The sequence below is a fragment of the Colius striatus genome, chromosome 4, assembly GCF_028858725.1.
Source record: "Colius striatus isolate bColStr4 chromosome 4, bColStr4.1.hap1, whole genome shotgun sequence".
NCBI classification, from domain to species: Eukaryota; Metazoa; Chordata; class Aves; order Coliiformes; family Coliidae; genus Colius; species Colius striatus.
This window is the reverse complement of record NC_084762.1, coordinates 67,559,949-67,702,774: the sequence shown is the minus strand read 5'-3', so window position 1 is coordinate 67,702,774 and position 142,826 is coordinate 67,559,949. Positions and strand designations below refer to the sequence as shown.

Here is a 142,826-nt window from a genome sequence, read left to right as displayed (position 1 = left end):
CTGAACTTCCTAAGGCTGTGATTGTGCCTCAAGACAAACAGAGCCAAGCCTTGTCCAGCAGGTACTCAAAGGCCAGCCCTCAAACTAGCATTCAGAGGTCTTTTTCCTTTCTCTCCTGCAGTTTATTTTCAGCAGCGAAGTACAAAGACAAAAAAGGTCTTGGCAAAATGAAGTCTGGATGGGATCTGTAAGGAGCAAACAGCTGCTGCTCCAAGTACTGTAATGTGTCTTGTAACCCAAGAACAGAACCAGCATTATGCTGGTTGAGGCCGAGGCTGTCAACAGGCTGTAGAAGAGAGTTATCAGTAGTTTGTCTTTAAAATATCTAGGAACTGATATGAAAAAGGCCCATACTAAAATTTAAGGTACAAATTCAAGCACTCAAAATTTCCACTTGTTCATATAAGTTCAATTCTTTCCCCAGTTCATTCACAGAATGGCTGATTGTCAAAGGAACTGCTGGATGTCATCTGGTCCATCCCCCCTGCTCAAGAAGGGACACCTAGATCTGGTTGCCCAGGACTATGTCCAGATGGCTTTTGAATATCTTCAAGGATGGAGACTCCACTTCATTCCCTGGACAAGCAGTGCCACTGGTGTTGGCACTGGGCACCACTGGAAAGAGCCTGGCTCTGTCCTCTCCGCCTCCTCCCTTCAGGTACTTACAGACATTTGTAAGATCCCCTTGAACCTTCTCTTCTCCAGGCTGAACAGTCCCAGCTGTCAGCTGGGACTTCATCATTCTGGTGGCCCTTTGCTGGACTCTCCATGGCTTCCAAATCCCTACTAGGTTCTCGTGGGTTCATTTGCAGTGCTCTCCAATACATGTGGTATGTAGAGGGCCTCTTAGCTTAGACACAGCCTGCTTTTGCAGCCCATGTTACCAGAACACACAGTTGGCTCTGGCACATAGCAAAACATTCTCTGAACTGCCTCGGGACACCTCCAGCCTTGGTCCTGTAAGTCTAGCACTAAACCCCAGTTAATGAGCCATCTTGGAGCCAAGCAAGTCTGTGCAGAGGGAACTGGTGTCTCTCCACCAGCACTGTGGTTTGGCCACCAACTAGGCAATTACCACATATAAAGGAGAGAATTAGGTGGTTTTGTTTAATATTATGTGTACATGTGTGTCAAAGGGTGAAGGGGAGAAGACAGAGAACACAGGTTTGATAGAATGTAACTTCCCTTTTCAAAGTTTTTCTTATGCCCTTTTCCACTTTGAATTTTTGAATTGTCCAAGCAATGGCCTATAGTGAAAACTGTCAGAAAACTTAAGATAGTATGAAAACGGGGGAAGAGCTTCCCTCTGAGAAAGATTTCTGGTTGGTTGTAGTCAGTTCACTGTGGGTCACAGGAGAGAGCGAGGAAGCAGAAAACTCTGTCCCTGGAAATGAGTGAGCTGGAGGCAACACCACCAGGAGTTGCTGCAGCAACAGAAACTCCATTCAAGAAGGGAAGATAGCCTGGGGGTTATCCTGCACCTTTCAGCCACAGAGGAAACAAAATTAAAACCAACATGATTATCCTTGTGCCTGAGGTGGCTGCACAGGCATGTTCTTAATAAATAAATAATTTTAGGTTAATCTCCATTTTGGACACAAGCAACTTTCCATTTGCTTTCTAAAACACAAAACAAAACAAAAACCTGTTAACATGTATAGAGGATACCTGTGAGGGTATTACAGGCCTAGATGCTTAACACAAACTAAGAGTTAAGTGTCTGGATCCACTGTACCACGAATGGAGCTAGGTGCCTTCAAAGAAGTCTCAAACAGGCAATGTACTGAGAACAAACTACTTGAAGTGGTCAGTGAGGAACGCAGAGGAGAATATTAAGAGTTTGCCAGCCCCTTCCAGGGACCAATGTAAGATAGGCAGGTACTTCCTGGTACTCATCTTTCACTGACAGAAACCATTCCAGTTTGTTCTGACAGCTTGCATCTTGAGACCTGTATGTTGGGTGAGATGATGACAACTACTATTAGTAGCATGAAAAAATTAGCCTGCAGAAATAGTTAGCACGTACTCTCTTCTGGAGAAGTGCAAGAATTGAACTCATTCAGAGACTAAGCAACCATGACTGTATCCGTATGGGGAGCACATGTCCTTCAGTTAAAAATGTCTCTCTATTTGTGCCTCCTTGTCCTCTTGGCAAATCAACATAAATCCATCGCTTTAAAGCATGAGAATGCTATCACAACAAAACAGGTTCTTGCTACTGCTACACTTGCTCTGTCAGACAGAGAGGACAGTACAAGAGAGGTGAACAAACTACAGGAATTTTCTTCAGACAGACTTTGCCTACATCTGCTTGACTCATACACTTTTTCTGAAGTACTTCTGAAGCATTTCTGTACCTGCTGAACAGATTCTGTAGCAAATGGATGAGAACAGAGGCAAAGCCCACAGTTCATGGTCTTTACTGTACTTACCATTTATACAACATATATCCACTTGTAATTACAGTTGGCAGCCAGTCACCAGTGAGGTTCCCCAGGACTTGGTGTTGGGGCCAGTTCTGTTAAGTATCTTTATCAACGATCTGGATGAGGGGATAGAGTGCACCCTCACTCAGTTTGTGGAGGACACCAGGTTGGATGGGAGTTTTGATCTGCTTGAGGGCAGGAAGGCTCTTCACAGGGACCTGGATGGGCTGGAGCGATGGGCCAAGGCCAACTGTAAAAGCTTCAACAAGGCCAAGTGCCGGGTCCTGCGCTCGGGCCACAACAACCCCAGGCTTGGGGCAGAGTGGCTGGAGAGCTGCTTGGCAGAAAAGGACCTGGAGGTGTTCATCAACAGCCAATTGAGTATAAGCCAGCAGTGTGTCCAGGTGGCCAAAAAGGCCAATGGCAGTCTAGCCTGTATCAGGAATAGTGTGACCAGCAGGACTAAGGAAGGGATTGTACCCCTGTACTGGGCACTAGTGAGGCAACACCTTGAATACTTTGTCCAGTTCTGGGCCCCTCACTACAAGAAAGACATTGAGGTGCTGGAGTGTTTCCAGAGATGGGCAACAAAGCTGGTGAAGGGTCTGGAGACCAGGCCTTATGAGGAGCGGCTGAGGGAGCTGGGGACGTTTAGCCTGGAGAAGAGGAAGCTGAGAGGAGACATGATCACTCTGTACAACTACCTGAAAGGAGGTTGTAGTGAGGTGGGGGTCAGTCTATTCTCCCAAGTAACAAGTGATAGGACAAGAGAAAAAGGCCTCAAGTTGCACCAGGGACAGTTTAGATTGGTGATTAGGAAAAATTATCTTCACTCAAAGGGTTATCAGATTGGAACAGGCTGCCCAGGGAAGTGGTTGAATCTCCATCCCTGTAGGGATTTAAAAGCCATGTAGATGTGGCACATAGGGACATGGTTTAGTGGTGGACGTGGCAGATCTTAAAGGTCTGTTCCAACCTAAACAATTCTGCGATTCTGTGAGCAGCCACTAGTGAACACCTTCTGGTCCTGCCCATTTTATTGTGAGTGATATTAGTGCTGCAGGGGATGTGTTCCCCACTCCACTGAGTGCAAAAGAAAGCATGCATCACAGAGACAATATTGGACCAGCATGGTCATCCAAGAAGACTGCCAAGTCTTCTGTTCCTAATAGGAAGAAGGTGATTACTGCAGGGTACAAGAAACTCCATTGTTTGTGTCTGATGGGGTGTAAGAGCCAGGAGCGGAGGGGAAAGGATAGGAGATGGAACACAGTCAGGATTAATATTAATTTCTAAGATCCAAAGCTAAATCTGTGATTAAAACTTCAGTCTTGGGTTCTGGCAGACTTGCAGGGCAGTATGACCCTTCATACAGATGTCTTAGAGTTCTGGAAGGTTTTAAGTTCAAAACAGTGACTTCAGCATTCAATAGCCCTGGCAAGCGTTAAGAGGAAAGCTTTGGCATGTGTTAAGGATCTCAAAAAGAGCGGTGAGGGAGATGGCTGCCAAAAGCTCTCCGTTTTGAACTCAGTTTCTCTCAGAAGCTCAGTTTCTATTGCTGTTCATTAAAGCTACTATTCCTACACCTGGGAAAAAAGAGAGGCAAAGGACAGGGAGAAGGTGAGATTCTTCATTTTGAACAACAATTCACTTCTTGCATTCTCACCCCTAGGGTTTTGGTGGTACATTCTTAAGTAAAATAATTCTTGACTACGTTTCACAACTCAAGTTTGGTTTAGGCAGTAAAAAAGGATTTTTTGGCAACTACAAACTGAAAACAATGCTCAGTGTTTCTTTAAAACAAACAATGTTCTTACTGTTTGTTAAGGGTGTTGGGGTTTTTTTTGTCCTCTGGTGCTATTTTGAGTTCTAGCATGTCTATTGTACACAGGCTGGAGCGCTCATTATGGTTGTTTACAACAATTTCCCTCATGTTGCCAGGCTCTTCTTCTATGAAGCATAATTTTGTAGGCAGTGTACAAAACAAGGCACAGTGTAAATAAACTGAGTATGTGTGAAAAGTGTTGGCTCAACACCCCTCAAAATTGTCCCTAGCCCTAAAACCACTGTGAGAACATGGAACACTCACAACAAGTAAAAATACAGTAGGTTCCTATTTGGAATCTGTGTTAAAAGGATTGTTTGTGTCAATATGGAATTGCAAAGATCTCTCTAATTTCAATGTCTTAAAGATAGGTTCTGGTGGTTACCCAGATTTCACTCTGGCTCTGCTGAGCTCACTGCGGTCACAGCTGTTGTTGCCACTGACACAACTGAGACCACTGACTTCAGGGCTGCAGACTTTTTTGTTGCAGTAACTAGAAACTGTTTCTGTGGGACTGCCATGCTACCTGGCCACATCTGGGAGCCAACAGGGGACAGAAGTGCTTCATACCACCCACTGTGCTTTTGTGTTCTCCTCAAAAGGCCTGTCTAGTTCACTCAAAGCCCACTTGGGAATGCCTTACGCTCACAGGACAAATCCAGTAGATTGCTGACTTTTAAACTTCCTGGGAGAGGGTTAAGAATACAACATCTCACTGTGATGTGGATTCCTTGGAGAACCAAGCAAAGAGTGAGGCAATGGGGAGTGCTCTTGTCATCTGTTCCCTCACTCTCAAGCTGGCTTGGTAGATGGCTACAGTACAGCATCTCCCCAGATGTGTGATCCACCACACACACGCCAGGCACTTCCACCAGTCCAGGCCTGCATAGTGATCCCCTCATCAGACACCACTTCTGCAAGGAAAATAAGCTTTAAGAACCTTTGTGTGAAGGTTAAAATAAGAAAAAAAATTCTCATCTCCACAGAAGAGTGGGAACAATGGAGGACTGGAAAAGAAGAATCTCCCCAGGCAAACAGCACACCATCAGTAAACCAGTTACTGGAAGTCATAGGAAGTAGCTCTCACGACATATCCCACAGGTGGTTCCCAGGAACCAAACCAGGCAGTTTATGTAGATCTTGAGCTGCATTTTTCTAGCTTCCCCCTGACTGCAGCTAGAGAATTGAGAAAGGTTCTGCAGGTGGCACATGTATCATTAGCTGCATCATTAGCTCTGACACGCTGCCAGGATTTGGGCTTTAAAGCACAGTGAAGTCAGTACTCATTAATGTAGTAACCTGCACTGAAGAAATCTGTCTCCTTGCTTCAGAAGACCAAGATGAGACCAAGGACAGTTCATGACACGGTTCACAATGTGCACACAGAAATTACTGACTGCTACTGCTCCCTGCCATCTCCCACCACTGTAATACTCGCCAGCAAGCACTGTTCCTTGGCTAGGATCACCCCCTGCTAGACATTTTTCACTGCATAAAGCAGGCCCTGGAAGGCACTGTAAGGAAGACAGCCATCTATGTACCCAACATAGCACCAAAGAGGGACAGCCTGTGGCTGGACAAACCTACTGCCAGGCTGTAAGGGAAGGCTGAGTTGCACCTGCTGCCAGCATTGCTGTTTTCCCATTGGTTTGCCCATCTTGTCACACACATTTGTACATGCTGTGCTGAAGGTCACATGTCATTCCCATTGTGCCTATCACCCACTTGTGCCTAGGGCTGTTAACTTAATCCTCCAACTAGGTGAGCCACTCAGTCACCACCTTGCAGACAGATAAATCCAAGGCAAAGCTAGCCTAGCAGGTTCCTACGAGTACTGCTAGCAGAAAACTCCAGTTAGGATGTCTAAGGTGTACTAAGGGCATCGTACACAATCTTGTATCAGAAGACCAATGTAGTGATTCTAAGCTGAACACTGGCGAATCAAGAAAAGCCCAAGGAACGATTGTACAGGCAACCTTAATCTGGCCTCCTTGTGAGCCTATGTCATATAAAACCTTTAATTACAGTCCTATGCTGTCTTTAACCACTAGCCCTTTGTTTGACCCAGTGCACAGAATGGACAATACTCACTTCATGAGCAGCTAGTCACTATTTTTTTTTTCTGCTTGCTGCTTAGCATGTGGCCCCATCTTTTGTTTACCACATGCTTCTCAAATGCAGCTATGAAAACCTAATGATTAAGTCCCTTGTTTGGTGCGTCTGCCTTGCCTATCATTAAAGCATTTGATTGTATCACAAACATTAATGGCATTTATTTCCCTAACTCCATGGCATACTTGTACTTGTGTATGGTACAACAAAGCTGAATTCAGTAACAGTGGAAAAGATAAAAACAAGCATGCAAAGAAGAATTATCCATAAGAGAACCATACATGAACTGCTGAGTATCTTCAGGTTAGAAGAGTGTAGTCTAGAAGGCATTCTCAACCAGTCTATCTGAAAAAGACTGCTACTTAATGGCTGTGTTATCCTGACAACTGACAGCTTTATTTCCTCTTACCTAGTGAGTATCTCAACAGAAAATTTGGTATGGGCATGCAAGTGTATATGTATCACACAAGAGAGATTTAAAAGAAAAATACTGCACAAAATGGGGTTTTTGTAAGAAAATGATCGTTAGAGCACTAAAGCACACAGTTATACTGTAAATTCTGCCTACTAGCTTCATGAACAAAATCAGGGGCCAGGAGACAGGAGCCTGTGTCATTCTCCAGTGTGCCCTTTTTCACACTTAGCTGTCACATGCTCATCCCTGCAAGCTTGGGCAAAGCCACTGAAATCCTCACAGCTACCACAGAGATATATAATATATAATCCTCTGGCTACCACAGAGATATATTTTCATTTCAGTGGTGTAAAAGTTCACCATGAAACACAGCTCTTGAAGTGATTATCCTTTACGTGCTAACATAAGCACCTTCTTCTTGGTGTTAGAGAAAAACCTGACTCAGATATGCAACCACAAACAGACAAGAACAGTGTCACGTATTTAAGCGCTAGGAAATTTGTTACAAGCCATTATTAAAACAGAATACTAAAGGAAAGTATTAACATAGTTTATACATTTCTCACTGGAATAGACAACAGAGTCCTCCAGGTAAGAGCTTTCTCAGCAAGAACACTAAACACTCAGATTTCTTTGAGAGCAGTTTCTGAGTGCCCAGAAGTAGTCATTGTGGGAATTACCTCTCCCTGAACCTGAAACAATTAGCTGGGCCCCCAAAATGGCTAAATAACTCAGAAATGGTGTTTTGGTAAAATGTGTGATCATGCAAGCCATCAGAAAGGAAGATCCCTCTCTATTTACCAGCTGCCAAACAGATAGTTAATAATGGTGTCTGGTTTTATGATGAGCTGGTGAAAAACTGTGTCCAGAACCTCTGAGAACAGGCGGTTGTAGTGCACCTTAGATTGCCTTATGAAAAACGTCAGCTGCACTGTGACACCTAACGTTAGAAAGAATTAGGGCTGGCACCAGCAGGATTTCCCACACAGAATATACACGTGCTATATGGAACACTGGCAAAGTAAATTCAAAACTTCACGGATACCTCGAATTTTCTGGAAGGATGCAGCAGACCTTGAGTTTCCTAGAGGTGTCAGAGGCATCGTGTGTCCTGCGTGGCAGATCTGCCCACATGCTGGATATAACTGACTTCAACTACCGAACAGGTGTTTTGTTTAGCTCAAATTACTGTATGTTTGTTCATGTTAGTCCAGTTTCCTCACCATAATTCTACATGTCTCCCCAAAAGCATGCTGTAATTTACTTTCAATACGGACTTTTCCATTCCTGTGGAAAGCTACAGGCAATGCTTTGCTTCTAGAGAAGAGGAAGCTTTCCAGGAAGGAATTGCAGTGAATTACTCGAGGAAGCCACTGGCTTGCCAGTTGGCTTGCTAGCCTGAGGATTTCAAAAGGGAGAAAGAAATCAATTCCTCCTCCTCCTTTTACTACTATGCCCAAAAAAACTTCTAACCACAGTGAGACATTGATTTTAAGTCTATCACTGAGTCATTCTCCAATTTTTTGAGTTGTAAGAGCTACCTCACTAGCAGTGACACAGTAAAAGAACTTTATTTCTCCAGGTACCACTTGATGTGGCAAAAGAATACAGTAAAACTGAGACTAATTTGCTGTGAATGGTGGTGCACTAGACCGTGAGATTGTGTGTCAGTAGAAAGCTGCATATGACACACAGATTACAGGCTATTTTTTATTGTCAAACTCAATCCTTCATCCAAATGAATACATTGTCAGAACCCTAATTATTTCTGTTAGAAACGCTGCAGCTTGTTAAAAAAGGGGCATAATGTCTGTAAATTCTTGATCATTGCCTTACAATTCCAAGACATTTGTGAAATATTCCATCTTTTAATTTAAAACCTGTTTCTTTCTAGGTGGGCTCTGACTACAGAATCATCAGTCATTATACAGTATTATCCCTCTGATGAACCATGCTCTGGTTTTGGGTTTTTTTAGCTCTGGCCCCAAAATAATGCCATTAGTTTCTTCCTCATTATCTCCTGTTCCTTGTAACTGCTGACAGGCAAACTGGAAGATCCTGCCTTTCATTCAACCATCTTGCTCTTTTCCAGCAGGGAGAATTTTGAACAGATTCAGTACCAATCCTTCTGGCTTCATCTCGTGCTACCAGGTTTCATGAACAGGTTTTACAATTCTTCATTGTCAAGCAAATGTTCTGTGCATGCATTGGAAGCCGCTTCCCTGACTGCAACTCTGAATGGAATTCAGGTTTGATGAATGGAAAGATTTCAACAGGCCCATCCCCTCTTGATGCACATGTACATGCAAAACTTGTAGCTTAATTATGCTTTGAGGGAACAACTGCAACAAATAATATCTCTTGCCAACGGCTGGCATCTTGAGGCCAGGTCAGTGTACCAGAAACATGGCTAAAACTCAAAGACTAAACATCTGTATTTTTTTTACCTCGGACAGAAATGCTGACAGCTAAAAGATGTTTTAGGTGCAGTATGACCTGTGCTGGAAGCTATGTAAATACGGAAGATGATGTGATCCTAGCAGAACACAGTTCAAAACAAGTATGTTTGTCAGGTTTACCTCAGTAGCAATGACCAGGGTCATGCTACAGGAAAATGTCTGAGTAAAAAAACAAAATACAGTTTTTTAACAATTCAATGACATGATTATAAATGTCACTGTGCAAGATCTGCCTTATCCTTGGAAACACTCAAGATCAGGCTGGATGGGGCTCTGAGCAACCTGATCTAGTCAAAGTTGGCCCTGCTGACTACGTAGCTAGATGACCTTTAAAGGTCCCTTCCAACACAAACCATTCTATCAGTACAACCTCAGGCAAGCAGTGATGCAGTGAGGCAATCTCATGTTGCTTTGTGACGGTTCCCACATTGCCTTTAGTCAAACCTTGCCCTAGATTTAACAGCCCAAGGACACGGTATCAAGAACACCAGGTGGAAGGGATCCATGGGCCACAGCTCAGGTGGATCTGCACTTGTAGTAAGAGAAGTGACAGCAATTCTCCCAGGCAGGCTGGGACACGTTCTTCATGCAAGCGTAGCACAGCACTGACGTAACTTCCCTGCAAGGGTTTTACGCCCTGACTGGTCCGCTGGATTCATCAGTAGGAACTCGCACCTCAGAGGCAGTGCAGACCTTTCAAATGCAGGTAAAGATACTGAGTAGGACAGATCTTTAGAGACTGGCCTAGAAGAAGGCTCTGAAATACTAAATTATATCCTTTGCTGTGCATGGATTGGGAGTACAACAGGTAACTGAGAGTGACTCAGAAACTACCATCAAGGTCTATTTAGGGTTTTTTCAGCACTCCTTAATTCTTTATACTTCTCTTACCAATTTTAAGTCTGTGCTGGTGGATCTGCATCTTCTGTGAACTAAAAGCTTGGAATTCTTTTGCTTTTATTCTTTTGAGAAGGTCGGTTTAGTAAATTCCTTTAGTTTAGTAAGGAATTCACTATGCTCATCCATCTTCTTAAACCAAAGCCAGCTTTGGAGATTAACTGCTGCTCCCCCAGAGTGATTAAAAGAGAAGTCTACAGCTTGACCTGGCAGCAACACACAGCCTTTGGGGTCTGTTTGCTTCCTGAAATTTAACCTAGTATTTTTGAAGGGTTTATAATTTTTGGTCTTGTACATCAAGATAACATAATACTCTTTGTCTCCAGAAATTTTTGGCAAGGAGAAAGAGGCTGACCATCTTTCTTCGAGAAAATTTCAACTCTGACATCCCAGGATCCTGCTTTGTTATACAAAGTTGTGTTCAATGCATTGACAAAAGTAATGTGATAAACATCAACATATTGTTTATCCATGTGGTATTTCTTACCAGCATGAATGAAAATAGACCTCAAATTGCAAATATTCCTTCAAAAAATGTTAACTCCTGGTTTTACTTCTCCATTACTAGCCAGTTCTATAAATTGAAATAAACGAGCAACATAAGGCCTTGTTTCCACAAGGGATTTCTCTAGATGAACCCATTTCCATGATTTAGGTGATGATAATGGGGATGCCCTACTCCAGGTGGAGTAAGAGAACTACAAAAACAGAAGATCTTTTCAGCCTAGATCATCACACCATACAATTGTAACCCACTAGAAAAATCTCACCTCTATGACTGTTTTGCTGTGAGAAGTATAAAATAGGGATAAATTTGTGAATTATTTTCTTTTTAAATGTAAGCTATTCAGAACCACTGAGCTCTGACTACACAAGAACACTTCATCTGTTAAATGTCTTTATTTCAGAAAATAAACGTATCTTAAGACTGGGGGCCAGAAGAACTTTAAAACTCAAATGTTCCAGTGGTCAGAGAAGACTAGGGACTACAAGTACATAAGGAAATCTCTGGAAGTGGCAACAAACAATGTGGCTCATGCCTATGACCTTAACTGGAATATCAGAAACTAAGATGGATGTCTCTAATGTTTCTGGATTTCATTGCATTTATTTTGAGATTACATCATAAAAAACAAATACTCGTCTATTTCTAATACCTCTCTGAGTAACTCAGACAAAACTGAAGCATCTGTCTAGAGCAGTAGGATTATTTTGTTATGTTGCAACAGAATTGAGAGAAACCTTTACAACACAGCAACACAGATCATTTGAAGATAAATTATTCCACTTTAAAAAGCATACTTGGCACAAATACTTCAGTCAGACTTAACAGCTAAATGAGGTCTGTATGTGTTACCTGCTAAAAGGTGAAGAGGTTAATGGAGACATTGGCATGAAAAAATAAAAGGAGCTGCTGATCTGATAGCACATAACGTTTTCCTGTTCTCCATTCTGTAATTCTTGCAGCCAAACAAGACATACGGTCACCAGTAGGACACATAACTGGGACCTCCCTACTTGAAAGCCACCAGGTTTTTTTGGTCAACTGAAGAAAAATTTCTGTTAACCTTGCCGAGAAAGTTTTATTCGTTGCTACCATGAAGAGAGAGATAACGTATTGATGTGTGCAATGTATTCACCCTAAAAAAAACCTGAGTGATGGGGCAGGGAGGAGGGGGTTGCATTCAAGGATTAAAACCACAAACAGACACGTTTATGTATCTCAAAGCAGTAACGTAAGAAGAAAGAGAAGTTCTGAATTTAAACCCTTTAGAAGGGGAGGGAGAATCAAATAGCAATGGAAAACAGAACTACTAAGGTATTATCCATTCAAAAGCAAGAACACACATGAAAATGACTACTAAATCTATTGTCACAAATGTCTTTGAGATCAGTGAAGCGGAGATATTTAGTGAGTTGGCATTGCTCAAAACCCGCTAATCTCCATGAGCAGACTGAGATTCAAAGCAGACCAGAGAGCAACCCTTTGTTCATCATAATAAAGAATTTGCTGTATTCAAATGAAGTCATAGCTAAGTGGATGCATGCCAGTGCAGCACCAGTGTTCCAAAAGAAAGGCAAGCTAGGAAATTATAGACCCTTCATCTCAATGTCTGCAATTTGCAAAATAAAAAGTACAACCCAAGAGTAAGTTTGCAAAATGCATGTGCAAGCTGAGTATCATTCTCTGTAATCTAGTTGCAGATTACTAGCAGAGATAGGTGGTGTCAGTTAGCTAATCTCCCTTTTGACAGAACTATACTACACTTTATTTATTAAACTTCAAATACTCATTAATTCATTTGGCAGGCTGCTCACCTAATGTTCTGTGGCAGAAGAGGTTAATTCTCCTCTAAGATGAGGGTCTCCTCGAAAATCAGTTTCTGCTAATCTGTAAGAAGAACTTTATGCTACTGTAGGAAAATAATAATCCAGGTCCTGCGTTTCCTAAATTTGGCTTTTGCAGACAGCTGAAATTGTGAGCAGCACGAGGAGCAATGTGACCATAGAAAGAGACACAGAAAGAGAACAATCCAAACTTTCTCTTCAGGACACTTAACCTGTGTCATGTATAACTATCCCAAGCCTCTTTCACAAGGGTGTAATGTCAGCTTTATTGCCCACTTCTCCTCTGGCCCAGTAAACTGCCTGTGAAGAGGAGTTGTGTTCAAGGGAACATTGTGAGGAAATAAATATTAGAGACCAAATTCACGGTTTCATCAACATTTCTGTCATCCACTGCCCCAGAGCTACTCATCCACTCCCACTTGATTCCCCAGCCCCCTACTCCTCTTTTGCAGTCCTTCCTCTGTGCCCATCGCTATCCTCTGCCATTCCTCTTGCTCTTTTTCAATGTTGTTTCCCCGAGCTGCTTCACTCTGCCTTTGTTTTTTTGCTTTGAGACTTGTGTTTAAGTAACATGTTCCAAATTACTAACTTGGACACAGTAGTAGATGTTTCATTAAACTGCTGATCAAGTAAAACTCATACCATCTACACCAGACTTCTGCATTGGGTTTGCACCTTTTGACCAAACACTTCTAACTCCAAAAGGAGGGAAAGCCTCCAGGGCTTGGGTTGGCTTTGCCTTATGCTCCTCTCTTCCCTCTGGCTCCCAGACTTCCCACCATCCTGCTGCTCTGTTCCTCCCACAGCAAAGCCTGCAGTAGCGGTTCATTCATATTTGAAAAAAAGAAAAAAAAAAAGTTTATACACAAATAAGTTTGTTTTATAAACACGGGAAAAGAACTCTTTGTATTTAGTAACACTTTCAATATCCACATGTAAACCAAACATGGAAACCAAAAACTGATGAAAAGAGAAATTCAAGGCAAAACGTAACACTTGAAAAAATCATGAAGAAAGACTTAGACACTCTAATTTCAAAATTCAGGTTTTCAATTTTACAACCTCTTCCCTCTCACGACCTAAGCCCTAAACCACCAGGCAGAGGAAAAAGAAATGCAGCATGTAGAATTTTAGAGCTTTTGCTGTTTCCCAGGGGGGCTGCTGCAGTTCAAGAACTGAACTTCCCACAGCTATTAGCTACAACCTTGACTACATTTTATATTAAGTGTACTCTATTCAAAGCCCACAATGTTTTAACATGCTCACATTTGTATTATATCTCTAAAACAGGTTAACTGCAGTAAAAATTGCCTCTATGTAATTAAAATTCTAAGTTGCCAGTTAATCGATATGATGCGTGATCGGGCCAAGTTTCAGTCATTGCATTTGCTGATTTCTCAGGCATCAAGTTTCCAAACTTCTTTTTCCCCTGAGGAAGACACAGAGGTTTTGTATGTTTTTTTTTAAGGAACAATCTTCCGATTTCAGCAGTGGGGGCTTTATGGTGCATATTTATAGCCAGCTCTAAAAGTAGTTACTGCAGAGACTGTATCTCGTGAGGAGAAACGAGCAGAGTTAAAAGAAGGCGGTCCTGCAGAGGCGGGGTGGGCCGGAGCCAAGAGCAGAGCCTGGCCTCCCGCCCCCGCGTAGGAAATACGCAGTTACTAATACCGGCGGGCCAGCACCCTGAGGCGGGCCAGCACCCTGAGGCAGCCCAGGGCGGGCGCCTGCCCCCCGCTCTGAAGAGCCGTCCTTGCTGCCTCCCCTCCCGGCCGCTGCCGGACCCCCGCCACCCGGCCCGCGGCACCGCGGGAGCCCCCGCCTCCCCTTCAGCGCGGAGGGCGCTGCTCGCCGCTGTGTGCGCCATCCCCGCGTTGCTGCGCAACGAGCGCCCCGGCGGCGGCACCAGGGCCGGGCCGGGCCGGACCGCGCCACGCAGGGGCGGAGGGCGGGCTAGCCGGTCGGCGGGCATGGCGGACCCCGCTGACAGGGCCGCACATGTTTACGGGCCGCGCTCTGCCGGCAGCACGAGGAATCTGAAGCAAAAGCTGAACAGGATCGCGGGCGGGAGCATGGAGCAAGGGCCGTGGGAGCTCGCCAGGCTCTCACGCAGGCGGAGGCTGCGGGGCGGGCAGCCGGCGGGTGGGGCGGTGTAGAAAGTGTGCTCAGCCGCAGCTCACCTTCGGCATGAGAGCAAAGGGCGTGTTCCTGGGGGTGAAAAAGCCGTTTTCCAAACGACCCTGCTTAATCTGTGCCTTTACGTCTCCACGCAGTCGGGGGAGATAGGGTTTTTGATTGATTGTGGTGTTCTTAATGAGAGCAAGGTGGGAGAACAGGGGCAGATCCTTCCCGAAAAGCGACGCGAGAAAAGCAGAAGAAACAGTCCAGAGTTGCTTTCCCCAGGCTTTTTTTTTAATTAAAGAAGAATGACCCATCAAAACTGTTAAGTTTCCTGGAGTGAGAACTTCCACTTGACTGGAAGGAGCATTTACAGAGAAACTTCCCTCTGGGAGTGTCCCTGAAAAAAAATCAACACCCCCCACCCCCCAAAATAAGTTTTAATGAATTCTCTGTACTCACTAGAAAATAAGAACGTGAATAATATGTATAACATGGAATATGATTACTACATCTCTAGCTACTCTCCCGTCTTTCAGATGATCAATGAAAAAAATAAGGTGTGGGTGATCCTCAAGCTACTTGGCTCTCTGGTATTTCCCTTAAATTTTGGTTAGAGTGGTATTAAGGAACATTTAGGGTTAACGTCAGTGCAGCATGCAAGCTCAACAGATGCAGAGTGCCATTTCAAAGCAGAGTATTCATCATTAAGAATTTATGCAAATAAAACTACTATCTTAGGTAGCGAGATGGTCAAAATTGTACCTGTTGTTTAATTTATTGGAGTAAATATTTTTATTGCTGGTGTTGACTGACAGCTTATATAGGCTTTTTTCCTCACTTCCACAAGATTTACAAGGGTGTTTCCATGTCAAAAGTGAGTCTATAAGTACTCTTTTATGGGATCCTGTACTAATTATGTTTTCCTGAGTGCCTGATCTTTTTCATTTTGAAAGGAAGAACAGATTCAGCTTTGACTTTAAGAATCCGAGTTCTTTGACACTTGACTGAGAAAGGGGAAGTTGACATGCCAGTCTTGCATTTTTTCTTGATACATGTTTAACTTACAGAGGAAGTTCCACCTAAATTAAGACAAGTAATTAAGATGTGACACTTACTTAAAATATTATCTCAATTATCATCTTGTTTTTCTATATCCTTCTAATATCTTTTTAGGGGTTGTTACTCACACACATTGCTGTCACCATGCATGAATAAGCACAAAACTTTCAAAGTCCCACAAACAGGGTAGGGTTTTTTGTGTAAAAAAACCCCAGACTATGTACATCCAGTTATTATGTGCTCAAACATGTGCATTGCAGAGGCCTCCCTGTGTTTTCTGTGTTTCTACCCTCAGTGTAGACTCGGTTTGGGTTTTGGTTTTGTCCTGCACTGCTTTTGCTAAGAAAAGAGTGGGGTTTCTTTCCTTCACTCTGGGCTAGTTAAGTAGGAAAATGTTAGGTTTTGGTGGTTTTTTATTTTCAAATTTATTCCTTTGTCATCCTCAAAGGAAAGCACTTTGAGGAAAAAAGAGAACTGTAACAATTCTGTTAATACTAGCATTAAACTATGCACTCACCTCTCTTTCTGAGAAATAAAGCCTTTTAAGAGACATAAACATGTAAATTGTGTGAAATTACGTTTTTAGGACTTTGGGGAGGTGTTTTAAGAGAAGCAGTATAGTTGCAGCTGATGCTAATTCTCTCATAGTCCAAGGAAGTGCTATCCAGAATGCTTTTTCGTGGCTGTAAGGTTACTGAGACCCGGTAAACGTTTCGGAGCAGTAGCGGCAAAGAGTATGGCTGGTGAGTTTCGGCGCTTCATTCCAAGGCGCGGCTGGCACCGGAGCCTCCTTCAGGCAGAAGGCGTAGCCTTGTCTGAGGGGTAGCATTTCGCTGCACAAGAGCCAGACGAAGACGTGACCTCCTGCTCCCCGCGCAGTTGATGAGTGGGGCAGAGGCGTGTCACAGAAGTGACGGTTTCGCTTACTGAGAAGGGGGTCGGAAGGTTGCCACCTCTCCTTTTGAGCAGCATCTGGTAGACAATTTTCTGCCTAATATTGTCAATCATTCCCTTGTTCTTGAAGGTGCCTGACTGTCCTCCCAGCTGGAGTGAGAACTTCAATGATCACTATAAAGCAAAACAAATGCAAAGTTTACAAAGGGGGTGTGGAGAAGGCAGGTCCCCACATAAAGAAGCTGGCAGGGGCTCAAATGCCTGGGATTATGAGCAGAGCAGAACACACACATGGTTAGTGTGCATGCTGGCTTGAATACTAAAGTTAAACAAATACGTTTGTTGCACTCTAAAAAGTGAACGACTACTCCAATAGGTTATGGTTTGGTTTGGGTTTTTTTTTAATAAAAAAGTGGTGATTAAACAAGCAGAGAACTGAGGAGTTCTTTGCTTCCTATTGCTGCTAGGCTTTTTACAGGCAAGGAACTGAAGCATAGCATCAGTCTGGGAGGAGGTTAGAGCTGAAGGGATCTTGCTTCTGGTGATAAAAAAGCTGGCATTCATGGACAAGAGGAAAGATTATTCAGAGACTAAAGAGACTAAATCGAGAAAGATATTATTTTCTTACAGGCACATCAGAAAAAATACCCCAAGAAAAAAACTAAAAAGCAGAGCTAGCCAAGGCAGGATTCTGGGTGGTCCAGCAAAATGCATACTGCAACATATCCACCTGCTCCTGCGAGGCAAACTAAAGCACGCCCATACTAGCACTTATTAGCCATGGTTAGTGCTTGTCACTGCTGGCAGCTGTGTTGCTGACTGAACGTGCTTGGTGGAAGCAGTCCTGAGGCCAGCAAGCGAGGATGTTGCAGAGTGGTGCCTCCCTGAGTGTTCTGGAAGAATCTCTGCATTTTGAAGCAAAAGGAAGTCTCTCCCCAACGGGGTGTCAGGCCAGCTTTGCCTGCAGTCACGATCACAGGAGAGAGTAGCAGTAGCTGAATGGAACAAAATGTCAAACAGATCAGTAAATATATTAAAAATGAGAGGCATACTTAACTGAGAGATGGACTGTATAAAATGTTTGTACACAGTAGATACCATAAGAAAACTCCTGTAGACATTAATCAGTATAGACTATGCCAAGGAAAGCTAGATTTTTTTTTTTCCCATGGCCAGTGCACAGAACAGCCCAGTGGATTTGCTGAAAGAAGCTAGATAATAATTGAGATGAACTGCAAAGCCCTCACTGTCATTCACCTTCCCAGATTGTTCTAGAACAACTTCTGGGGGGAGTTATACATGCTTATATATACTTATCATTTGAATTCTCTCATGTCTGGAGAGAGAGGCATTTCTTTTTTGGAAACGTGAACCGTTTGCTAAGGTTAGAGGCAAAGAACCATCTGAAACACTTATGCTGTGTTGGAAAGCTGTGTACACAGAGGGAGTGCAAATGTGCACATTAACTTTTAATAAGCTTGGAAATCATTGACATGTAAACAGCTATTATTACAGCCAGAGCCTGTACTCTCGTTAGAGACATATTATGCTGTAGTACAATCGGGTGATATCTCTGTTTAGCTAAGTGATACCATATTACTCCGTATATTACAAGAATTTACTCCACGTCAGGACGTGGCTATGGGCCAGAATTGCTCAGCGGTTCACTCCGAGAGTGCTAAAACTGAGTTTCAGGGGGAAAATGTTGACGGTTGATAGTGGATTGTGGCTTGTGTTTGACTCTTAACCGTGAAGAGAACTGAATCGGGGACTCCCTGACCATCATTAGGAAACGTTCTCCATAATTTCACTCCCCTGGGAAGCACTGAAAGGGCAGTATGGGCTCAGCTCCATTCATGCTGCAAGTCAGACTGGAAGAAATGGAGCAAATAGTCACTTCTATCTTTTGTTTGCATCAAATATTGTGAGAGAAGTTATTCTTACTAGAGCTCCAATCTGGCTTGCCTGAGAAGTGCTAGAAATCTTTAACCAATCTGTTGTAGACTTGTCAACACGGGCTTCTGGTTGCATTTGATAACCCAGCAGGAGTAAAAAGCATTAGCAGCTCAGATTACTAATAAAAAGTCGGTATTTTTCTCTAAACCCCTTCCTGGAATAGCCCTGCCCATCAGCCCAGTGAACCCCGGACTGCCATTCCTTCCATTCCTTTATCCTTCCTGACTCCAAAGCTATTTTGGCTCCTCTCCCTCCACCAGAATTTAGTCACGCTGTTTCCCTGTCACCCTGCCCAGCTTTTCCAGGGCTCACCTACTGTCCTGCTCTGCTTTGAGAGGAGAGAAGAAGCTGCATCCTGGAGGAAGGAGCAGCCTCCTGCAGGCAGGCAGCAGGCAGGTGTGGGACGTTTTACATGTCCCATAGAACCTGTCAGAGCCTCTCTTCTCTGCCTCCTGCAACCATGCTCCCAAAACAGAGAACCTAGATAGGAATTTTTGAAACGATTGTCTCCAAACTGACAACTAAAAGCCTGATTATTGGTTAACAATCTCTGCTTTTATATTCACCCACCAAAACCTCAGGGCAAGGTGCATCAAGTCGGCTGTGTCTTACAGCGGGACCCACAACTAACCTGATGAAATGGCTGAATGTAGAGTTCAAATAGAGGCTGAAGCGTGAGCTGTCGTGGAAGTTAACAGACGTGCCTGTGCAAGCCCAAATATCCTTTATCATCACTATTTTCTACAAGAGATCCTTTGGTTTTCATTCTGTTACTTGCACATTTGGTGCATGTAATTTCTAAATTTGGTTCCGGTTTTGCTACAGTTAAAACATCCAGACGTTTGACAAGCTCAAGGAAGTCTCTCAGCATGTGTGCCAGTACATTACAGATAAGGATAGGGCCTTCAGTGATGTGATTGTAATTCAGGTAACTGTGAACACAGACTGCTGCAAAAGATCACAAAATTCAGTTTAGGTGATACTCTACCAATACAAAATATTTTCAATAATTTTAATACCAGGAGGCAGTGGAGTGATTTCATCTCCATGCCTTTGAGGCACAAGTATGAAGGAACTGAGAATACCATTTAAATTCTTGGTGGAATTCATTTTTAAGGCAAAACTTAAACATAATTTTATTGTCAAAGCTAAACCTTATTTCTGAAGAGTCAGGGTAGAATAAAACTAAAAAGCATTTATCTTTTTTTTTTATCTTTCCTTCTACAAATCTGTTTTTTATGCAACATCAGCTTTAAAAAACCATGACTCCATCAGGTACCGAGAACTTCGCCACTTACACAGTTGCAGGAAAAAGGATGGGACATCTCGTAGTGGTGTATACTGGGGGGCTTGACTGCTGTCCTGCTGTGAGATGGGCTGACCCGATACTGCAGTGCAGCTGCTCAAGGCATGGCAAAATATCTGGAAACGTCACTTTTAGATGGCTCGGGAAATACTGCAGGAAGGCCTGATCCACCAGGATTTGCCAGCAACTCTGTTGCTGATCTTGCCCAGAGATGCAGAGTCTCTGGAAAACTTACATGAATTGAAACAGTTGAGTTGAGAAAATGGAAACAACTTCCATAGTTTAACATGAAAAATAACTTTGTTATTATTCTTTAAGAATGGGTACTGTATTATCTACAATTACTTGCATAGAAAGCACCACATGCTGTATTCCAAAATGAATAAATATCATTACTTTTTGACAGGGACAAATTAGCCTAGCGTTAAAGATGAAGCTTAGACCCGTGCTGACATGTGTACATTTGGTAAGTTGGCACGTTTCTGAAACACAACATGTGGGGAGAAAGGTGCTGAACACTGAAATTACTCTAATTTGCTTACAAATGGAAAAGAATATTTATATGGCTCAAAAATAATATGTAAATGCAGACCTAACACTTATAGAGGATGCAGTTAGGAAAAGCCTGTGACAACCTTAAGTAAAACTCAACCTCAGGAGGCTTTAATAAATGGTACAGAAGCCTATAATAAATTGTAAATGGTGATTGCAATAACTTAAAACACAGTTTGGAAACTATGTTAATTTAAAAAACTTTCGAGAAAGGTATTTTAAAGCTTAAAGCGCAGAAGTACTGCAATTTAAACTGGAAATTATTTCCCTAACCACCTTGGCTAATTTTCTCCTCAACAGGGTGTAGACAGCTCTGCTTCAGTTTCTGATCTCCAAAAAAACCCAGTTTCTTCTCAGCTTTTTTTTTCCAAAAGTTCCATTCTTTCCCCATTTATGCTTTTTGGGGAGCGATGAAATAGTTTCATTTCGCCCAGGCCTGAGACGTCTGGCGGCCTGTGTCGCCTGCCGCGGCTGCCAGGCACGCCGGCCCTCGTGCCGCTCTAACGGCCTCAGCGCCTACGAGTGGCGGGCGGGGCTGTACCGGCAGGGACGGGACGGCCCGGCCCGGCCCGGCACCCCACTCCCCCGCGGACCCCCGGCCTACGCACGGCGAGGCGGGTGGCCGCCGCCGCTCCGCAGGGACACCCGCCCTCGGCTGCGGGCGGAGGCAGCGCGGCCCCGCCGCCCCGCCTGGCAGATCTGCGGTCGGCGGGAATCCAGTCCGGGTTTTGGTGCCGGGAACCGGCGGCGGCGAGGAAGGGCGAGCGGGAGCGGACCCCGCGCCGCGCCCGACAGCCGGGCCGGGCGGCCAGGCCGGGAGAGGTAGGCGGCGAGAGCAGGTGGGCGAGCAGCGGCGCGGCCGCGCCGGCACCGGGCCCGCCTCGCCTCGCCCGCGGGCCCCCATGGCCGCGGCGCGGCCGCCGCACACACCCACCGCCGTCCCTCGGTGAGCGCCGCCGCCGCCCCTTGGGCTCGGCGCTGCCGTTGCGCGCCCGCGGCGGGGCCGCTGCCCGCAGCCGGGGCTGAGCGAGCCGGGCCGGGCCGGGCCGGGCGGAGGCACTATGCAGGCGCGGCGCTTGGCCAAGCGTTCCAGCATGGGCAACCGCCGCCTGAGCGCGGGGCCGCCGGCCGCACAGGCGGACGGGGTCCGGCCCCCCAAGCCCGAAAGCGCCTGGAGGCCCCCCCGGCGGGAGGGCTCTGCCGCGGCGTTGGAGGAGGAGGACGAAGACGAGGACGTGGTGGTGGAGGTGGAAGAGGAAGAAGAGGAGGAGGAGGGCGGCCTGGGGAGCCCACCCCCGACTCTGACCGGCCACGGCAAGGGCTCCCTCCGGGGGAGCCTGAAGGTGCGTCCCGGGAGGCCGGGGAGGGGAGCAGGGCGGTGGCGGCAGCCGCCCAAGCCGGGCTCGGAACCGGTGCAGGGGCCCGGGCGGAGGTGTCGGGCCGGCGGGGCAGGTCGGGCCGGCCGGTGCCCCGGGCCGGGCCGGGCCGAGCCGGGAAACCCATGGGGGGGGCCGCTGCGGGCCGCCTCGGCCCGCCTTGGCCGGGCAGCCTGCGGCTGGCGGCGGGGCGGCCCCCGGCGTGGCTGGGGAGCAGCGGGTGCGGGCGGGCCCGCGCTCAACAAGTTCTGGAGGAAGCGGGTGCCGCTGCGGCCCGCCGGGCGGGCGGCGGCGATCTGGCTGCGGGGTTTCTGAAACCTCGGGGCGGGCAGCTGCGCGGCTGAGAGGAGGCGTGTACGGAGAGGCACCGGTATCTGAAATACTTTGAGTATTGAAGATGAAGACTTTGCTGGATGAAGTGCGCGGCAGCCGGGCTGCAAGCGGAATGGTGTAGGGTTTTCAACCTGGCCGTTCGCATAGAGGTTTTTTCAAGACTTGAGTCGCACCTCCGGGGTGTGTAGGTTACGCGATGCTGGGCCGGAGGGCTCCCGCAAAGGAAAGTGGCTGTGGTAGGGAGTCCTGCGACTTCTGAAAAGTTTCTGAATCCACTAGTCCCGTGCAGATTCAAATCCTGCCAAAGTGTGCTCGTCTATTCCTCTAAATGTGATGTGCTCTGGAGCAACCGACTGCACACACTCTTGGACTGAGATTCCATAGATTCAGGCTTAATTATATTTATCATTAGGGATGTTCTGTATAACCCAGATAGTGGAAGTAAACCTGTGTGTGGATCTGGAGGATTCGTGTGATAGATGTGCACTGGTCATGGAAGATAAATGTATATGAGAGTTTAAAGTCTGAATTTAGATTGATAGGATTTTTTTCAAAATCCAGATGTTGATTCTCATTCTCAACCCCTGATCAGGGTTGGCCTAACAGTAGTGCCATATTGCTGTTGTGGTTTTCCCTGTATCCACAGTAGGAAAAAAAAAGGAAACAAAACCAAACCACCACCAATGAAAAAATCACTAAAGGAAAGTAGAGATGTGGTTATGGTCTGTCTGGGTTACACCATCCATGCTACTGAGGTCTGACATGCTTGGACAACTTCATTGCTGCAAAACCTTTTGACTGGCACCTTAATGGGCTTCTGGTCCCATCAATCTCTCTATTGTACTGAAATTCTAGTGGTAGAGGAGGCTTAGAGAAACTTCTCCTGTGCACTTACTAGGAAAAAAGTGGGAAATTCTCAAACGGAGCACAGTAATCTGAAATTTCAACTGAGTTTCATAGGTATGATCTGCATATAATGTCAGTTACCGGAGTTAACTGTTCTTTTCGCCAACCCTCAACTTGCTTTCAAGAAGTAGGTCTGTTAATATAAGTAAAGGTTGCTCCCATTCCTGCCTTGGACTTAAGATTATATACACATATAAGAATAATGTGTTTCCATGTATTTACTTCACTGAGTGGAGTAATGAGTATTAATCTACTTTTAGTGTACATTAATAGACTCAAGTGCTCTTCCATAACCAGGTGCAGGTATTTACCCTCTTTGGAAGAGTGATTCTAACCCTCATAACCTGCTTGTTTTTTCCTTTCACTATTTATACTATAAACTAAGAAAACTGTTATAATCAATCTAGATAATGCTTGAGGGTCAGAAGACACTGCAGGGGGATTTGGACAGGCTGTCTTGATGGACCAGTTGTTTGAGGTTTAACAGGGCCAAGTGCCGAGTGTTGCACTTGAACCACAACAACCCCATGAAACACTGCAGACTGGGGGGTGAGCAGCTGGAAAGCTGTCCAGCAGAAAAGGACTTCAAGGTGTTGATTGACAGCCGTCTGAGTATGAGCCAGCAGTCTGCCCAGGTGGCCAAGAAGCCCAATGACATCCTGGCTTGTATCAGAAATAGTGTGGCCAGCAGGACCAAGGAAGTGATTGTCCCTCTGTACTCCGTGCTGGTGAGGCCACATCTTGAGTACTATGTCCAGTTCTGGACCCTTCGCTATAAGAACGGCATTGAGGTGCTGGAAGCATGTCCAGAGATGGGCAACACAACTAGTGAAGGGTCTGGAAAACAAGTCTTACGAGTGGCTGAGGGAGCTGAGGATGTTCCGCCTGTAGAAGAGAAGGCTGAGGAGAGACATGATCACTCTCTACAACTACCTGAAAGGAGGTTGTGGTGTGGTGGGGGTTGATCTCTTCTCCCAAATAACAAGTGATAGGACAAGAAGAAGTGGGCTCAAGTTGTGCCAGGGGAGATTTAGATTGGATATTAGGGACAACTTCTTCATTGAGAAGGTTTTTAAACAGTGGAACAGGCTGCCCAGGGAGATAATGGAGTCACCATCCCTGTAGATATTTAAGAGGTGTGTAGATGTGGCACTTAGGGACACAGTTGCCAGTGTTACGTTAGTGGTTGGGCTTGATGGTCTTAAAGCTCTTTTCCAACCATAATTATCTATGGGTCTATCTAAGGGTTCTTCCAAGTAAATTAAAGCAACAGATTTAACACGAGAGGAGTGGCCATAAAATTAATGCTGAGATGCAACTGCAGAACTGTGGGAGGGTAATAGGACTGGCACATTTTGGCTGTGGTTTGTCAAATGGGATTTCTGCCAAATGGAGAACTGGCATGTGATCAGCAGCATTTCACTCCTGGACCTGACCTTCCGAGTTAGGGTCCAGGAGCAAAAAGAATTGCAGGGGTCTCCACTAGTGAGAGGATATAAATTGTCACAGTGTGCAATATGATTCAGACCAAGAGATGTCCTGAAGAGCTTCGAAACTTAATTGTACTTGAAAGTAAAGTAGTCTTGGTGCTGGTTTTGCAGTATACACTATCCAAATAATGCAATTAAAAAGCAGCATGCAATGTTTTGGTGTGTGGTATTGATACAGATGATGCACTTGTACACTTGATGGCTGTGCCCTTGGGTGGATTGGATTTTTAAAGCTAGAGGTTTAACAGGCTCTTCGCAGTCACTTCCTTGGAGCCCAATGTGATAGATGGATGAGTGCATCATAAGGTCTGCAATGGAATGAATATTTTTAAACAATGCCCGTGAGTAGGTCTGCTAGTCAAAATGAAAAAAAGTACCTGTACCATCAGGTCTTATAGCCATGTTGTCTCCAATCACAGGGAAGCGTGCTGGTTGCACAGCCCTCACTCTTAAGCATGGAGGGATAGAGGAAGAAATATTTTATGAAGACAAATCTTATTTCTCTAGTTTCTGAAGTCTTGGAAGGAGAGAAGAGTCATGACAAAACAGGAATGTGCGAGAGACTGTTGGTCATGGGGAAGATGCAGAAATTACTTACGTTGCTGTAGCCACAAAAGTGTCCAAGTAGAGGACACTGGAGAACACTTTTGCTGTTCTTTTCCCTCTGCTCGTCTAACACAACACTGGAAGAGGCATGAACACACTGTGTTTTGCTGGTGGGTAATGACAGGATAGCCAGAGGGACTTTTGAAAGCCTGTAAAGTCTTGTTCAGCAGTGCTTGTGTTTCTTATTTTGTTGTAACTAGTTCATTCATCTGTATATGGAAACAAAGAACACGGAGGTGCTGATTATACAGATGCATTTTGCATGTAAAACTCTTCTATTACAACCCATACTTGCTGCTTTTGCTGCATCTAAATTTCCAGCCATTTGAAATCAGATGAAAAAGAATAAATAACATAATTACCAGTACTTTGTCTTGAAGCATGGATTAATTTGCAGTCCTCTTTATTTCATCTTTTGTATGGAGCTTGGTTCAGATACCCCAGGCAGCCACATTAGTGCCACACTGGGCTTAATTCAGTCCCTGGAAATGGCTGGTTTTGGTGATATGGAGAGATGGTTATGAAGCAGGGTCCATTAGCAGTCTGTGATGCTGAGTTTATCTGATCCTTTGTGAGCAAACCTCACTGCATGTTGCAGAGCTACACAAATTGCCTGCAAAACACTAAAGCACTATGATTGAGCATTTGATCTGGTGATGAACATGGGCTTGTGGTGACTTGCTAACATGGTGTAATCTTTTCTCTACTGTTATAAATAGTGAAGGGATTATTGCTTTCTTCTGTTTAGCCCAGTTGCCACTTCCAGTGTGTTACCTGTCCCCAGGCTCAAAGTATGGACACGGGACATTTCTGATTCAGATAAGTATGGGGGCTGCTTGTGTTCCTCAAGCATTATGTTTCCATGATCTCTGCACTTCATCTTACCATAAGCATCCGTGAAATTATCAATTCCAGATATTTGCTTGTGTGTGAGCACTTCTTAGTAGTTCAGAAGGATGAATTTCCTGCACTTGGAATTGTTCCTGGAAATATGCAGCTCCCAAAATCATGGTAAATGAGCAGATTTAAGAGTCTGAAAATTAAAGGCCCAAGCAAGCTGTGTTGTGACACTTGAGGAATATGAAAGCCCGAGCTGCAAAAGCAAGGCATCAACTTCATGAACGTTGGGCTCAGTTTTGCCCATCTTGCAAAGTGGAATTTGCAACAAGTACAAAGTACGGTGTGCATGCAAGTCTGTGCCAGAGGTTTCAGAGCAGGGATGGCAGACATAGGTAGGAGTCCAGGTTAATACAGGATAAAAGTATGCTTTAGGACATGATTTTTGGTGTTTGTTTTGTTTGAGGTGAGGATTTTTTGCGCTTTTTTTTTTTTAAGATAGAGACATCTGTGTGATGGATACATCTCTGAATCTGTGGGATTTAAATCAGTCTTCAAACTTTGTCTGGAAGAAATCAATTGCCTGTTGTTCATTTGTGGTGTTTGACTGTGTTGAATTAGTTCTCTGCTCCTTTGCTCCTTTTCTGTGCATTCTTTCTGAAGCCAGGAATTCATTGCTTACCATCCTTTAAATCAAACTTTTGGGTTCATCTTTACTGTTTGAATAGACTGTAGGCTCGTACTGGTCAAAATAAACTTCTTTTTTTGCTTGATGTATTATTTCATTTAGCTTTCATATGTGTGTGCAAATATATTTTAATGCGCAAATTGCAAAATCCAAACTTCAAATACCAGATTTGCTTAGTGATGGAGGATTCTAAGACACATTAGGAACTTGCATGCAGTCCTAAGAGTAAACTGAAATGTTCCCTTTCAGACTGATGTATCATTATTTTTATATATACTACTAGTTACTAGAGCACCAGAACTCATGTTCTAATCTAAACAGCAGGATGCTGTTAGGCCAGGCTGTGTACAGACTCAGAACAAGCATGATGCTGCTCTACTGTCTTTTGTGAAGTTGAAGAGTAACACAAGAGATAATGAATGGATACAGGTGGACTATGGGGAACAACTAAAGGGTGAGACAAGTGAGGCAGACAAACATTGGCAGCTTAGCTGTATTTTTGTAGGTAAGTAAACTTAATTAATTTTTAAATTTCAAACTTTGTTCAGTTTCTTACAGTCCTGGAGTGAAAACTTGGCTAATGAGGTTGGTTGGAAACTGCAGAGTTTGATGTGGGATTTTTTTTTCTTCCTTGATAAAAGTTTTAAAAAATTATACATGATATGGATTACTGGAGACAGAGCTGGAGGTAGTGAGATTGTAAAATGCTATTTTTTCTTCACTCTTCCATAATAAAGAGTGAATAGGAATAATTTGCTGAGGATTTTTTATGTAATTTTTTGTTTGTTGTTGTTTGTTGGACACAGACCAAGCCCTTTTCCCTTAAGAGGAATTGTATTAGAAAACTGTCATTGTGAGAATAAAGAGGTATGGTGGAGCCACTAATAGTTTTGAGCCTTATTTGCTAGAATGTTTTCACTCTAGAATGACTTCAGCTGAGAATGACAAGTTGGCTGCCTTCAGGTATGGAGTATGTTCTGGTGGATAGAGATGTGTTGCTTGGTCGTTATTAGAGAATCACAGAATGGCTGAGGTAGAAAAGGACCTCTGGAGGTCATCTTGTCTACCCCAGCGATAAAGTAGGGACACCCACAGCAGGCTGCCCACAACCATGTCCAGATGGCTTTTGAAGATCTCTAAGGAAGGAGACTCCACAACGTTCTGGGACAACCAGTGCCAGTGCTTGGTCACGCTCACAGTGAAAAAAGTCTGGGTGCCCATTGCCTCTGATCCTGATACTGGAAAGAGCCTGGCACCACTGAAAAGAACCTGGCTCTGTTCTCTTTTCTCCCTCCCTTCAGTATTTATAGACATTTGTAGGATCCCCTTGAGCCTTCTCTTCTCCAGAGCTGAAGTCTCAGCTCTCAGCCTTTCCTCAGAGGAGAGGTGCTCCAGCCTTCATCATCCTGGTGTCCCTTTGCTGGATTCTCTCCAGTATGTCTGTGTCTCTTCTGTACTGAGGATCCCAGAACTGAAGGCAGTACTCCAGGTGTGACCTCACCAGTGCTGCCGCAAGTGCAGAGTGCTATCTCAAGTTCAGGTTGATGTCCACCAGGACCCCCATGCCTTTTCAGCAAAGCTGCTTTTCTTTCTGACTGGATGACCCCTAGCATGTACTGGCTCCTGGGGCTCTTCCCTCCTAGGAGCCAGACTTCCCATTTCCCTTTGTTGAACTTCATGAGGTTGCTGTTGGCTCATTTCTCGGTGTTGGCATAAACTATCTGCTGTATCAGCCACTCATCCCAGCTTTGTGTCATCTTCAAAGTGTGTTGAAGATGCACTCTGCCCCATCATCTGGATGTGGTATTGACCTCAGGGGTACACCACATTTACTGATTTCCAACTAGAGACTTTGTGCCATGGATCACCACCCTCTGGGCCCATTTGTTCAGACAATTTGCAGCTCACCTCACTGCCTGCTTATTCAGCCCATGCATCAACAGCTTGACCGAGAATGCTGTGGGAGATGGCATGAAAAGCCTTCCTGAAGTCTGGATGGAGAATATCTGTTGCATTGCCCTCATTTACCAGGCCAGTCATTTCATCCTTGAAGTTTATCAGGCTAGCCAAGCGTGGCTTCCCCTTGGTGAAGCCATGCTGACAACTTACCATGATTTTCTCGTCCTTCATATGCTTGAAAATGGATTCTAGGATTAGCTGCTCCATGGTCTTCCTGAGAATCACAAGGTATGGCTGACCAGCCTGTAGTTGCCTGAATCCTCCTTCTTGAACTTAAAGTGACATGCTTTTGCATCTAGAAACTAAGTATTGAGAAGGTGTTTTCTGTGGTTTGGTAATTAATATTTGTAATGTATCCTGTGACAGGTGCAAATGCACCCTGTGCTCTTTCAATATTGCTTCTGATGCAAGATTATGGAGAAGTATAACAGTCCTGTAGACAAGTTTTGGACCCTCGAGTCCTCCTCTGTGTTTTACTAGCTGCTAGATTAGAAATTCCAGAGGTATGAGAGAAGCAGTGAGATCTTAGCAGACTGTGGTATAAATCTATGCCTCAGACTATGCCACTTGGCCATCTCAAAGATGGCAGCGTTGCTGCTTGAGTAGGAGGGAGCATGCTGGTCCTGGCTGGTGTCTGCTCTGTAAGTACAGCTGTGGATTGAGCAATGGTGGTTTGGTTTTGTTTGTCTCAGAATCAGCGTGCTCATTGGCTTTGTAATACTTTAAAGTGAAGTATTGAATTGCTTATTTCTAAAAATAGTGAGCAGCTTGACCACTCCTGCTGCTTGAGGCCAGTCCAAAAAGACTACAGAAGGATGGTAGGCTAAGAGAGAAACTCCTGTGAATGTTTTTGTTTACTTGGGAAAATTGAACAGGAAATAGTGAATAAAAAGACTGTTCATTACCTCCTATGGTAGTCAGCTTAAATTTCATGAAGTTGTGTTGACGTTTTCCACCGTATCATGTTGCTGAAAGAGTATGTAGGAATTCAGTGTTATCGCTGTTGCTGAACAGTCTGTGATGGGATCACTTTCACCACTCTTGACACCTTGCCAAAGTTTCCAGTCCCAAACGATGATTGCAGTGACATTTATCTCATTGTACTAAAAAGTACATGTGTGGGTGGTATTTGTTGTTTGACAACAAAACTAATGAAGACAGGAAACTGAACAACTCCTGTTACTTGAACTTTGGATAAAAATACAGATCTTTTCATTGATGTTTTTTGCAAAACATAATCAAATTTCCTTCAAATTCTGACCCATGTGAAGCGGATGGAAAAGTCCTGCTAGTTTAAGCAGTTTTGGGATTTCAGCCCAATTATGTCACCACAAAGGTGGTTACACAATTTAGTCTCCTAAAACCTTTCAACAGTGGTTGTAATAATTTTTAAGTGTTGCTTCAGACTATAGAAGGCCATTATAATTGCTGTACACAGAATAGAGGGAAGGTTAAAATGCCTCAATGATTACATTACTGAAGTGTGAAATTGTGTAGCTCATCATTTTACTGTCTTTAATGTATTTTTTTAACATAGCAGATAAAAGGTTACTTGAATTTCAGATAGACAATACAATTATGACCAGCAGTCATAAGACTGGATGGTTACTTAATTATTTTTTTTCTGCTTCAGCAGATAAAGTGGCTAATGCCTGCATCATACTGACATAAAGGACAAATTGTACCATCATGTTCTGTAATCTGGACTTTGTAAAGTTGGCGAGCTAAACATTGAGCCAACCTGATCTTTTGTGTATACATGAATATCCCTTTGAAATGGTGGAAAGAACTCTCTTTGGATCAAAAATGCTTTTGACTTCCTATTTGTCCTATTTTTTTAATGTAATTGTGACAAATGTAAGTATTACCAAAGGAAAAAAAACACAGAATCTCAAGGGCTGGAAGGGATTTCAAAAGATCATTGAGTCCAACCCCCCTGCCAAAGCAAGATCTCCTAGAGTAGGTCACACAGGAACTCATCCAGATGGGTTTTGAATGTCTCCAGAGATGGAGACTCAACAACTCATCTGGACAGCTGGTTTCAGTGATCTGTCACTCTCACAGTGAAGAAATTCTTCCTTGTGTTTCTTTGGAACCTCTTATGTTCCAACTTGTACCCGTTGCCCTGTCATTGGACATCATTGAGAAGAGCCTGGCTCCATCCTACTGCCACCCACCCTTTATGTATTTGTAAATATTAACAAGGTCACCCCTCAGTCGCCTCCAAGCTGAAGAAACCCAGCTCCCTCAGTCGTTTATCATAAGGGAGATGCTATCATAAGGGACTAGAGCATCTTCCTTATGAGGGAAGGCAGTGGGAAGTGGGGCTTTTCAGACTGGGGGAGAGTAAAGGGGGAATCTCATTAACACAAGTATTTTAAAAGTGTATATCAAGAGAATGAGGCGGCATTGTGTTGTGTCCACAGGTAAGACAAGGGGTAATAGAAAGAAGCTGGAACAAGAGGGTTTTTTTGATGCCCAGGGAGGTTGTGGAGTCTCCTGAGAGGTTTTCAAAACCCACCTGGACACATTCCTGTGTGACCTGATCTAGGTGAACCTGCTTTAGCAGGGAGATTGGACTAGATGATCTCTAAAGGTCCTTTCCAACCCCTACCATTCTGTGATTCCATGATAGAGGGCTGGTTTCTGAAGTGATTGAGGAACTGAAGGTTGTTTGGCCTCCATAGGTTCTTCCATTATTTTCTGGGATAATGAGATTAAACTTTGTGATACGACTTCTCTGAGTAGTCAGACCCAAAAATCATCATCTTTTTTGGCATCTTTCCCAATCTGAACAGGAAGACTGTGAAATGTTTTTGTCTGGAGCTGAACGTAGACTTGGGAGAATCTCTTAACAGGGGGCAACAGTCTTCTAAAGGAACAGGTTTTTTACTTCCAGGCTTGAGACCAGTTAAAGGAAATAGGATGTGTGAACTTAATTCTGATCTTGTAATATCTCCTCCAGGTTCTTAGCTTCAGGGATCAGCACTGGCCCCTGAAGCTTTCATTCACAGGGACAATTTAATTCAAAAATTACAACAGTTGAATAAATCTGTGAACAACCCTGGTTTAATTTTACTGAAATCCCATCATTTAAACAAACAAGCAAGAGCAAAGCCTATTCCCAGGATGTTAAGGCAAATAAATTACATTCCATACTCTTTTAAATGATGTAGGTTGAGCAGCACCTTAACAAGGGAGGACTGCTTCAGAAGTCAGACAGTTGCTTCTCAGCCTAGAAATCTCACACTTCTCTGTACCTTGTTTGCAAGAGATCTTGAAAATAAAACTAATCTGTTTTTCTTTTCACCAGATTTATTTAGCTATGTATCTAGCCATACACAGGGGGAGACCTTTCAAATGCAGATGAACCAATCAAGGGTTTCTTACTGAGCAGCAGTAAGGCAGAATTTCTAACATCATTTACTAAGTGTAGTGAGTTCCCCTCTGCCTTTTGTATGATTTGTTTTTTTGATAGCTGTGTTTGCTTGATCCTAAATGAGACAATAGAGAAATGAATCATAGAATCATAGGGGTTGGAAAGGACCTTTAGAGATCATATAGTCCAACTCCCCTGCAGAAGCAGGTTCACCTAGATCAGGTCGCATAGGAACAGGTCTAGGCAGGTCTTGAAGATCTCCAAGGAAGGAGACTCCACAACCCCTCTGGGCAGCCTGTGCCACTGCTCCCTCACCGTCACAGTGAAATAGTTTTTTCTTATATTTGAGTGGAACTTTTTGTGTTCCAGCTTCATCCCATTACCCCTTGTCCTGTTGCTAGCTACTATAGAAAAAAGGGATGTCCCAACCTCCTGACACTCACCCTTTAGATATTTGTAAATGTTAATAAGATCTCCCCTCAATCTCCTCTTGTCCAGACTAAACAGCCCAGTTCCCACAGTCTTTCCTCGTATGAAAGATGTTCCATTCCCCTGATCATCTTGATGGCCTTGTGCTGGTCTCTCTCCAGTTGTTCTCTGTCCCTCTTGCGCTGAGGAGCCCAGAACTGGACTCAGGACTCCAGATGAGGCCACATTGCTGGCTCATGGTTAGTTTATTATCAATCAGGACTCCCAGGTCTCTCTCTGCAGAGCTGCTCTTCAGCAGTTCGACCCCCAGCCTGTACTGGTGCATGGGGTTGTTCCTTCCCAGATGCAGGACTCTGCACTTGTCCTTATTGAACCTCATGAGATTCCTCTCTGCCCAACTCTCAAGCTGGTCGAGATCCCGCTGAATGGCAGCACAGCCTTCTGGGGAATCAGCCAGTCCTCCCAGTTTGGTGTCATCAGCCAACTTGCTGAGGGTACACTCTGTCCCCTCATCCAGGTTGTTGAAGGTGTTGAACAAGACTGGCTCCAGAACCAGTCCCTGTGGAACTCCACTGACCACAGGCCTCCAACACGATTCTGTGCCATTGATCACCCCCCTCTGGGCTCTGTCATTCAGGCAGCTCTCGATCCACCTCACTGTCCACTCATCCAAGCCACACTGCCTGAGCTTTCTGATGAGGATGTTGTGGGAGACAGTGTCAAAAGCCTTGCTGAAGTCAAGGTAGATGACATCCGCTGCTCTCCCCTCATCTAGCCAGCCGGTTATGCACTCATAGAAGGCTATCAGGTTGGTCAAACAGATTTCCCCTTGGTGAAGCCATGTTGACTCCCCCTAATAACCATCTTTTCCTTCATATGTTCTAGTGATAACATTCAGCATGAGTTGTTCCATCACCTTTCCAGGGTTGGAGGTGAGGCTGACCGGCCTGTAGTTTCCTGGGTCGTCCTTCCTGCCCTTTTTGAAGACTGGGGTGACACTGGCCTTTCTCCAGTCCTCAGGCACATCGCCTGTCCTTCATGAATGTTCAAAAATGATGGAGAGAGGCTTAGCAATCACATCGTCCAGTTCCCTGAGCACTCTAGGATGCATCCCATCAGGACCCATTGACTTATGTGCCTTAAGCTTGGCCAACAAGTCTTTAATCTCTTAGTCTTTCACCCAGGGCAAGTCCTCTGCTGTCCAGGCCATCCTACTATCCTTGCTGGACTGGGCTTCCCAAGGGCCGGCCTTGGCCATAAAGACTGAAGCAAAGAAGGCATTCAGTACTTCGGCCTTCTCTGCATCCTTGGAGTGATGGTATTTCTCCCTTCTGCTTTAAACTGCTGCCATCCTTACTAATGCTAGACCAGCAAATGGAAAGAGAAACCACTGCAGCTTCTCATACATCTTCAGCGATGCTCTTGAATGGTTGAAATTAAAGATATTTTATTTGTACGTGAGTTTTGGGAACTACACAGCAGATTGATATATCTGTTCATAAGACAGTCCATATACAAGACTATATTAAGGTACTTAAATTTTAAGCTGTTGTGTACAACATCTTCATGTAGCCAGAATCAAAATTAGAGGCAGCAACGACAGTAGATACTTTCCCACTGGCTTCTAGGAATCTCTTTGCATTTATTGCCAGTAGGAAAACTTGTCATTGCAGAGAAACTAGATGTTCGCAGGAATACCATAGAAAATACTCTGATGTGATGTTTCAGAGTGTCAGCCAGTGCAGTAAAAACACCTGATTTGATGGTGCTCTCTATTTGCAGCCTTTAATTACAATCAGTAATGTAACAAATAAAACCAAAAATGTTTGAACTTCCCTGTTACCCCATGTTAGTATGCTTGTTTTTATCTCCAAATCAATTTTTTTTTAACTTTCCCAGAGGTAGCCAGCAAGACCCAGGTGTGTCCTCCTCTTCTGTCCTTGGCCAGCCCCCACCATATGTTTCCAGTCCCTCTCCTGTCCTGTACATGGCCACAGCTTTCCCTGATGGCACCGGGCATTGTTCGTGCTGCTTTTGCTGCCGGAGAGGCAAAAGGAGGCTACTGCCTGGCAGGCACCTTGCTTGCTCGCACAGCCAGGCACGTACGTTGCTGTTCAAATGCGATAATTGGTTTAGTTAATTTTAAACTCACTTTTTCTGAAACCAATAATTGAGGAGGCAATTATAGCTGTCCATTCCTGACCAGCCAAGTCCTTTTTAGCCTGGTGGAGTACCCAAGCGCTCAATGGTGAGCGTGTTTAGTGAAGCTTGAAGTGCAGCAGCAAGAATAAAAAAATGAACCTGTTTTTTGCAAATATCATCCTCCACTTTCTTTCTGTATAAGGCTTTCCATGGTAGATTCTGAATTTTTAGATGTTTAGAGGCAGTGTGTTTCTCAGGGACTTATTTTATTTAAGAAAACAAAAACAGGGCTGAAAGCTTTCTGCTGAGACTGCTGTGCCTGGGGACCACCGTCCACTTGAACCCAGCTAGCCGAATTCATGAAACAGTGACTCCCAAGTCATCTGCTTGCATGCACAGCATATCCAGAATGCAAAACACAGAATTACTTCTTTGAGAATTAAACATTGCATGCAAATTTTGAAGGTGCACACATGATATAATTAGTATAATGTTTGGTAATTGGTACTAATTGATGTCTGATTATCTTAGAAGTCATGTCATGTACTTTTCTGTAAGGGGCCTACTATAGCTGTGTATGGGATGGGAAAGCAAACTACCATACTTTCACATCTTCATCCTGTTGTTTGTGTGGTAGGGAGGAAAAGGCTCAAACATCTCATTTGTTTAGACCTGAAAATGGTGTATGGGAAGGGCTATGGATTCCCAGTGTTCCTTGCTGCGTCTCCCTGTAGTCTTAGTAACACCTCTGTCTAGTTTTAGTAATGTCGATGCTTTTTGTGCCAGTTAGTGCGGACTTTCAGATGTCACAAGTTGGTCATCATTTATTTTATTTGAGGTACAACAGGTACCTGGATGCCACCAGATTTTCCAGTGTGGCAGTGAAAATTTCTGTCATTCATCTGAGTAGATGCTGTATACTTCAGAAACACTCAAAGCTGGTGCTAGGGTACATGGTTCTTGTAGATGAGTTATATTTAGCCAGATAAGCGCTGATGTATCCATGTCGATGAAAGAGTAGAAACGTCTTGCTGACTCCAGTTCTTGCTGCTTAACACCATATTGTGAATCCAGGCAACATAGATGTTTAGACTTCTATTTTAATATCTAGAAAATATGTTCTATGGGTGGTTTTGTATATTCAGTCAAACTATGAAGACTTTGTCCTAGCCTGGCTGAAAATGAATACTATGATAGTATATGTTAATGCATATAATGTGTTGTAAAGAATGCTTACAGTGACCTTAAAATGCATTATCTTCATATTGTTAGGGAGCAGCAGTTTACAAATGCTTAGAGTGATTAGATTGATGTGGTTTATGTATAATGAGCAACTGCTGGTGAAGTGAATAATTAAATGCAAAGTATATTTGAAAATGTAATAATACATTGAAATTCAGGGCAGATTATCTCCAAGCATCATTACGAGAATCTGTCTAACCTCTTTGTATGCCAGTATGAATAGAGATTTCTAGTGAAATAGAAATTCAGTGCATTCTTTCCTTACAGTCAGGATGCTGGTTCGGAATGGCAAAAATTAGAGCCTTTTTACAGAAAAGGGAACTTGAATAGGAAATACTGTATAAAGTAGTATGAATAGAGCAAAACCTTTGTCCTTCTGTGGATTTAATTTAAATATTCTTTACTTACATGATTGTCTTAGTATAAAGTTCGGTGATTCTCATTGCTGCTTGCTATATTTTGCTGTGAACTTTATTCCTCAATACTTTCTTATTCAGAAAAATGGCATATCTCTGTCCCTAGAGCATAGCCTAACTGTTTCATCTGGCCTGAAAAGTCTTGCAGTTATTGAGCTCTTGTTTGACTGAACTTTTGAAATACACGTAATGTTAAATATGTACATTTTATTTTTGTTTCCTGTTAATACACTAGGCTGAAATAGACTGATTTCTTCTTTTGCTTCCACCATTGAGCTGTACATGTGTTCTGTAGTGGATCAAAAATGTTGTTAAAGCCTGATTTAAAAAAAAAAAATCCTGGGACTTTGTTTTCTTACCAGATGGAAGATTTATTGGCAGTCCCAAACACTTAGCATGCTTACATCTATTTCAGAAAATGGAAAGAAATGGTCACAAAGTCCCAATGAAAAAAATTGTTCATAAAAACCAACGGAGTTATACAGCAGATTGACTGATCCTAAACCATCTTGTAGTTACTGGTGTTTTATGAAGGCAATGGTTACAAGCTGGAACAGAAGAGGTTCCAAAGAAACAGAAGGAAAAACTTCAGTGTGAGGGTGACAGAGCACCGGAATGGACTGCCCAGAAGGGTTGTGGAGTCTCCTTCTCTGGAAACATTCAAGACCCACCCGGATGAGTTCCTGTGTGGTAGGGGTGTTGAACTAGATGATCCTTCAAGGCCCTTTCCAACCCTTCAGATTCTGTGATTCTGTTTAATCAAAAGAGTGTTCTGATGGAATCAGACCAACTGATTGCATAATAAATCAGATGGAAATGAAAAATCCTCATTCTGAACTGTGTCTTCTTTAATAGCTATGTAGTGTTAATATTGTACACCAGTACTCACAATTCAATTAAAATTATTTAACTGTTGACAATGCAAAATTTTCCAGAATTGGAGCAATGTGTTGCGTGACTCTTGTTTGGATGGGATTTTTTTGTATGTGTTTTTTAATTAGTGTGTTCCTTCCCGACTTCTGCTTCCCTCCATCCTGGAAAGCAGTCAGTTGTGGCTTCTGAGGGTTCTTGTTGGTTTTGTAATGAAGGGACACTGGGGTTCAGTCCAGTTATGGTGGCCTGTAGCTGAGGTAAAGGAAGTATAGCTTTATGGGTTGATGTAGAAAAGGAAATATGTATAAAAATGAAAACATGGAAATGACATTAGGATTCTTAATATAAATTGGGGATTTTTTTTTAAGCACCTAGTTTCCCAAAGCATATTCCCACTAGTATGGGTTTTTTTTATAGGGGATTTTGGATGCACTCAACTTTTGTACAGATACCTCTCTCCATCCTCATAACATGTTTTTTTAGAGGTACTTATATTGCTGCTGTTGTGAAATGAGTGCTGTATGAACAAAACATAATGGCATAAAATAGGTCATAGTTGCAAGATTATTTAATTTACTTAGGCCTCTAAGATTCAAACTGTTCATGGGGGGGACTTTTTCAAACATCTGAGTTCTTCCGAAATACCAGTAGACAACATGAGGAGAAGTAGGAGTTAGCTGGTGTCCCCCTAGATTATCAGGGGAGGCTGCTAGGTTCTTTCACTGCTGTCCAGCTGTCTGACAGCATGACACAAGACTGACTCCTGCTGAGACTCTGTTTGCTGACTTGCTTCTTGGCAGGCAGATGCAATCCCATGTGTAGCCACATCTTCTTCACCTGATGTAAATTGGTGTAGCTTTGTTGAGAGCGCTGCATTGAGTCCCAGGGTTGGAGGCAGAGGTGCTCAGAGTGATGCTCTGCACTGAGCAGCTGCCTTCTGCTTTGCCACATCCAGTTCCCACTGCTTGACTCCTTGTCAGTAAATCAGTCCGAGTTGTTTATGAAACCATCTGCAAAGCAACCATGGTATGTGATGTGGCAATTCTTTCAGTTTTCTTTCTATGCCATCTATCTGTGTAGACCATTAAGGCCTGTTAAGAATGACATCTGTGCTCGTGGTGTGCCCACCTGGATCCACAGGTGCTGCACAAAACTACAGACGTTGGAAGGAACACAGATGGGAATCAGTTTTTACGTTTGAAGGCATATTTCTGTACATTTGCTTCACATACAGGTAAATGGTGATAATATTCTTGGGAGTTTATTACTTCCCATTGTATAGGATACAGGTATCTTAATGCCTGTTAAATGCTAGCAAACTATTTGAAAATAAATAAATTTAGGTTTTAAGCAGCAATGCACTAGAAGTAAGGGAAAATGCTGAAGACCAGTGAGGTTGTACTCAAGAGCAGACATAGAAATTTAAGCCTCTTCATTTGCATATAAATATGCTAGGTCTACTTATTCCAGCATTGCTGATCCTTTGACCAGTGGTCCAATACCTGAGCTGTCTGATCAATAGTTTTTTTGCTGTTCAGGTCAAAATCCAAGCTGAAATTTAACTGAAATTAGAGAAGTGTGAAATTTGACTGCGATATGAGCAACTTGTCAGGATGTGCATTTGAGCATAACAAAAACTGACTGCAGATAACTTAAGGCCTAAACTGTGGGGGGAAAAAAAGCAGCCTGCACATCCTCTGTAAAGAATAAAGGAAATTTCACTAAATTCCTCAAAATTTGTGTAGATGTTCAGCATGCTTTAATTTGGGCAGGACTTCCATTGCAACATATGGCCTTCATTGGGGTGTGTGGAATTCAAAACTAGCAACTTGGTTATGACAAGATACTAGCAAATACAAGTTTCTATAGGCAAGTCAAGGTGGAAAGCTATTAATCTACTTCTGAAAATACTAACTGTGGTAATCATTAAGCTGTCATGTGGAGTATTAAACTTTGTGACTTAATAATGAATCAAACAAGAATTTGAACTTACAAGCAAAACCCGCAACCTAAATATATACCATTATCTTGACAACTTCAAAACAGAAACTAAAATGATTTCCTGTTTTTGTTTAATAAAGTTTCTGCTCAGAAACCAAAGGAAGGAATGACTTTCAGTTTTTGCAGGAACATTACCCAGCTTTGGGATTGAAGTGGCACCTGTCTCAGACAGCCAAAGTGGGGCTGCCACACTTGATGAGCAAGAAATGTTTCAAAATGAGCAAGGGAAAATCACTCTGTGACCCAGCACACACTTTTGAAGAAGTTAATGGAAGTAGCTGTGCTGTGAGGTGTTGAAAACTCAGAGGCGAATGTATGGCAAGAGCAGTGCATGCTGAGAAAGCAGTGGAAGGGGTAAAGCCAGACGAGACTTCAGTCATTGGGCAGCCTGTTGTAAAATGGCTTATATGAGTGATGATTAATCAGGAAATTATACAAATTATACTGGAGACAGTAAGGTGGCAAATAGAGAGATATCATGACAAGAAAAGCCAGACTAATAGGGAACAACCTAATAATGGAATTTGAGAACATCTGAGGAGAAAAGTGAAGTATTGGAAGTAAGCTGAAATGAATTATTGTTCTGGTGTTGACACCTATCTATGAGACAAGCTGCATCTCCTTGGACTAGACCTTCCATGAAACTTTTGCTGAAACATGTTACGGACTTAGAGGACCACCAGAAGTCTCAAAGTAGTTGAAAGAATATGAAGCATCTTTAATAAAAGAAAAAGTTCCAGATAAGATATGACAGAACAGTGAAGTTATCTGGAAACAGTTAAGTTATACTGGAAATTGTCTGTGTTATCTCCAGACTGTGAGTGATGGTGAGGCAAAGCTTGAAAGCAGAAGGCTCTTGGTAGTTAATCAATGTCACAAAACAAAAATCTTGATCAGTCACGTGACTCTGGTCCTCAGTGCTCCCTACATCAATGGCTGCTTGTGTAGGTGGTTGGATTTCTAGCAAAAGATCCTGTACTCTTCCAGGCAGGGCAAGTGCCTCAGGTGGAAGTGGTTCCTGTAGGCATGGATGAATTAGAATAGAAAAACTGCCCAGAGAGTGGTCACCAAGGGAAACTCTGAAACTATGCTTTCTCTTAGGATCACCTACTTTTAAATCAGAAAGGATTCTTTATCTGCAGCTGCTCTCAAGGGAAAGTTTAGAAAAAAGTTAATATTTCCAAATGTCTGTTGAAAACTGCAGGAGAGGAAGAGGGTTAGTCTAAGTGTTGGATTTGATCATCTGTTTCTGGCTGTTTAGCCAAAGGACCTGAATCTCTTGGCAGCAGCTCTGCAACCTGAGCACTTGCTTCTGTGTGTTTTGTTATTCTTCAATTCCATGTGCTTGCATGGGGCTGGCTATTAATTATGTCTCATTGACACATGAAAAGTTGTTACTTGAATATATTGCAACTGGAGGTGAATATTTTATATATATATCTATATATATGTATATACTATCCATTATCACAGTACAAGTATTCTGCTCTTTACATTTTAGACTTTGTTTGTACAGTTGTAGTCTCAGTCTGCAACCTATTTTGGTCTGTAAAGAACACTTAATAATGTATGGTGCAATATGTTTGCTGAAACTGAGTAAAATATTACAGTTCCAGTGTACATCGAGGAATGTTTTTTCCTTTGGTGAAATAATGAATTTGTTTGGTTTAATTAATAATAATAATCTCAATGAATATCATATTTGGTAGGGAAGAAGAGCTGCTGCCCCTCACCTGTCCTCGCAATGCTTTCTCTGCTAATGGTTGTGCAGAGCAAGGAGGGAACTGCGGGGTCCTGCCTCATACATGTGTGTGCCAGCACCCCCCCATACACAGCAGATGTAGCTGCTCTAGCCCTGCACAGCACCGTCCTCTGCACTGGATAGGGTGGTAATCCTGGGAAGAGAGGAAAAGATCTGTGGTCTTGCAATGGAAGACCATATAGCAATGAAGAGAATGGAATTAAAGGCATACATGTATCTTCGGTATTATATAATATCTAGGGGATGGATTTTGGAGTTGGCTGTTTTGAGCCTTTTTGACAAAAACTGAAGGCCACTCACTCAGCATCTGTTAAGATCCTCAGGCCCTCAGAAAAGTCTACTGTAAATCCAAGGTTTTTTTAGGAAAAAAATAATTAATTCATAATTAAATTGATATTGTTTATGTGTCTCCTCCTAATTCTGTGTGATTACATGCTGACTGTTTTGTCTTCAGTGCAGATTTTCTTGGTAATGTATCATCTGTTCGTGTGTGAAGAAATCTAAAATGACCAATTCTTTCTACTTTTTACATTAATAAATTAAGAATTCTAGTTTTCTTCTTGAAGCAACTTCTAAAAGCCTGTGCTGATTTTGGCTGGGATAGAGTAAATTTTCTTAATAGTAGCTACTATGGGGCTGAGCTTTGGATTTGTGCTGAAAAGAGTGTTGATAGCACAGAGGTGTTTCAGTTACTGCTGAGCAGTGCTTACACAGTCAAGGCCTTTTCTGATCCTCACCCACCCTACCAGCAAGTGGGTTGGGGATGCACAGGACAGCCAGCCCCAACTGCCCAAAGGGATATCCCAAACCTCATGATGTTATGCTCACCGTATAAAGCTGGGGGAAAGAAGGAGGGAAGATGTTTGCAGTGATGGCACGTGTCTTCCCAAGTAACCGTTACACACGATGGAGCCCTGATACACTGGAGATGGCTGAGCACCTGCCTGACTATAAGAAGCAGTGAATGAATTCTTGTCTTGCTTCACTTGTGAGCAGCTTTTGCTTTCCTTGCTGAGTTGTTTTTATCTCAGATCACAAGTTTTCTCGCTTTTTCTCTTCCTATTCTCTCCCAATCCCACCCTGGGGCTGTGAAGTAAGTGGCTGTGTGGGGATTAGTTCCTGAGGTCAAACCATAACAAAACCCTTCTATGGAAACACTAGGATGAAACAATCAAGCCATCCATCTTAAGTATTTATGCAATGACATATATTTTACAGAACAAAGCAAAATTACCTTGGCAAGGTTGTCTTTCCTGTGAACTTAAAATAGTTCTCAGCATTTTTATACCTGCTAAGGTTTGAAAGCTATGAACAATGAGATTGCTGAGGAGAAGAATATATTTTTGTTTATTTTTATGCATAAATATATAAACACACATTCATTAATTTTTTTTTAATTATGAAAAGGAGGACTAGTAAGCTGGAAGAGTTTACATGGAAGTTTCAGCTTGTTGGTATTGTTACAGAGGGAGGGAGACACATCTCCACTGCAAAGAACGATAACTTACAAGTATCTAAAAAAACAGTTTAAAAGTCCTACACCTCTGGATTTCTCTGAGGTGGTGTGTGTGGAGGTTTCTCTGCTTGAGATGGGACAAGCAGCCATTTTGTTGGGACATACTTTGTCTGTTTGTCTGTTTGAGTTTGGTGGGGGCCTAGTTGCCACCCTAGTACATATCCTGGACTTACGTCCAGTTAGCAGTTGAAGCTTTTGATATTAAAAGCACAGTTATCTAGAAATAACTCTGTTAGCATATGCTTCTGGTAGGCTTTATTTCTTCCATGTGTGTTCATAGGGATGCAAGGAAGCTAGCAGGTTGAAGGGCTGGAGGAGTTTGGCTGCAGGGCAAGAGGCTTGTGACAGCCTGTGAGATAGGTCAGCCCTTGTGAAACTGAGGAACCCTGGCTAGCCAGGGAATGGTATTTCAGAGGAAAATAGATTCTGGGCTTTGTTTTACTTGCTGGGAAGGTGGAGTGGCTTAGTTCTGTTGGCTTTCCATGCTTTTCACTGCAATTCTGTAATAATTTGCTTTTTAAACGTGAACACAATGTATTTCAGGAGAGGTAGTGTATTTGATAAGGTTCCTGTTTGCTTGGGACATCATTGCTTATGGGAGGGACTGAAGATCTGGGAAGTGCTGTCAGTCAAAGAGAACCTGACACTGCTTCTCTAAATGTCTCTGCTCCTCACCACTGACCATCAGTGGTGGAGCTGTCTTGCTCTTTGGGGAGATCCCACCAGCATCTCTTTCTCCCCCTTGCCTTCTGGCATCCAAGTTGGATCACAATGAATTACTGTTATGCTCACTGAGAAACTTTCTTTACAAATAAAACTGTTAAAGAGCCAAGACGGCTGTCATAAGTGCTTTAATTTCTTGGTTGCCATTTATCTGGATAAATTCAACCTTACTGGAATTTTAGGAGAAAGGCAGCTAGGGCTTCTTTTTTATAGTTATGCAGCACAGATGTGTTGCGTATAATATGCTTTCTGATATTCAAGTACCATTTAATTTAGCATTAAGAGATGACTGATGGATTTATCAAATGGACAAGAATTGCTTATTTTCCAGGGTAGTCTTCAACACTGTTGGGAAATTAATGGCATTTTGAGAATTTGTGGAAGTTATAAATGCTATTCTTTGATTCAAAGAACTAATTAGAAATAGATGCCTGTGGGTATTGGGTTCCCCCCCCCCTTCTACATTTTAGGAGAATTAGACAAAAATTTTATAATTGCTTTTAATTTTACAGGCAGCCAGTATCAAGCGTGAAATGACCTTCCCTGCATTTCAACAGGAGGATGTAAAAAGCGACATCAGTCAAAAACTGCCAGACCAACAGTTTCTCCTGTTCACCACAAAGGAGGAAGATTTAAAAACAGCAGAGACCAAAAAAACAAACAGAGCTCATGAGTATGAAAAGGAAAACACTCGTTCTGTTTGTCTTCTGGAACAGAAGCGCAAGGTTGTTTCGTCAAATATTGATGTGCCTCCAGCAAGGTAAGGAAAGTTGAGGTTTTTTGTTGTTTTGTTTCATGCTTTTTTTTTCCCCGGTGTGGTTTTTTTTTTTTTTTAATGGGATATTAGGGGCAAATTTGGTAAGCAGTGCAATGAACTGATGAGACTGGTATTCGTGTCCAAGCAGCCCAAAGTAAATCACAGTTCTGTTACTTGAGAAATCTGCTAGAAAATTGAAAACACTAGTAGCAGAAACTGAAACCATCTGCAGTGTAGGACTTTATGTTGCTTTTGCAATCTTTTTGCTTTTCTAACATGCTGCAACTGAGAAGAGGACCTGTCTTAACAGTAAGAGATTGTTGACCCAGCTTCACCCCGAGAAGTAATCTTCTAAATTAGACAGAGAATATTCTTACCTGCTAGCAATTTTATTTTTAAAATTTTATTTACTTACTGTCATAGCTGCAGCCACTTTATACTCATTGGAGCATGCAGTGACTTACACTGCATAGTGAGGATGTACTTACTATCTTATGTTCTGTTATATCCCTGTATAGATATATAGCCAGGTCATAAAGAAATTAATTAATCAAATTAGTACAAAATAGACATTTGGAGATTTTGGTATTAGTTTTTAATACCCTATTCCTTGAGAGCCTGGTATGAATGTATCTTCAGCATCCACATCATTGTAATTAAACTTTGAATTATAGACTATTTATAGGGAATTAGTTTGAGAAAAGTAATTGTTCTTTAGTCTGAGACTTGACATATATCATAGTAAGAAATTAAAGGTTTATTTGCCTAGAGTTCTTTTCCTTACTGATATTTCAGTGGAATAGTAGAGGGGAAACTTAGGTTTTCATACTAGCTAGTGATTTAAAGAGAAGGGTTTTGAATATACAAAATCTAGAACCTTGAACTTCAGGGAAGGACTTCACTGCTTTGAGAGAGAACGATAATGTCTCCTCTAGGAAATTCTGAACATTAATATTAAAGAAGCATATTCAGTAATGCTAAACAGACTCGTATCAGCAGTGAAATACTGGCAACAATTTAGGTATTCTCTGTTTCAAGAAGATGATGGTGACTTCATGTTGGCATCAGTCTGTCTGCAAAGATTTTTTTCTCATAACTTGCCTGATGAATTCACTTGCACCTAGTATTCAGTGAAACACCTTCTGAGTTTATAGGGCCACTTAAAAAAATATGTAGTGGAACTGGATGTTTTGTTCTTTTCAGTTTGTTTGCTTTCTAAAAACTGATGTAAGCCATCAAGTTCTGCCACATCATCCAGATGTCATTTTCCTCTGTCTCTCATAGACAACAGTTTTGAAAACTGCCAGGTTCACAAGCATTTTGACAATCTGTCCCACCACTATATTGTAAAAATATATGCATTAAAAGCTTTAAAATACCAGGATACTTACTTGAGATTCTCACCAGTAATCAAACCTTGTAATGGCTGAGTGCCCTTCTCATTCATGCTCAAGTGTCTCAAAGCAAATAGGATCATGAGAAAATTCAGGACAGCAGGGACCTCAGGAAGTCACCTTATCCAACCTCCTGCTCAAACCATATGTTAACATTTCCATTTTACAATTCAGACAGTCAGGGTACAGGATTTAAGTGCCTTTTTGTGTGGCTTCATGCAGATAATCCACCTGAAGAAGGAGTCTGGCTCTTCTTTTCTGTAGTTGCAAGATCATTCCCCCTTGGAGGGATGGACAAAGGTCCTTAATGCCTTGTAAAGACTAATTGTGGCACCAGTTGTGAACACAAGATACCTAAGATGATAGGAAATATGTTCATTTGCAAAGTTGTTGTCGTGGTTTTGTCCAGCCGGGAACAAAGAGCCACGAGGGTGCTCGCTCACTCCTTCCCCTCCCGGCGGAGCGGGGAGGGGAACCAGAGAAAAAAGGGGAAAAACCCGCGTAGGTTGAAATAAGAACGGTTTAATAGAACAACAATAAGAAGAAACAAGTTCAGGAAAAAACCAGTTTTAACGGTAAATGAGGGGATATACAAAATGAATGGTGCGTGCCGCAGCTGCTCACCACCCGGGACCCGACACGACCGCGCCCGACCTGCAGCCGAGCCCCCCGCTCCCGTAACCCCGCCCCCGGCTAGCTCCCTGCCTATGTGTACTGGGCATGATGTCAGTATGGTATCGAATACCTGTTGGCCAGCCCGGCTCAGCTGCACATGCTGTGCCCCTTCCTACTTCCTCATCAAAGTTTACTCTGTCCTAGCCCAAACCAGGACAGTTGTCTTCTAAAATTGTACATTGTTCCTGTATTTTATTGTGAACAGATAAATGGTCAGGTTGAGTTGATGCATGCAGGTTGGGCTGGTGCATTAGTAGAATTAGGGAATGAAGTAGAAAAGCTATTGAGTTTAGCATTGTTAACATGATAAACATTTCCATTGCTATTGCTACATTTTTGAGGATAACTGTAAGTTTCAGTTTTAATTGGAGGTGATTTCTCGGGCCAGTAAAAACAGTAAAACCTTTGCTTAGAGCTGTTATTAAATATCTGTTGTTGTAATGAGGGAAGTGCAGAGTCCATCTTCCTCTTCCGTGCAGTTTGATCTCTTTAAGTCATTCTTCCAGAAGAGAAATGCTATGGAAACAAAGCTTGCTATTTACATTGTTTTAAAACCTATGGAGATCTGAGAAGGTTGTCCTCTTTACTTCAGATGCCAAGGTAAAGAGTAATGTTAAACTTTGCAGTTTATAATACTGCAGAATCCGTACTAACAAGAGCATAGGATATCTGCATAAGAGCTCTGAAAAAGTGTATACAGAAGAGCTGGTAACATGGGCAAATATCAGCAAGTTGACCACAAAACGGAACAAAGCCTGTCCCATCCTACGTGTTTTAAAGGATCTCAATGAATAAGAATGAAAATTTTCTTGAAACACTGTATGCAAAATAACATAACAGTTCAGAATACACTGGAATAATAACTGTTGCTTCTGAGACATTCAGCCACAGGGCTTTCATTAGTACTTACAGGCTCTGAAATTTTAGAAATGTGACATTACCTTAACTGAGTCCCTGGTGTTTTGGGTGATGGGTACTCAAGGTGCACTGAAATTACAGTAGATGGAACTGGTGCCTGTCTCACCTGCACAAACAGGAAAGCGGAAAACCAACGGAATTTGTGGACAATTCCAAATTTTGTTTGCTAATGAAATCTAGAAAGAAGGGATAGAACTAATTAATTAATTAATACAACAACAAAGCAACCTGAACCCACACCTTCCACACTCCAGGCAAATGCATAACTGTTAATTAGATCTAGTTATCCTAACAGTTATGTACTTGCAGAGAAGGTGGGAGATGTGGATTCGAGTTCTTTTGTTATTGTATTTGGAGTAAGGACATGGACTGGGGTCTCTGGTGCATAAGGGAGTTCTCTTAATCATCACAGTCCTGACATATTGAAGGTGCTTCATAGGGCAATATTTTAAAGTAACAGTGTCAGACTAAATGTAACAGACCTGAAAAAAGTATTTTACTGCATGCAGGAGAATTTTAATACTGAGTTTAAATGAAATTTTAAAGTTCATTGCTTACTTCTATTTCATCTTGTAAAAATACTGCAGACCTTTTTTTCTACACTATATGCTGCACTGGAATAGTTTTTGGATTAAAATAGGAGACTATGACACTTTCTTACTGATTTTTATATTCTGGAATGCAAAAATAATTGAGAGGTTAGCAGCATAAAATCTTTCTCCCTTCGGATTTCTTCATGTGGTTGTTTTAAACAAAATTCTATTAATTAAATAGCTTTCCTACTTCTGAAACTCAGATGAGTATAAATGACAATTCAGCTTGAGTAGATGTATTATTTAATATAATAAAGAAATTTTAATTCCTTGCTTTTCTGTAAAGTTTAAATTTATTAGTAGTTTTGGTACATAGACTACCATCTTGGAGGAAGGGGTCTGACCATTTGACTATAAATTCAGTTATCTCTGAGATATAACTGTACAATGGAGGGGAATATGTGAGAACAAACACAGCGCAGATCCCTAGGATCTGTGTAATGAAAAGTCATTTTCTAAAAAGAGAGTAGTGTCACTGAGGGACTAATCATCTCCTCTTGTTGGTAGAAGCAAGCACAGGTCTACCAGTGTTTTGGGCAGCTACATCTGTAAAGGTCATATGTAATCAAAGATGATATCCTCAGCAGGCAGCAGCATGGAATTTAACAGAGCCTTTTTGTTCATTTATATTTTCATCAGTTACCATAACACACACTTACTCCCAAAGCGAGTTAACAAGAAAAATGAGAAAAAGCCTGAACTGCTGCTACTGCGGGTGTGAGGATATGAGTCGCAATGTAGGGACCCAGTGCAGGTCAGGCATGCGGGGAACAGCTTCTGGCTCTTGGAGGAAGAGGATGGAAGGGTAAGCGATGGAGAGCATGGGATCAACTTACCGTTTTGTGAGTAAAATGTGAGAATAAATGTCTGGAAATGGTGATGGCATTAAAAGTCCTTTCAAACAGAAGTGTTTTGACCAGCTGTAGCTGGCAACTGTTCAAAGCTTATATGCATCAATGTCAGAAATTATGTCCTTACTGGTGTCCTAGAAAAGAGTAGCTGGAAATATATGATAGGTTAGAGAGTTAAAGAAAGAACTAGGCAGTCATTTCTCCTACCTCTCTGATGGGTGGTAGTGTTTGAATAGCTTTGCTTTTGTTAACCATCTAATACATGACCTCAGAATATTGTGGAATCTCTATTATCCCCTTGCCATATCATTCTCCTTTTCCCCAGTCCTCCTGTACCCTATCTTCTCTGAAAAAAATAATCTAAACCTTCTAACTGCCTTTTTCTAGATTGTTTGTGCTCTTGAAGTAGAAGCCAAAGCTAAACCTCAGCTGCTTAAGCACTTCGTATAGTGTGAAAATAGCTATTGTGCAATAAAACCTTCTAGTTCCTCTGCTCTTCGGGCTCACGTCTATTAAACAGTGACATTTGCCATGACAATAACGTAATTGGATTTTGCTATCTCCTGTTTTTCTTCTCTATTTAAATAAAAGTTGCTCAGTTACTGTAAAACTTATTTTTATTCATGTACCTATACTTTATCTACTAATTAGTTTATAATTTAATGGAAGAATACGTGATATAATCAAAATAAAAAATGAAATGTCTCCGGGAAGTGTCTCCTCTGTTACCTCTTTAAGTCCTTCCAGAATAACTACAGAAGACTGGGGCAAAATTAATTGCAGCTATGTTTTCTGACCATTATAAAAAAACAGTGTAGGCAGTGGTACATTTTCAATCCTAAATGATTTTTTTGCCTGATCTCTTCATGAATGTTGCTCTGGGCAGCCTTCTGATTTGAGAGTGTATTGTTGATCCTGTTGTAAGGCCTTGTGGGCATGGCTGATTATGCACCATGCATTTCAATTGAAACATTTGCATATTTTCATAGCCAAAACTCTCCAGGAGTCTGACTCCACGATCAAAAGCAGTATCTATATAACTATAGTATCCTCACTAGGAGGACTTCCCAGTCTCCTTGCAGAGGGAAGAACCTGAAAATCAAGTTACGCTTTTCTGTTTATCCAGAGGTGGTGTTTGCTCAGAGATTGTCTTCTTTTATTCTTCTACATCTGTTTTAGTAGACTCCTCCGTTCTCCTTGAGGGAGCTTCTTTCCTGTATCTCTTACAATTTTGGCAGAGGAGATTGATGGGGCAAATTCAGCAGGCCATGTAGTATTTGTTGGCTGCTGAGGCTTTTTAGTCAATTTAGATGAAAACAAAAGGCTGAGAGACCAGTAAATCTTGCTTCAGATTTACTGACTGTAGCTCTGCAAGTTTCTGAGCTCTCTCACTTTCCTTCTAGCCCAAAAGCATTTCACTGAGGTTTTCTTCCAAGTTTTTTCACAAACTTAAGAAACTGTCATTTCTTAAGTTTCATTTCCTATGCAGCCATGATAGTTAGAACCTCTGAAAACAGTTGTTCATCAAGAAGAGTGTGGCCAGCAGGTCAAGGGAGGTTCTTCTCCCCCTCTACTCTGCCCTGATGAGGCCTCATCTGGAGTCCTGTGTCCAGTTCTGGGCTCCTCAGCTTAAGAGGGACAGAGAACTGCTGGAGAGAGTCCAGCACAGGGCCACCAAGATGATCAAGGGTATGGAACATCTTTCATACGAGGAAAGACTGCGGGAACTGGGGCTGTTTAGTATGGAGAAGAGGAGATTGAGGGGAGATCGTATTAACATTTATAAATATCTAAAGGGTGGGTGTCAGGAGGTTGGGGCATCCCTTTTTTCTATAGTAGCTAGCAACAGGACAAGGGGTAATGGGATGAAGCTGGAACACAAAAAATTCCACTTAAATATAAGAAAAAACTATTTCACTGTGAGGGTGAGGGAGCAGTGGAATAGGCTGCCCAGAGGGGTTGTGGAATCTCCTTCCTTGGAGGTCTTCAAAACACACCTGGACATGTTCCTATGCAACCCGATCTAGGTGAACCTGCTTCTGCAGGGGGATTGGAATAGATGATCTCTGAAGGTCCCTTCCAACCCCTACCATTCTATGATTCTATTATTCTAATGAGAATTACTCCCAGAGTCATTCCCATATTTCACAGCTTCTGTAAAAGTGTCAGTGGTTGGCAATATTCTGCTTTTCCAAATGTCCACACCATCAAATTGGTCAAGTAGTAAATCGTTGCTTTGTTTTGTTAGACTTCTGTAGTTAAATATTTGTGCAGCTTGGTTGGATTTCACCCAAGCAGTCATTAGAGCTGGTAAACTGCTAGTCATGGTCTGCTACAAAAAGGTATGGTGCCTTCTAGGATCTGACTCTTCATAGGAAAAAGAGGCTTGTCTGAAGAGCAATCAGGAAATCTATCTGTTAGCACATTTTAAAGTATAAAGTTACCTATTTCGTGATGCTGTTTTCTAATACTAAATTTTCTTTGTGTTCTAGAAGGACTGTATATATGCTTTAAGTTCTAAATGCTTTTGATCTGCCTGCATGATGCAAAAGTGCCAGAGCAAGAACTTCTTTGAAAATTGAAAAGCGTAGATTGCAAATAGTAACTCTGCAGGTAGCTACCACAGAGCAAAACCAGGATTCCCAAAGTCACTTTCTCATTAAACTGGAATGTCATTTTGCAGATTACTTGCCTGGGTATGGTGTTTGTTGCCACGATAGCTGAACCAGCTTCTCACGATGCTGAGACAGATGACAGGGTTTGCAATAGCCTGCAAATTGTTAGAGACTCACCTTTCAAGTGGTGAGATGGACCAAGTCTCAAGAGTGCTGGGGAAGAGAGGGCACATTCAGTACGACTGTCCTATTCAAAAGGTGTCTGACCATAGAGATAGTTTAGCTTGCGATAAATAAGGTGGAAATTCATAGATGGGTGGTACAGACTTGGGTGTCAAAGAGAGACACGGGATATGTTGAATAGGATCATTCGTTGAAAAACATGTAACATTCCCTGCTGTAGTAAATTAACTCTGAAAGTGTTTGTAACGTATCTTTATTTTTCAAGGGACTTTTGTCAGTTCTCTTGTTTCTCTCCTTGGTGTTGTACTGTGTGCATATCTGAGAGTTTTGAGATATCTTGTACTTACTACTGACATCTCCATGTTCAGTCAGGTTGCAGCTTGTAGAGGATCCAATTATATGACTAACATGATTTATTTTTTCATCACTAGTCTTAGATACCCCAGCTAGCCTATCCCGCAGGATTTTTCCAATGTAATATTCTTGTTTAAAAGTGAATTTTAGATGAGTTACTGTTACTCTTGAAATATTTCTTTCCCAGTGCTAGTTAAAGCAGAGAGAATACCAATCTCATGAATGAACCAAAATGCTTTTTCTGTTCTTTACTCGTAATTTTTTTGCGTTTCATAGTGATTTTCACACGGTTTGGCATTATGGCAACTTCATATTGTTGTGGTCTTTGAGCCTGGTTTACTGTACTTCATCCTATGAGAGCAGGATGTGATGTAAGAGTGATGGACCTAGCAAGAGTATGGGTAAACTTAGTTCTCATGAATAAGTAGCTTTCTGTTTGGTGGGGCATTTTGTAGCAACTGGTTGTTCACACAGACTTCTTAGTTCATTGTTCCTGGATTTCCATAATTTTCACCTTTAACCCTGTCTTCTGATGTGTACAGTAGTGTTCATATTAGGAGAGAGAGCTTCTAACACCAGCTGGTGACTTTAGCCATTTGGATTTTTGTCTAATGTTATTGTTTGGTTTTTTTTAACTGTGGCCTTGCAATGGTGTTCCCAGGGCAATTAAATGTGCTAGTGCTAAGTAATTCTACTGCTTGACTTTGGGAGTCTGTATTATTTTAGTTAATTATTATTTTCAAGGGAAGGTTTTTCTTGTCTGTGTATATACATAAATACACACATATTTGTATATATACACATATAAATAAGTTTCTCATTTCTCTAGAAGATCCTGTATTCAAAGCACTGCTGAGTAATATATACCTTAATCTGCAGATCATAAGAGTCGTTACACTCGGAAAAGATCTTTAAGATCATCAGGAGTCCAACCACTGTATAAGTGCTCTTTAAAATCTTCCACTGGCAGCCAAGACAAAGAGCTAAATAATTTTATCTGTGTGATGGAAGTTGCCAACTGACAGCAATCTCATTACTAAGCAAATTTCAATGAATTCCTTTAATGTGTCACAGAGGAAAAATGTGTCCTTAATCTGCAGCGACCATTAGGAGCTGGTTCTTGAAGAGCTGCATTCAGTCAGCATTACTGCTTTATCTGTTAGCCATTGATATGAATGCTAGCTTGTTCTCAGCTCTTCAGTTCTCCTTAAAAACAGAGTGTAATTTCAAAACACTCTTCAGCAGCAGGCAATATTCAGTAAGAGTAATTTGTTTGTGGTTTGTGTTAGCTGTGGCACAGAAAAAATTCCTCTTGAAATGCCATCTGTGCTGAGAAAAAAGAAAAAAGTCAATGGGTATGTAGTTTATAACTTGTTTATCTGTGCAACGTGCAAGAATGGTCTACCCTGTATATGGTTACCTAGATTACATACATCACAGCTGTGTTCATAGTTATAGTTTTATTTAAACTCTATAATAAAATATTGTAGTTCATGCAGTGGTGTTGGAAGTTGTATCATTATGGTCAGCAAAGACACGAAGCCCGTGAAGTTGTATCATTGATTGTGGTTTGTAAAACGTTTTAGAAGTTTCCGTCTTTACTCCTTTAGCATCATCTCCATGAAAAACATTCATTTTACACATTTTAGATAAAAAAGGAAGTAGAAAGTGTAACTTTTTTCCATTTATAGCAATACACTTGTATTATGTATGCAAGGGGTTTTTGGTGTTTTGTTTGTATCCCTAAAATGACTGCACCACAGTGAAACTCACCTATTTTTTGTGTGATACATAAAGTGTATAATTGGTTTATATAGATAAAAGGCTATTAATTTCTATAAGAAAGATTATCTAATCTCTGTTATATATATGATGGTTTATATGCATCACACACTCGTTTTTGAGACACCAAGAGCACTGTCAAAGAATGGAGCACTTAACTTTCAAATAATCAATATCTAGATTAGAATATGTACATAAATTAGATTTTTCTAACACGTATTTGAAGCAGAACCACATCTTGATGTGGTTTTGGTAGTCTGTTTAGTTTAATATCATAGAATCATAGAATGGCAGGCGTTGGAAGGGACCTTTAGAGATCATCTAGTCCAATCCACCTGCAGAAGCAGGTCTACCTGGATCAGGCCGCACAGGAACGCATCCAGGCAGGTATTGAAGACCTTCAAGGAAGGAGACTGCACAACCCCTCTGGGCAGCCTGTGCCAGGGCTCCCTCACCCTCACAGTAAAATAGTATTTTCTTATGTTTAAGAGATCCTGCTGAATGGCAGCACAGCCTTCTGGGGAATCAACCAGTCCTCCCAAATTGGTGTCATCAGCCAACTTGCTGAGGGTACACTCTGTCCCCTCATCCAGGTTGTTGATGAAGACATTGAACAAGACTGGCCTCAGAACCGATCTCTGTGGATCTCTACTGACTAGAGGCCTCCAACTCGATTCTGTGCCATTGATCACCCCCCTCTGGGCTCTGTCATTCAGGCAGCTCTCGATCCACCTCAGTGTCCACTCATCCAAACCACAGTGCCTGAGCTTTTTGATGAGGATGTTATGGGAGACAGTGTCGAAAGCCTTGCTGAAGTCAAGGTAGTTAAGCTCTAATTCTGCCATTTTTACTCCCTGATCGTTTTGTGACACTGGTGAAACAGAAGTGTTTTGAGATAGACAAGTTCTGCATGAAGCAGCTACAGTTTTTGATAAATTTCGAGTCTTTTCAAATAAAATATCCTTTGACTTTGTTCCCAAAACAGCACTCAATATACTGCACTACATGTGTACTGCGTATGACCTGCAGTATGACTTTTGTTTCCTGTGGACAACCTAGTTCCATGCCTGGCTGAATGGCTGCTTTCTAGAAGTCTGCAAGAGTTAACCTGAGTGCAGTGTTTTTTTTAATATATAGTGAATGACTAGTTCACAGTTTTCTTGAGCCAATAATAAAAATAATTTTTGTTTTTCAGGTTCACTAGACACACACACTGTGCAAGGAGTTTCACAGCTTTGCATGGTTCTATATTTTAAATTCTGCCACTAGACTTTCTGCTTGTGATCTAATACTGTGTCTGACAGGTGACTTCAAGCCATCAGTGCTTTGTACCCAATGAACAGAGCAAAGGTAGTAGCATCTTCAGTGGATCAGAAAGAAACTTCTGCTATTAGTGGTTCCAGCAAAGTACGTCCCAAAGTACCTTGCTCTTCAATCCATAAACATGATATGAGATAAGAAATTTTGCTCAAAATATTTAACATTCCTAAGTAAATGCATGTTTATGCTTTGTTTCTAGATGTTAGTTTTATATAGAACTTCACTCTCATTTTAGGGTTAAACGTTCACTGTTAGTGGCTGTGTATGTGAAACTGTTTGATAACCACATCTTCAAAATAGCCTCTGAAGGAAAAAGTATAGAATAGCATTGTCAGCATGTAGTAGTAGAATGTTTCTTTTATTTAACTATACATTGCATTAAATTCTAGGTACCTGAGAGCTGTCCTGCCTTCTCTCCAGAAGCATAGTGGAGGCCCACATGTGGCTAGATACCTGAGCTCTGTTGTCCTGTGGAAATAATTTTCCTTTGCAGCATCAACAATTGGCATACTGCACGGAGGCTGCTACTGTGTTGACATATGGATGGTTTTAGTAATAACACTATTCTAGTAAACGGAGTCAATAGCCAATTGGTGCTTCTAATAAGTTATTCTTAGATGGAAATGCTATTGCTCCTCATTTGATTTGGTCTGTTACACAGAACTTAATGTCTTGGCCATTTCTTTGAGGAAGGACAGAGGTGGATATTTACACCAGCAACAGATACACTGTCATAGTCAATAGTGAAGTACAGCTTGTGTTTAGGTAGTGCTTTTCCCCAGGAAAAGCCTTCCTGAAAACTTTTTCATTTTTACTTAATCTTGTATATGAAGGACATTCTTCATCCCTTACTGTGCTCCCAGACTTAAGCTCCCTGCTGTGTCTGGCTGCTTTTCCCCTTTATCTTAATTTGGAACATCTCTTTTGTTTTCACTGTAAGTGTTTGATTGGTTCCTCTCTTAAAGCTGAGACAGGCAGTGAAGTAAGTTTTAAAAAAAGGCATTTAGGACTTTTCTGTACAGACACACAGTGCCACGTACCACTTGGAGTGGGAAGCACTGTGTGCGTGTTGGCTTGGTGTTAGGAGATTCCTGACCTGGGTAGATGAGGAGGGAAAAAATGATGAAGAGAATGTGCTGGGCCTATTTTGATATTTCTTTCTAATAAAAAGTGTGAAAAACGGGTTTTTGCCACTTCTTGATAAGTCTGTGCTGATGATTTAGAAAGAATATTTTGGCTGCTTTTTCCGTGAGGACTGCATCCTGAAGTCATGGACCTTTGTTTTGTTAATGTCCTCTTGGATTAAATGATTTGGCCTTCACTCTACCCTCTCTAAATCAGAGAGAGTGGAACTATTAGTATGGGACACGCTTTTGCTATATGTTGTTTCTTGATGTTTCTTAGTTTATTTTACATAATAGTTGTTGTTTTTGTAGAGCTGACTAGGCCCTTGGCTCCAAGACTACAGATATGTAATTCTCATAGTAAGTGCAGAGTACCTTTTAAATACTTTTTATGTGTATATACATACATGCACAGAATGAGAGGGTAAGCATGTGTTTGTGTGTACCCATTTCTAATATCCTGCAAAATATCTCGCTGATATTTAACCTTTCTAAATTAGTGTTTCTGCTTCTAGTACCTAGCCAGAGTACTTTTAGATGCCAGGAATAATAACAACAGCAACAGTAAAAATTTAATACATGTTGAAAGCCCTTTAAATCATCTCACATAAAAAGGCCTGTGGTTAACACTTATTTATACTTTGTGGTGTATATTTTACTATGATGATGACAGAAATTCAAAGTGTGACAAAGGGAGATACATTACTATCTCTTGCAGATCTCTGAAGAAAATATGTGCAGGAGAATGTAGCAGTTGTGTCTTTTTATGATGTTTTGATCTGAGTAAGAAGCTTGGAGAGAAAATGTACATTGAATGTGTAATATGGATCTTACCAAAATAAGCTAGATATGTACTTCACTTACAATAAATCATTAACATTAAAGCAGTGCAAACCCAAGGTTTCATATCTTAAATTAAGACATAATGTGTAACATTAATAAACATGGCTTGTGTTGGTCCTACAGATAGAAACTTTGAAATACATTATGCAGCAGATGTTCATAGTTATCTTCAAAGGGTTTTTTTTCTTGTTTCTTGGGGTTTCTTGTTTTTTTCTTGTTTCTTGGGGTTATTTTGGCAACCTTTTGTGCAGATATCCAGACTGTTCACAGTATTGATTGAGTTTGCCTGTCATTATTAAGGCAGAGGAGTTGGAGAGGCAACATAACTGTGGTGAAGAGCTGGATTTATGAGCCATGGAAAAATGTAGTTGCTGTGAAAGAAATCATGAGGCATCAGAGAATGTCCCATGTACCAGCACTGCCCACTGCAGCTGAAACTTCCTTCTGCCAGACATGGATGGAGGCCTTGGCAGCAGCTGTCTGTCAGCCTCATGGTTGCAGCTGAGGCTCTGCAGCAGTACATGCTGTCCTCATTTCATTCCTGAAATCCCCCCCAAGACGGAGAGGCTTGTTTGGGTACAGCTGAGGATACCCTCGCTCCCAGGTAGGTTATAGTTTGTGTCTGGTAAAATACAACTCTTCAAAGGAGCTCTTGATTCATCACAGTCCTTCAGTGCCATCTGTGCCTTTTAAAATACTGTTGACTCTATCGTTACTTGACTCTCTGTAGTCCTAGGGGTGTGGCTTTATTACCTGCCATCATATATATTAGAAACAGGAAATATGGAAGATAAAATATTTAGTCAGACATCAGAACTGAGGGCAGCCTGTCCTTCTGTCGATCTCGACATTGGGGGACAAATATTAAACTGTTGAGTGTTATGTTATTCTGTGCGTCCTACCCACTTTTTAAAAGTAAAGTTTGTTCAAGCTAAATGTATCCCTTGATGTCATGGGAACTTACATAGTGTCTGGCCTAGATTGCCCTCCAGCTTAGTAAAATCTCCTGTTGACTCACTGTGCTATACAGCTTCCCACCTACCCATCTATTGCAGTATATTCCTCCCACTTCTTCTCACTGTGGTGTTCCTTCTGTGGCTATGCCTCTGCTCCAGCCATCCCTTAAAAATACCAGCAGCTCTTCAAACCTCACCTTCTTTCAAATACTCATTTTTCACAACTGGACTTGGAAAACCTTCCCTTCAGTTACAATGAGGAATAAGTTTTTCTTCCGCCACAAATAATACACTTCCAAATACTCTGAAATGACTCTCTCCTCATACTTCTGTAATGTGCTCTCTGAACAATGTTTGGGGTAAATTGTGTTGTACTGAATTAAGGAATTACATGGCTAAAAGCCCCTGTTCTCATATTATGCACTGAGTGTATTCCCGTGACTGGAAAATATCCAGTTAACCTTTGCTTTCCCTACCACATTAAGAAAGGACACTCCTGAGAACAGTTCAAGCTTGTGGAGGGAAGGAAGTAGCTGGGAGAAAGCAAATCTGACTAAGTACATGAACCCAATAATAATTTTTTTCACTATTTTTTTGAGAACTTAGGAACATTTATTTGATAAGCTTGTTTTATCCAATTTTTGTTTGGGGAAAAGAGACAAGTTCAAAGTCTGCTTTACTTAGAATCATAGGATCATAGAATGGTAGGGGTTGGAAGGGACCTTTAGAGATCGTGTAGTCCAATCGCCCTTCAGAAGCAGGGTCACCTAGATCAGGTTGCATAGGAACATGTCCAGGTGTGTCTTGAAGACCTCCAAGGAAGGAGACTCCACAACCCCTCTGGGCAGCCTGTTCCACTGCTCCCTCACCCTCACAGTGAAATAGTTTTTTTCTTATGTTTAAGTGGAACTTTATGTGTTCCAGCTCCATCCCATTACCCCTTGTCCTGTTGCTAGCTACTATAGAAAAAAGGGATGTCCCAACCTCCTGACACCCACCCTTTAGATATTTGTAAATGTTAATAAGATCTCCCCTCAATCTCCTCCAGACTAAACAGCCCCAGTTCCTGCAGCCTTTCCTTGTATGAAAGATGTTCCAGTCCCCTGATAATCTTGGTGGCCCTGTGCCGGACTCTCTCCAGCAGTTCTCTGTCCCTCTTGAGCTGAGGAGCCCAGAACTGGACACAATACTCCAGATGAGACTTCACCAGGGCAGAGTAGAGGGGGAGAAGAACCTCCCTTGACCTGCTGATCACACTCTTCTTGATGCATCAAATATCTTCATTTCTGTATTCTAGCCAAAAGTTACAAACTTTCGTAAGCAAGGGCAGATGTATATACATCCTAGGATATGTTTCTACACAACAGTAAATCACCAACAGGATAATTGAAATTTGCTGAGTAATGCCTATGGTGAATTTACAAACAACATGCACATTATTTTCTTTATATAAGCAGTGAGGGACAAATTACTACCAGTTTCTGGAAAAAGTACAACCTAAAAACAACATGACTTGGAAGAAGCTTATCTTTCTAGTTAAAAAGCCAAATCCAAACAAACAGAACAAAAAACCTGAGAAAACCCAAAACAAAACCAACCAAACAAAAACCTGAAACCAAAAACCTACAAGCTAAGTGACCACAAAAACCCCAGAGAACAAGTGGCCTGCGAGCAGATGGCTAACTTCTGTTCCTAAACCAGTTTTGTATATATATATTATTAAGTCTGATGAGTTGTTTTCAAGGATAGTTTACACTGTACTGGAGCCCAAAATGCCAACAGTTATCTCTACACCATTACGGAAACCCATTCATAGGAATATGGAGGCCCCATTATGCAAGTTCGACACATACATGAATGAATACTTGTAGTAGAAATGTTTTATGGGACTGAGAGCACCCTGTTTCTTTCCTGCATACAAACCTAGACCCTTTTTAGGCTATCAGAAAGCTTTCTGTGTTACTCAGTAGGGTAGCTACCTCTAGAAGACAAGAACTGGGGATCAAGTAAACAATGCCAAGCTGCATACACGAGTTGTTCTTGCAACTAGTGTAGCTCTGCATGACCATATTGGCTTTGCTACCATACATCCTTCTTAATTCATTTCAATGAAAATAAGACCATCATCTGCAATACCCAACATGCATAGAAGTAGTCACGGGATTTATAAAAGACGTTGCAGAAACTACACTGTAATTGGTAAAGATTTGTTTATTTCCTTGAAACTTCTATGTATGGATGTGCATAGAGTAAATTCTTATTAAGAATTTATCTTGATGGAAAAACTGGGTGTACTGTCATTACATCACAGCCTTGTTGATAGAGAGAATTGCTATTTTTTTAAAGGAAAATATTTGAACAGATTTTAACAACTTTAAACTTGTATCATGTTCTGTTTAAAAAACATGCTGAATACTTTCCCAAACTCTTATCTTTTAGGAGATGCAAGACTACATGTTTTTTTTTTCTGGTATATTGCCAGATTTCTCATATCATCATCTATGCCAAGTAATTGCTCATTTATTATACTGATAGCTTAAATACCATTGCCTCAGAGGCGTATTTAAAAGATATGATGGGTAGTGGCATATTTTGGTTTGTAGCACTGGAATGGCAAAAAGACAGGTGGAAGGTCCTCCATGGGTCATAGAGCTCTTCACTTGCCTCCTGCAAAATCAGTTGTATGTATCCCTTTTGAGAAGTGTTTGTTTAATCTGTCCTTAGAAGTTTGGACTTACTGACATGTCATCATTCAGAAGGGCAATCAGTTCCAAGGTTTAAATATTTTTACTGTTAGAAATTTTTTTCCAGTTACAGATAAAACCTCCCTCATTGCTTTTTGCATCCATTGCTTCTTTTGCAAGCATGGAGAGCATGCTTTCAGTGAGCATGGAGAACAATATATACCTCTTTTTTTTAATATTTTCTCTTCTGTCCTTTTACATTGTGGAAGACAATCTCTTTTGGTACATGGAAGGGACATCTTTAATCGAAGCTCTGTCTAGTACAAGTTGTACAAGTAAAGTTGAAAATTAATATCTCACAGGTGAATATCCCATTTCATCGTGTCACAGATGTTCAGACACTGCCTTTTGCAGAGGACAAGGGATTGAGACGGTCTCCAAGAAACTGGGGATCAGTTTTGAAATGGGATGGGATAAGAATGGGACTGACACTGGTCAGCAGACATGCATGGTGTCAGAAACCCTTGAGCTTGTCACAAGCAGCAACCAAAGATACCTGTGGTTTCTGTGTCACTCATGAGGAATCTGTGGATTTTGCCCTTTAAGCATCAACATTTTCTGTGACTTTATTATTATCCCCCTCTCCCCACTCCTCCCCCCACCTTCTCAGTTTTTGACATAGAAGGTAAAAGAGTGGTGAAGATTAGAGGAGCTCTACTGCTGGTCGAGTACCTTTATGAGGTTAGTGAGTAGGATAACTGAGGCTGGTGGCAGTTTCATGTGGTAATAGAAGTAACATGTTCTGAAAAAACAAATCCAACATTTGTTTTCTGGGAAGGGAAGCGTCATATTTTCCACATTAATGCATTGTATGGGCTCAGCGTTGGACCTGACCCAGTCTGCTGTAGTTCATGTGTGGCTGGAAGCCCAGAAATGCCACTCTTGTCATACTGTTCCTTTTGCCCACATCTCCTTCCCTCTGTGCTCCGCAAAGTTCGTGTAGCCTCCTGACAGCAGAGTGCTGCTAGAGGCAGGGAGGCTTGGTTTGAAGATTTGGTGTTCTGATTGCAGTTTGTTTACAGCAGGTATAAAACAGATGCATTGTTTTAAACTCTAAAGGAAGGGGGCGATTGGCAACTGTCCATACATGTGGCTTTGAAACTTGATTAGTATTTATTTGAGTAGTGATGCACTAGATAGGTTTTGACAAACTCCAGATTACAAAACAGTGGTGATGGAGGATTAATTCCATGTAAGTGTTTGTAGATATATGTGTATAGTATATATAATGCTGTATACCAGTGCCTGTACACCAATGCATGCAGCATGGGGAATAAACAGGAAGAGCTGTATATAGGCAAGGGGCTATTGCAGAGACATGGTGGAACAGCTCACATGACTGGAATGGGATCATGAATGGCTATGTCCTTTTTAGGAAAGACAGGCCAGCCAGGAGAGGTGGTGGAGTTGCTGTTTATGTGAAAGAGCAGTTGGAATGTACTGAATTCCATCCAGGTGAGGGGCAAGTTGAGAATTTGTGGGTTATAATTAAGGGCCAGCCTAGGATGTGTGACACTGCTGTGGGTGTCTTATTACAGGCCACCTGATCAGGATGGCAAGTTGATGAGGCCTGGGCAGCTGGGAGCAGCCTCAAAATCCCAGGCCCTGGTCCTCATGGGGGATTTCAGCTACCCAGACATCTGCTGGAAGGCCCACAGTGCTAGTCACAGTCCAGGAGGCTCCTTCAGTGCATCCATGGTAACCTCTTGATGCAAATGTTGAATATGCCACCTAGGAGAGGAGCACCGCTGGATCTTGTACACACAAACAAGCAGGGTCTGGTTGAAGCGGAGAAGGTTGAGGGTGGCCTTGGCTGCAGCCACCATGGGATGGTGGGAGTTCAGGATCTTGTGCAGTAGGAACAGAATACCAAGTAGGATCACAACCCTGGACTTTAGCTGGGTCGACTTTGGCCTTTCCAAGCAATTGCTAGAGGACATCTTGTGGACAGGGTATTAGAGGATAAAGGGGCCTAAGATAGTTGGTCTCTGTTCAAAGATCAGTTTTTCCAGGCTCAGGATCAGAGCATCCCAGCAGGTAAGAAATCAAGCAGGGGAGCCAGGAGACTCACATGGTTAAACAGGGAACCGTTGGACAAACTCAAGTGGAAGAAGAGAGTCTGTAGATCATGGAAGCAAGAGATGGCCCCTTGGGATGAATATAAGGCTGTTGTCAGAGGATGTAGGGAGGCAACTAGGAAAGCTAAAGCCTCACTGGAGTTGTACCTTGCAAGGCAGGCCAAGGACAAGAAGAAGGGCTTCTTCAATAACATCGCAGACAAAACTAACACTAGAGGCAACATAGGCCCACTGTTGAATGAGGCAGGTGCCCTGGTGACAGAGGATACAGAGCAGGCAGTTACTGAATGCCTTCTTTGTCTTTTTCTGTACTGCTGGAGACTGTCCCTGGGAGCCCCAGACTCCAGAGGAAGTCAGGTTAAAGAAGGAGTTTTGTTTGTTTGATGAGGACTGGGTTAAGGCTCAGTTAAGCAGTGTGGATGTACATAAATCCATGGGACCCGATGCACCTGTGGGTGCTGAGGGAGCTGGCAGAAGTCATTGCTAAACCATTCTCCATCATCTTCAGAAAGTCATGGAGAGCAAGAGAGGTGCCTGAGGACTGGAGGAGAGCAAATGTCACTCCAGGCTTCAAAAAGGCAAGAAGGAGGAGCTGGGTAACTACAGACCAGTCATCCTCATCTCCATCCCTGGAGAGGTGATGGAACAACTTATCCTGGGTGCTGTGTCCAGGCATTTAAAGAACAAGAAGGTCATTGTAAGCAGTCAACATGGTTTCACCAAGGAGAAGTCATGTTTGACCAACCTGATAGCCTTTTATGAAGATGTAACCAGGTGGATAGATGGTGGTAGTGCAGTGGATGTGGTTTATCTTGATTTCAGTAAAGCATTTGACATCATCTCCCACAGCATCCTTGGAGCAAAACTGAGAAAGTATGGGCTGGATGATCAGGTAGTGAGGTGGACAGTTAACTAGTTGAAGGGAAGAAGGCAGCGAGTTGTGATCAATGGGGCAGGGCCTAGTTGGAAGCCTGTATCTAGTGGAGTCTCTCAGGGGTTGGTGCTGGGACCAGTACTGTTCAATATATTCATTAATGATCTTGATGAGGGAACAGAGGGTACTGTCAGCAAGTTTGCTGATGATACTAAACTGGGAGGAGTGGCTGACATACCAGAGGGCTGTGCTGCCATTCAATGAGACCTGGACAGGCTGGAGAGTTGGGTGGGGAGAAATCTAATGAAATTCAACAAGGGCAAGTGTAGAGTCTGTACCTGGGAAAAAATAACCCCATGTACCAGTACAGGTTGGGGAATGAACTCTTAGAGAGTAGTGTAGGGGAAAGGGACTTGGGGGTATGGTAGACAGCAGGATGAGCATGAGCCAGCAATGTGCCCTCATGGCCAGGAAGGCCAATGACATCCTGGGATGCATCAAGAAGAGTGTGGCCAGCAGGTCGAGGGAGGCTCTTCTCCACCTCTACTCTGTCCTGGTGAGGCCTCATCTGGAGTCCTGTGTCCAGTTCTGGGCTCCCCAGCTCAAGAGGTACAGAGAACTTCTGGAGAGAGTCCAACACAGGGCCACCAAGATGATGGAGTGGAGCATCTCCCTTATGATGAAAGGCTGAGAGAGCTGGGGCTCTTTAGCTTGGAGAAGAGGAGACTGAGGGGTGACCTCATTAAAGTTTACAAATATAAAGGGTAGGTGTCAGGAGGATGGAGCCAGGCTGTTCTCAGTGATGTCAAATGCTAGAACAAGGGGCAACGGGTATAAAATGGAAAACAAGGGGTTCCAAAGAAACAAGAGGAAGAATTTCTTCACTGTGAGGGTGATGGGGCACTGGAATAGGCTGCCCAGATGCGTTGTTGAGTCTCCTTCTCTGGGGACATTCAAAACCTACCTGGACAGGTTCCTGTGTGACCTACTCAAGGTGATCTGCTCTGACAGGGGGATTGGACTGGATGATCTCTTGAGGTCTCTTCCCACTCCCTTAAGATTCTGTGATTCTCTCTGTGATAAAATATACATGCATACCTGTAGAGCCTTGTAAATATTAACTCAAAAAGTCTGTGGTTCAGGTGACTCTCAGAGGTAATTTCTATTTTCCCTTCACCTCCCAAGGATAATTTAAGAATTTTCTGTGCACAGGGAGGTGACAGTTTATTTTTGAGAAATAAAAATAATTACTCAAATGGTGATACCTTCAAAGTTTACTAAGTCTGCTTCAGTGTGTGCAGGATAGCAACTGTGCTGACAATAAAAATAGTAATGCTTAGTACAGCATTTTTGTTTCATTGCTGTACAGACACTAACATGTTCTAAAGTAACAGAGAGCAGTAAGCAAAACTGCTTTGAAGATGTTCAAGAAGTGATATAGCAGGAGGAAGTGGCTGCCTAGCAAAGCAGGGGCTCTACCAGGATTAGAAGTGGAGACTTCCTGACTGCCAGCCCTGCCCTCCTTCTAACTCCTGACAACCAGCTTCTGTTTCTAACTTTTATTTCCCATTTGTATTTCCCATCTGAGCTCCCTTATTTGAAGTCTCAGCTTGAAGTCAAGTTGAAAAACAGGGAAAACCCTCTTACCTAAACTGAAACCAAAATACCTTCTCCTCCATATAAAAGCTTACCCCCTCCTTGCAAAAGAAAAAATCATACGTGATTTGTATGCCTAATGGCCTTAAAAAAAATTCCATGGTTTCTCTTCAGTTGTTAAAATGCTTTTTCTATTCTCATATTTGAGTTGAAAGGATGGTCAGAAGCATGCATTCTTAAAATGTCATTTATTTAATTAAAACCTTTTGTCTTTTAGTGATAAAGCTATAAAGCTTGACTTTTTAAGATGCTGAACACTCAGACTTGTTGTCCAGGATGTGTTGCAGTAAGGCCTGTGCATACTTTTGTCAAACTGGTTATCATCTGCTTTTTTTAAATGTTGGGGTAAATTGTCTAGATGGGCATAGCAGAGTTGTTAACTTTAGTAGTGAATTCCAAGTGTTTGTCCTGCTGCATATAGAAGTTTTAGGTTATTGTCAGTCTCTGATCAGACCATATGAGGTATTAACAACAAATTTAATAGTGCTCTGGGGATGAAGAAATGAGATTTTAGTTTTTTCTTTTGTTTTAAAGCCAATTTCACAACCAACTTGGTCTTCAAACTGAAGAATATGTTTCACAGCAGTAGAGATTTTAAAAGGAATAAAAGTATCAGTGATTCTTTTTTTGTAGCTTACCTTATGAAGAGCACAGCCTCTGTGATACCAACCCTTTTAACTTACTTATCCCAAATAGAAAAGTGTATAGTGCAAGAGAGGTGTATTTTTCAGATAAGAAAATACATATTCATGAATTTGATACTCTCTATGGTTCAGGCTACAGGAATGAGCTGGGTGGCTCCTCTGCTGCTAGAAGGGAGGGCATTCAAAGCACCTGTGCTATTTTCAGCAGCTACACACTTATCAACCTAAGTCTCATTAAGAATTACTTAGGAATGGGATTTAGGCTCACAAGTCACTCTGGCTCCTGAGGAAAACCTCAAGGGAAGTAGATTCCATGTAATCTCTTAGCTCCAGTGATTAATTGAATCAGGTTTGTTTGCTTTCAGTTAAATAAAAAATAACAAGGGAAACACCAGTGGATGTTGATAATCTTTGAAGTCTGACAGTGGTCGTAGAAGAGGTTACAGCTGCCAGAGACAATTTTGGCTAAGTTAGCACTGAAATGCATTACAGAATGAGATGCAAGCAGTCTTGCTGAGAGAATATGCAGCTGCTTGTCTCCAAGGAGCATGAGGTGCTGGCCACTTTCTACATTTGACACTGCAGCCTTTGAAAATCCTTGTGTGCTTGTAGGAGAAAGGTGGGAGCTCGGACTTCACTTTTTCTTTCAAATAGGTTTTTTTTTAATGAGATCTTAGAGTAAGATCTCTAAGATGACATTTAGTCGTTATTAAGTGCACATAAAATCTTTCAGTATAACATACAGAAACAAATTAATTATTTTTCTAGATATAGAGGTCAAACTGCTGAACAGATTTAGTTATAACGCTTCAGATAAGTAACCTCCCTGTCCTGCTGAGTCAGATTGAAAGTCACAAATGTTTGAGACATTTGGGTGAATTTTTGAGTTAGTGAATTTGAGACAGTTGAGTGAATTTGTTTGAGAAGGCTTTTAGAGGAGGTTAAAAAGGTGGGATAGCTTTTAAACTTTGAGTTTGTGATTCACCAGTAATTGTTACCGATCACATGTTAAGTAAATTGTGGCTTTAGGACTGTTGTCACTGAATGGTAAGAAGTACCTAGGGAGGAGGAGAAGGAGGGGGAGGAAGCAGTGCCCATAGCCAGCCAAAAGGTGTGGAGGTACTACCAGAAGCCCAAAAGACAGGAGCCCAAAAGGTGTGGAGGTGCTAACCCCCTACTCCTGGATCTTTTTAAACTATCCTTTAAAAAGCTGTAAATAAGTTAGGCTTGCTGTCTCCGTTTATATATGTATATATTAGTAGTGGCATTGAAACAATTCCTAGAAAAGAGGTTTTGATAGATTTTTTCAGAATAACTTTTATGGAATGACATTGTTTTTTTTTAAAAACCCACTAATAACAGGTAATTAAAGTACACTTATGACTTTGACTTTCCAAGTGGGAATCATTTTGTGCATCTTTTGAAAGCAGCAGTAATACAAGTCTTCTGTATCAATAGAGTTTTTCCATATTGTAACTCTTCATTTACATATTTTCTGCTCGAAGAGGATTATCTAGCACTAAAGACTAAAATTTTGTGCCATTATTCACTAAATTGCATTAAATCTTTCTGCTGGTGTGTGCAGATGGAGAGAAGATGGGGAAAAGCTCAAGTAAAAGGTTTTTTTCTAAATGAAAACCTAAAATTACTTTTTTTTTTAATCACAAGCATTATTAACACATTTTGTTAGCATCTTCTGGGGCAAAGTAACAGCACAGAGAGATTACATGTTCTATTGTTTCACCTAAACTTTCCGTTTAGCCTTTGTCCAGATTATTGGAAGCATATAATCTGGGGGAAAGGGGAGGGGGGAGAGAGAGATTGAAGCTGTTTTAACATTGTAGGAAGAGCAAATATGGAAGGATAAGCATGTATCCTCAAACTGTGGTAGAATGAAGCCACTCAGTTTGGATTTAAAGGCTAATTGCCAAAGACTTTGATGGTAAAATAGGAGATTTACAAACAGTTCTTCATAATACAAAGCCTGCTTGCAAGATTTAAAATCTGCACTTGGATCTAAATGGATGTTTTTCCCTTGTATTTGTCTGCCAAAATTTTAGTTTCTGAAATCTTGAGCATATCAACATGCAGCTGTTTACATAGAAGGCTACGCAGGATTCCTTGGTGTGGAAGGAGATTCAAGGAAGAGATGAAGTGTTTGTGCAGGTGTTGCTTTACTGCATCCTGTATTTGAACATGTCCCAAAACCCCACAGAAATTCCCCTTCTGAGGGTGTCAGGCCTTGTGCTTACTGTACGCTCCTGTGATACAAATCTCTACTGTTCAGCTTACCACTCACCAAAAGGACATTGAACTGCTGCCTCTGATAGAATGCCTGCAATCCTTTGCTTTGGACCTGGTATTTTATAGCAGCATTTGCCTGTGCAATGCTGTGGATCAAGTATGGTTTTGTTAATGCATTTGTTTTTCTCTGGGCACATGCATTTTCATTTTCTTAATCTCATATCTGAAAATGTATTTGGGATTTGTATTAGTTTGAAATAATGAGGCTTCTTGATCATTCACAGAAAAATTACTTTGCAATTCATGAGCAATGACCCTCCTCTGTTTTGTTTTTATGTTAGTATCTGAAAAAGGCCCTAGTCCAGGAATGACACCACTGTACTAGACATTAAAAACACTATGCAAAGTCCTAACATGCTGTAACTTAAAAAAATCCTCTGCAGTCTGGCTTTTTACTCTTCTACTTCCACACCAGTCAGGTCATGTCAGGTTATAACAGTCCTTCTCCCCCTGCAACCCCTCTCATCATGTCATCTGGCTAGTTTTTTCCAAGTGCTCTTCAGACATTTCTAGCACTTTCAGAATATCTGTCTGTGTTCCCCTCTGAGATTAGCAGCTGTGCCTTCTTGGTGGCTGGAAGAACTCTCCTACTGTGTTGCACCTTTTATCTTGGCTTAGGCCACGTGATACTGACTTCTGAATGCCTCAAGTCCTGAATTACTGTCAAGTGCATTGTTTCTGCATCTTGTCCTGTTTGGTTTCTTCTCACTTTCTTTTTCCTGTGTATCTGAAAAGCTGTAATCTTGTTCTTCAGAAGCCTGTTAATTCTCCTGTATGCCGCTGTCTGTAAAGCTCTTCAGACCTTACCAACTATCTACTTTGTGCCTTTTTTTTCCTCCAAACAGTGGATATTATATAGCCCGGTGCAACAGGCAACATTAAGCCTAGAAGGTCTAGTAATTTGGAATTATAACTGGCCAGCTTGTAAACCTCCTGCAGCCACATTCTCTAACTCTCACCCAGATTAGAAAACCTGGTCCCTTGATTTTGTTATTAACTGCAAGGCAAGAGGTGAATCTGCACATTAAAAGTACATTACTTAGCTTTGGGTATGTCAACTTAGATAGCTTTTTATAAAGGCTTTTAGAAGTGGACAGAAAAGAAGTAGGGGGTTTTTTTGTGGTTTATGAGGAATACATAATGATAGGGCTTAAAACTTTTCTTAGACTGTATTTCTTCTCTGTTACATTCTCAGAAGAGGGTGTATATAGTATGCACTTATTCAATATGAAGAAAGAAACCTGATCTTTGCATGGGCTGTTTACAGACCAGTAGATGCTATGAGACCAAGAGGTGTTCTCTTTTGTTTCGTTATGCTGACTGGATCAGACAACTGAGCTATGCTTTCTACTGCAGTAGAATATAATTTATAAACTTATTCAGTGAAATAATAACTTGAATTATTGAAGGCTGTGGAATAGACCCAAATGAGCTTGTTAATGCTTACTGTACTTGCTGAAGTTACTACACTTGTCATGGATCTGGGCTAGCATATTCATAAGAGTAAACAATGCAGCTGCTGTTTGTGTTCATGGATAGTTGGGAAAACACTTTAGATTTCTGCAGGTTCGAATAAAAATTGTTGTCCACGCTTTTCATTCCAATACATTATTTCTGTCTGTGGGCTTTTTATTAACTCTTCAGTTTGTTAACTTACCTTTTTTAATAGGTTCTGACCGTGTTGCACATTTTTTTGTATCTGTGCCTTAAGTGTCTGATAGCTAACTGAAACAGGGTTAGAGAAATGAGACATTTCAACATCATTTTCTTTTACAGTCACATCAGTTTGAGACCTGATTTTGAGAGTGTTTTTGCCAGCTAAAGGTCATGAAGTTGCATGCTTGATGAAAATCAAGTAAAAGCATTGAGCAGTCCTTTGAAAAGTATTTCTGGATGTTATTGAAAAGCATGTCTCTGATGCTTTTTTTTTAGAGTAATTTTTGAGCTGGACTGATAAATATGCAGCTTGATTCTTTTCCAAATAGAAAGATGTATCTTTTGTGTTTGTGCTGGAGTTGCGACAGATCTAACAGGACAAATCCCATGGTTTCAGTGGCAGGTCCTTCAGCTTCTCTACCTTCTGCCTAGGTATATAATGACCTTTTTTTGAAAAGTTGTGTGAAAAAGTAGCAGAAGTCATATGTGAGGAGGAGGAAACAGTGTGAGCATGCACCAGCAGCTTTGCAAGCATGATGTCATTCTAATTTGCACTGCTAGGCAATGAGCTCATCTGGGAGGGGCCTTGCAGATTTACAGCTGTGCCAATTCATCTCTGGTTTGATTAACATTCTCCAAGCTCCCTCCTTGAACTAAACAACCAGCGTTGTGTTATGAATTATTTAAATACCTATGAGAGCTTTTACTAAATAAAATCAAGCATCAGTGCAAAACAAAAAAGAGTGAACTCTACTTTGCTTCCACAATATTGTTAGCAAATGGCATGTCCACCATAAGCAATTGGGTTTTCTTCTCCCCCCATTCCTGCTCCTTAACGTTTTTGTGCTACTAGTCTTTGACAACAGAGTTGCCCATTGATGGAAGGTAGATGTTTAGACCCACTGTGTATATTTGTGTTTCTTGTTTAAATATAGTGTAGCATTGACTGTTATTCTACTCAGTAACTAGGTTTTCATTTCTAATATGAATCTAATTATAAAACTTTGACTGTTAGAAAAAAAGAACATGTTTTTATGTTTCAAGAGGCCACATTTAGACTCATCAGTGATTTTTTTTGTAAATAATCCATCACAAAATGTCTGAGAAGTAAAGCAGTTTTCCCTTCACTGTTTTCAGGAATTTGTCTGCATTTGATATCAGATAATCAGGATTTTTGATACACAAATTAAAAATAAATAAATAAATTCTGCTTTCCCTATGAAGGAAGTTGGCCTCTAAAACAGCTGAAGATTCAGTCGTTTATTTTGGTATTTTTTTCACAGAAACTGTGCCATTTTGGAAACAGGTCAGAGCAGCTGTTTAAAAATCAAATAAAGTACTTGTGAACAGTTGCTGCTGTACTCTGCCTCCTGCATTGCTGCTGGCAAGAGGTCTTAGTGGATTTTTATGCTTTCATTCAGTCAAATTCATCTCAGAAATGCATTTACAAGATTTTTCCAAATACTAAGATACTAGGTTGAGATGCTGAAATGGTGAGAGCAAAATTTTGGCTAGCATCTGGAAAATAATCTCTAAGAACCACAACGTAGGATAAATGTTCAACTTTATTTTGGTTTCTTATATGTACCTGGTACCTTCATCTTCAGTGCAACACCATCTGAGACAAGGATGTGGCAAAATTCTCTTGTTTCTAAAGCCTCAGTCATTGCTAGTACCTGTGACAGCTTTATAGTGTTATTCACTTCTGATGTGTAAGGTACTTTAGCCACTTCCTTTAGACGCATCTGTCTTAGTAACTCTGTGATACTGTGATACAAATCCAGTGAAATCTGAAATTCAGTAGGGATTTGGTTTATGACACCCGATTAATTAATCACATTGCCCCGTTTCAGGTTTGGGTTTGACGTCTGGGGAGAGTCTGGCCAAACACTCTGAAAGTGAACAAACAACTGGATATTCTGCCAGGGAATAATACTGAAAGAACTTGTTACCGGAGAAAGTAACTGAATCTAAAGGCCATTTGTTAGTAAGTTCACCAAAAAGGGGCTCCAAAAGAAAATCATCACTTCTAAAAATCACTGCAGCTAGTTGGAGTTTCTGAAGGGAAAAGAATAATATTCTCTGTATACAGTACTACAGACAGGTTTTTAATAAAGAAAACCTTCTCTTGCAATAGAAGATGTAGGACTTTGTGTAATTCCTGTAGTCTCAGATGAAGAAGGAGGTTGTTTTATCTTATGAAAATATTCTCGAGGCATGGGCAGCAGGTAACAGCTCTTCAGTGACTATGAAGTGCTTCAGCTGGGAGCCTGCTAGTGCTCTCTGTCCTTCACCTACTCCAGGAGCATTAGGGAGGGAAGTCTGGAATAAAGCAACTTGGCTTGCGGTTGAAGTGCCTGCTTCCTTATCATCAGCTTTATCTGCAACAAATTGAGTACCATACTAGCTTGTATACTTTCAAAATAATAATCTTTCAATTTCACCACGTCAATGGGACTAGTGCCAAAATATGCTTATTCAGAGGTGAACTCAACATACTTTCAGCATTAACAGCCCAGCATGTCCCTCTGAATGTGTGCCATAATGTTGAGTAAACACTGTTCAGTTTCCAGTATTTTACAGCACTTAATGTACAGCTGTGCTCAGGGATAAACCTAATCTTTGAGACAAGTAGATTGCAGAGACAAAAGCAAAAATAAGCCTGCTACACAAACTTTGAAGTGTTGAGAAGAACTCACATTTTGGTTTTGTTGAAGTAAAGCTTAATTAATTGGTTTGAAAAGTTGCCTTGAAGTGCTGTTGGGTGTGCTACTGGTTCCAGGAGTAATTTACGGAGAGGAATCTGCTCTGGGTTTCACTGATGAATTGACGTCACCAGCTGATAGCGATAGTGTAGCTGATACTGATTTTACCATACTTTCTGGGATCTCCTGGAAAGAACTAAATATCACAGGGTAGTAGGGTGTATCTTAATTTTAAGAACGTAGTTATGATTAAGCTTGTCAGTCAACAGCAAGTATAATGGTAAAAGTTGTTGATTAAATGCAGGAGATTTCTTATTCTGAAAAACTTTATAAGAATGGGATCTTCCTTTCAGATGGTAGAATGGAAGTATCTTGTGTAAGCTGTCATTTTGGTCAGGATATCTCCTCAATACAGAGGCCAGTTGACTTAGAGATCACTTCATCTTACCAAGAAGGAAGCACCAAGTGGGCGATGGAGTTGGCTGAACATCCAGTGCTGCGTTACCAGCCATCAGGTATTTGGGGTGCCTGTGTGGAGCTCTGGATGTGACCGGAGAAGTGCTGAGACCTTGCTCTGGGAACAGCAGCTAACCGCCAGGGGATGGATATATGCTAGGACATCTTGAAGATGCTAGATACCTAAATTTAGGCTTAACAACCTTAACATTTCTGGTAATGGCTGGTCTCTTTGCTCTACTAATTATTGTGCCAGGTTTCTGATGACAGCGGTAGAAGTTCTAGGCACATAGTCTACTTGTATATGTAGGGAAAGATCTTTTAAGCTGGAGCTCAATCCCACTCTCCATCGGCCAGCGTTGCATATTTTTCTGACCCGTCCTTTCACTGAAGACCAGTGTTGTATATCCCAATTTTTTTGGTTTAAAAATCCTCAAAAAGAAGTTTAAAAACACCATATATTGTGTATGGCAGTGGTTTGTAAAATATACTGATGCTTTAAAGAGAAACTGTTTTAAAATGCAAAAAGGCTTCTGTGAAAGCAGTATTTCTTACCAGAAACCCATATGTCCCTTTACAGGTCCTACAGGTGGAGCCGCACTGGGTGTTGCACCAAGAAGCACACAGTTCTAGTCACAGAGGTTAAAATGTGGGGTTTTTACCATGGGAACCTGGAGGGGAGATATAATGCTGCCTTCCTACTGGCTCTGGAAGGTATACAACATTGGTTTCAAGTTGCAACGAAAACGCATCCCTTGATTAGGGTAGTTAGGGAAGCATATAGAAACGACAAATCAAGTGCAATTGCAAGTGGCTTGTGTGAGAGTGAGAATAATCAGTGCTCTGAACAGAACCTTTTTTGTTCCCAGGAAACAGAATGAATTAGCTGGAGACACTATTTTACTACATTTAAAAACTTAAACACAGGATGGATATCCTACATTTTTAACCAAAACTGCTTGAATATTTATTTATTTTCTGTTGTTTGCTGTGTTTTTTTAAGATACTGATGACTGTAAGTGTGTTGAGAGAAGATGAGTGTGAGGGTGGAAGGAGGGAAACCACCACTTGGTTTTGTATATTAACAAACTCAACAGAATGTGGTTTAATATTCTGGGATGGATTTTGATTTCCTGAGGTGAGGACAAGGTTTCCAGGTTCCTGTGGATGTAGGAGCTTTGCCTGAGAGATGAGGGATGAAATTTTGAACTTCCTGACTTGGTAATCCTGATTTGCCATGCTAATGTTGAGCAGCAAGACCATTGTGCTGCCTTCTCCCCAGCACCAAACATCCTACCTGTTGGGACCTGTGATGGCTAATTTGGAGCTGACTTGTGTATATATAATGCTAAGAAGATACATGACTAGGTGTTATATGTAATACAACTGTTTTGTTGTGCCATACAGGTATATTTTAACTCACACTCTTGTTTGGTTGTTATTTCAGGAGCTTTAATTTTGAAAACAATTATTTAAAAGTGGCCCAATGTGCCCATTTAGAATCATAGAATGATAGGGGTTGGAAGGGACCTTTAGAGATCATCTAGTCCAACCCCCCTTCTCTAGTACACAGTTTCCAGAACTGAGTTTTAAATTAATGGGAACGTGTTTTTTTTTTTTTTTTTTTCTGGTTTGGCAATGTAAGGCAATTTATCCACATAGCCTATTGCTTAATCTTGCATTTCATTTTCCTAAATAAATAAATAAATACATAAAATTGAAGTAATTCATCATGTTCTCTTTCATAGAGGTAAAGTCATAATACAGATGCATTTTAGTCCTATAATAAATGCCAAGCGGCCGTTTTCTGAGAGGATAAAGATTCTGTTCTAGAGAAGAAAACCTTTTGAGTTTTGGTGAGATTCTTGGCATGAACTGAATTTTACAGGAATTAGACCCATGGTATTTGTGGCAAGTATAAGGAAAAAAAGAAACCTCATTTTCATTAGCTGACGATTTGATTTTTCTAATCTTAGGACTTGTCAAAGGATTTCATGCAGCACCCTAGTGGTACCTTGCTTTTTGGTTGTAAATGTATCCACAAGACTTGGAATAGCCAGTCATACACAAAACCATTGTTTTAGCACGTTTGGCTTAAAAACAGCAGAGGAAAAAAGGATCACTTGGATAAAGAAGCCAGGTACTTGCAGAAACTTTATGTTGAGTCTTTTGTGTTCCCTGCTGGGAGTTTCTCCAGTGGAAAATTAATGGAAATTAAATCAAGTAGCAACTCACTAGAGCTGTCAGCTGATTTTTGAGTAGAGCAGGTATTTATTTTCTCCTTCCACCAATAACTGTATTCTTGTCACTGCTATAAATGAATTTTTAAAAGCATTATATAATCAATTGCTGTTGCACATTAACAAGCTGTGGTTCAACTTGTTAAACTTCCCTTGTTAAATTATGTCTCACCTAAGAGAAGAAAAAGGCAGCATATAACCATAGAACCATAGAGTTGGCTTTTTTGGAAATGACCTTTAAGATCATGAAATTGAACCAGTAACTTAGCACTGCCAAGCCCACCACTAAACCACGTCCTCATCTACGTGCCCTTTAAGTACCTTCAGGGATGGTGACTCCACCACCTTCCTGGGCAGCCTGTTCTATTGTCTAACAGTTCTTGAAATTTAACTCTATGAAATATTTCTGGAGTGCAAATATAGAGGCTAAAAAGGATACTCTTTTTATCATGTCTGGTTTTTGCTTAGTAGAGAGGACTGTGGACTACAGAAAAAAAATCTGAGCTAATGAATCCTCCCAACAGTTTAACATGGGAAAACACAGTATATAAGTGTGCTGAAATGCTCCGGTCTCTACACACAGCTTTGCTATGTCATGTTCTAAGGCATGGCTTGAAGGTGCATGATTTTCTTCTGATAAAATAGTAAAAATCACAACTTTCATAGGGAAAAAAAAAAGTGGAAAACAGATACTTACTGTAAAGCTTGATTGAAGAGTACAGTTAAAATTCTGGTTGCACAAAGCTTCTCAAAATGTACATTTTTTACAAACTTCTGTTAATAAAAGGTGAAGCTGAAGATGGGCTCAGGTTAAAAAAGATAAATATTGACTCCACAGATTTTGTCCCTGCACTTTAGTGTTGGGAACAGACCTTATTCAGATCACTGCCAGAAGTCATTAGAGCAAGTCTCTCTCTCATAGCTGTCTCTCTCTTTCTATTTTTTGAAGCAAATACCCCTTTTCAGAACTGACATGATAATAATCTTCAGCCCACTCATAACAACTCAGAAATACTAGCTCTTACTAATGCAAACATTTTGCAGTTAGAGAACCTATTCCATATACTATAGAAATACTGTTTGTGTTGTATTTGGTGAGAGCATAGCCTTTGCAAGAGTATATGCTCAGCTCTGAGTTACCTACAAACATATTTGTGAAGGACACTTTTAAAATATTACATGTTTCTTTGACTCTAGTAAGTCTTCTGTGGTTTTGTTGTGGTTTTTTTTTAATAATGGTGATTTTTTAAAAAATTGACTGAGAAAGAAACTGTTTACTCTTGACAAATAAAAAAGGAGGCTAATAAAAAAACCCCAAAGGCACTGCCTACTTTTTTGATTACCACATTTGGATTATTCAAAATCTTGGCTGTTCATTTTGGCAGTAATAACTGCATCAGAATTGCTCTAGATATTCAGACTTTCCTGTGTAACTCAGATGCCCTTTAGGCTAAAATGTGAAATCAGTTCTACACACGCCTGATTCAAGAGTGATGTGTGAAACTGTGGATGATGTTGTCTGATTGTAACAATTGATTGCAACAAGTTTTTGGTTTCTTTTTAAAAAGTTACTGCCTTAATATTTTCTGAAAAACTGGTCCTTCCAAGTTGCTAAGTTTTGTGCCTCAAACTACTGATTACTCCAGAAAAAAGCATGAACATACATATAACAACATCATTTTAGTTTGCTTATGTTTTCATGAAGTATTTTGGAAAGATGATATTTTTGATAGGTCTTCCACTGTGTAGTGTTTTGGATGGTTCACATGCACTCCTATGAGTCTGGATACCAAAAGTAACATTGTCTGCTGGGGTCGACAGCATGTGAATATGTTTAAACAGCCCTAACACATGTAGCTTTATGCTACAGTTATCTTTTCTCACATAAATAGATAAATCTTTCGCTGTGTCTCAGATATGTTGCTTGGGAGTGAGGTAAGCTGGAGGAAGGTGTGAGTTACAATAATTGGTCAAAACTTTTTTCTCTTTTCCTTTTTTTCCCCATATATTTTGACTGTGTGCTTGCACCTACCACTACAAGTCTGTGTTTTCTAATTATTCTTTTTTTGGGTAATGCATGGGTGTTATTGGGGTGTATGTTTGTCTAAATGCCATTTAATCTAGGACAAACGTTTGCATTTACCAACAAGGTCTTTTTCTGGGCAGAAGCACAGAAACCAAACCAGTTCAAACCAATGAGTGTCATGCATCACAGTGCCAGGGCATCCTGACAGACAGGGAGGAGCAGATTTCTCTTTCTTCTCCTGGGCCAAAGTCTCTGCTTCATCATCAGGCATCAGCCCGGATGGAGAATTGGGCAAAACAGAATGGTCAAGGCTGAAGCTTTTGCTTTTTTAGCCCTCCCTCTGGGATTTTTTTTGCTGGGTTTTTGCTTTGGAAGAGTAGGACTTTGCAATCCCAGAGGTGACATAATATGTCGTACCACCAAGACTCCATGTGCAGCTTGTCATGATCCAGATACAGCAGTGTAGAGTCACACAAACGTCATCTTTATTTAAAGGAGGAGAGCCTTTTAAATACAAAGTGAGGGTGCCAACACCCTTGGCTATCCTAAGGCAAGCAGTCAAAGCCAGCAGGGGAACCACAGATGTATGTGTTGTGTGTATCAGCCTTGCTCATTGGTTGGTTGGTGTATCCCTTGTGGCACAGCATCACTTCAGTGTGGCAGTAAGCAGAGAGGGCAGGGAGGAGAGCAGTCTTACAGAAACCATCACAATCTGAATCTACCCTTGAGTTTATTTTCAGGTCTACAAAACATGACCCTGGTTGCAAAGCAAAAAAAACCATGGGTTACTGTTTTCATAATATTTTTGCTTGTGAAAGGTTTCTTACAGGCTGTGACATTATAAATGCTTGCTTCAGAATGATTTATCATGCTCTGCATGTTGCTGTTTATAGCTGAATACCTGTTTGTGGTTTAACCTGGCAGGCAGCTAAACACCACACAGCTGCTCTCTCATTCCACACCCCACAGTTGAATGGAGGAGAAAATTGTGGAGGAGAAAGGGCAATTCGTGGATTGAGACAAAGACAGTTTAATAGGATAGAAAAAGAAAGGGAAATAATAATAATGATAAATTAGAATATATAAACCAAGTGATGCACAATGCAATCGTTCATCACAAAATGGCCAATGCTGAGTGAGTTTGTGAGCAGTGGCCCCCTGGCCAGCTTTTCTCCCTCATTTATATACAGAGCATGATGTCCTGTGGTACAGAACATCCTTTTGATCAGTTTGGGTCAGCTGTCCTGGCTGTGTCTCCTCCCAGATTCTTGTACCCTCCAGCCTACTTGTTGGTGGAGTGGGTTGAAAAAGTGAAAAGTCTTTGACTTAATTTAAACACTACACAGCAACAGCGTTACCAACATTATTCTCATCCTGAATCCAATCCACAGCACTTTACCAGCGACTAGGAAGAGGAGTAACTTTATCCCAGCTAAACCCAGGATAATCATCTACAGACACAAATACCTGTGACTGAATTTTAGTCGCATTAGAATTTAATTATTTTCTTTTTAAGACAGCCCTTTAACATGAAGGACAAATATGCACCTGATGCATGATTCTTTATTTTATTTTATATGAAATTAATTAATCAAAAATTAATCTATAAGGTCCTATGCAGGGGGATGGAAGATGAGACATAGGACAAACAAAATAATTGTGAATAGTAGAATGATGCTCTCCTAATGTTCTGTTGCAGTGGTTTAGCCCTGGCTGGATGCCAGGTGCCCACCAAGTCATAATATCACTTCTCCTAAACTGGACAGGGGAGAGAGAAATACGATGAGAGGTTTGTGAGTTAAGGACGGGGAGATCACTCAGCAGTTAGTATCATGGGCAAAACAGACTCAACTTGGGGAGAAAAGGGTTTGGTTTATTAATAACAATCAAAGCAGATTAGGGAAATGAGAAATAAAAAACAAATCTTAAAAACACTGCCCTTCACCCCTCCTTATTCCCAGGACTCTCCTTCCTTCCCCTCCAATGGCACAGAGGTTGAGGGACAGGGGTTACAGTCAGTTCATTACAGATGGACTTTGCTGCTGCTTCCTCTCAGGGGGAGGCCTCCTCACACTTCCCACTGCTATACTGTGGGATCCTTCCCATGGGAGACAGTCCTTCATGAACTTCTCCAGCATAGGTCCTTCCCATGGGCTACAGTTCCTCACAAACTGCTCCAGCATGAGGCCTCCCACAGGGGCAGCCCCTCACACCCTGCCCCAGCATGGGTCATCCACTGGGAGAACAGTCCTTTAGGTACCAACTGCTCCAGCCTGAGTCCTTCATCGGGATCACAAGCCCTGACAGCAAACCTACTCTGGCATGGGCTCCTCTCTCCATGGACTCCCAGGTCCTGCCAGGAACATACTCCAACATGGGCTTCCCACGGAGTCACAGCGTCCTTCAGGCATCCACGTGCTCCAGCATGGGGTCCTCCACAGGCTGCAAGTGGATCTCTGGTCCCCGGCGGCCTCCATGGCTGCAAGGGCACAGCTGCCTCACCATGGTCTTCACAGGTCACAGGGGAGTCTTTCTTCCAGTGCCTAGGCACCTCCTCCCCCTCCTTCTCCACTGACCTTGGTGTCTGTGGAGGTGTTGTTCTCACATTCTCACTCCCCGTTGCTGCTGCAGTTTTGCATCTGCCCAGCAACTTCTTCCCCTTCTCAAATATGTTAATCACAGAGGCATTGCCACTATTGCTTATTGGCTCAGCCTTGGTCCCACTTAGCGGCAGGTCCATCTTAGAATTGGGGCATTAGCCCTATCAGCTACAGAGGAAGCTTCTGGTAGCATTTTGTTTAAAAGAGCCACCCCTGTAACCACCCGCTACCAAAACCTGGCCAAAACCACTACAGCTGTGCATGTGCATATAATTGTGCTCTCTCCTTTTTCCCACTTTAATTGTATCCATTATCAAAAGATTGGTAGAACTTCCAGGTGTTGCACTTAATGCGGGTTCTGCCTTGTATTTTTTTTCACTATTAACAGTCATCCCTGAAGTCCAGAAGGGCCACTTTTCTCTCCAAATTGTGTGTCATGAATGTTACTTTAATCTGTTTTAGTTGATGAAGCTGTGAGTCCCATCATTCTTGAAGTCACATCTCAAGCTGTTTGATGGGTTTTCCCTTTCTTCCCTATGGAGTAGTGCCTGAAGCACACCAGTTTTTGGGCGGATTTCCTCTCTGTGAATAATACTTCTCTGATAATGCAAACTGAGGAGTGATTTGAATCTCCTGCTGAAGCTGCAGGCACAATGATCAGGGTTACAAGAGTTAACAGTTTATTTCGCTGAAAAAAAAGGAAGAGTTTTAGGTAATTTCCAAAATGTTCAACATCATCAATAACAGGATGGTAAGCAGCAGTGGTCTGAGGTCGTATTTTTATCCACAAGCTATCATTATCAGAGAATCGCAGAATGGTAGAGTTGGAAGGGACCTCTAGAGATTATCTAGTCCAACCCCCCCTGCTCAAGCAGATCCACCTAGATCAGGTCACACAGGAACGTGTCCAGGTGGGTTTTGAAAACCTCCAGAGAAGGAGACTCCACAACATCCCTGGACATCCTGTGCCAGTTCCCTTTCAGTCTCCTCTTCTCCAGGCTGAACGGTCCCAGATCCCGCAGCCTTTCCTCATAAGCAAGATGTTCCAGTCCAGTACAGTTATGCTTCTGCCGTAACATGCTTCAGCTCACACCATTCCCTACCAGAGCTTGCTCCTGCCAAGGTAAAACCTGACTCCTGAGGTTTGAGCAAAGTTCTTTAGCATTAGCCAAAGGAAGAACTTCACAAATTGAAGATGGCACAGTCTGCTAAAATAAGCTTGTGCTTCTTTACAGCATGTTTTAAAGAAAAGCTCACGAAGTAGAGAAGCTTCAGTCCAGGTGGAGTGCAGGGAGTGTTTAGACTGCTTAGGGACCTATGCTTCTGAGGCAACCATGTGTCATAGGTGCCCTCAAGTTCAGGAACTGCAGCGCCTGGTGAAAGAGCTGCAGGAAACTGTGAGTAGGCTCTGTAGTATTAGAGGGGAAGAAGTGGAGAAAGACGGAGGCTTCCACAATCAGGTGCAAGCCTCCAATGAATCTAACAAGCCTTGGACCCTGGTAACAAAAAAAAGAAGGACAAAGGCTCGTCTTCAAAGCCCTCCCTCCAGAGTGCTCACTACAAACAAGTATGAGGCACTGGCGATGAGAGACTTTGATGAGCAAGCTCCAATAGGGGAAAACCCATCAACCCACCAAACAACCCATCAGTTGCTCCACCTGCCGTAGGTAATGGACATTGCAGGAAGAGGCGACGGGTACTTCTTGTGGGTGACTCGCTGCTAAGGGGCACTGAGAGACCCATCTGTGGAGCAGGTAGGGAGTCAAGAGAGGTGTGCTGCCTGCCTGGGGCCAAGATCAGGGATGTAGCTGGGAGAGTGCCATGGCTCATTGGGGATGCAGGTGGCTACCCGTTACTTGTGTTCCATGTAGGTAAGAATGATGTCATGAGGCATGACATCTCCAGGATCCAAGTGGATTTTAAATCCTTGGGGGAGCAGGTAAAAGGTAGAGGGGCTCAGGTTATTTTCTCCTCTGTCCTGTTCACTGGTGATAAAGGAGGAATCTGCAATGGAAAAATCAGCCAAGTGAACTCCTGGCTGAGAGGCTGATGCCGGCAGGAAGGCTTTGGGTACTTTGATGATGGGTCCTTCCTTGGGGACTACAGCATGACAGGACAGGATGCGATTCATCTCTCCCATAAGGGCAGTGGAATATTTGGCAGTAGGCTAGCAAACTTAATAAAGAGGTCTTTAAACTAAGGGACTTGGGGGGGGTGGGGAGAGAAGTAAAATAGCACACGCTGTCCCCTCTAGCTGGGAAACAGGGCAGGACGGGGAATGCAATTATAGGTGCCCTTTGTCTGCACACTGGGCTGAGATACAGAAGGCTGACCACCCTGAGGAAGAGCCAAACTGGGGAGGAACCTCCTGCACCCATGCAGGGAAACCTGTGTTTTTGAGTAAGCCCCTGCCACTGCCTCTGCACCAATGCATGCAGCCTGGGGAATAAGCAGGAGGAACTGGAGATGTGGGTGCGAATGCGGGACTACAACCTCATTGCGGTCACAGAGACGTGGTGGGACAGCTGCCATGACTGGAGCACAGCCATGGAGGGTTATGTATTGTTCAGGAAAGACAGACTGACAAGGCATGGAGGTGGAGTAGCTCTCTATGTGAGGGAGCAATTAATGTGTACTGAACTGTGCCTGGGTGGGGATGAGGAGCAGGTAGAGTGCTTATGGGTAAAAATTAATGGGCAGGTCAAGGCAGGTGATATTGTTGTAGGAGTTTGCCTCAGGCCACCTGATCAGGAGGAGGAGGTGTATGAGGCCTTCTACGAACAGCTATGAACCCCATGCACCAGTACAGGCTGGGAATCAAACTGCTGAAGAGCAGCTCTGCAGAGAGAGACCTGGGAGTCCTGATTGATAATAAACTGAACATGAGCCAGCAATGTACCCTCACGGCCAAGAAGGCCAATGACATCAAGAACAGTGTGGCCAGAAGGTCAAGGGATGTTCCCTTCTGGAGTCCTGTGTCCAGTTCTGACTTCCTGAGCTCAAGACGGACAGAGAACTTCTGGAGAGAGTCCAGCGCAGGGCCACCAAGATGATCAGGGGAATGGAGCATCTTTTATATGAGGAAAGGCTGCAGGAACTGGGGCTGTTTAGTCTAGTGAAGAGGAGGTTGAAGGGAGATCTTATTAACATTTACAAATATCTAAAGGATGGGTGTCAGGAGGCTGGGACATCCCTTTTTTCTGTTATATCTAGCAACAGGACAAGGAGTAATGGGATGAAGCTGGAACACAAGAAGTTCCACTTAAACATAAGAAGAAACTATTTCACTGTTCAGGTGAGGGAGCAGTGGCACAGGCTGCCCAGAGGGGTTGTCGAGTCTCCTTCCTTGGACGTCTTCAGTACCCACTTGGACATGTTCCTATGCGACCTGATCTACGTGGAGCTGCTTCTGCAGGGGGGTTGGACTAGATGACCTCTAAAGGTTTCTTCCAACCCCTACTATTCTGTGACTCTATGAGTCTAAGTTATATAAGGTCTTGGCACTGGAGGTGAAATAGGGCAAAGATTAGCCTAAGGAAGCTGGAGGATTCAATGACTTTCTGAGTAGTGCTGAGGAGGGGAAGAGAATCAAGGGTGGGTGGGTGTGTAAGAAGAGATTATTGAAGTGGAGTAAGAGAGAAATAATACGATTCATCTATTTTGAAGATCCAAGAGGGGACAGTAGAGAAGAGAATGCAGTTAGGCTGTGCCATCAGCTCCACTGGGAACTCACAACTGCTTTGCAGTTTTTATGTCTATATTGAGGTGTGCAAAGGAGAGAGAATAAATTCAATTGCCTTAATTTTTCTTTGGGGGAAAAAAACCCCAGAAATTATGGCTATTCTAAAGACAGCTTATTTCTTAAAAACAGTTTTTGAAAGACGGTGGGACTCTGCAAAGATAGTGTTTTGCTGCAGTGCTCCAGCTTGCAGAAAACATGGTGTATCTGCAAGAGAGTAATCTGCCTCTGGAAGTGGTTGTGTTTGAGGTGTAAGCAGGTGAATGCTGCTTTCAGACAGCAAGTCACGGAGAAGTAAGTAATTCTTCATGAAGGCTGCAGCTCTACTGTCTGAAGTAGCTCACATCCTAACTGGAGGCTCCCAGGAGAGCAAGGAGGTGACTCTGGTTGTCCCATGCTGCAGAGAGGACTCAGTGAATGTTAAGCAGACACCAGAACTTGACTGCCAGCTTCTCACAGGCTGAAACTACTCCTTTTCATGTCTTTTATTAAAATATGTATTTATTTGTTAGTGGCTTTATTTATCTTCATCTTTGAAGTTTCATTAGATTATAGTAGGACCTTTTTTGTCCCAGAAATTATCTGATTGCTGTAGAAAAAATGAGGTGTACTAGGGAAAGTCCAATGTCAAAAAAAAGAGGACAGGAAAACAGTAGCAGAGCATCACAAGACAGAGGGACTAAGCTGACTGTGGAGAAGTTGAGGAAGAGAGAATGTTTGAATTTATGGAAATTACAGACTGTCTGTCTGACAGTATGCAAAAAGGCATTTGCAATTCCCTTTGGTGCTCCAAGCCTACATTTCTAGTGGGTACAATTTTAAGACTAAACTAATAAAAATACTCCTCCGAGACTTCCCTCTGTTTAGAAGAAAAGAGGTGCCTTTCACTGTGTTATGTGTGGAAAATAATTATTTAAATAATTTTAGCAAAAACTTTAAATGTCAACGCCTCTTTGATGCTATCGTTTGTTATCATGGAGCATTGCACGTGCTCAGATGCTTCTAGGTTTGTTGCATGAAGACAAAGAAGTTAGACTGTTAGGCCAGTGCTGATAGTATGGAAATAAAAAAACAAAATATGGAAAATGTTGTGCATTGTTGACTAATGGTGGAAAATAATGCACTTCTTTATATGAGAATAGGAAGTTTTCTGTAATGGAAAATGACAGCTTGTCTGTGTTACCTTTAGTACATAGAAGGAGAAATAAGGTTAGTGGTATCAACTGTAATATGGACATTTTATAACCGTTCAGTAAGACTTGAGTAAATTTTTACTATGTGCGTTGGTGGGTTAATACAGAATACAACTTCTGGGGTCAGTATGAAAGGTGGTGAAGACGATATTTTCAAGACTAAGGAGATTCTTTTCATCACGCTAAATTTTTTGCTGTGATATCTTCAGGTGACTGTTAGTGTTGTTCACGTATCTCTCCATATCAGGTATAACTTTGTGAAAGTAAATGGTTGGATAATATGAGCATAATATTTGTTAAAACATCATTTTCCTAGACAAAAGCCAAACCAAAAACATGTTCTCAGATGTTATTTAAAAATCTACAAGAGCAAGTATCACGTAACTGAGTCTGTACAACAATGTTCTGGCTTCATAAACAGTTACCCAGACAAATACATTTATTACCAAGGAGAGTGTTTACATCTAACAGAACAAACTGGAGAACAAGCTGGACCTTTCAGTTTCCTCTTCATACACACAGACCACAGTTCAGTTTATTTCTTGTAATGAATATAAAGGCTGAATTTTGGGCAAGAGCACTGAAGATAACAGTAGAGTTAAGCCAGATGCATTCTTCTGCTAACATGTATTATGTCAGTAGTTTCATTCTTTTAAAAGCAAAGTTTTCAAGTAATTAAAAATAAAAAATTACAAAAAGCCCCACCTCTGGACTCACAGAACAAACATTACAGCACAATTAATGTTTAATGTTAAAAGCATATTGGAAAAACATTTCAATTGGGAGTACCTATAAATATTTGCAATACTTCCTGTCACTTTTAATTCATCTAAATTGACCATCTTTTTATGCTTTATCAAAATGCTTTACCAAAAATCAGATAAGTTTTGGAAGACTTCTTCATCTATTTTTGTAGTATCTGCACACTTTTACAAAGTTCTGCTTTTATTTCATTTGAAATATAAAAATCTATTTTGGTTACCTTTTCCTAGAATGATATTACAGATCGTAAGTAAACTACTTAGAAACAAATTGCAAAGTATGACTTGCAGACTGGGTTTACCCAAATCTCCCACCATCCTGATGGGACCAGAGGTGATGATTGCTGCCATCAGCTTTTTCTCCATCCTCTCTCACTTGGAAGGTGTTTTCTGTGTTGCCACTTGCAGATTATTAAATAAAAATCTTCCCTGCTCTCAAATGGTTTGTTATGCCCCCCCACTTACTTGACGGTATGACCTGTATTTTTTTATGATTCGATACCACTCTTGTTGTAGTCGTTTCAGTTACAGGGTCAGAGTCCAACTTCAAGTGAATTTGTTCCACCCAGATTAGTGTGTGTATTTAAAAAACAGACATATTAAAAATACTTTTTTTTCATTGCTCTCTCTCCATAAGAGGACAATGCCTTCCTTTCCCTCCAAGAAAGGCATAAAGTGTGCAAAATCAGAATTTTCAAATTTCTTGAGGGCTTGCACGACTTCCCAGTGGCTTTAAAGAGAATCTGTTGTGTATCCATACTTGTCATGAATCACCGCTTGTTTGCTGCTTGTTTCTAAATGCTAGGGCTATTTATAAATTAATCTATTAATTGATTATGAAGGGGTCCAAAATAAAATGCTTTAGCTTAAGGTCTGATCTAGGTACAATAATGTGGTGTAGTGTTAAGTGAACTATAGCAACATGCTTGATGGTCTGTAAGGTAAAGTAATACAAAGCAGTAGTGCATAGTACTGTTTTCCTTACCATGGCTAATCTTTTAACTCTGTGTTATTCTAACAAGCATGATCAACAGCAATGTTGCCAGATTTGTGCATAAAACATCACTCTTTGCACTGTGACACACATGCCCTTGGTGTGTTTTGAAAGCGCAACTTTAGGTCTAGTTTTGTGATTTTTAACTCATAATTGGATGCGGGATGCTTAACAAATAATGCTGACACAAATGAAACAATAATGACTCATCTGCCACTACTGCTTATTGCAAACGTTTGTCAGGAAATTGTACCCTAAAGAGAACATCCTGAGTTGGAAAATACGGAAGCAGTTTTGTTTATGGACTCAAGAGGGGCCTTCCATGGAGGATTATTTTAAAGTCATCATCAGTGGGATTGTTAAGGAGGACAGTAAAGTAGTTCGTGTCAAATAATGAAGATATGTGTATAGTAGCAGAGTCTAGTGTCTGACACCAGTGAACTGTTGCTCTCTATAATAGTCTAGATGGTCCAGGCTTTCTCATTTTCTTGTATAAATCATTCCGGTTTATTTGATACCTAAATATTCTTGTGGAGAGTACAGTTATTTCTGCCTGGGCTCTCTGGGACAGTCACATGCATGCCTTGTACAGCACACATGCTCTTGGGCAGCTCTGCCCTTTCCATGTACCGACTGTGCAGACAGCCTGTTCAGCCGCAGGAAGCTGGCAGCCCCACGGAGGCTTTGGCCTGGTTGTGCTGTGCCAGTCACCTTTGGCTTGTGCCCAGTCCTACTCTGGAGGCACAGAAATGCTTTGGAGGCATTTCCTTATTGCACATGCATCTCCTCAAATGGTTTGGCAAATTTTAGCCAGTTTATAGTGTTTGGTTTTATGTCCACCGTTTAAAAAATATCTTCAGATCTTCAGTATTGGAAGATCTAGAGCCTTTTGTTTGTGGTTTGTTTGTGGGTTCCATCTCAAAAGCTTGAAGCAGCTTTTTTCATATTGGTTTTACTCACATCAAGATGAGACAGACTCGTAGGATGATCAAGGAAATGGAAGGAGAACCCTTCTAAAGAGCCATACCTGAGTGCTCTCGTATATAGCACATTTGAATAGACAGTATAACTTTGAACTAGCTATCACAGGTACTGTTGTCAATGTAGCCTTGCAAAACTGGTCCAAGGACATGGTAATGAAGGGGAGATGGGAGTGGAGAGGACAAGACAAGCTAGCTCTAAGCCTTCCCTGTTTTGAAACAGTTTTCTGTCCTTTAGAAACTTGTACAGTTACAAGGTGAACCTTAGTCTTTGTCTCTTGCATCGCTGCAATAGCATGGAAGATCTTGGAAGATGCTTTACAGGAATGAGACGTATTGGCTCATGTATGCCATAGAATCTATGGCTTAACATTTGGAAATTCCACTCTTTGGGCTGTAACATCACACCTTGGTGAGAAGCAAAGAGTTATCTCAGAGGTGTTTCTACCCTCTAGTCTCCAGATCTCTTTCGGCAGTACTGGCAGCTGTAGACAGGCTTGTTCAGAATTTGTGTCTTTTTTTCTTCCCAATTCTGTTTACATCCAGATTGAAAAAATAAATCAGAAAGCTCAAAAAGACTGACGTGTAAATAGTAACAAGAAATGGAAACTGGCCTCATGGGTCATGGCTAACCATTTCAGTGAAGTGCTCACCGTCCTGTTCACATTAGTAGTTATATGTTGCAACAGGACAGTAACCTTGTGGTGAGCGGAAAAGGTGATAAATGTAGTGTCCACTTGCAGGCTTTTTCAAATGTTTCATCAATATATATTTTATTAGAAAAAACGTACAATTCTAATATGTTGGAGGAAAAAGCAGGTAAATATTATTTTTTGTTTGACTTAGAGCAGATTTTCCTAGCTAAATTGTACTGAAGTTATCCATATAAATGTGTAGGCACTGATGTTAAAAAATGTATTTTGGGAATGTTTTAATGAAATTCATAGAAGGTGGGAATCATAGTGTTTACAATAGATCAATGAGAAGGAAGAAGAGCAAAAGGTTTTTGGCCTTGTATTTGGTATTTTGGGTTGGGAAAGACAAAATTGCTGTGGCATCTGCTGTAAGGGTATCTTCAGCTAATCACTGGTAAAATAATTATTCTCAAAGATTATGGAAGATTTACCCAAAACACATGTCTTACAAAAGGCTCAGTGAGAGCACTGTGAAGAACAGATGTCATAGTAGTATTTGGGTGGCTGTGAGTGCGGGGCTGGTTGAGGGCTGCGGGCAGTGCTGCTCTTCAGCAGTCAGCTTTGTAGCAGGCATGCCAGTGACCTGGCGAGGCAAGGTGTCCTACTCGCTCTGTCTGTTATAGGTGGCACTGGCTGTCCCCTTAGCATATCACAGCACTTCTTGTCACCATTCCTGTTAGACTTGGTGAGCTGGGACCTTCAGAGTTTTTTCCATCTTTTTCTTTTGTCGGCATGGTAATTTACACTGTGTTGAACAGCACTCCTTGGATGTTGGATCAAGCAGCCCAGCCTCTTTCTGTGAAGAAAGTATCACTCAGAAGTTTGCAATTTTCTTTCTGTAAACAGTACCCTGTTGAAGTGATCCTGTTTATGAAAGTCTATGTGCCTGTGAACAAGCTAAAACAGTAGCTGAGAAAAAAAAGAGATGAACATGACTATATTGGATAGCATTCGGAATAACTGGTCTACTGCTTCAAGGTGCTATTGAGACTTGCTTCATAGAGACTGAGTTATTAATTGCATCAGCAAGTGAACTTCAAAGTAGAGATGGAATTGAAAATCTTTTAAGGTTTATGGGTGACCATAAAGGATAACTGATCTCTGCAGATTTCTCTTGTTCCTTTCTGAATTTAATTTTTCCTTAGCACTCATAATCTATCAATTGATTGCCATTTATTTGATTGCTCTGTTTTGAAGCAGCCAATTTCTGTGTCACGTTCCTACTTCAGCTTCTCTCGTGGCCGAAGGGCTCTTTGACAGATCTCTTGATATGTTACAGCTGTTTGAAAAGTAAAATTATTCACGGGATCAACTTTTTCAATGTATAGAATAAATTGTTCCTGTAAGCTGCAGCTTATCTCTCAATGTTGAATTTGGCTTGCTTAACTGTTCCCATTTATGCAGAGCGTTTTAGAACTGTAGACCGTATCACTGGCCAATAATGAGAGCAGTGTTTTGCTAAGCACTTGTTTTACTTCCTCTTCGTCGTCACCCCCAGCACACTGTACTCTATATTTTATGAATCACAAAGTGAGATCTAGGGTTCAATCCTGTTCCCATTTGGATAGATTTGAAATTTCAATTGCCTTTAAGGAAGGCAGAGAAGTTGCTTAGGAAGTGATGATGAAAAGGCTTCTATGAAAAGCATTTTCCATCTGTTTTGCAGGCTTTGCCTTAAGCAAACTTTTCTGGGGAGTCTTAGAGGGCAAAGCAGCTGCAGTGGGATCAGTGGCAGCAGAGTGTGTGTGTGGGATGTGTTTACACCAGACAACAGAAATCACAGCAATTTGTCATCCCTTTTGTTGCTGGTGCAGCTCTTTCAGCCTTCCCTATAGCAGTCTGGTGTGGTGGTAACCTGCAGAGCAGCCACGGTAGCATTGACTGGATTGTAGCCCCGTAGGGAAGACAGGGACACTCGGAAAGGGTGCTCTAGGTGCTCTTGGGCTCACACCTCGCTTAGGAAGCCATCTGCCATCCTGGGGCTTGAGGAGAGGGCAGAGATGGCAGAGGGAGAGGCAGGTGAGACTCCTGTGTATGGGAAAGTATATCACCCAGCCTTTGGAATCAAATACCACTTTTCTTGGTTATCTAAATCTGTTAAATGGTTGTAAAAACAAGTACATTATTTTCTGTCAAGTTTTAATGCTTTTAATAGTAAGGGCCAGAAAAATACCTGTTTTTACAGGGTCCTCTTTTTGCTTAGCAGGGGAAAAGTGATGCATTGTCTGATGCACATTAGAATAAACATGCTTGCATTGCACACTTCTCCTCATCCTGAGAACCATTCTGTGTCTCTCATCTGGTATGACTAATTTGCATAGACTTTTTATTCTGTTCAAATCATTATGGTCAAGATAGAATTTTAGTACCTGCATTACTGATGACTCTATCAACTCTTCTCAGGTTCTAACTCACCCACCAAACTTCCAAAGGTCCTTTGAATAACTGAATTGCAGGATCTGACAGCTTGACCAGGAGAGGATGGAAGAGCTTTGAGGTGGTTTGATACATTTTTCTTTTTTTCTTGAGAAGTTCAAGTATGTGCATTTTTAGAAGAAATTTGTATAGTAAAGTTTTTAATAATAATTAACTTCTAGTAGCTGTCAGTGTCCAAAAAAATGGCTTGTGCATAGCAAGGACAGCAAAGATAGGCAAAGAAAGGCCAATTATTCTATATATGAACTAGTCTGGAAATGTCACAAAGGTAGTGTGGAAAAAGTTAATTTTATGTTTGGCCATGATAAGCAAGGGCAGAAATCCCCAGCTTCTAATTAGTGCATTGTATTGTTATATCTCTGCTTCAGATATCAAACACCAGTTCTCTTTTTAGATATGCAAATAGTAATGCTCCCTTACGAAATAACCTTTGAAAATACTTCCCTTTGCTTTTTGCTTTAATGTGGAAAGTTACAGCTTTTACCAAAGAGTGCTGAGGACCTCAAACTGTTTAGATGGATAATTCTCTCTATAATTTTTGCTCTTCTCTTTGGCAAGTAGTTAATTTTTAATCTTCATAATCAACAACTAAGCATAACAGCAACAAGCAAGATCATTTATTTATCTGTACTGTCAGTATGTTAGATGGTAACCAAGTATTATTGCAAATGTAAGGTACTTTATGGATTAATAATAACTTTCTGCACAATATTTTAGATTTTTACTCAGGACAGAAGAATGTGGTTACTTTAGATGTTACTTTAGGAGTCAAAGCCACCTGAATGGCTTTCCTTGCTGGTTGTAGGAAGTTGCCTTTGCCAGTAATAATGAATTGAAGAAACCAAAAAGCTTTTTATTTTGTGTGTGGAATGTAATTTAGGATTTTTCCTTCTTCAGAAGTATTTCTCTTATTACAAGTGCGCTGATTAAAATGATTCATTATATGATGAATCATATTTTTCATGTACAGAAGCCTGTAACAACATGTTTGTAAGTATGACATCAGTGTGATGTAGCTATAATCAAGTCATCAGAGTAAGACTTCAGAGGTCTCTCTAAGAGCATTCAGAAGGATAAGTATAGGATGGAGGGAGCAATTTAAATATACTGTTATTTTGTCCTAACTGTAGTATATTAATGCATGGATATTTATATGATGCTTCCATAAGAAAAGATCAAGGTGTTTTGTGAACCACTGTCATGAGCCATTCTTTTAGTGGAGGTCAGTAGCCAGCTAAGGGAGCATGTTAGCATTTTTGTGCTTGACTGCCACTATTCTTAGCAATTTTAGTTACAGTTTTAAAGTTTATTTATTTTTTACTGTGTTCCTCTGGTGAGGATAACAATTAAAAAAAAAGTAAGCACATGCCTCTTCCAAAACAAAGCAAAATGTAAGCCTTTTAATAAATCTGAATGTTTAGGACATATGGGCTTCAGGTGCTTATTGTTTAGAAAGTAAGATAAGGAGAGGCAACAGTGTGGGAACAGCAGTGTGATGTGGCTCTGGACAAGAAGGCTGAATCTGTGACCACCAATTTGTGTAGCCAACCCTTGCTTGAAGTAATTGAAAATAACTTTCCCCTTCCCTTCTCCCCAGGCTCATATATCCAGTGGTGGAGTTTTTACCCCCTTGCAGCCTGGTTCTGTTTGCTGCAAGAATCTGCTTCCCCCAGTCCCCCCTCTCTTCTTCAGGATGGGAGTAGAGCCCTAGTGCAGAAATGCTGCCTGACCTGCGCTCACCTCGTGTTGGGGCAGCTCCGGAGCGCAGGATGGCACTTCTCATACAGGGATCCTGTGCATCATTGCTCTGAGCATCAGTGCACTGGAGTTTGGAGGTTGCTGATCAGGGAATTAACTGAAAGCATTGGAGTTGTGGGCAGATAAAATAAATCTCTCTGGGTTTTATTTCTGCTTTGCTTAAAATGAACTTACTTGTCCTTTTGAATAAGGTCAATTTTATCAATAACCACTTTCTCTCATAACATTCTCCAAGACCCTTAAAATACACTTGAGTAAAGTACTGACCTAAGATGCAGTCTTTACAAGAGGAGGAACTGCAGGCTTTTTTATCTAAGCCTGGGAAACAATAAAGAAGACTTCAAAATTAGAATAAAACATGTATTTCTAAGGATTTTAGAGAGAGAGTTTAAAAAAACAAAGTTCCAACCATAGATGATGTGGCTGATAGAAGAAAAAACAGAGGTATGGTATAAGTGTATCCAGATAGGAAAAACAGTAGGGAGTGCGAAGGTGACAGTGGCCAGAGAGAGACCTGTGTACCTTTCCTGAAAGGAGGTCAGAAAGATGTCCCCCAGCCAGAGAGCTGTGAGCAGGGAGGAATCGCACCAAGAGCTTAAACAGTAGATTCAGTCCTGTAAGGAAACATGGGCCTTCCAGGAGTCAACTGTTGGCTGAGGATAAGGGGTGGTAGGACATCACATATTGTGTTGATTTGAGACTCTTGCATAGCCTTGGGCTTGTCTTGGACCCTCTTTTACTCATCTTTTGGAGCTTAAACCCAGCCTTTCCTGGCAGAGAGATCTGACTGGGGAAGATGTGATAATTTCTCAGCACTCCTAAATATTTATCAAAAAAGCAGTAAATTCATTAGTAAAACCAAGGAAAGGATTGAGCAAGAGTGAGGGTAGTAACTAAGTTTAATTTGAGCTTATCTATTAAATGAAAATAACTGGGCTTGCTGGGTTAGAGTATTACAGAGATCAAGTGAAACCATCCTTCCCACTGAGGAAGCCAGGAGACATGGAGTGGTAGTAAAAGATCTGTCCCCAGGGTCCGCTAACTTCTGCTGCTTGTGCCTCCACTGGTTCGTTATAATTCAACTGTTGGTGTGTGTTTGGGTTTATAAAGACTTGGTCTCAAATGCAAACTGGGCTGACACAAACACATCCATCAAGAAGTTGGGAGATGGCATTTGGAGACTGGGATGTGGGACTAGAGGAAAGAAGATATCTTTATAACTGATGCAGTAGATGATCTTACAACTGATTTATATTTCATTACACCTAATAACAGTATAAGCAACATCAGGGATTATAACTTCAGTCTTTAGAAAATCACCTTGGCAATTGTGAAATAAATGGTTTCTGAACAGTCAGTGTGTAACGGATGAGTTATTCTCTCCTCTGAGTGCAAATACTGTTGAACAGCTGTGTGCAGGTTCGGCTTTCCAGCTGAGAAAACTGGACAAAACTGGGGCAGTCTTAAGGCATTGACTCACACGTGATGTTGACTAAATGCAGATGGCTTAAGTGGTTCCTGTCTTCAGTTTTATGCTTTGCCTCTCTCTTGAAGGCTACAGTTGCTGCAGCGGTGCTGGCTGAGTGATATATGAAATATGTGTGTTTACATTTATGAGCCAAACTGTAAAAAATGTGTTTGAGAGCACAGTCACATAAGCCAATGCTTGTAACTGCTAAAATTCTTGTGGCTGGGAAGTATGAGCAGAGTGTTCCTTGTGTACTGAATGTAGCTGAGGAGCATTAAGTAGTAAAATTTATTGTATTTCAAAATGGGCAGAGAAAATATGGAAGTTTTATTTATTTGGACTTTTCATATTGAAAACTTGTTAAATTGGATCAGGTAGGAAAAAGTGTTCCAGTAATTGCAAGAGTGTGGTTTAGCATGGCTAGAAAAGGCAAGAATTCTCATGACTGTCCTTTGCTTATCTGGGAAATCATTCATCTTAGGCACAGCTGCCAATGCAGGCAATTTTGCAGCATTATTGACAAAATTATTGGGAGCAAAGGTTAGTTTTTCAGAGCAGCAATCTGAGTCATTGTAGAGGGGGAAAAAAAACCCATACAGAAGAGCTAGAAGAAGTTAAAATTATAGACTATTTAGAGAAACTTTGGAATTATCTCAGGATCCAGACCCTGACATCTTGACACCAACTTGTCAAATGCTTGCAACAACTGCTGTAGTATGATTTTGCAACTCTGCAGAGGCCTGGGCAGGAGCACATAAGTCTTGTTGCCACACATACACAGAAGAGCCTAATGAAAAGCTGGTTGCAAGCACTGTGGATCAGCTTCTCTGGTGTATCAGGAACCTGTGGTTATTTTGTCCTGATATGTTGCAGAAATGCAAATATTAGTGGTTCATCCATAGCGCAGGATAAAGGAGCAGAGACAGTTGGTGTAGTCTTGCAGGACTGGACTATAGTGCAGCAGATCCTTCTCAGACAGTGGATTTTCATACTGAGATATTAGGCAATTGGAAAATCATCTGGCAAGATTGATGAGTAGCATCTCCATGTCACCCCTGAGGAAAGATCTGAGCCCAGAGGAATTTGGCATTCAGAAAGAAATACTCCTGTGCAGGTGAGAGGACCTGATGAGTGACAGATTCAGGTATTAGCTGATTATAGCAGATATCTAAGACGCTTACAGTTCTCAATGATGACCATATGGCTGCTGTGCTTTTTGCAAAAGCCTTGGCTGAAGGAAAGGAGAGTTTCTATGGATATAATCAGAACGCAGCAGGAACCGTCATCAGCGTTTCAGTTCCAGGCACTAATGCGTTGCAAAAGACAGTCATGAGAGCTAAGCTGTTGTGCAGTATGGGAGAGTGTTTGTTGGCATCTGTGTGGGTCCTTGCATCAGCTGGAAAGCAGCTGTGAACTGTTTCGTGGACACATTTGAGGTTTGCTCACTAAAATATCAAGAGGCTTTGACTGTAGTATAGTTTCCAGTTAATGAGCCTTCCACCTGATGGGTGAAACAGGATTCTAGAAAGGGGACTGCAACCAGCATATCCTGTTCCTCTTGGTGACTTACCAGTCAACAGTTGATGGGAAACATCAGATAGCTGAACACTTCTCATAGTGGGCTTTAAATAAAGACTGAATCTGATCAGTTAAATAGAGCTCTTGGCAAGGCACAGAGGAAATTCTAGAATCCCCACGATACAGAATAGAGGAGAGGGAAATGTACTTTTGTAAAAACAAATATAACTTGATCTCTAGTAAATGAGAAGATAGTCTTGGATGATCAGTCATATGTTTGAAAGCAAATGTTTACAGGAAGCTGCGTGCCTTGATTTTGCTGTCTAACAAGGATGGAAAGCAAAATTCTGCTAAGCTTAGTGGGTTTAGTAGTTTTATTTTCACTCTTCAGAATTTTTTCATTGTCAGGAATAGAGTTACTTTTTTGGGGAAAAAAAAAGCTAGCATATGCATTTTTTATAGACAAAGAAAATCCTACATTGTCTAAAAAACCCCATAACTCCTTGAGCAATGGGTCACTGAAGCCTGGCTTCTGGAGAAGTCCGTTCTCCAAATCTCCTCTTCCCTTCCCTAGAAAGCTGGTTGCCTCCTTTTATCTTATTACCCATTCTCCAAGCCCTGCCAAAAAAATATTCTGGGTTTGTTTTGGGGTTCCCCCCCCCCCCCGGTTTCTGCCAATTTGCTAATTATTTTAAATAATTGCATTATAATCTGACCAGCTAAAATTTAAGATCAGTCTTTTGTAAAGAGTACAGATAGGTTAACAGTGTTAAGCAGAATCAACAAAGAAAAGGTCACAACCTTTATCTCCAGTTCATAGTTCTTCCTCTCGCTACAGAGAGTAGTGTGTGTTACTAGTAGCCTTACCAGTGGATGTCTTCGTCTGAGAAAAAAAAAATCTTAAGTACACACTTAGGTCTAAAGATACAGAAGAGCTGATATTCTGAAATAAAAAAGTCTAACATATGGGGGCTCCCATTAATCCTGGCAATTTTATGTGAAGATACGTTTTCTTTTACTATTTTGCTATTTACACTGAGCTGGTTTTGCTTTTGCTATTTACACTGAGCTGGTTTGCTTAAAATAGCCTTTTGCTATTTTAATGCTCAGGTTGCCAGAAGACAAAAGCTTTGAGAACTCTGCTCTACAACTTGGTCTTCTTACTGTGCTGTGGTGGCTTAGGGCTTGGGCTGGTATTAAAAAAAAGAAAACAACCTAAACAAATATTTGCTGATATGTTTCCTGCCTCCCATTTACTGTGTTTCAGAAAATCTTCAGAAGAGCTGGACATGGATAAAGTAACAGCAGCCATGGTTCTCACCAGTTTATCCACCAGCCCTTTGGTCCGCAGCCCTCCTGTCCGACCCAACGGTAAGCCTTCAGAGCAGTGCCCGAGCAGGGGCTGCAGTGAGGGGTGCCAGCACTGTGTATGTGGGGACTTGGTTCCAGGAGTTGTGGCCATGGTGGATGACAGGGTGAGTGGCTGTCTTCTGGCAGTGACCCATGCATGCTGGCGATCATACCGAGCTTTGCTCTCACCTAGTAAAGGTCTTTGGTGCACCATTGTCAGAAATTAGAAGAAACCTTGTCCATGACTGTAGAGTGGCTCCACACAAAACAGGAGATGCCCCATTTCATAGATGGGTGATGAGTGCTGTGAAGGTCTCCTGAAGTGCTAATTTTCCAAACAGCTTATTTGTATTTGCACATAAGCGGTAAATGTGACAGCAATTGTTCTTGTCCCCACCCCATGGAAATCAGATCTGATTTTACCCAATACTACAGTGAGGTAAAGAACTTCCAGGTCGCGGGTTAATAGTAATAATGAGATTGCTAATGAAATGTAATTAACCCATGTGAGCTTTACCAGAGTTAGAAGGCATTTTAAAAAGTGTTACATTTAAAGGAATGCTTTAACTTAGGACATCCATATTAGGATGTCTCAGCATTGTTTGTATGACCGTCTTTTCTTATCTACATGTAACTGTTAAATAGATACTAGATGTTCTCCTACTGTAAATAACTGGAGAACTTTGAGACTACTTACAGATGTGAATTAATAAGGAAATAGTCTTTGCATTTCCTCATGGAAGCATTGGTGATCCATTGAGTGATCCTTGGAAAAAAAAAAACTTGTACCAAATTTCCCAGCTTGTTTTTCTGTTTCTTTCCAGAAAATGGAAGTTTTACCCATTTACCTGGAATTCTAGCCATAAACACCCATGGCTCCTGTTTTTGTGCTTTGCACTGCTGAAAACCAGCAGTATTTATGGAGGTTTCCCAGGGCTCATCACTCCTCAGTGACTGTCCTCCCTTGGGGCTGGAGGTTGCCAGCCCCCACAGAAGGCCAGTGGAAGGGTACTTGATCTCCATCAGCTCAGGTCACAACTGAAAACACAGACAAAGATGGGTTTGTGCTCATTTGGAGTGGCCGAGGCAAGCATGTGTCCCATGTTCCATCCCCAGTCACAGGGAGCTGCTCTGGTGTGGGACAGGCAGTATCTGTCCCCGTAGTCAGTTTGAGCAGATGACATTTGTCAGAAGCGGCACATGCTAGCTAGCAGCTGTCATGAGAAAGATCTTCCAAACAAGCCCTTTTGAATTGCTAATAGATAAATAGTAGCTGTTAACTGCCTTTGATATTTCTTCATGCAGTCTGAGTGTTCTTTGATACTCCTTCACATAGCTTGTCTGTTTGTTTCCTGAAATCTGGGAAGACTAGCCTTAAAAATTAATTCACGTGCTTTCAGTAGTCAGACAAGATTTTGAAGCTGTTGTTGGGCACCTTCTTCCTGAATACCTTAGTTTTGCCTGAGTGAAGTCTTACTAAAGATGTAAATAAAAGCATAAAGATTCAATAATTTAAAGCTTATTTGCTGTTGCAAAGCTAGGCTCTGTTTGTAGTAATGCAAGCTGCAAATGTACTAATGAATAATTCTTTCTACATCCTTTTCCAAAAAAGGGCAGTAAGTAGCAGTGTAATTAACATTTGTTTCAGCAAATGAATTTTTCCTAGAAGTAAAAAAAAAAAAAAAAACAAAAGAACTAGCATTAATATTAAATTCTGATCTGTACTGGAATTACTGGGGATAAACACCCATGTAGATGGGATCAGAGTTTGGGCCTTTTTTCCATAAGGCTGAATAATACTTGGTCTGGTTCTCTTTCATGCAACTCCAGCAATGTGAAAAGAGACCCAAAACAAGAGTAAGTTGCATTTATTTATATTTTAAACTTCTTTACATGGACAGATTTGTTAGTATTAATGAGAACTACTGCTTGGTACTTTCCTGTTGTCAGCCTCTTTCAGTCTTCTCCATAGTACTTGAAAAATGTTCTTGATTTATATCTCCTTCTCAACAAGGTGAGGAGAAGCTGTAAACCCTGAGAATACAAAGTACCACCATAAATGTGTCAGAAAGTAGTAGTTGAACGAGTGCTGTTTCCTTTTGCTTTTCTGAAGAAATGGAAATTGTAAGCTATGCTAAGGTCACAAGTAGATACCAGATGTACACTTTGGCTTTGGGACAAGGCTCAATTACAAATCCTTAAAAGAAACAAAACCCACCTCCAGTCACATGAAGACTGTAATTGAGAACCAAAACATGACATGTTCGTATGGTAACTTATTAGCTACCAGAAATGTATATGTTCTTTTCTAAAGAGGAATTTGGAAGGGGAGGTGGTGTGTGATCCTGTTTATGCTCTGTGGTCCTGACGATTAAATGCAGGCACTTGGCTGTTGCCTATGCAAGGGGATATTTTTATGCATGTGCTTACATGATGGAGCACTGCATTCTGTTTTGTGAGCAGCTGATGTTAATGATTAAGGGTTTTATCCAAAACCAACTGAATTGGGAAAGGGAAAAAAAAATTTGTTGATTTTGTGCTAAGCTTTTGGTAGCGGGTGGTAGGCATTATTTTCTTGCTGATGTCATTAGATAAGTTTATCTGTAAGAAATCAAGAAGGAATGAAGGAGTGACTTCTGCAGAACTCTTCAAGGCAGGTGCTGGCTTGAAAAGAATCCTGTCTCACACTTAAATAACATTGCACAAACAGATAAGATGTTACTTGCTTGCCAGCTCCAAAGTTGGGCACCTATGGTGCGTTGGGAAAAGCTTCCAATGCCTGAGTTAGGGAGAAACTGCACCTAAACCACTCTTGCACATGAGCCTGAGCCCTGTGAGAGCCTTGCTTCTGACAGAGCCACCTGTGGTTGCATCACTGGATGTGCTGGGGCCATACCTTTGCTGAGCTAATGACCTACATACTCCTGCCCAAAGTTCTTTAGGGTTTGGGAAGAGTGACATGCCAGTATCTTAATGTCCCAAAGCCTCAGCATGTGAAGATGGCTCAAGCCATGCTTCAGACTGCGAAAGCAGTCTGTGTTATTGTCCTGGGTTTGGTGGGAATGGGGTTAACTCTCCCCACACGCAGCAAGGTGCTGTGGCCAGGCTACTCAATCCCATGCTGACATCACTCTCAGTAATCATGGCAGCTGTGGGGCCTTGGGAACTGCAGCTGTTCCATCGGGCTGCAGGCACTGAGCAGTGACATCAGGTATTGCCTATTCTCTGTATGCCTTGGCTGTCATTAGAACTGCTTATTCTCTGTGTTGTTCTAGTAAATTGTGCTTATCTCAACCCACAAACTTCTACAGTTTCCTCTTGATTCTCTCCCCCATGCTACTGAGGTGGGGAGGAGTGAGTAACTGTGTGGTTGGGTTATCATCAGCTGGGTTTAAACCACGACAGTTGTAGAGTAACCTGTTGGTTTGAGTGTCTGCTTGCCACGTAATGTCAGGGGAACTGCAGCGCTGAGGAAGGGAGTCTTCCAGCAGGTAAGTGTGCAGTATCTATGTGTCTCTCTTCTGAAACCAAATACATAATGATAGACTTGCATGAAGATGGGATATCCTTCCAAGGATATGTACCACCTCATTTAGAGATTCAGATTAGGCTGGGATGTGTGCGTTGGGAGATTCAGAGAAGATGGAGTGTAATTATGGTTTTCTTTGGTGTTTTAGTCATGGTTTTGTAGATCTGCTTAGTGTCCTGGGGCACAGAGTGTATGTCCCCCTCCCAGGACAACTCTCATGTTGGCCAGGAGATGGCTTGGAGCTTGCTGATGCTTCCCCCAGAGCTGTGTTCCTGTTGAAAGTTGAGGGCATATTTGAGCATTTTCCCATAATCATGCTTGCAGTATCTGACTGCTTATTGTGGTTTATGCTCCAGAACAGGTTGTTTTTCCAAACCCATAATTTCTTTTTCAGAAAAATACTTTGTTTTTTAAAAATTCTGAAAAGTCAAGTGTGGAATATATAATTTGTGTGCAGCGGGACAGCTGTGGTTGTCCTCTCTACATCCAGTGCTTTTGCTTTCCTTTATACAATGTTCAGTAACTTACAATATGGAGTCTAAGCCTTAGGTAAAAGAGCTGCTTAGCCCTAACACACAATACTATGATAATGATGGCTGTTGTTGTTCTTGACAGAATCTCTAAATGGATCTTGGAAAGAAGGAGGATTTGTGCCTTCTAGTACCAGCAGCAGTGGATACTGGAGCTGGAATGCTCCCAGTGACCAGTCCAACCCATCCACCCCATCTCCACCTCTGTCAGCTGACAGCTTCAAAGCTTTTCGGACACCTTCCCAGCCAGATGATGGTATTGATGATGCTGAAACAAGCAACCTTCTCTTTGATGAACCTATTCCTAGGAAGAGGAAGGTTAGCCTCACATTAAATTCCATACCCATGGGAAGATAGGATGTCAGTAGCCTTGTTTTACTGTGAAAAAGTAACAGGTTATCCACAGAGCCCTGTATGTGTATCCTTGCTTGGCACCCAGTTAACATAGGTACTTAGCCTAATCACTATGTCTTGTTCAACGTAGTCACCTGCTGCACATTCATGCTACCATCAGCACCACATATTTACTGGCAGATGGTGAGGTTCTACAGAGCCTCCTGCTCAGAGAAACACTGGAGTGATTTCCAGAAGGTGTTGCCTCTGGCCATTCAAGGGATTTCTGTCCTACTTTGGCAAATTCTTTGTATGCAGGATGCAACAGGCAGCCTTTACATGTCATCACAAAGACTGGATATGGCCTTAATACTTTTTGTTCCCTGAAAGTGCTATTTGCCTGACAACACGTCAGATACCTTAATACTGTGAAGCTTTCTTTGCACAAACATATGGAGTGAAAAAAAGGAGAGAGAGGGATCAAACCTGATGGCTTTTGATACAGTATTAGCAATGGCCAAATTTATCCTTGGTAGGGGTGCAAAAGCAGACTAAATAAAACACAGCATAAAAAAAAAGTCCAAAACTAACCCCAAAAAAGCACCATTATGCAAGCAAGCTCCTCTTGAAGAAAAAGAAAACAAAGAGATGGCATTAGTCCAAATTTCCTTCCCTCTTAACAGGACAGATTTTGCATAGCAAGATAAAAAAAAGGACTTTTTATAAGGAAAAAACCCAGAGAATTTATTCCACTCAGTGACTTTCTTTCTGGCTCAGCCTGAGACAGTTAATTGCTTCATCACCAGAAGGTTTAATAATTGTTTAAACCCAGTCAGATTTGTCCTTTTGCTCCAAAATTAGCTTATTTGCCAACCCACACTGTTGTGCCCTTGTTTATGGGAAAGAGGTGTAAAATGTCTGTGGTTCTTGCTAAAAAGGAAAAAAAATATTTTGGACCATACCTTTGTTATAATAAATTAGAAGTTAGAGCTAAAGGCAGAGATATTCTGAGGAGTGTGGGGCAGGAGGAGTAGGAGTGCAGAAGTGTTCTGGTTTGCCTTTTAAGCTAAAGTTGAGCTTATTAGCATTGCTCATATTGCTCATCTGCGATGAGGCAGATGGATTTGCAGCTGCCATCTTTATTGTTTTTTAAGTTGTGTTCGAATATTTCTGTTTATGTACCCACAACAGATCTATTAAACTGTCTCTTCTGGTTCACGGGGATTTTGCTCTGTATGACAAATGTTTAATTTAGATAAATAATAACATTACCAGCCAACTTTTGCTTTATAAATGAGCTGTGTCTCCCACAGGTTTTTTTATCCTGGCCCCAGCATGGAACTTAGATCTGTGTATAGCTTTGGACCTTTAGAAGCTGAAATAAAAATGTTCAGGTTATTTCTTCTCCAGGGCAGCACAAATCAGAAGGAGTAAAGCTGGACAGAGAGTAATTCGTAAACTTACTTTTACTTGTAGAAGTTTCATCCGTGTTGTGTTTGGAAAATGTCATGCTAGCAACCACTTCCCATTAAGAAAGTTGTTTGCCTAACAGTTTCCACTAATGTAATTATTCCTCATCAAACCTTTTATGTTGCATTATTTTCTTAAACAAAACATTAAGCCTGATTAGGCAATTTTTGGACTATGCAGAAATGAGAGCAGAGTTCCTGTTTTCTGTTCCTACTGTGTGAGATTTCGTTTGGTTATATTAAAATGCATCAGAGTTTTCCTGACTCCTCACCAAACCCACAGTGGAGGTAAGAGATTGGTTTTACCATCAAGCTGGAGACTGATGTTGAACCATTCTTTGTTCATGAAGATGCATATGGTGTTCATGATGTCATATTGGGATTCCTAAGATGTAAATGATAAGCATGGTCTTCGTCTTTTCGGTTGGGGAGTTTTCAAGCTGATGATAGTACTTGATATTCTATTATGAAAGTAAGACATGTATCCTTCAGGATTGCTAGATAGATTATATTTAATTTTAGGAAAAATGAGTTCTCTATCTGTTGGAATGGTAGTTGAATTATCAGATTAAAAAAAAAATACAGAGGGAATTTATATGCAATTTATTCCAAAGTAGGAGGTTTTAATACAAACAATATGGTCAGGTACCTCAGATCTTCAAGCCTTTAGCATCAGTACTTTGAAACAGGAGATGTTTGACTGCCAGGTAACTGTGAGAACATGCTACAATCAACTTGTCTTTTAAAAAGCCCATCATCTGAGAGGTTTTTTAAATGTGTTCTAATCATCATCTTTCTAGCAAATGCTGAAACTCACCATCTAGTAGTATGCAGGTCCAAATTGAAGAAAGCACCCTGTCAGCTTTTGTTCAAGACACAGTGAAGCATGTACTTAACTTTCTTTTTTTTTAATCAAGAATTATAGGAATACATTAAATTAATCTTACATGTAACTAAAATTATAGGATAATAATACAGTGTTTTTAAGCTTTTCCTCATTTTTTTCTTTAATAATGTGCTCTATAATAATAGCAAAAATGATTTTTAACTAGTAAAATTATTTAGAGAGGTTTTTTAAATTTTAAAATTAAAGTAGGTTTCATTTTGGGGTAAAATTATCATTTAGAAAATGTATATAGTTCTGCAACATCTGTGTTGTTTGTTACTGCATACTATGCTTTAACACTGTTTTTCTCCAGAGTCTTCAAAATATTGAAGATTGGGCTAATTATAGCCCTGTTGGCTGTGCTCTAAATCAATGATAACTCAGTTTAGGCCAATGAAGTTGTATGAAAGAATATGACAAGAATATTAAAATAACATTTTACACCTATTCTTTTAAAACCATTGAACTCTGACAGATGGCTTCTCATTCTTTTGTCCCAGTAAGAGTCACAGCAGCTTCTGAAAAAAGTAAAAGCAGGGTTTGCCAGTTCATGGGTGACTGTTGTCATAGCAGAAGCCATGGTTTTCTGGCACAATATTTTTATATTTTACAACATTAATGGGCAGAAATATTCATAAGAGCTTGCTTTAGGAAGATCTTAATTTAAGAAGATGCCTTGCATTAAGTGAGAAGTCCACATCGGTTGTTCTTTGAAGGGCCTCAGAGAAGTGTGCGACCTGATCTAGGTGACCCTGCTTCTGCAGGGGACTTGGACTAGATGATCTCTAAAGGTCCCTTCCAACCCCTACCATTCTATGATTCTATGAAGTGTGGGAAGTTTTATCATCTGCCTCTTTTAGTGGGGAGACAGAAACTGGAACCTGCAAATGAAAAAGCTATACCAAAGAGCAGAGAGAGGTAAAGTTTTGTCATAAGCTGCTCCTGTAGCTTTTCACTAGGATTCTGCTGAGTTCAGTAGAATGACACCATTGACAGAGACTCGTACATCATTGTAAATTCGGAGTCAGAGACTCTGAACCTTCGCAGTTATTTCTAACTGTATCTTTCTTTTGGCTAGTTTGGTTCTCTTTCTGTCTTTTATACAACTAATGTTGCTTTGCTCATCATTTTCAGAACTCCATGAAGGTTATGTTCAAATGCCTGTGGAAGAACTGTGGAAAAGTACTGAGCACAGCTGCAGGGATTCAGAAACATATACGGACCGTTCACCTTGGGTAAGAGAGCAATCTCTTTTGAAGTCTGAAGGATTTGATATAGAAGGAGATTGGTCACACTTGTGTGGGGAGAGGAACTGGATTGTCCTTGCCTTTTCTGTCTCAGGTCCCTAGGTTTCTGAGGAAATTGTGGAGTAGTGTGTAAAGGTGAACAAGGCACTTTCTTTCCTGAACTTGTGGGAAGTTTACTAGAAGGTCAAATGCAGCTCTAGGTCACACTGCACTTCCCTAACGGTCTCACAACTCAGTGGCATTGGCTTTGTATGTGCTATCTGCACGTCACATCCAGGCTGTCGCTGTGTGAGAGACAGCAAGTTTCAGGATCTTGCATGAATACTTTCCAGCCTTGTTTTAGATCAGATCAGATGCTTGTGCTAGGTCTAAGTCAAATTAATGCCAAAAATCCTCCCCCACCCCACAAAATCCAAGAAACCTAAGAAAAAGAAACTCAGCTGCAATTCCATGTGCACATTATTTGGACTAGAAGCAAAAGTGAATGAATCTCATATGACACAAGCTTGTTTCAGAGCTTTAGTTTTCAACTGAAATCTCCTGTGCAATTCACTGAATATATGAGACAACCTGTCTGTCTCATATACAGTTATAGTGATCCCAACTTGTGGTCTTCACTTTTAGGTATGTGGAAATGCACCTCTGTTGTGTAAGTCTTTGCTACTCAATGCTTAAAAATCAAAGTGGCCATGAGGAAGTTGTCTGATGTGGAGCTCAGAAGAGTCTTTCAAAGTAATTACTGTTGGGCTTAAAGAGTGAATCTATCAGATACAGAGTAAATCTCTCAAAATGCAGTTACGAATGCTGCCTTGTCCTGTATGTTGTGGGGACATCCTTTTTGTGGCATGAGGGAGGGAGAAGTAAACAGCAGAATCTCCGGGAATTTAGAGTTTGTAGATTTGCTGAAGAGAGAAGTTCTGGTGAGTGAGCAGCGGCGGTCTGATGGATAGTGCTTCTGGTAGAGCCTTTCACACCTGTTGAACCCATGCTTTCTCAATGAGTTCTTACTGTGTGAGGTGTAAGGACCACAGGTAGAGGTATATGAGCAAACAGGCTGAAGAACTGGCATGGGGCTGTTTTTGAGATGCATGCCTGGAAAAGGAGAGGCTCAGTGTTCAGCCCTAATGCAGGCAGGACACTTAGGGCTCTGAGGTTTCCCAGGAAGATTCAGGAGCAGCTGTGAGTTACCTTTGTATAGCACGTGGATTATGAATGGACTAAAATAGTGGTCTGGTTTGGAGTTTAAAATAACATGTAGCCTACTGGGAACTACTGCTTTGACTGGGCTGCTTCACTCCTGGCGCCTGTGACACTAGCAGATAGTGCCAGGGATGCAGGGACCATTAAGCCTTTTACATCTCCACTTCTGTAAGACTGCTTCTGGCGAGCAGAGTCAGTAAGTCCTGCCCTGGCAAGGTAGCCCACGTATGCCCTTTCCCTACCTGTGTCCGAGCCAGTTGCATGGTGAGACACTTTTCTACAAGCTTCTTCTGGTATACCAAGGAAAGTTACGGTGAAGTTCTGCCATAACTGCATTTGGTTTAATTAAGTAAACTATGATTAGATTACATACTGCTTGCTGTAATGTTCTTGAACTGCATCTTGCCTGTGTTTGTTATCTTTACCTGACTTCCTGTGGCTGCTCTGTCATTTCTGAAGTCAAAGTGCATTGAGATTCTTGTTAACTTCAACAGATAGAAATGAGAATTTAAGCCAAAGCATAGAAGTTAAACATCTACTCCAAGGTCCAAGAATTATTCAAGAATTACACAGAGAGAGAAAAAAAATCAAATTCTTACTTGTTTTCCCTTCAGACTAGATGGTTTTCTTTTCCTCTCCCACTTCCCTGCAGCCAGAAGGCTGATAAAGTAGGTGAGGTTGAAACTGGGAATACTAATTTATTGACAGCATTAATGGATTTGCTCAAACATCTAGAACTTAAAATTTACCTTGGGCTTCTCACTTTCATTTAATCAGTCTTTCATTCTTTGTTTTGATACAGACGTGTAGGAGAGTCTGACTACAGTGATGGAGAGGAGGATTTTTACTATACAGAAATCAGGCTCAACACAGACTCGGTAGCTGATGGCTTAAGCAGTCTTTCCCCAGTCTCTCCATCTTTAGCATCTCCTCCTTCCTTTCCCACCCAAGATGCAATCCGTCCTGAAACTTCCTGTGCCAAAACCGAGACTAAATTGATGACACCTCTGAGCCGCTCAGCTCCTACCAACCTCTACCTCGTACACACGGACCACGCTTACCAGGTAACACTAGTGAGAATGGCCTCTCTCCTTTACTCTGATGTCATCAATGGGTAAAGAAATGTCACATCTCAAAGTCTGGGTTTTAAAAAGCCAACCCTAGAGTTAATGGTTTGAAAGGTTCCCTGAACATCACATTTAAATCTAGATGTCTGTCTGAGCGAGTAATTTGCTGATTTGTGCTCCTGCTGTGGATTTTGGGGTGGTATGTATCCAGCAGACAGGTACATAGCTCAGGCTGGGAAGAGTTGCTCTGTGTATCCCACTGCCTACATCAGATCCAAAAACTGCTGTTCCAGAAACTTCCAATTAAGTTCGGACAGAAAACATTCATTTTAGAAGTGCACTACAATTTGGCATGTTTGATCTCACCGGATGAGAAGAATAGAGTCTTTGAAGTAGTGTGGCCCATGACCTGAGTATGCACTGGAGAACTGAACTCTGTTAGAATTATCAGATGCAGTAACTTTCATATACAGTATTGTGCAGATGAAACTTTGTTTGTATCTGGAGCAGACTCCCTAAAAGGGCAGAAGGAACCACAGAGAATTCACAGACTTGTTTTAGACCCTCATGCATGGTGGAAAGCATGGCATCTCAGATGGGAGTTGGTGGCATACCAGCCTGAGGACTGATTAAGACTTTCTTCTCAGTTTAGCTTAAGCCCTGCCTCTCTGAGTGGAGTTGAATGAAAAGCTGGTTTGGGGTCTGATCTCATTTTCATTAAAGCATTTTGGTATTTCACAAATACGATAATAAACTTTGCTGATAATGAGCTTGGGAGATGTCAGCAGCAAAGGGATTTATATATCTCATTTACATGACTGGGTGATCTTAAGAGTAATAGGTTTTGGATGCAATTCAGTGGCAGAACATGCAAAGTCCTGCACAGAATCTCAGAATCATTATGGTTGGAACCTTAGGAACTAATGAGATTTTTCTGCTATAAATTAGAGTGGTTAGAAAATTACTTGAAGAGGAAACCTGTGTTCATTAATCAAGCACAGAATGACTGTGAGCCAAGAAACATAGAGCTGTAAAAGGGGGGTGGGAAGAAGAGTTGTCAGCTTTCTTGGTAAGAGACAAGGATTTTTAATGCCATTGTGCAAGACGCCTGGATAACTTCAACTGAGATCCTGAGTAGAATTTTGGTCAATCAAGTTCAAGAATGATGGTCTTCAATTAGAAAAGGTAGAAAGAAGATGATCAGGGGTGAAGAGAGGGAAGGACATAGAGGGCTCTTCCAGCCCAGGGAGTAACAGCTTGGGCAAAGTAAGGGCAAGGAGAGAGTGGGATTGTGAGCTGGGAAGAAAGTGAGAGGACAAACATGAGAGGAGGAGAGAGCGAGTGCTTACCATTTCAGATATAAAGACAATGTTGGCACAAATAAGTATAAATTATCTGTGAATATCTTTCATCTGGAGATTAGGTGGAGGTCTCTAAACAAAGGGGGATCAGGGTGTAGAAACTCTTCAGTTCATTGTAATGTGCTTGCCTGCCTTATGGAAGAGATTATCTAAGATGTTAGCCTGAAAAAGGTGACTGTGCTTGATAAGCAAAGATGCACATCTGGGAAACACATGACAACTGATTGACTGTCTAAATCCAATCATGTCTGATGTAGGTATTTAGGCACTGAGAAAAAAGAATTGAGCACCACGATATTTTAAGTAACTGCAAATTACAGCGATTTTAAACTTGACGTTTCATTACAAAACTAGTGCTGACTCCTGTTAAATGTAGCTCCAGAGGAACTCCAGGTGGGCCCTTGGAACCTCTAGGATTTCCCTTTTGGCTTTATTTGAATATGTGAGGAAGTCACCATGCTGAGCTGGCTTTGAGCAGATATCCTGGTGGGATGCTGAGTGGGGGCAGTGCTGCCTTGCTGCCCACTCAGCTGCCTCCAGTCATTCACTCCCTCCCTTTTGAACAGGGCTGTGACGTAGCACAACTGATACAGTCCAAAGCTGCCAAGTTTTTCCCTGATGCCTTTCAGTGAGGCTTTTCTGGTTGATAGAGCTCAGTGGCACTTGCTTTGTGTGTCTGTGTGCATTCTCTTGGAGCTGTCAGTAGGCTCAGCAGTCCCCAGAGCGTTGCTGCCATAGACAGAGGCATCCAGTGGTCTCCGTTTCTTTTCCTTGGAGAGACTCCAGGGGATTGCTTCAGTACTTGTTTACTCTGCTTGTCTTTAATGGGGACTATCAGGTAGTAGTTTGCTGTCACTCCTCTCTGCCTGGCAGCTCAGGGAAGCACTCTCTTCCCTGGAGTGGTAAGACAACTTCAGCAGCCTCAAACACAAACACTACTTAAGTATGTGTATTGTGTTATTGTCAGATGCAGGCAACTGAAAGGCAGAAGTAAAAACTCATTTTTAATAGCAATTTCTTTAAAAGTTTAAACTGAAGAGCTTTTGTCGTGGTTTGGCCCAGCTAGCACAGCAGCACCACAACAGTCTCTTGCTTGGTGCCCCCATTCACCCCCACCCTCGTTAGGATGGCAGAGGACCCAGCAAAATGGGAGTGAAAAGATAAGCAAGGTTGTTGTGGATCAAGATAAGGGCAGGAAGGGCTCGCTGCCAATTATGGTTCTGGGCAAAAACAGACTCCAGTACTCGACTTAGAGAGGAAAGTAGGAAAGTTTATTCTACAAGAAACAGAATGGAATAAAAGCAAAAAGGGAGTAGGATGATGAGAAAATTACAACCAGCACTTTAAGATCTCCCTCCCCCATCCCTCCTTTCTTCCTGGGCCCAGCTCACTGCTCCCAATATCTCTACCTCCTTCCCCCTCAATGGCTCAGGGGGGCAGGGAATGGGGGATGTGGTCAGTCTCTCACAGATGGGCTCTGCCGCTTCTGTCTTCTCAGATGAGGATGACTCTTGGCATTCTTCCCCTGCTCCAACACGGGGTTCCTCCCCTGGGACACTGTCTTTAACGAACTTCTCTGGTGTGGGTTGTTACCAGTAGCTGCAGCTTCTGCCGATACAGGGTCCCTCACACGGGACGCAGTCCTTGGTGAATATTTCTAGCGCAGGTTCTTTGCCACAGTTACAGTTTCTGCAGATAAGGGGTCCCTCCCTCGGGACAAGGCCTCTTCTGGGCACAAGTTTAATGAGCTCCTTTGTCGTGGGTTCCTTCCCACAGTTACAGCTGTGGATATTGGGTCCCTCCTTTGGGACACGGCCTCCCCTGGCCATGGTTTTAATGAAGAAAATCACTGCCCCTGTCTTGAGGTCTGCAGTGAAGTGGTTGGGTCCCTCCCATGGGACACGGCCTCCTCTGGCCATAATCACTGTCCCTGGCTCGGGGCCTTTAATGAAGTGAATCGCTGCCCCTGGTCCGGGGCCACCTGTAGCAAAATGAGTCTCTGCCCCTGATATGGGGTCATTATCAAAATGAGTCTCTACCACTGATGCAGGGTCTTTAAAGAAATGAAAATAAATCTCAGCTTCAGCAGTTCTCTCCATAGAATGCAGGGGAATCTCTACTACAGCACACCTTCTCGTCTCTTTCATCACTGACCTTGGAGTCCGCATGGTTGTTTCACTGTTCCTACTCCTTGCACCATCACCAGCCAGAAGAAGAGACAGAAGGAGGAAGAAACCTCCTCTTCCGGCTTCTTCTTAAAAAGTGATCATGGAGGTGTCTAATTGGCTCAGCCCCAGCAGTGGGCCTGGCTCAGAGCTTGGGAGAGTTTCGAGCAACTTCTTACAGGAGCCATCTTCACAGCCCCTTCCCCCTTACCAGAAATAATTGTCATGTCAAACCATGACAGTTTGTTTTTTGTGGTGAAAGCTTGAAATTCAAGAGTCAGAGGGAGCCTGAATTGATGGTGGCTGCTCATGCTCCTGCTTAGGTAGGTAGAGTAACTGCAAAGGTGTGAATTTCCTGACTCTGTAGACTAAATAGGATCCAAAAAGGGGCAGAGAAGAATTCCTGAGGGATGATAGCCCAGTGAGAAAACCAGAGGGAAGGGACAAGATGAAGGATGATCAACAGTCTGAGCTCACATTATCGGGTACTGTACCCTAAAACAGCACTAGGTGTTACAGCCCTGATGGGAAGAACATAAAGAGTTCAAGGGGCCCAGGGTTCCTTCAAATATTTGCTTTAGTTTAGCCTTTTAATAGCAATGTTTTGAATCCTAAGGAAGATTTTCAGCTGCTTGTTTTTAATAGCAAAGATTGTTTTAATTGGGATGATTCTTAACAACATTTACCTGATAAATGAGAAATGGCCGTCCCTTACTGTTGATCGTTAACCCTATTGTCCAAGACGCTTCGCTCTCCAGGCTTCAGTTGGTCTGACCAGCTGACATCAGTGTAAATACTGCCTTGTTTATCTACTGTGGAACAGGCCATCATTTGTAATACATTTTGCTGCTAGCTGGCATTATTTTATAAGTTGTTTGTATACAAAGTTTGATTTTGTGTGGTTTTTTATCAGACTTAGTTTTTAAGTTTTTTGCATGGATTCTTGTGAGAGTATCGTCTTTCTCTAAACCAGGTTTTTAAGAACAGTGATATGTGAATATGTCTCTCCTTACTGGCTTATCCATGATTATCCCTCTCATAAGGGTAAAAATGCCTGTCACCATGCAGTTATTTTCCACCTCAGAAACTCGACGATTTACAGTTTCAAGGAGTGAAAGATCCCTTGAAATGCTTTGGAAGAGGAATGGTTCTTCTTACTGGAATAATATTTTCTTTTCACACAGGCCACTCCTCCGGTCAACATTCCAGGGTCAGCAAAATTCACTCCCAATGGCAGTAGCTTTAGCATCTCTTGGCAGTCACCTCCAGTTACCTTCACCGGCATTCCAGTAAGTGAACACAGAAAAAGAAAGAAAGAAAGAAAACTCATAAATTTTTTAGAACCTCTTGTTTTGTTCCACAGTGTCTCATTGTAGAAGTAAGTCTGACATAACAGATACATAACAGAAAAAAAAGCAAATTAAATATATGCCTCAGTTTGCCAGCATGGCCAATTCTAACACTTTTGCCAGTCCCTTTAACTCAGGACTGTTTGGGCTTTTGTTGGCATCAGTGTCTACAAGCAAAGAGTTGGGTCTGTAGTATATATTTTTGAAACTATATGATTACCATATAGATGAGTGCAGAACCTGGCACTATATGCTCCTTCTTGTGCCACTAAGAGATTTCTTACAAAACTAGATGGAAAATCAGTGAGGTGATGGTTATGCTAACAGACTAGTTGGATTCAAGCAGTAGGGCTGTTACCTAAATGAACTCTGAAGATGAACCATATTTGAAAGGCAACTGAAGATGAAATGCAAAATATGATTCTAGGAGGCTACATATACGTAGCCCCTATAGATAGCAGAAAATTATTGTTTTATAGAGAAAGTACATTCAATATATCATAGAATCACAGAATGGTAGGAGTTGGAAGAAACCTTTCTTTAGAGATCATCGAGTCCAACCGCCCTGCTGTAGTAGGTCTACCTAGATCAGGTCACACAGGAACACATCCAGACGGGTCTTAAAAACCTCCAGAGAAGGAGACTCCACACCCTCCCTTGGCAGCCTGTGCCAGGGCTCCCTCACCCTCACAGTGAAATAGTTTTTCCTTACGTTTAAGTGGAACTTTTTGTGTTCCAGCTTCATCCCATTATCCCTTGTCCTGTCACTAGATATAACAGAAAAAAGGGATGTCCCTACCTCCTGACACCCACCATTTAGATATTTGTAAATGTTAATGAGATCTCTCCCTCAGTCTCCTCTTCTCTAGACTAAACAGCACCAGTTCCCACAGCCTTTCCTCATAAGAAGGATGTTCCTTTCCCCGATCATCTTGGTGGTCCTTTGCTGGACTCTCTTCAGAAGTTCTCTGTGCCTCTTGAGCTGAGGAGCCCAGAACTGGACACAGTACTCCAGATGAGCATTTTGATATTAATACCTATTGCAGCTAATACAGGAAGATGTATTAGATGTATGTAATAGATGTAAAGTCAACTCTGGGCCTTTCTTCAAAAAAACTAGTCTACAATGCCTAATTTCATCAGCAGGGCTGCAGAAATGAGACATTTGCTCATACATAGATTTCCAGTAGTCCTGAAGGTAAAGCAATGTAGGTGTGGATACTGTAGGGGGAGTTAAAATCTTTGTGAAAAGTTCGAAGGGATTAGGCTTCTAAGTGGTGAATACTGAAGGGAAATGCAAAACACTATTTATGAGGAGTGGAAAATCTTCTGTATAATAAATAGGAATAAATATTAACATCATGTATCCTAATTTTTATTGGGAAGCATTTTTCAGTATAAATTGATATTCTTTAATCATAAACCTTTTTGAGATCATAACATCTCATTTAATATTGCACTTTATGAATTTATGAATTTTTAAAGTGTGTTGTATAAGACACATCGCTCATCCAAACAACCACACAGCTTTTTTTCTCCCAACAGTGAATATTAGACATGGTGATAAAAGATAGTATTTCCCCCCCTTCACCAAGTGAATCTCCGAAGCTTCTTACTGTCAACCTTTGGCAAATCTTGGAGATTTTCTGCAGGGGCTGTGGCATCCTGCAGGGCTGATAAAGAATGAAAGTGGCTGAATCAATTACACTGCACTCTGCCAATGAATATTTATTAAATTCCATCAAGGAACAACTAACAGTGAAAGACATCATGCTGGCAGCAATTTCAACAAGAGTGCCTTGACGGATAGTGCTATCCATAAAGTTCCTTGAGAATTTGATTTCCCAACAATGGGGTTGATACCGAGTAATTATGAAACTGGATCCTTTTGTGGAGCAGCAGAAATTGGTGCCAGGAGTGTTGGGAATCTAAAAATGCAATTAGCCCCATTGTAAATCAGACACTTAAAAGGACAGGATTAGACCTGTATGCATTGAGTTTACTTGTTCGAGCAACAACGTTGATCTGTGGCTATAGAGTTGAGAGTTCTTGAAAGAATTTAAGAAATGCCAAATCACTTTCAAGGACTGTATGAAGGTATCCATGATTTAAGTACAATTTTAAAATAATCCCAATACAGAAACCTGGGGAAGCCCAGATGGTGGCAGTTATAAACCACTCAGGGAACCATATGAACTGCCGTTGTATCTCTAGCAACCTTTATAAGGCTGTTTAGCCAAAAAAAACCCCCTTGCTTCTAAGTTTGCACACATTTGACTATTCTGTCGTCAGTGAGATCATTTATGAATTACAAAGGCTTGCCTGCAGTCGAAAATTATGTGTGGTAATTGAGGATGCAAATGCAAAGTGATGTTAAGTAACTTTGTTAAATGAACGGTTCATTACTCCTGTTTCGAAGTAAATTAGGTATTGCCTTACAAAAACAGGGCTCTGTCAGTTCCCACCCTTACAATGAGTGTTACTGTTTTAGGAATGTTATAGTGTAGGGGACTTCTTCCTTCTCTTATAAGGTTTATTTAAGACCAGACTGTGTGACAGAGCCAGCATAATATAAACTCATGCAATTGAGTCCATGGTCCCTGAGATTAGATACATGTCTGCAGCAGCCAATGGAACTTCAGAGAGTAAGTCCAAACTGTTACTTGTTGCCTGATACTTAATATTTAATCAAGCAATTTTCTAAAATGACTTTGGGATACTTTTTTTTGGCCTGGACAAGCCACTCAGCAGAAAAGGATTAGGTACAGATTTGCAAAATTGCATAGGTTACACATTTCTTCACGCTACTAGTGATGGGGGAATGGGCCATTCTGAACTTGACCCATTAGAGGGCTGTTGAGTCCTGCTTTGGAGCAGGGTTCTTTCTAGACAGTTTCTAGCAGTTAAGCCCACAAGAGATAGGAAGTGTCAGAATAGCCTTCTTTTGTGGGTTTTTTTGACTCCCCAATAATTCCCATGGACATGGACTTTTGATGACACTGAGCACTCCCTGCTTGCTGTCCTGGAAACTAGTGTCTTCAGACAAACATCGTGGCCTAAGTCCTCACTCTGGGGCAGTGTTTGGCAGAGCAGCACTGAGAGGCCTGTGTGAATGTGAGTGTGCTCATCAGCGAGTTCCTGAATGCCTCAGAACGAGCCATATGTCTGGCTGGATCAGTCAGGATTCAGTACATGGCTGCCTTAGGCTCAGAGGCATTCACAGCATCTAACCCCTGGCACTACATCATCTGAAGGTCTTGTAGTCATAAAGGAGGAGAATTTGGGGAACCTTCAAAGTCCTTATACTTTGTGCTCTGAATCACATGTAGATTAGATTCATGGGGCAAGTGGGAAATACACTTTTTCATGCCATTTTCCCAAGATAACTTTGCAGGTGCAAGAGAAGGTTGAGTGTTGGCGTAGCTATGAGTCATTGCTAGGTGCAATTCTCTACATGTAGCAGAAGGGTCAAGTTAATGTTTTCTCCACCACTTAAGACTGGACTAGGAGGAAAAAAAATAAGGCACAGCATGGGGATGTACGAAGAGGATTCATTTAAATGATGCAAGTAGGATGGAGTCTGTATCTCTTGGTACTGGAGGACTTAATATAATGACCATATGGTTCCAATTTTATGTAATGTAGGATAAAAGTCTTCTTGAATGCCAGCGTTATCACCACTATGCAATACTGATTTTTACCTGACCCAAAAAGGTTGAACAGGACAGAACACTGATAATCTGATGTTTACAGATCACAAATCTTCTCTGTAATCACATTTTGCCGCAGGAGGTATAACTGGAAACGAGGGTCCTTGCTTCTAACAATCATTGTTGTTTCACATAAACTCTCTGCTTTAGACATGACTTTGAATGTGCAGAGCCTCAGCGGGCAAGTATTGCCTTCTCTTGCTGTCCTCTTAATGTTGCATACAAGGGAGTACAGCTATCTGGTGGTGTTTAGACCTGCTACAAAGTGTATCAAAATACACTGAAGCTCAACTTGACTGCAGTTTATCTGCCTTGGTGTGCCAACCCATGGAAACCATCGTGCAGGGACCCTGTCTGGAGAGGGGAGACATGGTCTGCATGCAACAATTATTGCTCAAGCCTCGTCTGTCTTTGGAGGCACTCAGAATAATTGTTTACAATGTAGGAGGCCATCAAAGTACTTGTTTCTTCAGTGATCACCACGGAATATGTTGAGTATCAATTAGTAGTGGTAGACATCAAAATGTTCCAGGTTTTAAAATGTTTAGGAACCCTAGCAGAATTGAGTGGAGATCTCTGGTTGCTGGTAATAACTGGAAAACCATGCAGTGTGTGATAATTGCCAAAGCATTATTGCTTTGCATTTTATCTTCTGTGTTTCCGTCGTTGTTGGATAAAAAAAGAGAAGTGGTTGATAAAAGATAAGAAAAAAAGTAGACCGTCTGACCTCAGTATTCTGGAGCGACAGGACAGAAGGAGCTAGTGTGGTCTCTCAGTGTTTAAAACATGGCTTACAGTAGGCAGGCAGGCAGAGAGGACATTTTTCTCTAGTTTTGCAGATACATTTAATGTATCAGTAATTGTCTAAACTTGTTCAGAGTGAGAGCTGCACATGAAGTTAAATCAGAAATTTCTGTCGTTAACAGCCAAGAGAAAAAGTTGAAAGAGTGCATGCCTGCACTCCATTACAGGTGTTATTGTTTTGCTGCTGTGGAGTAGCTGTAAAATAGACATTATCTGTAAAAGACATATTTGTAAAAGAAAAGTACATGCAGTAACTCTCATCAAGTCAGGTCAGTTCCCATTCTTACAGATATTATGAGACTTAAAAAGGGCAGGAGTGAAAAGCCATGGCAACGCAGGGAACTGTGATGGTGTCTGCAGTTCCTGTCTGCGAGAGGCAGTGACTCCATGCACATGATGCCCAAATGAGGCTTACTACACTCTGTACATAACAAAAATAAGTCTTCTCAAAAACCAGTGAATGTTTTCTGGTGTTCCAGGTGTAGCATGGTTGTGGCATTCACCCAGGAGCAAAATAAGACCATAGAAAGAAATATTTTAGGAACTGTCTAAGGCCAAGTCTTATGCTGCATGATTATTTGGGCAATGAATAAGGAGCAACACATGAGATCCCTCTATTTCATCAGGGGTTGTTGGTATTTAGCTTAGCACAGGATGGAGTTTACTTTGCCAGTTATTTTCTCTGCTTAAATTGGAGGAAGTTTTCACAGGAGCTATTCAGAGTTCTTAAATAAGAATGAATGCGTTTTCTGTATTTCCCCAAACCTACAATGCTGCTGATCTGTATTCTGGTTTGCTCTGTTAGGGTGACTGGCAGTACAGGGAAGCAAAATGGAGCTAATGCAGTGTACCTAATGGACGTCTTTCTAAATAGACCTGCAACTTATGTTTGTGTGTTGTTAGATAACCTTTCCTGGGTATCTTTGCCACTATGTGTCATGAATTTTCCAGGAAAAGTGTTTATACTGCATTCATACGTGTATGTTCTTCATAAACACCTTTTTTGTCTGTATTGACAGGTTTCACCAACTCATAATCGTCCTGCAGGGAGTGGAGAGCAGAAACAGTCCCACACGGTTCTTTCATCACCGCCTAGAGTAGCGTTTGGCTTGAGGTATGGGACCATTAGCTCCTGCTGACAGACCAGCAGCCTCAGAACCTGGAGGGCATTTAGTAAATAAGATGTCAGTGCCCAAAGAAATAGAAAAACCACACCACCAACCGTGATTGCAGTTGTCAGTCAGTTTCTTACTAGAATGCTTCAGAGTAAGTGTTCTGGACCTATTTTTGCTTTTCATTACCTTCAAAGGTAACTGTTTGAGAGAAAAGTGAGTTGTTGCAAAGTGAAAAAGGCAAGACTTTGAAGCAAAACTGCAGGCTTTATGCCAGGTTTGTCTGCAGTTCAGGTGGAGATCTAAATTGCCCTGTAAAGCAGCGCTGCTCAGATTCACTGCTCCAGCTGAAGCAGCCTGAACTGCATTACGTGGCTTTGCTTTTTTCCCCAAAAGGCTGTGCTGATGTGTCTGTTCATCACCATTCAGTCAATGTGGTATTTAGCTTCAATTGATTTATAAGTAACTATATCTTACAGTGAATTAGACCAAAGGGAAGCTTTTTATGTCTTGTCTTCCTAGACGAAAGCTACATTCACATCCATTACAACTAACTGATGCATGACCAAAGTCTGCCTTAAAAGTGTACAGTTATGTTAAAAAAAATTGAACTTCGATGCTAAATTTCTTACAGTAAAGAAACTTCTTGTTTCTCACAGTCTTAAAATGAGACAATGTGCCCTAAAATGAGACAAAAGGAAGATTTAATGTTTTCCATTTTCTTCATAATTCTTGGATCACTGCACGTGCTACAAACCAAACTTGGGATTGTCCCAGTTCACGGATTGTTCCTGTTGACGAATGTTGAGTAATGAAAAATGTGTCTGGGTATGCAAGAGGGGAAGGAATCCCCAGGCAATTCCCATGTGTGCCATGCAGCATTTAATATAGGTGTTAAACAACTCTGCACAGTTATTTGATGTAAAGATGTCAGGACAGATGGCAGTGCTGTACTGAGCACAGGGTTACTACTTCTCGTGCCTTTGCTCCTCAGGTTTGCTGGCTTGCTGTCTGTGGAATTAAAAAAAAAGTTCCTTTTTTACAGTTACTTTCATAATTTTCTAAGTTTTTGAATGTTTGAGTGTGGTTAAAAGATGGAAAACGTGACAGTCATTATAGCTGTAAAAGCAGTGCCTGCCTTGCTGACTTTGGGGATGACAAGTGAAGGAGCACAAATGAGGGCAAGGGTTAAAACTTCTTTTCAATCACTTGTTTTTCAGTCAGTGAGCTCAGACCAAACCATGCAGGGAGGACTGGCAGGCTTAGGACCTGGTAGCTTCTCTGCAGTTTTGCATAGCTGCTGCCTACTGGTAGTCACGGTTTGCTGCTCAGGGCTATGCAAAATAGTTGTACCTCAGGTCTACAGCAAGGAGGGCTCCGGCCTGAAGTGACCTGGGCAGTACTGGAGCATGGCCATGACAGCCCACTGCGGCCTGGCACTTACCATGGCTAAAGCACCATTTATCTGGATGGGGTTTAGTCACTGGCTGGAGTCAGGGCTGTGCACTCCTGGGGTCATCCCTGGAGCAGGGGAGCAGGCTCGGCAGGTGCTGAGGGGAAAGATGGCCCCTCAGAGCTGTGGAGGCACGGCCATAGGTCTGTCTGCTCTGTCAGCTCCCAGCTGACCTAAAAACAACCCAAATCTCTTTGAAAAGCTGAGGATTTTTTGCCTGCTGCACTCACTGAGATTGTTCTGATCTTCGGGGTGATAAAGAAGAGCTCTGAAGGCATCTCCTTAATGAGCTTCCCTTTCTCTCTGACAGGAAGCCTAGAGGGGAGGGGAAAAAGTGTCGGAAGGTCTATGGGATGGAGAACAGAGATATGTGGTGTACTGCCTGCCGATGGAAGAAAGCCTGCCAAAGGTTCATCGACTAAAGATTGAAATCATACAGAGGATTTGGGGCTTGGGGGAGAACAACAGAAGAACCAGATTGCTGCAGTTGCACTGTATCACTTCCCTTTTTGCCTCCAATGATGTGACGTTGGGGGATTTGGTTTTTTTGGAGTGTTTTGTTTTTTTAAAGAGCTTTGTATTTCAAAGTGAAGCACTTGTAGCCAAGGAGGAGCACTAATCAAAACCTGTGTGGAGCAATAGAGGAAAAAAATAAAAGGAAAAAAAAAAAGCAAAACCAAGAACATACAACAAAATACTGTCTTACTAAGTATGGAAACCAGAGCAGCTATTAGTGTTTTTCTGTAAAAGAAAGGAAAAAGTTAATTTTTTTGCTAACTCTGTGAGCTACTTGCTCCTTAGGATCATTTTTAACCATTTCATCTCTTTGCTGTGAACGTCTGTATTTGCAAAACTGAACGTTTTTTCTTTTCCTGAAACGAAGATCTCTTTTTGAAAGCTTTCTAATAAACACTTCAGAGTTGTATAAGCTACAGTTTTCTCAACAAAAGCTGTACTGAGACTGGAGACTGCTAAATAACTCTCCTGATACGAATGATCATATTATATTTTTGGAAATGAGATGTGGGGAGGAGTTGGGATTTTTGGTTGTTTGTTTGTTTATAGGAGAAGAGCAAAGCCTGAATTTGCAAGAAGGACAAGCAGTGCTCCTGGAAGATTTTTAAACCAGGCACAGATCAGTGGAGTGGAACAAAGCAATTTAAGTACCAAATTGGATTTTGATCCTCCAGAGGAAGAAAAGCGGCAATGGAAAGTCACCAGCAGATATTGCCAGAATGAGACATCGAGGGAAGAAATCCAGCGATGCTTAATTGAAACCCCTAAGAATATAAGGGGGTCCAGTAGCTTTTCTTGCTGCTCTCCTGTTTCTGAGGGAGGATGAACAGTTAGACCAGCACATCTGCTGCTGTGGGAGGCCTATAACGAACTGGTAAATGCAGCCACTAGGATTGTATCTAATACCTTATTCAGGGACATGATCCAGCCCAGCAGTTCTGCTCTTGCTTCCTTTTCTCTTATTTAAGAGGTTGTTAAGGTTATGGTTTGTTCCACCTTTTTTTTTCCCTCATTAAAGTTGCTGAGATGTGATGCAAAAAATTGGTAGAGAAAAAGAAAATATCCACTTTCCACAACATCACCTTAGAAAAAGAAGTACAGCAGCAAAGGAGCATCGTTTTTATGGTAAAATCTATTTCTTAACTCATTTTGATAGACATTAACAAGTTTCTATACTTGCAGTACTTGGATAGATTCGGGTTCTTTAGTTTCTCTGTCTATTAGAAAATACACACCAGAATGCGACAAGTTGGTGTTCTGCTTGACTTGTATCAAACTACCATTAATTAACAATTATTTCATTACAAAAATAAAGTAAGGATTTGCTAGGATATGAATGTATACAGTTAAACTACACTTGCCTGTTAAACAAAACAAGACTTCTTAAGAAAATCAAACAGAAACACAGAAGCAAAACTTTCCCTATTAATAGAGGCGCAGAGGCCCATGAATTCCTGGGTTGTTTTTCTTCATAGCATTTGACATGAGACAAGATTTCTTTATTTGTTTTCTTCTTTTTTGTTTAATTGTCTAAGCTGGTTCATTCTCACTGAAATAAGGAGACTCTAGGTATCTAAACAGCTTTCTAAAATCTGATCCAAACTTCACTTGATAGCTTTATTAAATGTGCAGCACTGCTCATGTCAACCTAAAAGCACAAAATAACAGTGCAGTCGTTAAGAATATATGCTATGAAGTAAAATGTACTGTATGAGCTCCCAAAGGTTGTAATTTGACTTCCTTTGAACAAGTTAACTGTGCAATGAGGCGCCTAATTGGAGCATGCTCTTTCTGTGGCTGTTTACAAATGGCATCATTTCCACGCACAGGCAGCTTGGCATGCTCACATGCAGGGAGGCACTTACTGGATTCTTTTGCCCAATTGCATTCTCCCAGTCATTTAAACAAAAATCAAAGAAAACAGACTCTGAAATCTAGTAAGATCCTGAAATAGATACACATGAGTGTGTTTATTAACATTTATATAGAGATATGTTAAACTTTATATTATATAGTCTTGTATATCTCTATATAAAGTCTGTGATCACCACAGAGGAGAAAGATTGTTTTCTTTAGACATATAAAAAACAGGACAGTAAAGGTCAGTGGACATATGTAGCCACTGTATTATCTTCTTTCCTCTTAGTAAATTGTGGGACACGTGTTTTCTTTGAGTGTTGTCTTTTTTAATTTTCTTTAGTAAAATACCTCATAGTAACTCACAGTCATTTCATCTTCAGACACTGAGCTTTTTGATGATGTAGTTACTTTGGTAGAATTTTTAAAATTTGAGACTTTTCCAAGATACTGCTGCCAACTTGCCCCCCCCCCCCCCCTTTTTACAGGCACTCCAAGACTAATTATACAGCGTTCCATAATTAATTTGACTATTGCTAGACTGACAGTATTTGCCTGTATATTTGTGTTCCCTTCCTTTTATGTTTTCCCTTTTTGCTTTGGAGGATTTTTTTTTTAATAATGTATCAGATTGTATATTGTTTCTATAATATCGTGGCATTGTGAGCACCTTCCCTGAGGGCACTTTACGAATTACTGTAGTAAGTTTATTGTTTATAAATATCTGGATGGAAGAATGGTTTTGTCGCCAGACCAGATTGCCCTCTGGTACAAATTTGATGTGGAATTACATACGGGCACAAAAGCCACAGATCATCAAAACAGGAGAGAAAGTTGGTGTTAACAGAACAGAGAACAGAAGATACTTGGTAAATCCTGCAGGACAAAGATAAATTACCAGTATTTTTACCTTTAATCAGCAGTTGATATTAAATCAGTTTTGCATCTTATGGCTGTGGCATTTTGATTGAAAACCAGGCACTCCCTGCGTTACCATGTCTGAGCCACAGCCAACGATGGCCGGGCAGCACGGCCCTCAGGGCCTCTCACCACTTGCTTCATGCTTTGAACTCAGTTGACTTCAAGTCACGCAAGCACTTTGGGGCCTGACAAGATCCCCTTCACCCTCCTGCACATCCAACAAGAACCAAAATGTCCCTGCACTGGCAGTACTGAGCGTAAGCTGGAATAACCTCTTTTGTTTCTTGGTCTGTTGCTTGGGTGTCGCTTTAAGCTGCATTGCTGTCCTGCTGACACACGCTTCATCTCACACTTCTGCACCATCTCACACTTCTGCACCAGTCTCTCAGAAAGAGTCAGATTTTGTTGTTTTCCCATGGAAGAGCAGCCTGAATGCGGTGGTCATTTATCATCACTAGTAATGCCATTTCCCTTGTTTTGGGTTTCTCTTCAGGAGGTCAGTCATTGTCTCTGACCACCTGGAAAAACCAGAACAGCCTGAGTGCATCGCGCCATCTCTGTACGCCTCAGCGATTTGGACGTGGCTTCATTTATGTCAAGAGCCAGAACTTCCCCGAGATATAAAAATGGATCTATTTTATTGTGTTTACCACTTAGTAATGTGTACTTACCACTCATTTTATTGTGTTTAACCACTTAGTAGTATTGATGCTGGTAAGAGAAATTGGTAACACAAAGTGTCAGATTGGAGATCAACTGTATAAATCCCAAATGTGTTTCTTCAGGAGTTTTCTTGCTATAACAAACATTATCCCACCCTTGAAAAGGTCTGGAAAAGGAGATCATTTTAGAGGTGGGAGATTGGAATGCCCATTTAAAAAAAATGTGATTCTGCACCAACTATTCCTGTATGCAGCTACTTGACCTTACAAACTCAGATCATCTTAGTCATAAAATGATTTCCACCTAAAACAATGTGCCTGATTCTCTAGTGCCTTGCACAAATGTAACGGGATACACAAGATGCAAAGTCAGCAAAAACTCTTCCATGCCAATTTCCAGGTGTACACTTATTTAACCAGTACCAGTCATCAGCTAGCAGGTATCTGTTGTCATGTAAGCCAGACCTGTGAGCCCTGCTTGTGTGAATTGAATAGGCTGAGCAGAATGCCTGTCCTTTGAATTACTTTTTGCAGATCATTAGCCTGGTATGAATGGTAGCTAGCTAATGATCTGTAGATTTTTTGCACTGATTCACTATCACTGACATCACTTTCTTCATTCCTTCTCCCCTTCATTTTTAATGATATGACTAGGTAGGCAATGTAACAGGAGGCACAGCTTTAACCAAAACTTCTTGTGGAACCTGCACGTAAGAACAGATTCCAGCTCCATGCGATATCCCAGATGTCCTTGTCACTGACCTTTTTTTTTTCTTCATTCATTCTGATACAGTGAATCGGGATGGTTTTCTATTTCTTGCTGTGGTCTGGGACCAGCTAGACTAGCCCTGCCAAGAATTCAGGACAATCTCTGTAATTCTGGCAATACAAAGTGATTCCTTGTCTTCCCGTGCTTGTAAATATGTTGAAGCACCATCTTGGAAACGGGGCAGGAAATTAGAAGCTTGGTAGCCATGGGCAGTAATGTAAGAGGTTGCCAGTGAGGCTTGCTTCTGCTGCTTCAAATTTCAGTCGTCTGTAAGGAAAGAGTTGTGCTGTGCCTTCCCTTAGAAATATTTTAATCTGCAAGCATTTGCAGAGTCTCATCTTGGTTTCATATTTACACTTCATTCAATCTTGCTGTAAGGTGGTAGGACTGGAACTGAGGCCTGTATGGAGTATGGGGTTTCGTCTGCGTTTCTCAGGATTTTTCAGGTAGATAACTGCGCTGCTGCAAAGCATCCTATCATAGGTTTTTGTTCTAGTATAAGTTCAAGAGAGTTCTAGGGCACCTAGGTAGGTAGAAAGTGAGTCATGAGCAGAAATTAATCAAGCTGAGGATTTATACATCCTGTGTCTGCATCGATGTGGAGCCTGAAAAGCTTTAAGATGGCAAAAGGCCAATGTGTAGTTGATAGTGCCCCCTTGAACTGTTTTTTTCCATCTAGACTGAAGTGCTTTCACACTGACCATACCCTCACTTCTACCCAAATGCAAAATTAAAGAAGATGTGTCTCTTCACTTACAACTTGTGGAGTTTATTCCTCAGTATGAAAAAACACTAATCACGTGCTTTGTGCTTCACACAGACCATTTTTAATAGCAGTCCAGAAGACCCTGAAAACACAAATCAGTCTGTTTCTGAGGCACCAAGCAAGATAAAATATGGTTTGCTCCTGTGCTTGCTCATACTCACAGCAAGGGTTCATTTGGCTAGTCAGCTGATGAAATGTAAGAGATTAGCTAAATTTAGTAACAAGGCAGCATTCTGCTGGTTTTTCAACACGTCTGAACACCAAGAATTTTTTTTCCTTCTGTGTTTGAATGTGAATGTGACATCTCTAAAATACCCTTGAGAGAAATTAATTTTAGCAGTACAAATGCTGTGTCAGCTTTCCTATTACTCGGGCATATAAACAATATTATATTAACGAGATAGGGATTCAGTATTGAATACGAATTCTTGATATAATTCATTGCTAAAGATGGACTTGAACATTTTAAAATGTTTGAATGTTAGTGTTTACTAATTTGCCAGTCCTCTTTAAAAATTCAGGTCTGACTTTGGAGTCTTTATTTTACTGTGTTATACCCTGCAGCAATTAGTATATGATGTGTAATGGTCAGATAGACAAAAGTTACTGAAATGTTTGTAAAAAGCTGCCTTGGGAAGATGGGGGGCAGGGGAGAGACAAAAAAAAAAAGTAAGACAGAATTCCTCAGGGAACATAAGGGCACTGTAAAGGCAGGATATAGGTTTATTCAAATGAAAGATGGCTAAGAGGGATTTTTTCTATTCTAGGCAAATTTTTAAAAAGCAATATGTCACTACTTAAATTGTTAAAATTAGAACAAAGTACTAATTAGTGAATGTGGTCTTACTTAATGCTATAGATAATAAGTTCCAAATAGGGAAAAAAAGATGATAGAAAAATATAGAAGATTACCTTGAACCATAACCTAATTATAATGTAAATCTATACATGTCTATAAATCTTTCCAAGATGTGGTGTAGATAGAAAGGTTTCTTGTTTATATAGTTGCTTGGTCAAAGCATACTTTGACTGTAATTGGATTACCAAATTACTTCAGCAAGCAAAAAAATAATATGTTGCTGTGATATCCAGGAGGTGTTGAATACTCCACTTTTCAAGGGCTAATTCTACACGAAATTAAAAGAAAACATGTCACAGCTTTTTTTTTTTTTTGCTTCATGTCTGCAGCTTCGTTAAGCCCAAGGTTTTACTGAACTACTAGTATTATATACTACTAGTATACTGAACTTAACTAGTGTTTTGAAGGAATACATGGGCAAATGCTCAATTTTTTCTTTATTTGTACAAAAAAAATTGGTTTTGGTATGTAATAGTTTTTACTTTCCACTTTTTTCCTGTGTCCAGGGACTCCGTTCTGCAAATTCCTATGTACTAGGACCTAAAAATGTAAACAGCACCTGGCATCAGAATTTTTAGTATCTGTACTAATTAATTCTAACAGCGATGACAACAAATCTTTCAGGGAAGGAGTACAGGTAATCTGTAGCACAGCAGCTTTGGCTGGGCAGAGGTAGAACTGCTAGTGTGCCAATAATGACACACAGGCTCATTTTCATTAGAGCACTCACCTACGTGTTGAGCTGCATTTGCAGAGTTTTGTCAATGAGACTGTCCATGTTTTTAAAGTTTGGCACACATTACAGCCTCCTGAAACCAGACCTTGGCAAGGGCAGATACTCTTAGAGCACTGTTTGGAATATGCACTTTGTAAGACAATCTAGCCTTTTTCTGATTTTATGCAATGTATCTTGGAATTAGAAAACCAGGCAAATTTAGAGAATTATTTTTTAGATATTTTTTACATTGCAAAGAGAAGGTGAGAAGACAAGTTTAACTGTGTGAAGGCATTGCTTAGGTTTGTAAAAGGTGTCTGTTTGCCATTGAGCTCAAAGGAGCTTATTTGAGCACATCAGCAAGAAAACACATGATGAGCAGGTCGTGTCATATAATGTGTGGAGTTCTGTGTGCATTCCCTGTACACTCAATGCTCCTCTGGGCACCTGGAGGCATAAGAGCTCCAAGTGTGCAAGGAAATAAAGATCTAAAACCTTTAGCATTGCTATGCTCTTAAGCCACAAATGATGTTGTCTATGTGTAATTTTTAGTGTTAAAGAAAATAGACAGTAGCCTTATTAACAAGGTGCAATACTTACAAAAGGGCTAAATCATGGAAACAAGTGATGTGTGTTCGTTTGTACATCACTGTGAAATGTGCACTCTTTTAAAACTGACTCATATGGCACTGGGATCTTATTACCTCTCTTGAAATGATAATGTCAGTATAATTTTAGTGAAAATGGGATTTGGGATTTCCTAAGAACCAAAAGGAGGAGAGGAGGAATTGTAAATCACATAGAATAGTAGTATGTTGGTTTATGTGGCAGAAGTAACTTAAAACACCCTCACAAAGCCATAAAAATTCTGGATTTCTGAAAGAAATAATATCTTGCCCTTGGTTACACACGAAGTTTGATCTGAAGTTTCCCGGGATGTCATGAAAATGTCTGCTTTAGTGCTTGCTTTTGTCTCTTACATTTCATTACTGGGTTTTATTTGTTTGCATTCTGATTGCAAAGACATTCCTAAATTACCAGTACTTGGGTTGAAATTATATTCTTTCAAAAATAGCTTTTAAAATGGAGACATTTCTTCATCATGCTGTACCAACTGAATGAGGTCATACAACATGATCGGCTCTTACATGGAGAGTTCATGCAAGCAGAAGGTTAAATAGGAAAAGATTACGTTGAGAGTTTGTTGTTCACTTAACGAAACCAGTCTGAACAATCAGGCTAAAAGCTCTGCTCACATATTTCTTCTGTCTGCATCATGAGGTCAACAAAATGCAGGTTACCACATATGGTGTATCTTGGTACCTTACACCTTTTTTGTTGTTGTTGTTAAATAATAACATTCACACTATTTTCCCATCTGTCTTAATAGTTTTATCTTATGCTTAGAGCCCAGAATTAAGTGAAAGACAGAAATACTTAGATCTGTTAACGGAAGGCTAAGTGGTCATTTCCATGTTTGACTGACCTCTAGCCAAGGGCCAAAAGACACACTCACATTTAGAGTCATGAGTCGAAAGAGGCTTGAGCCAGTCAGATAAGACCCGAAATGAAATTGTACACAATTGGATCCCAGTAAGAGGAAACCAGTCTTAAGCAGTCAGTTACAGAAGTGGGGTTTTTTTATTATTATTATTATTATTATTACAAGCCTGATAAAAACTTTTTGTCCACAATTAAAACCAGAATGCAGATAGCATTGTAACAGGCTGAGCCCTCAAAGCATTGCAGGTTTTCACAGGAGAGTTGCAACTATTGCCATGAAAAAATGCATTGAGCAGGGTTGCTCACACTGGTGGTGGCTGCAGAACGAAGGCTCTTGGGTTTGTGACTATTGCTGCTGTACTTGGGAGCGTGAAGTTGTGTATCTCCCTTTCTGAGTTCTTGGGAAGCCAGTTTTGCTGTTGGGCTTTGTGAGAGGGGTAGATGCAAAGTGAGGCACAGCTGCGTGGCTGCTGGAAGGTGTCGGCTCAGTGTCAGTAATACCCAAGTGGCAGTACCTCAGATGTGTCACTTAGGGACACACGGTATTCAGCTTGTAATCCATCCTACTGACACCAGGCCCGGGGAGAAGGAGGTTTCTCAGAATGGGGTCCAAGATAGCCAACCTGTTAATGTGCAGTCAGCTGGAGCAAGTGCCTCATTTGCTGTGTCCAGGTTGAGGGAGGTGGTTATCTGCATTCATTCCTGACAGTACAAACAATGCTTTTGAAGGGTATTCTTTCTTTCAGAGATTAAAATAAAGCTGGTGGAGAACTTTGACATTACAGAAGGTCACTGAAAAAATGACAGGATTGTCAGAGCTGAAATCAGAAGTCGTGGTTTTCCTCCTCTCAGAGCCCTAAAACCAGGCCCATGTGAATTTGACTTCCAGGTAGAGGAGGCTTTTTCCAGCTCTTTCCCAACTCTCCTGCTTCTTAAGTGAGAGTTTTATTAGTAGACTTCGATAAAGGGAGCATTGCCCCATCACTTCCCAGTGGCATTTCTAACGTGGCACCAGCCACCCTGAATTTGCAAGGAACCAGATGTCCTCTCTGTTAGTCACAGGCTTTTGGGAGTATTGTTTTAGACTTAGATTTCTACATTTCACCTAACACTGTAGTTCCACAGGAGGTTAAATGGGCATAAACTTATGCTGCTGTCATAAAAACTGTTCCTGTCCCCTAGCAGAGGCATTCCTAGAGAGAAATATCCCAGGTTATGCTGGATTGATCCACTCCTAAAAGCGGAGGGCTGTATAAAATTCCTAAAGGCTAGATCAGTGTAGGGCTTTCTGGGTTTGTACTTCTGCTTTTCATATAGCAGGCATGAGAACAGAGCCTTTATCCCATCCTGTCTTGGCTGGGATCTTGTTAAGTGCCTGGAATTGCATGCAGACAGCTAGCTCAAGAGACCCCCACTCATGGCTGGTTGCTTAGCACTCCTACACCACCATTAAAACAGCATTGATTATGAAATGGAATGGAGTCTATAGTGGAAAAAAGAGGAGTTAGATCAATATTCCTACAGGCAATGAATCTTAAGACTACATCTTAACTGTGCCGTGGTTTTGCTAAGCAGGTATTGGGGACATAAAGGGATGTGCAGAGGAGCCTGTTCAATGTGACTCGGGGTGATCTCGGGCCATGCAACATTCACTGAGGGGTGGGGAGATGTGATCCCTGCATGACATCTCAGGGCCACAGAAAACCAGGCTGTACTTCCTCTCCAGGGATGGCAGCAAATTGGAGAGACCCTCAGCTGCTTTGCTAGTGCAGTTCTTCAGCCTGTTTTTGTTATAGCATCCGTTTGTAGCAATGGGAGCACCAGGGAGCAGGTGAGAGTTTGGCGGGTGATGGAAGGAAGGAAGGAAACTGTCATCACCCATCCCACTACAGGGCTCTGAAAAAAGTAATTATGTTTTCTTGTCATCTAGTACTCATATACTATTTTGTATAAGAAAAGTATTTCCATCACAGAAGGGGGTGAATTTAGCATAAGTTAAGCAGCTGTAGGGAAGCAAAGGCCCAATTGCCTAGTTTTTATGAATGTGGGATTTCTAATACACTCTGCTTGCATAAGACTGCAGTATTTAGCTCCATGCATCCTTTTGTCATGCTTCAGTCACAACAGGGAAATATGTGCTCACATTTCTTGTTCTTGCTTTGTTTTCTATCAAGTACTGGTTTGGGAAATACAAAGTAGATTCAAATTCTTTTTTCCTGAATTATTATTTTTGGAACCAGAGCATTTCCACAGAACTCAGTGAATTTCAGTTTGCTCTGCATTGCACTTTATGTATCTTTTCATTCGTTGGGCCATGTATACAAAACAATAAAGGTTTTGTTAATTTAGTTTTAACTAGAAAATAACCATGAAGCTAAGATGTTCTTGTAAAAATGCAAGATCCATAAATACAGCAATTAAACTATTTAGGTTAGAGACGTTTTCAATGATACATTGAGACACATTACAGCTTTTGAAATTAGTGTTTAGTAAATTCAATACATTAATGGATAGGATGGTTTGAAATGGAATGTGGATGGATAAGCAGGAGACAAAGTTCTAGACACTGGATTTACTTTTGTATAAAACCTACCTTAGTTTAATTGACATGGGTCTTCAAAAAATTAGTCTGAACTAGTTTGAAAAAGTAGAAAGCTATTTAATAAACCAGGTTAAAATGGGAAGAGCTCACCGAGAAGCTTAACTGAATTACCAAAGACATTTTTTCAAGAGAGTTCTTTAGTACGGTGATTCAGTGCTCGGTGTGTGGGTTTGTGTTCTGCTTTAAACAGTAGCTTTCCAAACTCTTGTGCTTACAGGCCCACTTCTGGGTTGACAGTGCCATTTCCATTTATTTTTTTCTTGTCTTCAGCCTCTCTTAATTTTGAGACCTAGTGTCCAAAAGACAATTGTCTTGTTCCTAAATGAGCTAATGAAGAACTTGTCTTCCCTCTTGTTTTGGTGTTAAAGTTGCAGCCCTAATACTATTCCATGTAGTTTAGTTTAAGAATTTTTAGATACCAGTTTCAATGCTTTAAACAGAGAACAGCTTCTTACCCCAGCACAGAACTCCTTCAAACCTTATGGAGTACATTGAAAAATAAAGACCTTTTCTACTTTTACTTTGTTCAAACTCTTTATTCCAAATCACACCTAGAAAAGTCGAAGTCTGCAGTTGCTGGGAGAGAAAGCACATAGCAGTAAAGGAGAGGGAGAGATGGTGATGCTTTCGTTTTCTTCCCAGGCTGGATCCTCCCTGGGCTTCCCTCTCCCAGGCTGATGAGCACGTATGTGCACAAACCACACACAGCTCTGAAGTCCTTGACACCAGTATGTGAAATCCCTGCAAAATTGCTTTGTCGGTCACTTCCTAGAGTCCCCACTTCCTTCTAAGAGACTTCCAGACATTCATAGAATCATAGAATCTTAGAATGGTAGGGTTGGAAGGGACCTTTAGAGATCATCTAGTCCAAGCCCCCTGCAGAAGCAGGTTCACCTAGATCAGGCCGCATAGGAACATGTCCAGGTGGGTCTTGAAGACCTGCAAGGAAGCAGACTCCACAACCCCTCTGGGCAGCCTGTGCCACTGCTCCGTCACCCTCACAGTGAAATAGTTTTTTCTTATGTTTAAGTGGAACTTTTTGTGTTCCAGCTTCATCCCATTACCCCTTGTCCTGTTGCTAGATACTATAGAAAAAAGGGATGTCCCAACCTCCTGACGTCTACCCTTTAGATGGGTGTCATTCTGCTTGTTCATTTCCACAGCCACAGGTAAAAGTAAAAGCTAAGCACTGCTCCGACAGCAGGAATACAGTCTCACCTTGAGCTGCAAATATGCCATTTTTAATCAACTTTCACCTACAGAAGATGTGCCAGATCCAGGTGTTTCCGCCTACTGCGAAGCTGTTGGGTCCTTCCAGGGACTGGCAGGAGTCCCCAGAGCATGGCAGGCACATGCATCCCGCATGACACTTGAGCACCACATTCCCTGTGCTGAAGGGGAAGCGGAGGATTAATGTTCGCTGTGCATCCTACCATGAGGAGGAGTGCTGCACAGCACTACTCAGGTCTTGAGAATTTGGAAAAATCAAGCTTAAAACCTTTGCACTAAGCATGAGATGTCACTGAAAACTCAGCCCTTGGTGGCTGAGAAGCAAGAGCAGCGGCAGGCCTGCTCCAAGGTGGCAGTCAGAAATACATGCTTGCATTTGAAACTTTAAACAAAGACTGATGAATTACTATTTTCTAAGCACTAGCTTCTGAGTTTTATTAATGCACTAAAGCAGCTTTGGGCAGAGTAACTTTTTCTAAAAAATGAGAAGAAATATTGTTTTTTTTCAAGTTAGTCAAGTAATTCAGGTAATGAATAGTTTGATTTTGGACACTGGGTTTTAAGAATGAGTAAATATCATCCTTTTGCACTTTTTATTGTTTGTATGGAAAAAAAAAATACCTTTCATGTTTTTTCATTTCCCAGTGAATCATCAGTTCACTACCTATGAGCAGTGTTTCTTCACTTAGGTTGCAAAATATGCTTTGAGAAATGACTTGTTCTCCATGGGAATCCTGACTATCTCACTGTATTTTTTCTAGCTTCAAAAATATTATTGTGCAGTTTTCATAGATACAGCTAAATAAAGATGGCAAGGAAGAATCTAAGTCATTAGATAAGTGTGTTGACCACTTTTTTTTTCCTAAGTAAAAATTAAGAACATGAAGAACTATGAAGGTGAAATATCAAGAACAAAGTCAATTCATTGCTGAATTAAATATTTATAGAACACCTCGATTAGTAAAAAGCAGTGATCTTTGTTAAAGTTACATTTAGTAGCAAACTGCTGTGTTGTAGTAAATGTCATAATTGAGAAAGCAGTTTTTCTTCAGAAAAAGCACAAATGGAAAACAAGATCAAAAATAGATCATTTAAACAAGGTTTTCTCTTGTGTTTAAGCCCATGCTGCCTGGTACATTACTGTTGTGCATCCAGACGTGCTCAGGACAATACACACTCCTCATGGGGAGCAGCTAGTTTCCAAAGTGTAAACTGAAATAAAAGCAAAAGTGAGCAAACTCATAATTTTCTAAACACTAGCTCAGCTATTGCCCAAAAATTGCCCAGCTATTGCGCTGCTGAACTAGAATTTGAATCACATTTTCATCCCGCTCACACACCACAGGCAAAGCCAGGTTGCTCTTGGCTTGTGCGTTTGTCTTACAGGGCTTACACGTGTAAATAAGCCTCAGAGCAGGGTAGGCCAGTTCTCACATGGACACGGTTCAACTGGAATCTCTGGATATCCCCAAATTTATGATACTTATATTACAGAACCAATAGTCTTTGAATTTAAAACTACTTAATCCCCTTAAAATTATCCCAAAAAAGAAGCTGATATTTTATTTGGGAAATGCCATTCAGGGACTGTTAGCTCCCAAGCTGTGTGCTTAACTGCTCTCCTGTAGCTTTGTCACATTTTTGTTGGATACAGATGGCAATTAAACCGCATAGCAAAGAACATTCCTTTGATCTTTGTCAGTGAATGTATACACGCAAACTATGCATTTTTATACAGCTGCATACTGTATCTTGAATCAACCCCAACCTTTTCCCCCAGGTTAGCAACCCCCAAACTTGAAGAGCTGAAGGTGCTCCTTCAGCAGATATTTGTCTCCTGTATTGTTTCAGCTCTCCAAAGACGTGAGATGCGGGACGGAGGTGGGCTGAGCTGTAGGGCCCCAGGAGCTGTGGCTGAGGCAGGGTCCTGGCATGCTCTGGGTGACCAGTTTGGGTTCTTGGGCCCAGCATGGGCAAGCAGAGGGACAGGCCCAGCCAGAGCTGCTGCTTCTGTTCTGGCACCTCTTGCCCTTCTTTCTGCTCAGTGTCTCACATGCTTGGGCAGCAGAGCAGGACCAGCAGCTTCCTTTCACACAGGCTCAGTCAGAGTTTGCAGCAGCACCAGAACAAGCTATGCCAAGGAAGAGGCCACTGCAAACTGGGCTTATGGCCACAATCCTCCCCCTTGGGACAGCCTTCTGAGCCACCTCTTGCAGCACACACTGAGGAGGCATGGCTGGCTCCTAGGGGTTGTGGTCTGGGGCACAGGCCTGCTGCCTCCAGGGACACAGTGCTCCGATCACTCAGTCCTTGACTGGGCTTTGGGGATGGGATGTGTGAGAAATGAAGGATCAGACCTTGCTTTTAGTGTACCATCTGTTAGGAGGGAATAGGGAAGATGCAAAATGGATGTCTTGCTCTTGTAGCTGGTGTAATTAGAGGAAGGAAAAAGGTACTGCGTGCAACATTCACACTTAAATTTTGGGTTGTTGCTGTAATGCGTATTAGCCCAGTCTGGTCAGCCAATGAAGTGTGTTTCTTAACAGTTTATCCTGCAGGAAGAGAGACCAAAAAAAAAAAAAAAAAAAGAAGGATTAAGAATATCCTTGCTTTAGAGTAAAACAAGCCTAGAATCAACAACAAAGAAAGGTTTTGTTAACATGTGAACTATTTAAATACCTGATGACAGTACGAAGGCGGTAGTATTCTTGTCTATCTAGAGATGTGCACTCATCTAGGTTGTGTTTAACTGAAAAATATTTTAACAGTATGTATCTGATGAGCTAAGGCCTTGAATTATATATTCTTTACAAGAATTAGTGTGGAAGTTAATGTTTTCCCATTAATTGAGCTACCTGACCATGCTAGCTGTCCCTTTGTGTAATATTTCCACTACTCCAGAGTGTTTAGGGTTGTTGGGTTTTTTGCTTGTTTGTTTGTTTTTTAAACACTGTTCTTTTTTAAAAATCTGCAGTGCTTTTTTGTATGTTGGTCGACAGAAAACCACGTCCCTTCCCAGGGCCTCTCCCACGGCATCCGCAGAACCCAGTGACTTGAGCAAAACGCTTGAGGGCAGGTGCTGAGCAGTGGTGTCTGCCATAGCTGTGACCGTGCTCCCAGCCCTAGGGGGTGAGGTAGGGGTGCTCAGTGGGGTACAGGCGGCTCTGGTGGGTCTCTGGTGCCAGGATGCAGTCTGGAACAGCACCAGAAGGACACTGCTGCATTGCTCTGCGGGCCACAGCAGGCCCTGGGGCCTGGCCTATGCCCTGGAACCACAGCTCTGGCTGCGGCCCTCAGGCCCTCACTGTCGCTCCCTGTCACAGAGTTAACTTTTTAAACTGAGAAAGAGCTTCCAACTCTGGCACTAATGGAAATACTGAATGCTTTTAATATATCTATATATATATATATTTGGAAAGTATTTGGGAAAAAAAAAGTGTTTTGTCTTTTTTTACACAACTTTTAGCCAAATGAAAGTACTCTGATTCTTACTTGTGTGGATGCCTGTCCACCTGTAAATAAACTCATCTATTCAGGTACATAAACCTGAAGAAAAAACAAAGACTGTTGACTGGCTATGCGCTTTGCTAGCCCTTGGCTTCTTTGTACATAAGAGGTAACTGTTTAAATGGTGGGTGGGGGGTTTATTTAATTGCTGTTCCTCTAAAGAAAGAAGAAGAAGAAAAAAAAGCTTTTGACTTTGTTTTGTCTTTTCTGAGTTAATACAAAGATTTTTCTAACTTTTTACTGCAGAAATGGATAAATACCTGGTGCTATATGAATTTGAGTCAAACTGGCCATAGCAGACACACCAGTTAGAATGCACTTTTCCTATGGCACACAATGTATTTTCTCAGAAGGGGCTTTCAAAGGACCATCAAATGTTTACATTTCTTCTTACTGCCCCGATAGTTTTGGATATTGAAATAACTCCCAAAACCAGAGGAAGTCACTATCCATTACTGATCCATTGAGGACAAATCCTTACATTTAGGTATCTATAACAGGTTTGTACAAACGCCATTTTAGAGATAGTCGCAATATTGGGCTTTCATACTTCGTAATGCTTTGATGTGACAATAAATATGCTGTTGCTAACTAGTCTAACCTCATTGTAGGCCTGTAACTTCCTGTTTATGGTTATGTCATGAGTTGCACTGGCTTGAATTCAGCCAAATACGGACTGTTCAGCTGAACTATTCCGACTGTTACGATGTCCACAAAACATTAATGAAATGCACTTGTACCTGACTACCGCGGAGTATGTCAAATTACCCATGTAATAAAACCCTTGTGTACAACTTCTGCGGCTCACTATGTGAACTTTAGTTCTTTTACAGCCATGAATGTCAGCGCATCCATTAAGGACACCAGCTTGAGTCAGTTATGGCCTTTGTGTCAACTTCATTGCAAACAGGACTTCCCTTTGGTCACCTTACACATGAGCTAAGAGACACCAGGCAGGAATGCGGCCCTTGAAGTGACAGGTTTGGCCCAGTGAATTTTAAGCGCAGTCTTTAGCTAGCAACTGTGGTCTCTCACTAGCAGGCTCAGCTAGAAGGCTTGTTGGTCTTCCTGATGCGCCTAAGCTAGCAACACATTTGCCTGGCAGTGGAGGAGAGGCCTCCCTCTGAACAACGGGGAGCACTCCTGGTGGGCAAAGCTTCCTTTCAGCAGGGTATGCCTTCCTCATGGCAAAGCTAATGAGCCTGCTGCTTTAAACTCGCCAAGTCAGAGAGACATCCCTGAAACAGGGAGGGAGGAGTTTCTTAAAAATAAATTTCTAAAAACATTAAAAAAAAAAGGATAAACTAGTACCATTTCTGTCCAAGTTCGCAACTCCCCTTCAAGCCTTGTTAGGGCATATTTAGACTTTCCTTTGGCTAACGCATACCTACCCACTGCTGCAAAACCAACTCCAATATAAATAGCAAGGCTATTAAATTTAATGAGCGGTTTAATCACTCTCCTGTTGGTATTTTCCTCCCTTCCAGCAACACCTCCTCACCACACACACACACGCGCGGTCATCCATCTCCAGGAAAGATGATCTCCAACCTAACCCGTTTGCAAAGCCAGGGACAACCCGTGCCGGGCGCAGAGCCCAGGGCTGTCCCTGCCGCCAGCCGTGGCAACGCCAGCCGGGCTCGTCCCACGGGGCGCTCAGCGAGCAGCCGCTGACCCTGCAGGACCAGGCACCGCGCTCCCCGCGCCTTCCGTGCCGGGAGCCGGCTCTCTGCCTGCCACCTGCCTGACGCACACCTACCGCTGCCATGGGGAAGGGAACGAACCCTGCAGCTGATTCCTCTAGAAGGAAAAAGGATTCCAAGTCACAGAATGAGCGAGGAAGCCTTCCACTAATTAAATGCCACTTTAAGAGATAACGATCTATGCCGTAATTGAGGTTTCTGAAGGCAAACAAATGGACTGTTAGAGTTCTCATTACACAAACAACACGTCTTCTACCTTTGTAGTTAAGGAAAGGGGATTTCGTTTTTAGCCCCAAATTCACTACCTTACACTCCCACACAGACTTTGTTTCTTATTGAGTCAGTTTTAAGAAGCATCTAGCTTAGGTGCATTTGGTTTAGAAATAATTCACACCCTCACGTACTTCCTGTAGAAAATTTTGACAGAATGATTCCTTCTCTGCCTGCCTTAACTTCCTCTAACCTCATTTCTTTTAGCTAAGTTCACTAAATTCAAATGTGGGCTTCAAATACTCTCAGCTGCGAGAAAACAATGTTTTTGTTAAAACGTCCTGTGCACTTGGTACTTCAGATGCCACCACCGTCTGGTTTTATGCCACTGCCTTTGAGACCTGTTCTCAAACATGGTGTTACACAATCATTTTGTTACGATCTTGCTTCTTCTGTGAGGCCCTGGTGGAAATCTACTACACCAAAAGGCATTTTTTAGCCTTCAAGATACTGCATTGGCAATTACAACAATGATGTTGTTCTGGTGCCCTTAATTGAACGCATTATTTTCCAGTTTATTTGCTTAAAATGACGTTTTTCTCCCTCTCCCACCCACTCTTTTTTATTATGCCAAGAAAAATATTTAGGTTGTAATAATTGCCATGTTAGTTTGAAGGCTCAGCTGCATTTCTCTCTTTGGCTAACAAAATAAAAAGCAAATATTATAGTAAGATTTATGTTCTAAACTTATCTTTGGAAACAAGAAAGAGAGAGAAAGAATTTGCACCTTCCTGAATGATATTGTCCTGTGTTATCCCCAGATGACACCACCATGAACACAAGCAGCTTTTTTTTTTTTTTCACAATTTTGGGGGCAGGCAGGGGGATGAAGGAGAATTTTCAAGCCCAGTTGTTTCAGTGCAAGGCAACCGACAAGCACATTTCTCCTTACTCTTCATCTCATCTTCACCTTGTGGTCGCTATTCACTCTGGTGCAGTGTCTCACTGAAACGACTTCATTGCTTTTTGACAGACTGGAAAAACACAAAACAAAACTTGTGGATGTGGAGAAAGTGAGGAACCACTGAGGATGACTTGTTAAAATGAGCAAGCTTGTTTTTAACCAGCCTTACGGCACAGCTCCAGGTGTCTGCATCTGACTCTGCAGATGACTGGTCCTCCAAACTTTGACACCATTTTTTTTTTTTCAGTAATATGTGAACGTTCCTTTTGGCTGGAAGCAGACTTACCCTTCCTTCCTTCCTTCCTTCCTTCCTTCCTTCCTTCCTTCCTTCCTTCCTTCCTTCCTTCCTTCCCAGATTTTTTAACTGTTGGCTTTGCAGGCTTTTAGCTTTCCTTCATAATACTATAAGCAGCATTTTCAATATATATGTATTATTAACATATACATATAATAATATATGTGTGTGTGTGTGTGCACATGTGTATATGGTTCAGAGACTGCTCTCACAAAACCAGTTTTCAAAATGAGAACATGCAGGAAAAGGGCAAATAACTAGCAAACAATATCTTTTAGGAGAGATGAGATTAGAAACGTGCAAGCTAAAATTTGGCTACATACACCTGTTACTGAAAGCTCACCAGTTTTACTGAAACAGGTGGGAATTGGTTTTCTTAATTCCTTCACTGGAGGTGCAAACTTATCCAGTGCTGACCTCTCGTGGTAGACAGGGAGTCTGCAGCTGCCAAAAATAGCGGGCAAAAGTCAACAGCGTGGTGTGGCTAGAGAAAAAACGGTAGGCTGACTCTCCAGACCGGGGCGGGGAACTGAGACGACACAAAGACCACATCCCCGGGGGCAGCCCCCACCCCCGCTTTAAATTTTAACTCTTGAGCATTCAGACTTCTTCATCTTACACAACACTAAGGAGTGCAAAATCTATCAGGTAAAAACAGTTTATAAATTTTGAGGAGTTACTTAAACTCTTCTCAAAGTTTTAGGAACAGGTGTAGCTGGGAAGCGCTGGAGTAACAAATCTCTTAGGTCTTTGCAGATCAGAGCTGTGTTTGTGTCATTTTACCACAAACACTGAGTGTCCTCGCTGTGTACAAGGTGTGGAGCATCCCTCTCTCATTCCTTATGGTTGAGTGCATTTGACTGACTGGTGGGTGGGAGCCCACGTCTCCTGCCTTGCTTCTGAGATCGTTCACATTGCCCTGTTTCCCACCAGTGTGCTACAGCAGGACCCCGACACAGTGACACGTATGTGCTACACTCCTCTGAGCACTTGGCCATATCACTCACATCACTTTGCCCGTTCTATTTAGGCAGCAGGGGATCAGGAGATAAGCTGACAAGTGGAAACCCAAATGTTTTTAATAACGTCCCTCATTAGTGGGCCAGTTTAAGGTCACAGGAAGCAGACACCGCTAGCTCTGCTCTGCCAGGAGCCAACTGTCAAAGCCTGAGGGCTGTGGCAAGGAGGAGAAAATGAATCACCTTCTCAGCCTGCTCTGAAGTCCAGCTGCACTGAGCACCCTCTCACTGTGTGACACTTGTATGTGTGACACTGAGTCCGCTCCCTGGGATCCCCTCAGCCCCCCTCTCTCCAGCCAGGGCAGGGCACTCTTTACCCCGGGAGTAGCCAGGCTCTCACTGAGAACCTGGTTAAGTGTTCAGTAAAAAGAGTGAGCTGACTCCCTTCTCAGGAGAGGGAACAGATGAGTTCCTCCAGCCTTGTTCTTCTAGCCACGTCAGAAAAAGCTCTATACACAAAGCAGGCCTTCTCACTCATAACACCCTTGGAAATGGGAGGATGCCAAGGCTGCCTTCATCTTCCCACACAGCTGGAACTGCTGCTCAAGCACAAATACCTTCTAGCTCAAGCTCCTGTGCTTTAAAGTCTCACCTGCTCACAGGGAGCAAGCCACCCACTTGACAGGAATCACTGCCAGACAGGCTTTTGAGGCCTTTTTAAGCCATCAGCACTACTTCTAACCACCTCAGAGCAGAAACCAGCTCTTAATTTTTGCCTTTATTTTTCCCCTTTTCTGTCCCTTGCAAGTTCCCTGCTCTGGTGTGTATTAGTATCACCACCGTTATTTCCTGTCATGCCTGAGGTATGAAGTTAGTAAAGTGGTGACTCACACAACCAAGTTTAGCCTGAGCTTTTAGCCAGGACTGACCAGGCTTTGTGAAGTGCTGCAGTGTGGAGGTTTCTGTTAGGAGACTCACAGAACGTCCTCTTTAGAAAGGATTGGTTCCTTCCTTCTGGTCATGGACCTCTTGACCTGTGGAACCAAACAGGATACAGAATACAGGGTGGAAGAAGGAAAGAAAATGTCTTTACTTCTACAGCTTTGGTAAAAAATCAGAAATTTCCAAACAATATCTGCAAAATCCCACTCCCAAGCTGCTCTTTTGCTTGGGTTGCCTCTTTAAATGTTTACGTTTTCTCCCAGAATGGGGGTCTGGAGTTTTGACATTTCAGGTCAAAGTAACACCATGAGACTCGCTACCTGGGGTCACTTTTCAGAGCTTCTCCCTCCACCATCTCTGTTGCTTCCCAAAGTTATCAACAAAATGAGAAGTACAGTCCCTCACTGAAGATGTTTCATATTTAGAATGGGCACTTGATAAAGATGTATCCTGCACTGCGCTGCTACAAGACGTGGAGGGAGGCAGACCCAGTGTAGTGTCAGGGCAGGGGAGCTAGGAAGCTATCAGAGGAAAGCAAGATGAAAGTGGAAGGAAAATGAAGTGGGTGATAAAATAATTCTGTTATATAGGGAGAAAGCCAGAAGGATCAAAGGATCTCTTTTATTTGCGTTTTATCCTCATTTCTGTTCCTCACAGTTTCCTTCCTCTGCTGTATATTATTATCACCTCTAATATAAAACTTTCTGGTTGTTTGCAATTATCCCCCCTTTAATCTCATGCTATGCTCTTTCCCTTTGATCCCCTGCAGTGCAAGCCTTCTTACCATATGACTGATTGTGTGACTGCTGCATATATATGTAAAAACATGTATGTTTTCGACCCACTTTCCCCATTGTGTCTCCAGCTTAAGTCTATAAAGTCCAGGCAAAGTTGTGTGTCCTTCACAAAATCCTTTCTGCCTCCCTCGGTTAGGGTGGATTCAGCTCCAAATAAAAGTGTCACAAATGGAAAGCTCCTTCTAGCATCTTTGTTTCGTTTTTGCACGTAAGTTACAGCTATAATTTTATAGAACAAGAACACAAGCTACAGAGATGGGCCCCTAATTGTGCCCTTCATGTGCCCTAAGATGAGTTCAATGAGAAGAGACAAGACTGTCACTGGCAGACCCTTGATTCTTTCTCTGCTTTACAACTTTAAAAAGACCCCACCAAGCACCTTCTGCTGCTCCCTTCCTCTATCAGCCTCTCCCGGGTCCACTGCTTCCCCCGTCCCCTGCAAACTGTGCCCGACACCAGGGCTGCGATGCTAGTGAAGAAGGCTGGGATCTGAGGGCTACAAGAGCCCAGAGCTGACAGGGAACAGGGCAGTGTTGGTCAGGAAGTCAGTAGGGAAAATGCTCCTTCTCCAAAGTACAAGTCAGTGCTTCCTTCTCTATTGGGAAAGAGGATGCAGAGCAGAGCTGCCCAGCCCAGCCCATCTCGGCTCTGGCCCATGGGCAGCTGCTTGCTCACAGGGCTGGAGGCCTGCTCTCTGTTTCCTCTCCTTCTCACGTGTATGATGCACACTGACCCTTGTTAGCAAAAAAGTCTCACCATCTTCAAAGGGAAGCAGCCAACTATATTTCTGAAAGCTATAAGGAATGTCAAAAAATACTGAAGCCCACATAATATTTAAGCAGTTTGTAGCATGGCTGTGGTTAATTAAACCTTTGGATTTATAAAGGAACGTAGACTCATAGAACACAGAGGAAAATTCCATCTTTACCTTCTTCACACAGGCTGGATTCCTGCCAAACACCTATAACAAGCTCAGGGGAGGGGAAAAAAAAGAGCCACTGAAAGGAACCTCAGAAATAAGCTGGGATTGCGCCTAAACTGGGAGCCACAGAAAGGGGCTAGGATTGCACCTGAACTGGGAGCCACAGAAAGGGGCTGGGAATGCACCTAAACTGGGAGCCACTGAAAGGAGCTAGGATTGCACCTAAACTGGGAGCCACAGAAAGGAGCTGGGATTGCGCCTAAACTGGGAGCCACAGAAAGGAGCTAGGATTGCACCTAAACTGGGAGCCACTGAAAGGAGCTGGGAAAGATCTAAACTGGGAGCCATAAAAAGGAGCTGGGAAAGCATCTAAATTGGAACTCTCATCCTAACCTACACAGATCTTCCACAAAGCAACACACCTTCCAGAAAACACAAGCTTTTATTCTCCTTGGCTATAAAAAGCATCTGCTCTTTGTGTCCTCCAGAGTATTGGTTCTCCCTCCAGATTCATTCTCCATCATTCCTTGACTTCTACTTCCACAGCTACAAACTCCCATTCATGCTCTCTTCTCTACCTCCTTCCTTTATGAAGTTGAGAGCTATTTGAGATTTTAAAAGAGCAACAAGCAGTTTCATTCCCCTTTCCTTCCTGTGAGTTTTGTACCGATAAGCACAGAACAAAGGCTCTGCAGAGATGAGAATGACAAAATGTATTTAGATTTTTTGCTTTAAGCTCTTGCACAGGCAGCATTGTCTCTCTGGAATTAAATGGGACCACAGTTGTTTCTTACGCTGCTCTACATTCAAATAACTCCACTAGCAGAAACGCAAGATGCAGCAGCACCTCATTTTCTAGTATTCTTAGATCACAAAGTGTCCTTGAACACCTTTCTGCTGCCACTTTCACAGACCACACTGCAGAAAGACAAAGGATTTGCATATATTATTGAGTCAAAAGAGAGACTTCAAGATGTTGCTGCCTCACCCCCTTGACATGCCCTACTCTCCTCAGCACACTGGCACATCCCAGAGGATGCAGCACAGATCTTAAAATCTCAAACAACGGTGAGTTTACTGATGCCCCCTGTGCTTTGCCCTGGAGATGAGTGTGTGTTCCCCTCTCAAAACTCTGCTTCACTTGATTGATATTGTTGGAGGTTCTAACATCAAGAAGCAGAAACTGGATCTTGCTACACAGAACTGAGAAGAACTGTGCCAAAACACCTTTGGCAGCTGTGAGTATCAACACCCACTTATCATGCTGCCTTTTTCTACCCTCCCTTCAGTAAGGTGCTTTAGTCAGGATCCTGAAATAAGCACCTTCAGGGATTGTTTTCCATTCTCGTGGTCCTCCTTTGAACTCCAGCCAGCCTGTGCCTTCCCAAAACATTAACAACTGTGGTAATAAATACACCTGATAAGAGTTCACAGAACATTAACATCAGCAGGCCAACAAATGGCTGCAAGTGTTGGAGTGTTACATGCAGGGATATATAACAGACAGTGGAGTCCTTTAAGACCTCCAAAGGGCAGCTGCCCTCCTGGGGAGCTTGGAGGGACACAGCTGCCATGAATTGACTCAAGGAGCTGGATGCCCAGCTCAGAGACTTCAAAGGCCTC

At 41.7% G+C, this 142,826-nt stretch overlaps 1 protein-coding gene across 3 annotated transcripts; it reads left to right on the top strand.

The window, feature by feature from the left end:
* The first annotated feature begins 21,359 nt into the window (after window positions 1-21,359).
* Window positions 21,360-135,205, top strand: ZNF704 (zinc finger protein 704). 3 transcript variants are annotated; one of them, XR_009818712.1, is made up of 10 exons: window positions 21,363-21,714; window positions 43,562-43,809; window positions 96,207-96,310; window positions 100,434-100,666; window positions 104,171-104,271; window positions 106,286-106,547; window positions 111,261-111,365; window positions 116,959-117,053; window positions 118,815-120,145; window positions 133,879-135,205. XR_009818712.1 is itself a non-coding variant. In XM_061996063.1 (9 exons), the coding sequence occupies exons 1-9, from the start codon at window positions 21,433-21,435 to the stop codon at window positions 118,924-118,926; spliced, it is 1,542 nt and encodes a 513-aa protein (XP_061852047.1). In that variant the 5' UTR covers window positions 21,363-21,432; the 3' UTR covers window positions 118,927-135,205. The 3 variants fall into 3 exon arrangements, 2 of the variants coding, with proteins under 2 accessions (XP_061852048.1, XP_061852047.1); XM_061996063.1 differs by having other exon boundaries at window positions 118,815-135,205; XM_061996064.1 differs by lacking the exon at window positions 111,261-111,365 and having other exon boundaries at window positions 21,360-21,714; window positions 118,815-135,205.
* Window positions 135,206-142,826: the final 7,621 nt, after the last annotated feature.

Bases quoted from the DNA above. Each gene is read 5' to 3' on its own strand.
- ZNF704 (XM_061996063.1), top strand. From the start codon at position 21,433: ATGCAGGCGCGGCGCTTGGCCAAGCGTTCCAGCATGGGCAACCGCCGC. The intron at 43,810-96,206 runs GTAAGGAAAGTT...ACTGTGTTTCAG, and splicing joins ATTGATGTGCCTCCAGCAAG to AAAATCTTCAGAAGAGCTGG. The intron at 96,311-100,433 runs GTAAGCCTTCAG...TGTTCTTGACAG, and splicing joins CCCTCCTGTCCGACCCAACG to AATCTCTAAATGGATCTTGG.